The 118,405-nt window shown below is 42.9% G+C and overlaps 5 protein-coding genes across 9 annotated transcripts; 3 read left to right on the top strand and 2 right to left on the bottom strand.

Annotated features, from left to right (window-relative positions):
- Positions 1-3,610: 3,610 nt before the first annotated feature.
- Positions 3,611-28,604, top strand: xkrx (XK related X-linked). Its single transcript, XM_079521956.1, has 3 exons — positions 3,611-3,948; positions 23,655-23,917; positions 26,819-28,604. Exons 1-3 carry the CDS (start codon positions 3,617-3,619, stop codon positions 27,706-27,708), a joined length of 1,485 nt encoding a protein of 494 aa, XP_079378082.1. The 5' UTR covers positions 3,611-3,616; the 3' UTR covers positions 27,709-28,604.
- A 2,362-nt stretch (positions 28,605-30,966) lies between these two features.
- nox1 (NADPH oxidase 1) lies at positions 30,967-38,619 on the top strand. The gene is made up of 13 exons (XM_079521717.1): positions 30,967-31,047; positions 31,201-31,296; positions 31,907-32,017; positions 32,993-33,077; positions 33,570-33,718; positions 34,164-34,357; positions 34,450-34,576; positions 35,370-35,462; positions 35,583-35,824; positions 36,143-36,305; positions 36,526-36,672; positions 37,159-37,283; positions 37,753-38,619. The coding sequence occupies exons 1-13, from the start codon at positions 31,003-31,005 to the stop codon at positions 37,877-37,879; spliced, it is 1,704 nt and encodes a 567-aa protein (XP_079377843.1). The 5' UTR covers positions 30,967-31,002; the 3' UTR covers positions 37,880-38,619.
- A 1,441-nt stretch (positions 38,620-40,060) lies between these two features.
- On the bottom strand, positions 40,061-61,614 carry cstf2 (cleavage stimulation factor, 3' pre-RNA, subunit 2). The gene is made up of 13 exons (XM_079521837.1): positions 61,357-61,614; positions 61,044-61,122; positions 60,647-60,816; positions 58,416-58,552; positions 55,938-56,057; positions 54,275-54,397; positions 54,022-54,115; positions 47,424-47,523; positions 45,714-46,030; positions 42,294-42,424; positions 41,537-41,611; positions 40,764-40,911; positions 40,061-40,362 (listed from the first exon to the last, which is right to left on the bottom strand). Exons 1-12 carry the CDS (start codon positions 61,433-61,435, stop codon positions 40,789-40,791), a joined length of 1,548 nt encoding a protein of 515 aa, XP_079377963.1. The 5' UTR covers positions 61,436-61,614; the 3' UTR covers positions 40,061-40,362; positions 40,764-40,788.
- A 117-nt stretch (positions 61,615-61,731) lies between these two features.
- bcorl1 (BCL6 corepressor-like 1) lies at positions 61,732-96,895 on the top strand. Of its 5 annotated transcripts, none has more exons than XM_079519577.1 (12): positions 61,732-61,851; positions 80,384-80,481; positions 80,577-83,186; positions 83,524-83,653; positions 83,991-84,443; positions 86,470-86,657; positions 86,939-87,205; positions 87,971-88,137; positions 89,318-89,463; positions 90,476-90,553; positions 93,237-93,414; positions 94,954-96,895. In XM_079519577.1, exons 2-12 carry the CDS (start codon positions 80,476-80,478, stop codon positions 95,327-95,329), a joined length of 4,599 nt encoding a protein of 1,532 aa, XP_079375703.1. In that variant the 5' UTR covers positions 61,732-61,851; positions 80,384-80,475; the 3' UTR covers positions 95,330-96,895. The 5 variants fall into 5 exon arrangements, with proteins under 5 accessions (XP_079375703.1, XP_079375701.1, XP_079375704.1 ...); XM_079519575.1 differs by lacking the exon at positions 61,732-61,851 and adding an exon at positions 70,512-70,735; XM_079519578.1 differs by lacking the exon at positions 61,732-61,851 and adding an exon at positions 77,152-77,247.
- A 15,535-nt stretch (positions 96,896-112,430) lies between these two features.
- mid1ip1l (MID1 interacting protein 1, like) lies at positions 112,431-114,875 on the bottom strand. The gene is made up of 2 exons (XM_079523552.1): positions 114,733-114,875; positions 112,431-114,281 (listed from the first exon to the last, which is right to left on the bottom strand). The coding sequence occupies exon 2, from the start codon at positions 114,212-114,214 to the stop codon at positions 113,708-113,710; it is 507 nt and encodes a 168-aa protein (XP_079379678.1). The 5' UTR covers positions 114,215-114,281; positions 114,733-114,875; the 3' UTR covers positions 112,431-113,707.
- Between the last annotated feature and the right edge of the window lie 3,530 nt (positions 114,876-118,405).

Here is a 118,405-nt window from a genome sequence, read left to right as displayed (position 1 = left end):
TGACAACCTTTCAGAACTTTGTATGAACCCCCGTCGCAAAGCCGGGGCTCAGATTTACAAGAGCCAGCTGATTAGACAGAGTGAATTGTGCACCGGTGTCGTGCAATTTAGCAATCATCCATGGCTCTCGTGTGGTGAGATCTGATATACTGTATGCAGATCTACAAGCTCACAACTCGTCCGTATACATCAGGCTTTAAATATGGTCTTGTATCATGTAGACCAGGGGTTCTCAACGTTTTTGTCCGGGGACCCCCGAAAATGCTTTGGCAACGTCTCGGGACCCCCGTCCCGCCCACTCCCGACCCCCAATATAAATTGACTGCTACAATAACCTTAATAATAGAGACAATACACCATAAATAAATACTGAAACCAGATATAATCATTAGGTAAGGTGTATGCATGTACTATGTGTACTATATGTAAACTCTTCATTTCCATTTTCCAGCCATTCAGTTGCATTAATATATTTGGGGACCCCCCCCCGAGGGGTTGCGACCCACGGGTTGAGAACCCCTGATGTAGACCACAAATCAAGGTACAAGGTACAAGGATACAAACATGGATTTAATATTGTGAATTAAAGACCTTTATTGAAACTAGAATAGTGTGTAGTAAGTGTACCAGACACCCGGCCTGGTGACTTTTCCCAGAGATTTGCATGGGAAAGGAAAAATGGCCATAAACAGGTGGACTCTTCTCATGATCCTTTCAAATGGATAGCCCTTGTTTGCATAGTAGCTGAGCAAATAGAAAATAGTCTCTTTTGGAACACAAATGTGTAGCCTAATGAGATGTCATAACAAAATATGAATGAGGATACAGTGAGCCCATTAACTACTACATTTGCCACTTATCATGCTATCGAACGCACACTGCTTTGTTCTACTCAGGCCTGACCTAGCAGACTACTGTCTGTAACCAGGCCAAGTCTGCCCGCTACTAAAAAGGGAAACAGAGAGTAACTGATCCTTCTGCGCTTGCCCTCTACAGACAGCACTGCCACTGGGATAGTAACATAATAATACCCACAGTTGTAGGCCTATTGATCATTGCAGGTCATTTTCGCAATGCAGTGAGTGGTGAGGGTCCTGTTCTTGCTTTGAAGAAAGCAAACCAGTTTTTCGGGGCAGTATAGGAACTTGAAAGCCTGAAAACATCTAGGCTATATATAAGTTCCGGGAATCTCTGTAGTCTGTATAGTAGATACAGTGTATATATAGCCTACAGTATGTCAATATATTTCTGTCCGTCCTTCACACATCTCCAGAACCATTTATCCGATCCGCTTCACACTTGGCAGGTATATTGCTGAGGACCCAAGGAAGTGCAGTGTTGAAGTCCAGTTTTGTGAAGACCATCGGATCAGCAATTTCTCCAGAACTGTCCTGGCCCGCTCCAAGCGGGCACACATATCTCTTGAACTGCTCATCCGATGAACTTTGTTCGCACTTGACAGGTGTATAGCTGAGGACCAATGAAGAAAGGCTGTGTTGAGTGTGAAGTCCATCTGATCAGCGGTTCTCCAGAACTTTTCAAAATAAGTAGCTATAGCTACAAGGTCTACTGGTAGCTAGCAAAGAGTGGCTCAGAGCCTTAGACCTAAGAAGAAAAAGCCTAATATCTCCTCTGGCCAAGGGGTTAAGATGTTTGGCTTTAGTGTCCCTCAGGGCTGGACTGAGACAAAAATTCGGCACGGACATTTTCGTGGAATTTGGCCCGGACTGGCCCACCACAACCAGCGCGCAGATACTTTTCGGGTCGAGGCCCATACAAATACTTGAAATACAAGCCCTTAACACCACCCCATTTACAGTACAACATAAATGATACACAACCAACAGACAAGAGACAACTAATTTAACATTTGACCCAGACCGGCCCACCAGAGGGTCGGCCCACCGGGCATACGTCCTGTGGCCAGGATGACATGTTATGACATTGAATGATTGAAAGCATACGACTGTATAAAAACTATATGTTTATGGCAATGGAGATGTCTCTGTGTGATGTGATGGAGAGTGGAGACACTCATCGCTTGTGCTATTTAATGTTGATGGAGGTGCCACTGAGAATGTAGTAATTTTGTCACGCTACCCAGCTATGTGGTGGGGGAAGAATAACTGAACTTTCTGAAAGAAGTGACACTGCAAAAAAACAAAACAAGAAGTGATACTGCAGTACTCACAATTTTAAGCTACTGTGGGGAATAGTTAAGCTAGGAAGTTGGAACGTGTCTATTTAATTTCCTTCAGCCCTATGCTAACTCTAGCCCCAACCCGGCTGACCCTGGTGGTACCTGGAACATAGGACACAGGCCAGGGAGCATTGGATGACCCCACTTTGGCTGCATAACAACAGCTAATCTTCCTGGGGTCCAAACATACAGTAACATGGCATTAAACAAGACATTAGGACAATTTTCCTTCAGTGACTTTCATTCATTATCATCCATCATATGCAACTTATTCTCTGATTCCCCATGTCCTTAGAATTATAGATACATTTAAAACAAAACAAGCAGAAAATACATTGTAAAATAATTGTTTTTAGGCCTATACTGCCCATTAGGGCTTTAACCACGATGACAGTTACCCTGCTCTGTCTTACAGTTTGCATAGGCACTGTACCGTGTTCTGCTGGTGTCTTGTTTTGTTTGTTTGTTTATTTATTTATTTGAGGCCGGGCTACATGCCATTTCTTGTTGTGCTTGTATCCAACAAATTACGCATTAGGACCCAGGGGAGGCCAGACATTTACGCACGCACGGTGCACGCACGCACCAAGGCATGATACCGGCGTGCGTGTGCGTGTGTGTAGCTGTAGCAGTACTGTAGACTAGACGAGACGACACACCTGCCTCCTTCACACACTCTGTCATGGGTGGGATCTTACTACTACGCTGACACTGCAACTTGCAGCCGACTTGTTTTGGTGGACCATGTATTTACGATCGTCAGAATGACGTTGAAAATCTGTGCGAACATGAAGAATATGTGACGATTCGAAGAAGCCTCTGCTTGCTTTGCACGCGGTTGCACTTGCAACAATACGGGACGTTCCCGTGTCTCCGATGACAATGCAACAACTGTGTCGACCCACTCAAGATACTTTCTGAACTGGTGGAAGGAAGGCGTTACGGTTGGTTGGTTGGTTTGTACTAGTATATGAAATAAATACGGAGTGCCACCATTGCCACACACCACACGGGGTGGGTGGCTAGCAGACAGTGCCCTGCCACGTATCTAGGGTGGCCCCAATAACTCGAGATGGATCAAATCCAACCGTTCAGTTAGAAGCGTTTAAAAGCAGCGATCTGATGAACTTTGGTGCAAACTAATATAAGTCACTATATGCTGTTGGAGATAAATGAAGAAACGTTGCAGAGCCACTCACCGACACCATGATGTTCGCCAGGTGTAAACAAACGTGGGACTCTTCTCGCTTCGAAAAGAAGGACCGCTTTCAGTTTCGTCCACTGGACTCTGGGACTGACTCTGATTACTGATTCATCACTTTTTTTTCCTCTTTTTTTTTTTTTAATACAAACGTTGTTCATGAAGTTAAACGTTCCAAACTACTACAAGAAGAAGCACTTTTCAAGTTGACCATCATGGAGCACGACACGGTGGAGATCACAGAACGCAGCTCTCAGCACGACCTGAACGGAGAAGTTGTGATGGTCGTGAGTCACACTCGCATCAAGCCCCCGTTCAGCGTCGTGCTCGCCACTCTGTTGTACCTTGCCGAGTTCGTGAGCGCGTCGGTGGTGTGCGCCATGTATGACAAGGGCGACGACAAGATATGGATGGGCATGACGGTCACGTTCATGCTGGTGCCCGCCATACTGACGCAAATGGCACTGATATTCATCCACAGAGACGTGGGCAGGGATCGCCCTCTGGTGCTGCTGTGGCACCTGCTCCTACTGGGCCCCGTTATTAGGTAGGTCACTATACTGTTTCACAAATCATTCACATTATTGTATGTATGTATCCTTCCTGGCCTTAGCTAGTCTATAGTCCATAGCTCTAATGCTTCTATGATCATAGAAGCATTAGAGCTATCCTGGGTGGCCTGGGATCTATCTATCTAGCTCTGGTTCAGTGAGGCTGTGTGCACTGGACCACAACTAGGCTGGTCTCTGTGATGTGTTCAAAAACATTAATACATACACACACACACACACACACACACACACACACACACACACACACACACACACACACACACACACACACACACACACATACTGTACATACATACAGTATACTGTCAGACCCACTCACCCTCACTGTTCTGTTTAGAGACAGTCCCTTGAAGTGATTGGATTGACTTTGGACTTTTTTCTTCCATACACTGTGACATTTCTATGTCACATGACCTCATCTCATCTGAGGTCAAGTTTATTATTTCCATAGCCCTTATAATCACAGTTACAGTGGTGTCACACTCGCACGGCTTTAGATTCCCACATTTATAGGAAACACATTCCTATTGCCACCAAGATGCAAAGGACACTTGATTTCCTCCTGACGGGATTAAATATGATGACATAGTTATAGTTATATGTAGAAGGGAGTTCCAGCCGCGCCTCTAGCCTATAGCAGGCCAGTCTGGTGCGAACAAGAAGGCACTGGAGCAGCTCAGACGATTTGGGCCCTTTCGATGTGTCAATTACATCTTCGTCAGGTCATACTATGACCTGACGAAGATGTAATTGACACATCGAAACGTTGTCGCTTTTTACCTGCACCCTGTTATAATAAAATAAGGGCCCAAATCGTCTGAGCTGCTCCAGTGCCTTCTTGTTCGCATAGTTATAGTTATCCTTGGTCACAGATTGTTCATGCATTGTTCTCACCCAGTCTAATTATGTAAAGGACAATGCCGAAGTCAGATACTTCCTCATGCACTACAGTAACATGAAAACAAATAAGACAAAAAGTCCAGCAAGTTGTAGGCTATGGTTTTGTAAAAGCAAATGCTGCAGTTTCAGCAGTTGACCCGAGTACACGCATACATAGGCCTATATTGTTAGGAATAAGAATACAATTAAGATTTTGAAATTTGACCATTGATTGTTGAAGGCCCAGTCTAAAACATTTGTAATTGTAAACGCTATTAACCCATTTAGGCCTGACCTCAAAATTAAAAAACATTCTTCTAAATAAATATTTTCACGATTTTTCAAAAATAGCAGACCTACAAGCTCGTAGCGCGCCACTCGGTGGCGCGCTATGAGCTTGTAGATCTGCTATTTTTCAATAGCTAAATTATAACATAATGTTTAAAACACCAAAAGGGGTTCCCGCCCAAAATGGGTTAAGGTAGGCTACCTTAATCGGGTGCACCGGTAGCCTAAATGGCAACGTATTTCTGTGTGCATGTTAACACATTCTGTGTTGAGAGTTGTGTATGACCATACCGTTAAAAGTGAGTTAAATCTCATCAGTGGCAGTTTTAGCCCTATAATGGTGTGTGTGATATTTCATATTTCATGTATGTTACTGTAATATCACAGCCATTCTCGTTGATCTTCATTCACCTTTGAATGAATGAATGAATGGTTTATTTCGATCTTATGCCGTTGGAACATTACAAGTAGAATCATGTATTAAACTCATTTGACATGATCGAAAAGGTATAGGCGGAAGCTGGTAGCTTTTTATCCTTATTACATTGTTCTGTTATAACTAAGAGAAAATTGGAAAAAACAAAAACAAAACAACTAGGGCAGTTGGTGACTTCATTTTCGAGACCTGTTTGACAAACAGTGACTCATATAGGCCCCATGTTGATTTGTCTGTCGTTGACTCGTAGTGTATTTTGAAATCTTACACCTGAGCTTAACTTTGGACAAAGACCTAGTAGGCTATTGGGTGCTTTTAACAGCCAGTTAAAAAGGGTGTCGCCTTTTTCAAGGCAAGACATGGGCCACAACAACATTGTCAAGTTTTGACCCAAATGGTTAGGTTTTGTTTGGCGGAATGAATGCAACCCTGTGTAAAGTATTGCATAGACAGAAATGTTATGCTGCATTATTAATGTGGTTAAGCTTTTAGAAATGTTTATAGCCAGGCCTTATAATGTGAATATATGCCAGCCCCAAGTCAGCTATAGATAAACACGGCACCAAATACACTAAAATGACTAAATGATCGCCCGATTGACGCTTGTAAGGGCTTCTGGAGACCACAGTGCTTCATGTCATCCAAAAGATAATCTCTCAAGAGCAACACCACTGCCCTATTTTGATTGATTGAAATATTTATTAACAGTTTGCAGAATTACAGTACATTTCAAGCGCAACTCAATACAAAGACTGTTAACTGTGAGTGAACGACCCAATAAAGCATTACACTTGTTTACAAGAGGGTCCATCTTGTTCAATTCATCAAAAACATTTAGAGACGTACAAAAGGACACCTATAGCCAAAGAACAGAACAGGAATTCATCATAAAGGAGGTAAAAAGGGAAAAGAAACAGTGAGGGGAAAAAGGGGTGGGGGGGATTCAGATTTTACGGGGGCCAGTTTCGAATTGCAGCCGTCCGTAGGTGCCCTTTGAGAGCGGTTTTGAAGGAGTCAAGGGATTTGCATGTCTTAATGACTGTTGGTAGGGCGTTCCACATTTTGGTGGCATAGGAGCGAAAATAATTTAGTGCCTTGTTTGTGCCGAATCTGGGTTGTACATGGTTTGTTGCACTCCCTCTGGTATTGTGGGTGTGGACTTCGTTAACATTAAGGAAGTATTTAGACAGGTACAGTACATGGTCCTGTAGTGTTGTTGTTAGGAATAACCCATTTTGGGCGGGAACCCCTTTTGGTGTTAGCATTATGTTATGCTTTAGCTATTGAAAAATAGCAGATCTACAAGCTCATTACGAGCTTGTAGGTCTGCTATTTTAGAAAAATCGAAGAACCACTGACATAGAAACATAGCTTTTTCAGAAAACTGTCGGGATGTAGAAGACATTTTTAGAATCTGATCTCAGGTCAAAATGGATTAAGGAAGTATTTAGACAGGTACATGGTCCTGTAGTGTTGTTGTTGTTGTTAGGAATAAACCCTACTAATCTGGGAACCCATTTACCGAATCTGGTTTCCCAGATTGTCCAACTTTTGATGACACATCTTATCACAACCAAGCATTGATGTGAAGGGCAGTCAAAAACAAACACATTATACATACTATCCTAGTTTCAGTACACATGATCCTCCATGTCTACTCTGCCCCACCCTTTCCGATAAATGCAATGCCTTAATCACCAGACAAACACATTCAAGACTGGTTCAAATGCAGCAGCCTTGCAGCTGCCCTGCTGCCCAGCTGCCCTGCTGCCCTGCTGCCCAGCTGCCCTGCTGCCCAGCAGCCCTGCAGCCCTGCCATTCACAGTATAACTGCTGGACCGTGCATGCTCAGTGTTTGGTTGCGCCACAGCGCTATAATTATACACACTGGATCTGCTGTGTGTCTGTGGATGTGAGCTCCTCACTGGGAAGAAGGCACACATGTATGTCAGTGACCACCACCATACACGTTACACCCCCTGGCTGGCCTGCAACTTCAAATATTTCAGATTGAACTCAAGATGACATTGAGAGACAATGCTGCGCTATGATAATATTTGCCGTAAGGAAACTGGCAGAGCCACATGAATCACTTTGCGGACAATGGGCCATATTTATTAATCTTATTTTGGCTTTGATCTTATAAGGGAATTTTATCCTAATCCACACTGGATTCCACTGTGCTCGAGAAAGAGAGGCTTTATGTACATAATAAAGCCCGACCAATATATCGGTTTGAGTGTTTATGTGTGTGGGTGGGTGAGTTTATGTGTGTGGGTGGGTGCCTGCCTGCCTGCCTGCCTGGCTGGCTGGGTATGAGCACGAAAACAGCATGGTTGTTTTTCACCACCTGTGCGCAACCTAACACACACGCACATATTAACTGCATATATGATGATTTCGGGTGTCCCAGTACAGTACAGTGACAGTACAGTACAGTAGAGGGTACAGTAGAGGGACCGGCACACGGTAACTGTCATTTCTCAACCTTTTCGGACACGGGGCGGCACGCCGGAACCGGCCCGCCCCCCCTGGGCGTATTCCTGGGGGTCTGGAAATCTGGAGGCCCGTTTCAAGACCAAATATGCGCCCCCCATATATACCTATGACATCATTATTCTGTTTTGACACAAATAGTTTTGACTGTTCAATATCGCGTGCACCCATTACTCTCGACAACTACGCTGCAACAACACCTCTACTCATCCTGTCGTCCCTTCACAATAAAGTGTCTCCCCTTTGGGTGCAGTACTAAGTTTCCGACACAATTTACAATTTACAATTTAGGCATTTAGCAGACGCTCTTAATCCAGAGCGATTTACATTAAGCAAAAACAAAAAGCATGGGAATACATCACATATATAAAAAGCATTTATCAAGAAACATGCGTAAGCTAAGAACGTAACTAGAACATATCTGTATATAATATAAGCTATACATATATATTATATTATGCTGTACTGTTATTGTGCTGTCTACATGACATGCTATAAGTCTGTTTCAAATGCTATCTAAGTCTAAAAAGTGCTGTCTAAGGGGGTAGGGTAAGTGCTATGGGCCATGGTGGAGTCTGAAAAGGTGGGTTTTCAAACTACGGCGGAAGATCGGGAGTGATGCTGCAGTTCTGATTGCAACGGGAAGTGCATTCCACAGTTTTGGGGCCAGAAGGGAGAAGAGTTTGGGACGTGTGGAGCGTTGTCCCGGCGTTTTTAGTGAGGGTACTTCCAGCTTCCCTGTGTTGGCTGATCTGAGTGCACGGGAGGGTTTGTAGGGTTCAATCATGCTTGCAAGATATGGGGGAGCCATACCTTTGGTTGCTTTAAATGCCAGCATCAGAGTTTTGTATTCTGTGCGGGCAGCGACCGGGAGCCAGTGCAGGGAGCGTAGCAGGGGGGAGACATGTGAGAATTTTGGCTGGTTGAAGACGTGTTTGGCTCCGACAGTCATTAGACCGACAACCTACCTCTATCCCTAACCTAACGCTAACCGCTAGCACGGGAGCAGCGCATGTTCGAGCGGTAGTCCGACCGTTGTTCCCGCATGTCGGACTAATGCTCCGTCGGGAATTACGTTCGGATCCCTCCCCTTTTACCTCCCAATGCCGCACATTTTACCCATTGTTATTAACAGGAAATAGGTGTAACTTAAAATCATGGGAGAGAGCAAGGCAGCGAGTGAGTGGGAGAGAGCAAGGCAGCGAGTGAGTGGGAGAGAGCAAGGCAGCGAGTGAGCGAGAGAGAGAGCCAAGGTGGCGGGGGGTTGACTGCATGACGCCTGGCGGTCAGCCGGAGCTCGAAGGCCCCCCTGAGGGTGGAGGCCTGTTTCAATTGAAACTGGAGGCTTGACAGCCTGGGTATCGGAGGACACCCAAGGAAGGCTATCTTCACCCTCCCAATGACTTAAGTTATTGTGGGGGTTAGCAGAGATGGAGTACTTGTAGAGAGGCTGGGGATTTGGGAATTAATTGGCTAACTTATTAAATTGGGACACGAAGGGGAGAAAATAATATGCCTGCCCCTGAGATCTTTGATTTCTGTTTGGGGAAATTGGGAAATTTCAATAAAAAGATTTTGAAAAGAAAGAAACTGGAAGTCAGTCAGTGTTAGTTTAGTTTAGTTTATTCGCACGATAAAAACGGATAAAAAAAGGGTAACATCAATAAAAGAGAAATATGTGCAATTGTGCAGGTGAGAAAAGAAACCCATGGAGGGCTTATATGTGGTTCTCACCAAAGATAATATACAAAGAGATAATATACAAACAGTGTTACTGTTGTTAGTTCCACTAACAAGAGAGCAAAGGCAGCTGTACAGTACACCTCTAAGGCACAAATCTTTGGCCCAAGGGAGGCGTCCCAAGCTCAGCATGGAGGGGGTGGACATGGCCACAAATCATTGCCAGGGGGTTTCTTCATGTATACACTGCAGTAGGCCCGCCGCCCTAGCCAAGAAAGGCCTTTCTAAAAGACTGTTTGTCCCAACCATAGTCGGCATTAGACAGTTGCCTAATATTTTATGCCATTAGTATTTAGTATGCATTGCAACCTGTAATTTAAATGATTTACATGTATTGCAGTGTGCGTCTTTCACTTTGCTTTCAGGATGTCTTAACCCATTTTGGGCGGGAACCCCTTTTGGTGTTAGCATTATGTTATGCTTTAGCTATTGAAAAATCACACCCGTGTGAACTGAGTGGTGCAAGGTCTTATATAGCCTGATCAGCTGTGGTCTGACGTAATGTCAGTGACCATAGTAACCATGCTCATTCTTTTGGTACGAACAAACACGGGTACAAAGCCAGTTGTTGGAGTGGTTTTGTGTGAACTGAGTGGTGTAAGGTCTTATATAGACTGATCAGCTGTGGTCTGACGTAATGTCTGACGTAATGAAATCACACCCGGGTGAACTGGGTGACCGTAGCAACCATGCTCATTTTTTGGTACGAACAGACAGACAGACAGGTAAACTAACAAAGCCAGTCGTAGGAGTGGTTTACACCACTCAAAAATAGCAGATCTACAAGCTCATAGCGCGCCACCGAGTGGCGCGCTACGAGCTTGTAGGTCTGCTATTTTTGAAAAATCGAAGAACGACTGCCATAGAAACACAGAAAACTGTCAGGATGTAGAAGACATTTTTAGAATCTGATCTCAGGTCAAAATGGGTTAAGTGAGGCCAACGATTGAATTGTTTTTTTTTTTCTGTTTGGAATATCTATCATATTCTTTGACATTCTATGTTAACCTAAAGCTATCTCTCCACAAGCCCAAAATAAGCTACAACAGACTGCCAGTCTGAAGAAGTCTTGTTTGGTGGAGAGTCACCTTTACGTCACCTGATGGGTGTTTCTTTTGAGGCTTGGGGATGATGTCATTGTCAATCATCTGTGGCACAGTGGCAGGGCAAAACAATGACTCACAGCAACTCAGCAATGGCTTTAAAATGTTGCTGGAAAAAAACTTTCCAGTTTTTACTTTTAACATAATTTGATTTATATTTTCAGTTTTCTGTCAGACACGGGCCTATTCGATTAGACTCTTTTTGAGCCCTCCTATATACAGGTTTAATGTTTGTTTTTAGTTCAATGTTTGTTTTAAAAACGCCATTGACAATGAAGGGAAAATGTACGTCATCTTGTCTCTAACGCAAACATTAAATGCCATTAACAATAAAGAGAATTTACTGTTTGTGTTGGCACCGTTTGTTTCACATCACCTAATCAACATGAGCTAGACTTTAATATATTAGCGCCCCTCACTTCACATGGGTGTGATTTTTAGGAACCTTATTTACTGCAGTTTTATTTGAGTCGGGCGGAGTTGCAAGATGTCATCATCCCCTGTGACTGTGTGGAATGTGTGTGTGTGTGTGTGTGTGTGTGTGTGGGAGGGGGGAGGGTGGAAGTCAGTTTATCGTCAGGTCATGACTTGTTTCTGAAAATATTATCCTCACCCCAGGCAGGGATAGACTAGCTACATCCTTACACTCGCAATGCAGTCTTAGCTGAAACAGTGAATGCAAATGGGTAATGTGTATCTTTTTTGCAGTTATAACTTATATTTGACGTTTTTCCAGAAAACTTAGGTCAGGATTCAGGAGGCGTTTTTAAAGCCCAAACCGCCCCAACCCAGTCGCAATTCCTTGCAACAAAAACACACCACTGCAACTCTTTTCAACTACCATTGGGGATAAATGGTTGCAAGTAGTTGCACATAGTTGCATGTTGCAACTTGCAAGTCGTTGTATGGAGAACCATTGATGTGAATTGGGTTTTAGAATCGGCCTCAGGTCTAATTTAGATCATTTAGACCGTCTAAATGGGATAAACGTGCAGAGTTCAAAGGGGTTTGTACAAATAGGTGTAGATACACAGGAGTAGTAGCCAGACATGATAAAAAAATCACACCCGTGTGAACTGAGTGGTGCAACTACTAACCATGACATCACATACTAACCATAGCAACCATGCTCGTTTTTTTTGGTTGCTAACCATAGCAACCATGCTCGTTTTTTTGGTACGAACAAACACGGGTACACGGGTACAAACTTAAAGCCAGTTGTTGGAGTGGTTTGCACCACTCAAAAACACACACTGATTTGGATGAAACCTAGGATTGAAGGCATTCTTCAGTGATTTCCTTTTTTCTTTTTTTCTTTTTTAAATGTTTTTTTTGTGGCTTTCGCCTTTATTTTATATTTTTTTCATGGAGGGACAGACAGTAGGCTGACAGGAAATGGGGGGAAGACATGCAGTAAAGGCCGTCGGGATCGGGAGTCGAACCCGTGGCACACTGCCAGACTGGATTACCAGCCAAGGTGCCTGGACCACTGAGCCATGGCCCAGGCCGATTTCCTGCTGAAGTCCAGCGGTGGCCGAACGGTTTGCGGAGCGGTCTTGTTATCGGAAGGTCGCCAGTTCGAATCCCCGGACCGGCACGTTAAAATTACCACCGCTGAAGTGCCCTTGAGCAAGGCATTGAACCCCTACCATGAAATGTTCTATGAGCAGGGCCTGGCTGTAAACAAGCATCTCGAGCTTAGTCCATTCACCCTGGGTAAACAAAGAACTTTGCTTTGCTTTGTCCCTACGCTGTGCATGCAAATGCCCAAGGACGCAAGGACTGTTTCTCACTACAGGATGTTTTGCTGTGTCAACTTTTGTCAAGCCAAAGAACAGTTGAAGCAATTTCCTCAATAACAAAAAAAAAAAACCCCTGCCTTTTCTGAAATTGTAATTTCCTCATGGATTATATATGGTTTTATGTTTCTCAATTTTCGTTGACATTGTGTTTGAGGCTGTGAGTGCACAGATTAGCTCCGACTATGTGGATCACGTCCATAGAATGTACCGTAAGCCTATTGATTCTGTTTGCGAATCCTTCTCTGAAGGCGTGCATGTTTTTTATATACTTAAGTGATATTCAGCTTGCCTCTCTCCAATTGCTTACTGAATCCTAAGTGCATGCTGGCCTGAGAGTGCACCACCCCCCTCGCTGCATTCTCGGCTCTTTGCTGAGCCAGATTTCCTTAGAAGCATTGTCAGTAAATGATGGTCTTGCGCCTCCTCCCATTACTCTGCTCTACTGTATTGCACAGCATAAACCACAGGCGAGGTGACACTGTAGGGCTGGGGCGACATGGACAAAATCACTGTCACAATATATATAAACAAATACCTCTGTCAATGTTATGATGCAAAAAAAAAAAAGCATTTCTGGGAGTCCCCAGTCAAAAACATTGAGAATCCCTGGTGTAGATGACTATTGGTGCTTTGACCATAGATATTATAAAAAATAGATGCCTCACTGGCCACTGCAGTTCATTGGAGCGACGTGTATCCCAATGAAGGCAGGAAGTCAAGCGGAAGTGCAGTGCTGAAGGCTTTTTTTTTTTTTTTTTTTTTAACTGTTAAGGTGCCACCCACGAGATCACGAGATGAATCTAACCATGTAATGGGTGCCACCACCGTGAAACCGAGATTTTTTGGGGGAAAAAAGAAAAAAGAAATCCTCTAATCTGGTGTGCAGTTGATGACATGCACATGACATGCACAATAGAATTTCATTTTCTTTCTTTTATTTATAATGGGGACAGTGGCACCCAGGACCAAAACTGGTGTCCACCCCCTGGCACTTAAGTTAACAAATCTTTATAACAGTCATGACAATACATTACAATACAAAACAAGACAAACAAACACAAACAACAAAGTTATTAATACAACATCAGAGCCAGGGGGGATTAGATTACCAACAGAAAACATTAAAGAGTGAACACAAAGCAACAGTTCTCCGCAGCTTTCTTATTTAGAAGTGCTGAAGGCATTTGCTGAAGGCACGCTGCGTCGCCGCCCAAGTGACGTCACTCATCATGCGGCGACTCCATGTCTCTCGCTGTCACTCAAGTGACTACTGGCCAATCGCGGCGCGTCTTTTCCGGGACTTATGTTACGCACGCGGAAGCTTGACAATGAAGGCAAATGCTTTGCAAGGAATCTCGGGAAAATTGTGCCTTCAATAATGAGTACCACAGACGAAAAACAGTCTTAAGTCCAAATTTCATTCTGACCCCTCCACGAAAAGGCCTCGTTGTCCTGAACCCTTATCTATCATTTATACATTATGGATAAATAGTGTGGACTTAGACTGTTTTTCTTCTGTGGCATTCAATATTGTGACACGCGCCAGAAATACGTTTATATGTCTATGGCTTTGACATTATGTACACAACATTTTTGAGGGGCGCTGTCCCCTCCTATGTCCAGCTTTTTGTGTGTGTTTGCACAAACTTTGTCCTACACAAACCATTGACAATGAATGGACAATTTTACCTCGTAGTGTAAACACAAACATTGCGTAAGACAAACATTGATATGTTGTAGGAGGCTTTCGACTCTCAACCGTCAGTAAGAAGTCGGCGATGGTGTTGTACAGTTGGGTGCCACCGATATTGTCCCTTATCATTTGACCCATTTAGGCCTGACATCAAAATTTTAAAAAATCCTTCTAAATCCTCCAGTTTTCTGAAATAAATATTTTCACGATTTTTCAAAAATAGCAGACCTACAAGCTCGTAGCGCGCCACTCGGTGGCACCCTATGAGCTTGTAGATCTGCTTTTTTTTCAATAGCTAAATTATAACATGATGTTTAAAACACCAAAAGGGGTTTTGCGCAGATCACGCAAACCTCAGCAAAAGGAAAAGGACAATATCGATGGCCTCCAACTGTAGCTGTCCGTCCTACACAAACACTAAATCCCATTGACAACAATGGTGACAATAGTGTCTGAGCAAATCGGCTACTCAAAAAGAACAGATCCAGCGTCCGGGAGCAGCCTTGCCCGTGTTACTCCATGGGAGCAGCGGCGGTGTGTTCATTCACTGGGCGCCGCAAACGCAAAAAGTGTCGTTCTTGATTGTTGCGCGAATCACGCGTGTGTTGCATGCATGGAGGCCGTTGGACTTGGTGTAGCGGCAGGGCCCTCAGGGGCTGATCCGGCACTGCATGCACGCGAAGAGATTTGTGCACACTGAAATGTAGTAATGTTGGGGGTAAACCGTGATGAGTGCATACTTAAATGACAGCTATAGGTTTTCCTCGAAACCGGTCTTCAAAGGAACATTTCAACCATTTTCAACCTTATCTTCATATAATTGGTCCTCCTACCGTCCTCATAATGCTCATAAGATTATAATAATACTAATAATACAAACTACAGACTTTCACTTAATGTAAAGATAAACACTGGGGGGGGGGGGGGAAACTATTTAAATCATGTCTGAATTTACCAAACCTGCCTACCAATTATGTCACTGGTAGGCAAGTTTCTGGAACTGTCCAAACCCCACCTTTGAGCCAGTAAACGGAAATGGTACCATCTTGTAAAGTCAACATTAGTGAGAACTGAGGATCAATTAATTATATGAAGACAAGGGTTGAAAATGGGCGAAATGCTCCTTTGTACATTTTGCAGCTGAAACAACAGCGATTGAAAATGGCTGACTCCTGTGTTTGTAGTAAATGTAAGCAGTCCAGTAGCGCACAGCTGAACTGCTGGAGCAAAGTGAACACATGTGGAATCCATGTCCAAAGTTGGAGTTGTCAGTACTTTGGAGCAAAAGACAACATTCCAGCACCATCCTGTGAGATTTAGAGGTGGAGCGTGAGTCTGCAGAGGGTTCAGTTTGTCTTGAGAACAGCTGCTCAGAGCATCGTGGATTTAAACTCACTTTAATTCACAGTATGTATGTCATGGATTATATGCAAACATTTCGTATTAACCAACCCTAGCATCCGTATTCTGGGGGAAACGTTCGGAGGGAAATAGCAGATCTACAAGCTGATAGAGCCTTGAGGGCTGTGAGGCGAGGGAACGTCGTTGGCACGTTCACTTTAAGTTCACTAGAGTTAAAAGAAAGGAGAAAAAAAACTGCTGTGCTGCCCTTAATAACTTAAGGCTGTTATATTGCAACCTGCTGGTATTACTAAAGCAACGCTTGTAATTAGCTAATTGTTTAGGCCCATTTCAGTTGACAGCCATACTCAGTATATAGTATGGAGACGGTAATCTCGCCCCCGCTTTTTTCCGCCGACCGCTCGATGCGGCGGTTCTTGTATTCTTTATTTTGTTTTACTGAGAATAAGGTTAGAAATACGTTTAGGCTTAGGCATAGTTTTACTGGGGTTAAGTTTAGGAATAAGGTTAGGTTTAGGCATAGTTTTACCGGGGTTAAGTTTAGGAATAAGGTTAGGTTTAGGCATTGTTTTACTGAGGTTAAGGTTAGGAATAAGGTTAGGTTTAACCGTTTAAGCATAATTTACTTAGGTTACTTTAGGAATACCAGGCCGCGCAGTTCCTCCGAGGCGAGTTGGTAAAGGGGTGAGTTGTTTGGTATTCATGTAGACCCCTCTCACTGAACATTTTTGACTATGAAGAACGATCACTTAAACCACCTGTAAGTTCTGCACAAAATATATATGACCTAGTCCAATAGCTTGATTAATGTAATCCTCAAGATTTAATTTGATAATGAAAAGTTGATGTATTTCTTTGCTTATGATTTTGCTTATGTCATTTCTGCAATCACTATTTGATTTAACTTTTCTCCAACCACTCATTCATTGGAGTGCATTTTCTTCTCTACTTGTTTTATTTCACGGTAAAAGTATTCTATTGACGAACTGTATTAACAATCTATTTGGAAAGAAACATCTCCGTTTTGAAATGGGTCTGACTGACATGACCTTTTGTCTTTTATAATGATATATTGAGTTCATGCGTGCCAAACATGACATGGGTCAGTAACACTAGATTTGGTTGTTGGACGTTCCATCTTTGTCACTACAAAGGCTAAGAGCCAAGAGTTTATTTGAAACAGCCAGTGTTGCTCTAAGGGTGTGCGGGTGGCCGGGTGCATACAGTTGGGTGCCACCGATATTGTCCCTTATCATTTGACCCATTCAGGCCTGACCTCAAAATTTAAAAAAATCCTTCTAAATCCTCCAGTTTTCTGAAATAAATATTTTCACGATTTTTCAAAAATAGCAGACCTACAAGCTCGTAGCGCGCCACTCGGTGGCGCGCTATGAGCTTGTAGATCTGCTATTTTTCAATAGCTAAATTATAACATAATGTTAAACACTAAAAGGGGTTCCCGCCCAAAATGGGTTAACTGTCCTTTTGCGCAGATCACGCAAACCTCAGCAAAAAGAAAAGGACAATATCGATGGCCTCCAACTGTACATACACTGACACCACGCTAGACAGGAACGCCCAAAAACGTCACATCCGGTTTTAGCCTGGGGTAAGAATTGTCTATGGCTGCCAATGCAACTTGGTCCAATCCTTAATCACATACGGACAAACATCTATGCCGATGCTATCTAACTTGCGGAGGTGGCGTGCCTTGTCCACAGGCAAACAGATCTTTCAACGTATGGCATTGCAAATACGTTTGATAATCGCTACTCTGCTCAATATTGTTTTTAAAATGCCAGCAAATTGCATTGCAGTGAACGAGAGCAAATCACAACTTCCCCCCCCGGCGGTGGGCGGAGTCACAGTTTTGAGGCGCTGATTGCGCGCCGTGGTGTCGGTGTATTCCCTGCACAGGCTTCCGGTTTCTGCCTACACCCGTTTATTACAAAACATTGGTGTAATGGCAGGAAAGGCAATCAAGGGCATGGTACCCACACTACCCCCACCCTTATCTTCGTGACATCATCCAACTCCACCCAACCCACTTACGTACTACCATAGTAATCTAGTAAGAGAGTGGTGACACGCTTTGATCTCGCCGCAAAGCGGGTGCCTATGGGCGATAGTTCCAAACATTGCTCCTATGGCTGGAACTATCCCGTTGAGATAGAATGAGCACTTCCGCATTCCATTGTTACAATGAGAGTCAACGGGAGTGTCATTACTCTCTTACTAGATTACTCTGCATACTACATAGCACAGGTATAGCTATTATAGTTACAGGAGTGATAAGTCACAAGAGTGATAAGAACATACTACATAGCACAGGTATAACTATTATAGTTACAGGAGTGATAAGTCACAGGAGTGATAAGAACATACTACATAGCACAGGTATAACTATTATAGTCACAGGAGTGATAAGAACACACTACATAGCACAGGTATAACTATTATAGTTACAGGAGTGATAAGAACACACTACATAGCACAGGTATAACTATTATAGTTACAGGAGTGATAAGAACACACTACATAGCACAGGTATAACTATTATAGTTACAGGAGTGATAAGAACACACTACATAGCACAGGTATAACTATTATAGTTACAGGAGTGATAAGTCACAGGAGTGATGAAATGAAATGAAATGAAATGATTACTATATTTACCCAGGGTATCTGGGCTAAGCTCAAGAACTTGTTTCCAGCCAGGCCCTGCTCATAGAACATTTCATCGTAGTGGTTCAATGCCTTGTTCAAGGGCACTTCATGATAAGAACATACTACATAGCACAGGTATAACTATTATAGTCACAGGAGTGATAAGTTACAGGAGTGATAAGAACAAGAACCGATAATAAAAAGCAGGCAGATAAGAAGAAAAATAGCAAACCAGCAAGAAAACATGAATGGATATAAAAGGATGGACAAGAAACGAGAGTCATCATTTTGGGCGGGAACCCTTTTGGTGTTTTAAACATTGTTATAATTTAGCTATTGGAAAAATAGCAGATCTACAAGCTCGTAGCGCACCACCGAGTGGCGCGCTACGAGCTTGTAGGTCTGCTATTTTTGAAAAATCGAAGAACGACTGACAAACATAGCTTTTTCAGAAAACTGTCAGGATGTAGAAGACATTTTTAGAATCTGATCTCGGGTCAAAATGGGTTAACCCACGGACCACCAAGCGTAATGCCTGGTAGCGGAGCGACCGTTGGCATCAACTCAAGGACTGAGCCAGTCCATCACTCCTCTGCGTGGGAGGGTCGAATCTGCATGCCTCGCTTTTACTCTGCTGCTCCGCTACTTCCTACTGGAGGAGGGGGTGGGAGGGTTTGTCCTGATGGCTACCAGCCTCTTCCTTTCACTAGCCTCCACCTTCGGTCCAGGGCAGCTCCACATCGACGACCTGAGAACCTGCTTTCTTCACAAGCTTGTTCGTTTCTATTTCTGTCGCTTATTATTATTATTATTATTCAAGTATTTGTATTGAAGTTTGAGACAGGACAAACAACAGATACATAACAATTACAAAACAGATACAGGACAAAACGACAACACCAGTACTCAACATTCATGTATAAAATAAAAAAGTCTGAAATACAAAAAACCCACAAATTGTACATTAATGAAATCAACTAACTGAAATAAAATACAAAAAGATAAATAAAAATGAAGGGGGGGGGGGGGGGGGGGGGGGGGGAGATGGCCAATGACTACGTAGAAAATACTACCGCAAAGTAGGTTAGAAATGGTTGCCAAACTCTGATATATTTCTGAGTGAAGCCCCTGATTGTATATTTAAGTTCTTCGAGTTTGAGATGTGACATAACACACCCTCCACCCAGCGTTTGTGAGATGGCGGCGCTGCCTTTTTCCAATTAAATAGTATCAGGCGTCTGGCATTTCTGTCGCTTATGTTGATGTAACGCGCTCACACACCTAACACTGATGGTTTGTTCGAACCTTCCCTAAAACACTCAGACCAATGTTCCGCGGTCCACACGCCCTCCTAGACTGTTATCTCTCCTGGCTCACAAGCTGTAGAATTAATCTCCCCCTTGCAGACCAACTCCCACATTTTCTGCTGTTCCTTGTATGCATACCCATTTGAGTCTTGTCACCTTTTTGATAGATGCTGGTAGTTAGTTACGCTATGCACATCTATGTTGTTTACTAGTTGTTCATATGTTTCAGTTTAGATTTTATTTTCTTGACCACACATGTTAAAAATGTTAGATACAGTTGGAGGCCATCGATATTGTCCTTTTCTTTTTGCTGAGGTTTGCGTGATCTGCGCAAAAGGACAGTTAACCCATTTTGGGCGGGAACCCCTTTTGGTGTTTTAAACATTATGTTATAATTTAGCTATTGAAAAATAGCAGATCTACAAGCTCATAGCGCCACCGAGTGGCGCGCTACGAGCTTGTAGGTCTGCTATTTTTGAAAAATCGTGAAAATATTTATTTCAGAAAACTGGAGGATTTAGAAGGATTTTATAAAATTTAGAGGTCAGGCCTAAATGGGTCAAATAATAAGGGACAATATCGGTGGCACCCAACTGTAGTTAGTTACGCTATGCACATCTATGTTGTTTACTAGTTGTTCATATGTTTCAGTTTAGATTTTATTTTCTTGACCACACATGTTAAGAATGTTAGATAGCATGTTGTTTACAGATGTTTGGTTTACCTGGTATCCTCCATTTATTTGAAGCATTACATTGTTGTCTTTGCTCTCTTTATGTGGCTATTTACGCTATTTACTCATGTCATTTCTTGACTAGGGTTCATGCAATTTACTCTAATTACACACTTGTAAGTCGCTCTGGATATAATAACAGTGTGTGCTAAATGCCTGACTTGTAAATTGTTGTGGTGGTGCTGGGTGTGGATGAGAGATAGCCTAATATCAGACTGAAGTGTGAAATAACAATGCAGCCATAAATTCCTTTTGGCTAATGGCTGAATATTTGGATGTGATCATTTTCCACACTGTTTATGAAGTGGTTCATAAATAATATTAACGTTTTCTCCTAAAAGTTAGAAGTTGAGACAGCTGCTGCAACGTGGTAGAACTCTTTATGAATAGGGTTAATGTTAACATGTTTCTTACAAACTCAAAGGGAGCCACACCCTTTTAGGTTTTTCCATTTTCCTTCATTCAGTACTGAAGGTGGTACTGTTTATAAGTTGTCACTTATAGTTTGTTTCTTTTGACTGCCCCCTGGTGGAGACACAGTATGCCAGGGAGCATTGGAAAGGTGTCAAGTCAGAGAAATCTTTTCATGAATGAATTGTAATGATTCTGAACCTTTTGACTCTGGATAAGATTATGTTCCAATTGTTGAGTGGTGTAAACCACTCCTACAACTGGCTTTGTTAGTTTACGTGTCTTGTCTGTCTGTCTGTCTGTCTGTCTGTGCTCAAAAAATGAGCACGGTTGCTATGGTCACCCAGTTCACACGGGTGTGATTTCATTACGTCAGACATTACGTCAGACCACAGCTGATCAGTTTATATAAGACCTTACACCACTCAGTCCACACGGGTGTGATTTTTTTTTACACAACATACTGTATATAAGGACCATGGCAGTGTGGTTTTTGGCAGCAAATTTCTATTTTAGTTTTAGTCATAGTCTCTTGAATAGTTTCCATTTAGTTTTAGTCACATTTTAGTCACCTACTGAATGTCATGAGATTTTAGTCGACTAAATCTACGGTTGATTTAGTCGACTAAAATGTATTTTGGCGGGCCTCGATGCCGTCGTAATGGCTGATTTTACACATGCTGAAAATAGCCGATCTACAAGCTCACAACGCGTCGCAATTGTGAGCTTGTAGATCGGCTATTTTCAGACTTGAAAATAGTCTGAAATGACTTATGACTTATACTGAAACTGAATTACTTATACTGGATCTCTTGTCCACTAGTCCCTTCCTAACATTTTAGTCTAGTTTTTATTTGTTGACGAAATTGTCAATATATTTAGTCTTAGTTTTAGTCATCATAGCTTAGTTCTCATTTAGTTTCCATTTAGTTTTCGTCAGTGAAAAAATGTAGCCGATGAACATTTTTCGTCTTAGTTTTAGTCGACGAAAACAACACTGCACCATGGGCACCGTTGGAGGTGCGACAGGCCCAAGCCAAGGCCTAGCAGGAAGACCGTCCCTCTGTATGAAATAATATATCTTGTTCTCCCCGTGTCCCCTAGGGTAGGTACCCTCACAAAAAACATGCAGTAATCCTGGTCTCTAAACTGCCTCCCCCTGGCCAGCCGGGGCGCCTGATGGAGGGGAAAGGAACTGGTTGGAATAACGTGTTCCTTCCACGTGCTACGTCCAACCAGGGAAACTCCCCCCTGTCAGGTGTAAAGGAGCAACTTGGACACTCAGGCATGAAGGAAGCATGAGTTCAAGTCCGTTGCTCTCCCCATGTCCCCCATATATGGGGACTAGGTTGGCGGAGGGTGTGTAGAGCCCAGGATCACATTAGATAATTGACACAGGGGTGAAAAATGGGTTACAAAATCACTGGATAAAAATTATAAAAAAAGAAAAATAAATAATATATCTATTCTAGATTTATTTTAAAATGTCATGTCAAAAGTTATATTGGGATTAAATACTATGTAAACGACGATTACTTTTATTTAGCGTCCATTAGTGATGGGAGATTAATCGGCAAACACATCGTTACCGGCCGATTCTAGTTGTTTTTTAGATTAATCGGCGTCGGTTCGATTAATCAATCAGAGCCATTAATTAATCGGTCCGATTAATCGGTCTGTCTTTACTGATAAACAAGCCCAAAGTAACAGCTTGAACAGATCTACAAGCTCACAATATTAAATATAAAGGTATTAAAGTTAAATCTGACTTGCCTAAGCCTGCAGTGCAGATACGCTGTTACATGTATTTTTCAGAATGGACAAAATGATTATAATTTTTTTGAATACAGAATGAGATCATATCGGCATCGGTAATATCGGTTATCGGCCATAACGGCAATTAATTATATCGGATATCGGCCAAAATGTCTCATCGGCACATCAGTAAACAGTTAATTTGGAATCACTGATTGAATGTAGAAATATTGTCCATGTAAATGCAGGGGTGTGTCTTATGTTGATGGACTATACTTTCAAGATTTTGATTTTGATTTTGATTTGGATCTCTTTTAGCCTTTCGGCTAATCTTCCAAGAGTCCAGAAATAAATTAAAACATTACAGAATACATTATATTACAATACAAAATAGTACATTGCATTTTAAAAATACATTTCAAATACCTAATCCTCAACTCGTACAACCGCACACACTCACGCACACACAGGCCCAGAATATGGCTGCCCACAGACGGATACAGTTCATTCACCTATCTATAGTGGACTATGCATGGCAGGGTCGTCCTCTTCCCTGAGCCAGCTGAAAACCTGACCGCATACCAACACAGAAACTAGAACTAAAAAAACAAAGCTAAACAGAAATCACAACATAATAGTGAATCAATAAAAGCAATCCCAGCTATAATGATGAGTTCCATAATTGAACTGCCCTAAAAATAAAAGATCGGCTTCCCATACTAGTTTTGGTAGAACATAAATATCTTTGTGTCTTGATCTTGTGTTGACCTGATGTTTCTCGCGAACTAATGTTAATTTATTCTTTATGTTTACTGGTTTATTAGATGTTTTTATTTTAGCAATCAATGCAAGAGTCTGTTTTCTTATGCATTCAAGAGACAAAATTCCCCTGCCAAAACATGTCGGGTGAATGTCTCTGTTGCCGTCGTTTTGTAACGTGACAATACTACCCTCTGTTGGTCTGAAGAGAGATGGTCTCATCCTTTCCTCCATCCATCTCTTCTCCCAGGTGTATCGAGGCGTTGGTGATCTACTTCAAGGCGGGCAAAAAGGAGGAGCCGTACGTCACGTTGTCCAGGAAGATCAGCCTGAAGAAGGGACAGGGCCTGCCGACGATGGAGCTGGAGATCGGCCACTCGGAGCGCATGCTGGCCGCTCACAGGAACGCCTTCAAGCGCACGGCGGTCATCCAGGCCTTCCTAGGCTCCACGCCGCAGCTCACATTGCAGATGTACGCCACCATACAGGAGAAGTACATCCTCGGCGCCAGACGTAAGACTTTTTTTCTTTTCAAAATCTTTTTTTCTTTTCGTTTTATAACAGCATATGGGTGTCAAGTCACAGGTTCATAGAAAAAATAGCAGATCTACAAGCTCATAGCGCGCCACCGAGTGGCGCGCTACGAGCTTGTAGGTCTGCTATTTTAGGTCTGCTATATTATAAGTACATCCTCGGCGCCAGACGTAAGAATATTTTTCTTTTCGAAATCTTTTTCTTTTCGAAATCTTTTTTTCTTTTCGTTTTATAACAGTATATGGGTGTCAAGTCACAGGTTCATAGAAAAAAAATCAAATATCAGATTTTAGTATCAGTGACTGAGGTAAACAAACGTAGCCTACTGTATGAATCACAGAGATCGTGGGCAGACATAATGAAAAGACTGTTATTGTGCAAAACATGCCCCTTCAAGACCAAAGAAAAATATTTTCTCCCCTTCAAGTCCCAATTTAGTAAAGCCAATTCCCAATTCCCCAGCCTAACGTAAGAATATTTTTGAATGAATTAATGGTTTATTTCGATCTTATGCCATTGGAACATTACAAGAAGAATCAAACTCTAACCCTAAGCAGTGGATTTTAAAATTAAACGCCACATTTCCACAAGGCTTAAACAATACCAATCCATTACAGGAAACAGGGTAGTAAACAAACCATTAAATGCTAACCCTCTAAATTGCTCCTAATTAGAGCAGAGCCAGGACAATAGCAGAAACACAAAGCCATTTAGATTCAAAATCAGACCATGATCTGATGGTCTGAGGTTGACACTAATGGGCTTGATGGGGTGGACTTAATCCCCTCAAAGGTAATCACACTGTAATCATGGACCTCCAGAAACCTAGATTAAGCCAGACTAAAGGTGGCCTTACACTAGCCAATAATCGGGCATTTTTGACGATCGGGATCGGCCCGATCCACATCAAGAATGTTTGATATTTGCTCTGCCCCGCTCCGATTATCCTGTAGTGTGTGGCGCTATCAGATTTCAGATTGAAACAAATCGGCTAGTGTAAGGCCACCTTAAATCTAAATATAAGATTGAGAAACTTTTAGTACTTCTAGTAAGACTAAACCTTAATTGCCCAGACTCTTCTTCTGGACGAAAGCAAACATTCTTTGCTTCGCTACTCATACAATAGTATGATACAAAACACTGAAGTCCTTAAACCAGAAACCTAGACATGATCGACAAGGTAGGCGGAAGCTAGTAGCTTATTATTATTATATTGATATTGATTATATTGCTTGGTTTTTCAATTTAGTTGCACTGGGTTGAAATGAATGAACGATGGAATAATAAATAAATAACATAGTACAGTACTAAAGCTATTATGAGTTCACGGATGCCTTACCAGTTCCCTGTTCCCACCCCTAGGCCAAATTCCAGTGCCCAAAATCTCGGCCACTCGCTGTCTCGCTCGCTCACTCGCACTCGCTCGCTCCAGCATGGTGGGGTTGCGGTGAAATTGGTGATCTGCTGAAATATGTGACAATCATGTTGTCATGTTTACATTCGGACACTGACATTTATGTGTTTGTCTACATTGTAGACAATCACATAATGTCAGTGTCCGAATGTAAATCATTGCAGTTTGTTTATTAGCAGAGTTTAACCTAGCGGTATTTAGGCCATTTATTTGAAAGACCTCCATATAAGTTTTGTGAAGTCCACAAGATGGTCACATATTTGATATTTCGGCAGGTCACCAATTTCACCGTAACACAGCCATGCTGGAGTGACCGAGTGTGAGTGAGCGAGTGGCGATTTGGGGGTATTGGAATTTGGCTCTAGTGAGCAGGGTTGGTTACAGCCAGGTCACACTACACGAGGTTACCGAAGGCTCTAGTGAGCAGGGTTGGTTACAGCCAGGTCACACTACACAAGGTTACCGGAAAAAATTACCTTCACGTGTAATCAGTAACAAGTAATGTAAACAAATTATTTTCAATACAGTAAAAAATGGGGGTGCATACTTAGTTTAGACTAATCATTGGTAAGGTTAGGTTTAGGTGTGCTGCCCCGTGGGAGGTTAGGTTTAGGCCAGGGTGAGGGTTTGAAGTTGTAGTTGTAGGACTAATGACTGGTCTAACCAATGACTAGTCTAAACCAAAAACTGTCTAAACTAAGTACTGCACCCCAGTAAATGAAGTAATACAGTTTGCTGAAAGTAAACAGATATAATCATGTTACTTATTGCAGCTGCATGTAGCTGATTAGTGATGTGTAACTGACTTCTTCTTTCCAATACTGCTTGTTGTGAGAAGGCATTTTCAGTACTACCTCTTTAACCCATTTTGGGCGGGAACCCCTTTTGGTGTTTTAAGCGTAATGTTATACTTTAGCTATTGAAAAATAGCAGATCTACAAGCTCATAGCGCTGCACCGAGTGCCGCGCTATGAGCTTAGATAGTATTTTAAACAGACTTATAGCTTGTTACGTAGACAGCACTAGAATTGCATTTTATGTAGTCATAGCACTTTATAGGACACATAAATATATAATATAGTATAGTATGTATAGTTTACATAGATACTCCACTGTTACGTTCTTAGTTTACGCATGATTCATGATAACTACTTTTTATATATGTGATGTATGCCATGCTTTTGTTATTGCTTAATGTAAGTCGCTCTGAATTAAGAGCGTCTGCTAAATGCCTAAATTGTAAATTGTCTTGTAGGTCTTTTTTTACTCAAAGCTTCTGGGGGGGGGGGGGGGGGGGGGGGGTTCCTGGTCAGCGGCCAATTACATATAATTACATATAACCTTGAACCACTGACACAGAAACATAGGGTTTTTCAGAAAACTGTCATGATTTAGAAGCCATTTGTAGAATCGTTCCCAGGTCAAAATGGGTTATAACCAGTGACCCTCCCCCTTTGTGTTCCCAGTGGCTCTAATGATCATCACCCTCATCTCCATCACATACGGGGCGCTGGTGTGCAGCGTGCTGGCCATCCAGATCCGCTACGACGACTACAAGGTGCGCATCCGCCCGGCGGCCTACGTGTGCATGATCGTGTGGCGGGGGCTGGAGATCGCCACGCGCGTCACCTCGCTGGTCCTCTTCAGCACGGCCCTCACCTACTGGGTGGTGCCCGTGGGCCTGGCCAACCTGCTGCTCTTCTTCTTCCTGCCCTGGGGCGAGTTCTGGGTGAGGAAGGGCGTGCTGCCGGAGAACCTGGAGAAGAACTTCTCCAAGCTGGACACCACCATCGTGCTGTGCCTGTTCACGCTGCTCTACGCCTGCATCAACGTCTTCTGCTGGTCGGCGGTGCAGCTGGACCTGGCGCACCGAGAGCTCATCGAGAAGAAGCAGCACTGGGGCCGGCACGCCGCCTACTACTGCGGCCGCTTCGCCGAGAACGCCCTGCTCATCACGCTGTGGTACCTGTTCAAGTCTGACTTTTACGAGTACGTGTGCGCGCCACTGCTGGTGGCCCAGCTGCTGATCTGCTACAGCCTGGCCGTGCTCTTCATGCTGCTGTTCTACCAGTACCTCCACCCCTGCAGGCGCCTCTTCAAGCACAACGTCCACGACTGCCTGCACTGCGTCTGCTGCCACACGTCGTCGCGCGGCGGCGGCGGAGGAGAGAAGAGGCGGCAAGGGGAGGCGGCGGCGGCGGCCCCCACCTACTCCACGACGGCCACCATGGTGCTGGCGCCGGACGAGGAGGCCGTGGAACTGAACCCGCAGCGCCCCGATATCACCAGTCAACTGGGAGGCCGGGAGACGGCCATCGTGGACGACATTGTCGAAGCTGCCCAGCCAGGACTTTAGTGGTTCACATTAAACGTGCTCACGAACCCAACGTGCACAGAGGGAGACGTGGGACATAATGGTGCACCGCTCACACACACACCACAGAGGGAGACATGGGACATAATGGTGCACCGCTCACACAAACACCACAGAGGCCGTGGCTCTTCCACTAAAGCAAAAACTCAGAGGGTTTAACTCTGGAAATTTAAATCCTTTTGTGTCGTGTGGAGAACACTGCATGCACACCTTTGCTCGAGTAAGATAAGCCATGCTCTGTATCCTGTAACAGCGGCCTTATCTTTTCTACTTAAATGCGCAGAAGTTTTGTCATTCTTGGTCTTGCCAGTAAAATGAGCTATTATTCCCCACATTGGACAATGCTTGGTTCATGAAAGTTTTTTTATTTTATAGACTGGACATTTCTGACGCTGTATGTGTGCATCAAACACAGAAGAGGGACGTAAGCAACCCATGGTGGCCTCCATGGCACAGTTGCTCGATATGAGGACGCGTTTGTTTAGTTATATGGCATCCATAGTAATAAACGTCGCCGGGTAAGTGGCTGTGAACATGGAAGTAGGGCGCAGATGACCTATTCATACTTTTTTTTTTATATCTATTCCTTGGCCCCAGTAGGCTAAAGAATGCAGAATATGAGGTCACAAACAAAGGCTGCCTTGAGAGAGAGAGAGCACCATTAGGTCAGATAGTGTGAGCCAGGTGTGTGGGAAACGTGCCAAATGAAATGACCCAAGCCACAGAGACTTGACTGGGACATCCCCAATTGACTTGCTCTCAGGGTTTTCCCCACCCTACTCCATGGGCATTACCTCTAACGGGAGGTTCCCAAGCACTGGTACTAGCCCATTTTGACCTGGGAACGATTCTATAAATGTCTTCTAAATAAAGACAGTTTTCTGAAAAAGCTATGTTTCTATGTCAGTCGTTCTTCGATTTTTCAAAAATAGCAGACCTACAAGCTCGTAGCGCGCCACTCGGTGGCGCGCTATGAGCTTGTAGATCTGCTATTTTTCAATAGCTAAAGCATAACATAATGCTTACACCAAAAGGGGTTCCCGCCCAAAATGGGCTAGTAACACTAGTGGTACTTGAGCCCCCCCCTCTGGTGGTACACAGAGGAGTCGCCCCCAAAAAAACAGGAGACAAAAAAAGACTAAAGTGGAATGAAATATTATAGGTAGTTCTTCTGACCAAGCAATTGGCTGAAATAGGCTATCCAGCCGTGCTGAAATGGGCATGACGGCACACCTAGCCGTTAATAGAAGATTTGAGAACGGATTCGTCACATTAGAGAAATATCATCGTGCTGTGATTTAGACTGAGTTTTGTCAGTGCAGCAGCAGCATTATTGGCGTAGGAATGGAACAAAAAGGGGACGGTGTGGCGCTCCTGTATTTTTTTTAAACTAAATAAATGTTATTTATTATGGTGGTACATGGAGAGCCAAATGTTTTCTTGTGTGGTGCTTCAGTATATAAAAAAAAAGGTTGTGAACCAATGGCCTATATAACACTGTATGTGTCAGCACTTTGAAGCATCTCCATGCAACAGGAGGGCAGTTGTTTACTCCAGGGGTTCTCAACGTTTTTGGCCGGGGACCCCCGGAAATGCTTTGGCAATGTCTCGGGACCCCCGCCCCGCCCCCTCCCGACCCCCAATATAAATTGACTGCTACCATAACCTTAAACCATTTTGGGCGGGAACCCCTTTTGGTGTTTTAAGCATTGTTATAATTTAGCTATTTAAAAATAGCAGATCTACAAGCTCATAGCGCGCCACCGAGTGGCGCGCTACGAGCTTGTAGGTCTGCTATTTTTGAAAAATCGTGAAAAAAAAAAATATTTTTTTCTTTTTTTTAAAAATAATTTGGGGACCCCCTAAAATAATTTGGCGACCCCCCGAGGGGTCGCGACCCACGGGTTGAGAACCCCTGGTTTACTCCTATTATTACACTGTGTGAAACATACTGTATCTTGTATTTGTCACTGTATGCTTGTTCAGGTTTGCCTATTTTGCCTTGCACAAGGTGGTCAAATATGAAAAGCACCTGTCAAATGGGATTGTCATCAGAAGATGCCTTGCGATCTTGGATACTATCAAACGTGTTTGTCCTTGACCCTGTAAACCTTGGTTACTTTTTTTGTTCCAGAATTGACCTTTTATGTATTAAAATGAGTGGAAATAAATAGCTATCTGGGTTCTAGAGTAGTGACTTTAATTTACTGCTAGTCTCCATTTGTATGGTTTGTAACGATTGTATGTCAGTGCCTTGACTACTGCTTTATTACTTGAATAAAATACAACAACAAAAACAAGTTTTATTTTTCTTCCATATAGCCTGTTGTTACAACCCTGGCCTAAGGGTACCACCAGGACCACAAAGAAATAGAAAACGGTGGATACACAGTTCAAAAGTATTTTTGATTAATTAATCAAAACAAAAAATACAGTATCAGTAGATTAAGTGTAATGTGTGTGTGCATCCATGAGTGTACTGTAGTGTTTTGCATGTATCAAAAATAAATGTTGGAAGGACTGCATGGTGGAAAACCAAATTAAATGAAAGCCCTCAAAGGAAGGCAGGGTTTTAACCTATTTAGGCCTGACGTCGACATTTAAAAGAAATCTTCTAAATCCTCCAGTTTTCTGAAATAAATATTTTCACGATTTTTCAAAAATAGCAGACCTACAAGCTCGTAGCGCGCCACTTGGTGGCGCGCTCTGAGCTTGTAGATCTGCTATTTTCAATAGCTAAATTATAACATAATGTTTAAAACACTAAAAGGGGTTCCCGCCCAAAGGGAGGTGAACAGGTGCACCCCAATCACTCTTGATGAAACCATCACTGTCCTGCCTCCCTCCCAGAGACCTAACAATGTATGACAAACACAAATCATAATACACTAAAGTGAATAACAGGGAATATCACACCTAATCTAAACAAAAATATTTGTAGCCTCTAAAATATCTGTAGAATATAAACTCTCTAGGATGGTCAGTCAGTCGGACAGGTGTGCTTCCTCATTCCACCAACCGGTTCTTTATCTCAGTTCTGAAAAGTGAGTGTTGACGTTACTCCCAGTAATGTGATTCTCCTGTAGACTTCCTTGAATAACGCAATGTCCATTTTGCTTCCTTCTGAGTCATCGCACAGCAACCCATAGATAGGCTACTACAGTCTAGAGGCTCATTTGATGGGAGTGGTTTGAGTAGATGCCTATAAAGAAAACCTGCAGGTGAGCAAAAGATGAGTATTTGAGTGTTTGAGCGGCAGAGACGAGGGTCCCCAAAATGAGTAACTGGATTATAAACCATGGACTTGGAGCTGCCTTTCTGGTAGGTACATTTTACTATAATGCCTAAATATAGACATGCCTATACATGTAAATGAATAGGCAGCATTAGTTTAAAATGAACCAATAAAGCTTTTGCTATTTAATGAATAATAATATTTATGATGTGAACATTTTACCCTGGCTGCACTTTCAGGTCGTCTGGATGGGCATCAACATTTTCCTATTCGTCTGGTTCTACTTGTTCTATGATCTGTCGGATCAGTTTTTCTACACGCGTCACCTTCTAGGGGTAGGTTATATGTGTGTTTTCAGCTGCACGATTGAAATTGAACCAGTGGAATTGTTTTATTTATGAAAGAATTAATCTCTGTTTTAGTCGTCGTGAAACAGCTGGCACATATATATTTCCATCTGTCACTGATAGAAGTTTGGAATTGATGACCCAGACCCATGATTTAGTCATGATTTTGTTAATATTTAGTAGGGACACACTTTTTTTGCTTCCGATCCGATCCCGATACCTCAATTTCTGTGTTAGCCGATACCGATACCGAATACAGATACCAGTGTCGTGATCTCATGTTGTGTTTATAGCTATCTAGCTATATATCTCGTGTTGTGTTTATAGCTATATCTCGTGTTGTGTTTATAGCAGACTCATCACTCAAATGTGCACTTGCAGTTTGGGCAACTCCAAAGCAAACTCCACATGTCCCAACATTTTATATACCTGCCATAGTGTCAACCCCTTACCCCTGTGTCAGATCTGTGGTTAGACTGGCATATTCACCGATACCGATATGACCCGATATGACAAATACGGGCCGATCCGATACTTTTCCCGATACCGATACAGTATCGGGACATCTCTAATATTTAGTTTCTGTGTTGCTGTCCAGTCTGCTCTGGCCTGGGCCAGGGCTCCTGCAGCGGTCCTCAACTTCAACTGCATGCTAATCCTCCTTCCAGTATGCCGAAACCTGCTGTCCTTGATCCGAGGCACCATAATGGTAAAGATGAAAATGTTACGTTGGCATTTAACCCATTTTGGTGGCGGGAATCCCTTTTTGGTGTTTTAAGCATTATGTCATACTTTAGCTATTGGAAAATAGCAGCTCTACAAGCTCATAGCGCGGCCGCGCTACGAGCTTGTAAATCTGCTATTTTGTAAAAATCGTGAAAATGTGGGACAAATCTTTGAATATACTTTCAGAGCGAACGTTTTGAACTCAAATCTTTGCTTCTGGGGGGGTCCCTGGAACAACATATTTTCAGATGGGGGTCGGAGGCCAAATGCATCTAATTTTTGGGGTCCTTGGCATGAAATAGTTTGAGAACCACTGATATAGAAACTGTCATGATTTAGAAGACATTTTGTAGAATCAGTCTCGGGTCTAAATGGAGTTGTAATTTGTGTGCGTGCACTTTGTATGGTAGAGTATGTTAATACAATATAACATACAATTGGAGGCCATCGATATTGTCCTTTTCTTTTTGCTGAGGTTTGCGTGATCTGCGCAAAAGGACAGTTAACCCATTTTGGGCGGGAACCCCTTTTGGTGTTTTAAACATTGTTATAATTTAGCTATTGAAAAATAGCAGATCTACAAGCTCATAGCGCGCCACCGAGTGGCGCGCTACGAGCTTGTAGATCTGCTATTTTTGAAAAATTGTGAAAATATTTATTTCAGAAAACTTAATTTTGAGGTCAGGCCTAAATGGGTCAAATGATAAGGGACAATATCGGTGTCACCCAACTGTACAATTGGGGTCTCCCTGCTCTTCTATCGAGACATTTATTTCGTGTCAAAGGTTATGCCCATTTTGGAACCATTAAATGGTTTCAATTGATTTGTAAACAAAGCTCTGTTCTTTACCTTTTAACGTTTAATCTTAAACCCTTCTAGGGCAGAGTACATTAACATGATGTATACTTTTGTGCCATGTTTTAAATTGCTTGTCTCAAACCTTCTGGGTTCTTTCAGCGTTGTGGTCGAACAATGAGGAAACAACTGGACAACAACATAAGTTTTCACAAGCTGGTTGCCTACATGATTGCACTGATGACGGGTAGGACACACGTGCCTTCATGGGATGTGCTATGATGTACTGTACGCGTGTACAGACACACACACACACACACACACACACACACACACACACACACACACACACACACACACACACACACACACAGTGTGTACAGTATTATGCAGATACTAAAACTACATTTTGAGAAGGAAGGTAAAGATTGCTGTATGGTGTGTGTGTGTGTGTGTGTGTGTGTGTGTGCCTGCAAATGACAACTAATCTTGTGAAAAGGCAGTTATTTAAATCTAAGATAATACATTGCAAGTACAATAGTGTTTTTGATTAACATTTATCTTTTCAACGTTGGAAACGTAGCAACCACAAGTACAGAGTTCTTAAAAGAATAAAACCATAATGAAATGACCTTATAGGCTGGACTTTTTTTTTTTTAACTTATTAAGGGCAGGGATGAACAAGTGGAACTCAAATGACATTAACGGGCATTATGATGTCTCCTCTGTGCTCTGCTAGCGGTGCACGTGCTTGCCCATTTGCTCAATGTGGAGTGGTATGCCAGGAGCAGACGAGGAGAATATGATGCGCTCAGCACAGCCCTGTCCAATCTGGAAGACTTCGACAACAGTAACACCACCTACCTGAACCCTATCCGCTCCACGGATGTAAGTTATCCAGCAGCTGTTGACCTGAGATCAGATTCTAAAAATGTCTTCTACATCCTGACAGTTTTCTGAAAAAGCTATGTTTCTATGTCAGTCGTTCTTCGATTTTTCAAAAATAGCAGACCTACAAGCTCGTAGCGCGCCACTCGGTGGCGCGCTATGAGCTTGTAGATCTGCTATTTTTCAATATCTAAAGCATAACATGATGCTAACACCAAAAGGGGTTCCCGCCTAAAATGGGTTAAGGACCTCGAGTCTGTACACTAGCACACATTACTCCAACAAAAAATAATGTGTGCAGGATCATGTCCTTGCTTCAATCAAGTATGAGTTAGTATGTGAATCAGAAAACAACGGACACAATGTTTTGTACACTCTGTCTGTTAATCTGCCCTTTTTTGGGCCTGGAATGATTGCACACCTGTTTTGACTCCTTGCGACGCAGAATCCACAGCAGACCCCGACAATCTTTGTCTTCACCTCCATCGCTGGTCTCACGGGCATCATCATCACGCTGGCCCTCATCCTCATCATCACGTCGTCCATGGAGGTCATCCGGCGCAACTACTTCGAAGTCTTCTGGTACACGCATCATCTCTTCATCGTCTTCTTCATCGGCCTCGTCTTCCACGGAGCAGGGTAAGGATGAAGCCTATATGTTCTGTTATGACTTGGACATACTTTTGTTCTTCGGAGCCGCTCATTGTGGCCCAATGTATACCCGTCCACAGGCGTGTCGTGCGGTCCCAGTCGACCACGAAGCCGCCGCACAATTTCACATTCTGCAAGGATCGGTTTGAAGACTGGGGACGGATTCCCGAGTGCCCTATTCCCCAGTTCGCGGGGGGGTTCCCACAGGTTGGTGTTCTGGACATTTTACTTGTTTAGCGCTGTGGCTGCTATGTAACGCCCGGGGATTCGAACTCGGTAAAGTCCGACATCTTAACCACATGACTAGACCAAAAGGGATATCCCTATATAGCGATATTAGACTTTTGAGGCCCTCAGGCAGAGGCTCTGAGACCCTCTGCTACACTCCCCCCCCCCCCCCCCCCCCCCCCCCCCTTTTGACCTCCTCCCGCCGGGAAACCTGATCCCGGGTCACGGCACCGCAATGTAGCGCCCCGGATCCGCTCGGGTCTCCCGCGTGAAAGTCCGACATCTTAACCACTAGACCAAAGGGATATTCTCCCTCTGGGCCAGGGGAGATATTTAGACGTTTGAGGCCATCAGGCAGAGGCTCTGTAACCTGACTCCGCCAGATGGGGCAGCAGAGAGTACACTGGGTTCCCCCCTCCTGCTCCCATCTGGGAACTCTCAGGCAGACTTGATGCCCGGCCACAAAACGGCCTGGCCAATCAGCAGCAGCTTCTAGCAGCTTCTAGCAGCAGATTCTAGCTTCTAGCTGCTGCTGATTGGCCAGGCCGTTTTGTGGCCGGGCATCAAGTCTGCCTGAGAGTTCCCAGATGGGAGCAGGAGGGGGGAACCCAGTGTACTCTGCTGCCCCATCTGGCGGAGTCAGGTTAGAGGCTCTGAGCCACTATGCTACATCTTTTTATTGATAACATTTGTTGCGTTGCGCAGAACTTGCTACCGAGATATAGACTCTGAAGTCGAATAACCACAAGCCATTCTGTCCTCCTATTCGTAGACGTGGATGTGGGTGATCGCTCCCATGGCTCTCTATCTGTGTGAGCGTATTCTGCGCTTTGTCCGCTACATGCAGGCGGTACAATACAGAAAGGTACGTTTATGTAATGACTCATTCTGTTTTGCCTCCAGGCCAGGGATAATTGGGATAATTGCTGGGTGTAGCAGCATGATCCATGTGCTCTCTGTCTCTTGTCGTGCATTCCGTCATCAGATCGTGATACGACCGTCCAAGGTGCTGGAGCTGCAGCTGGTGAAAAATGGCTTCAAGATGGACGTGGGGCAGTACGTCTTCCTCAATTGCCCGGCCATCTCCCCGCTAGAGTGGCACCCCTTCACGATGACCTCTGCCCCCGAGGAGGACTTCTTTAGTGTCCACATCCGCACCGTAGGGGACTGGACTGAGAAACTGTGCTGTATGGTGGAGGAGCTTCCAGACGGTGCTCAGGGACCCAAGTGAGCACTTTTTACAATGTTGACCTGATCTGCGTCCAGAATTCTCTGGACAAACATGTTGCTGTTTACAATGTACCCTTCAGGCCATAATTGGCAATAGCCCAGCTTATACGGTAACTTTCCCCATTTGATTCAGTGATATGAACCTTGACTCCGCCCAAATGATATTGGTTATTTTTGCCATGTAGAATTAGTGTAAAAATGGATAAAAGCAAGACAGTTCGTCCATTAAAGGTGCTGCGTTTCTCCGTTCCGTTTTCCGAAAAAAAACGCGTCCAGCGTGCAACCGCCTAACTATGATTTCTCTTTCCTTTTTAGAATGGGTGTCGATGGTCCATTTGGCACAGCCAGCGAGGATGTGTTTGACTATGAGGTTGCTATGCTGGTAGGAGCTGGCATCGGAGTAACTCCCTTTGCCTCCATTCTGAAGTCCATCTGGTACAAGTTTAAAAACTCCAACCCCAAGCTGAACACCAGAAAGGTAACCCATCCCTGGTCTAACCTGTCTGCCTTGGCCTTTCCATTAAGCCTGCACATCCTTTGTTGTTGACACATGGCATGGCAGGTCAGGTGGATTTAAGACAAAGGCGGTTATTGTCTCACAACAGTTGGATCATTTTTTTTGTCATAAAGCAGTGATACTCGGAATGCTCTTGCGTAAGTTTCTTTTGAAAATGCTCACATTCATTTCCTGGTTGCAGATCTATTTCTACTGGCTCTGCCGAGAGACGAGCGCCTTTGAGTGGTTTGCAGATCTCCTGCAGGTTCTGGAGAAGGAGATGGAGGAAAGGGGAATGGCAGATTTCCTGACCTACAAACTCTACCTCACTGGCTGGGATCAGAGCCACGTATGTGTCTTAAGTTAACCCATAGGACCATTCTACAAATGTCTTCTAAATCATGACAGTTTTCTGGAAAAACCAATGTTTCTATGTCAGTGGTTCTCACACTATTTTATGTCAAAGACCCCCAGAATTATATGAAATTGGCCACCGACCCCCATCTGAAAATATGTTGTTCCAGGGACCCTCCAGAAGCAAAGATTTGAGTTAAAAACATTCGTTTTGAAAGAATATATATATATATTCAAAGATTTGCGCCACATTTTCACGATTTTTCAAAAATAGCAGACCTACAAGCTCATAGCGCGGCACTCGGTGCCGCGCTATGAGCTTGTAGATCTGCTATTTTTCAATAGCTAAAGTATGACATAATAAAACACTGAAAGGGGTTCCCGTCGAGACTGGGTTAATGGTTGAGACTGGTGTATATAGATATTCTTCTTTAGTACTGTCTGTACCTCAATTAAAGTTTTCTAAACATTTTCTTCCTAGACTGCTCACGTGATGGTCCATTTTGACGAAGACAAAGATGTGGTGACGGGTCTCAAGCAGAAAACCTACTACGGCAGGCCTAACTGGGACAAGGAGTTTGAACAAGTTCGCAAAGAGAACCCCACGTAAGGACACTTTTGATCTTCCAAGTTTTCAATCTCATTCCTATCATGTAGATCAGAAAATGTGGGTTGGAGATTATTTTTAAGATATTTTTGGGGCTTTTTTGCCTTTTTGAGTGGTGTAAACCACTCCTACAACTGGCTTTGTTAGTGCATAAAAAATGAGCATGGTTGCTATGTTCACCCGGGTGTGATTTCATTACGTCAGACATGATTTTTTGAGTGGTGTAAACCACTCCTACAACTGGCTTTGTTAGTCTGTGCAGAAAAAATTTGCATGGTTGCTATGTTCACCCGGGTGTGATTTCATTATTATTGATACAAAGTAAGTTGACAAGACACAACAAAGTTCATCGGGATCGGGACTCGAACCCGCGACACACTGCCATGCTGGATTACCAGCCAAGGTGCCTGGACCGCTAAAGATTAATTTGTTCTTCTGGGTAAAATCTTCATTTTCTGATACTTTCAGGTCGGTGGTTGGGACGTTCCTGTGTGGCCCTGCAGCCTTGGCAAAGGTCTTGCAGAAGAAATGTGTCAAATACTCAGACGTGGATCCCCGGAAGACCAAATTCTACTTCAACAAGGAGAACTTTTAAACTGACAAGAGGTGTGTTTCTCCTTTTTTTTGAAGGAGATCATTGGTCTTTTAAAACATTCAAAACAAATGTTTTCTTTTAACAATGAATGGATCAGTCCATGACAATCGGTGATGACCCAATTTTAAAACCTTTCTAAAAGGACCCACAGTAGTAATAGTTGAAAACAGGGACAATTCCAAATGTATGGAATGCTGCACGTGCACATATTCCCATTATTTAAAGGGGATGACTGACAAATTGACTGATTTAGGGCCTTGCTACACGAGGACGCCTCGGGCTGTTCCCCGCGAAAGTTTGTGAACGATATAAAACTTTCCTGCGTCTACATTGCGGTTATGTTAATTATGTTAGTCTCCACACTTTCAAAGTATTTTTTTTTTTTGGAGCCAAGATGCTGGAATCATTGGTAAATCATCAGCTGTGCACTTTCATACACCACTGATCATCTTAAATGGTACTGAAAGCCTGTAATCAGTATTTCGGTCCATACCAAAACCCAAACAAATTGATGCATATTTGTCCACTTATAACGATGAGATTGGATGAGTCACAGAAAACGTTCCAAGACCAATTATCTTATCTGGTACACTGTAAATAATTTATAGATAGCGGCTGACTTGACGAAGGTATTTGCAGACACTTTCAAAATGCTTGGGTGTCTGCGTACTGTGTATTGTACATAAGTTAATGCTTGTATGTGTATTATATATTTCACGTTTCAACATTAAAGTATATTTTGTGACATACATTTTCTTCGAGTATGTATTACGTGACCATATGTTTTACGATTTTATTTTTTACTTTTACTAGTCTCAGTGGCCTGCTGGAACAGTTAGGATTTTATCCCATCCACCAACCCTTTGTCATTCAATAGAGGAAGCACGTCTTAGTACCTGATTTCTATTACTGAATTGGTGTGATACAATAGTTACAGTATAATGTATTGTCTAACACATATGTTAGTCAGACAATACGTATTTGTTGTGGCCCAAGGTTAAGGGCTACGACAAATGTGACAATTTGACTGAGGGACTGCCATTGGATTTTTTTTTTAATTTTCGTTTTTTTCATGTCATATGAAAGCAGGGAATCATAGCTTCAAATTGACATATTGGTGGTTGAGTTTGACCCCACCAGTTTGAGATATGGCTTATAGAGTAATGTCTTGCAGAAAACAGGCTTGGAAGGTTCACGTATGTGGTCTCTAACATTACACCTAGCTACATGTTAGAGCATTTATTTCATATTTACATGTCGATTTCAGCTCCGACACTTATTTCAGACATGCTCTAGTATGTGAAGAGCCTGTGTTATTAACTGGGGGGGGGGATCCTCTGGTGAAAAGCTGTAATTTGCGCGATGGCAGTCTGAGTCAAATCTGGTCAAATGTCTGGGCAATTTAATTTTTACTGTAGCAAGGATGCACTTTACCTTGGTCATCTACAATTTAGGCATTTAGCAGACTCTTAATCCAGAGCGATTTACAGTAAGCACACAAAGTTATCTAGGATTAAACTAAGAACCTAGGATCATTAGAGTATCTGTACAATGAACCTTACTATTACATTTTGCATATGCCTGCAAGTCGTTGAGGCTAGGGCAAATTCTAATCTACTGCCATCACACCAATTATCTCCCCTCAGGGCAAATAAAGGCTGGGTATGGGTCGCCAGGGTCGGGATACATTTTATTGGCTCTGAGGGACTGGCTTTGTCCTCCTGGTTTCCCCAGTGCTTCATAGTTTAAGACAAATTACTGATCAAACATTTGTGCATTCAAAATAACTTGTATAATATTAAGTTTGATACAACTGACCGCATTACCAGATATCCTGAAATGGCATAAGATACCACCGTAGATTACAAGTGCGAATATTTATACTGAAGCTGATATTTAAGCATGGCAAAAATCAAGGGTTGTAAACACTGCTCGTGAACAAAATAACTAAAGTATTTAAATGAACTCATGCTAGACTGGGCATTTCCTGGAAAAACTATTAAAGCCACAGCTTAAGGCTTCAGTTGTTCCTGGTAAGCATGACAATGACACAAAAGGTATCCATCATCTTCTGAGGTGTATGCGTGCCACAAAGCACCATTGTGTACAGATTTCATAAATCAAAATTTGAATGAGATGTCAGTAAATTATATATATTCCTTTTGACAAAATGAACAAACATTTCTACATTTCTTGCTTATTTATTGGCAAAAAAACAGCTTCCAGAGCAAAAAAAAAAAAGAAATATTGGTTTCAGAATTTAACAATTAAACACTGATATCAGAATGTTTTGTTGAACTTTGACCCATATTCAACAGAAAAATGATTAACTTGATCATAACCACCAACTTCGTCCTATATATATATATAAAAAAGTGGACAATATGATACTAAATCTACAACAAAAAGATAACAAAACTAATGGGGAGACATCTTCGGACCAGTCCAATAGGATTTTGATGGGTCGGTGGCAAAGAATGATCCTGAAAAAGAAAAGTTATATAACTGTGTCAAGGAAGTTGGCAACTCATGTCAGTACTACTGTAACTATTAGCCCATTCAGGCCTGACGTCGAAATTAAAAAAAAAAAAAGTTTTCTAAATCATGACAATATTCTGAAAGATTTGAGGCACATTTTAACGATTTTTCAAAAATAGCAGACCTACAAGTTCATAGCGCGCCACTCGGTGGCGCGCTATGAACTTGTAGGTCTGCTATTTTTCAATAGCTAAATTATAACATAATGTATGTAACCACCAAAAGGGGTTCCCGCTCAAAATGGGTTAGGCTTGCTGTTGGGAAGTGGGTAACCAGTTTATTACGCAAAAAAAAAAAAAAAAAGAAAGTCAGGCAACTGTACAGGAGAGAAAAGAATTCTGCCTACCCTTGAGGCCTTTGACATAAAATGTTCAGGGTGCGCCTGCAGTCTTTTGAATTTGTTCTTTAAGAATGAGGATGCTCTGCCTCTGCTCTGGCGGCAGCATGGCGATCTGCTCTGGGGTAAGCTGCAGGACCTGCATGATCAGGGCCGCCTGTTGGGGGGAAAAGAAAGACATCGTCAACTTGAGCTCTGCACTCACACATTTAAAGGTAAGTTCAGTGATTGCACTTAATTAAAATATCACTTATTTTTTCTTATTTTTTGGATAATCCTCCCTACTATAAAGTGTGCTGACCATATAAGGAGTTCCTCCCTGTCCCCAGTGAGCCCCTGGGGTCAAAAAAACCCCTAGTTTCGGTTTGGGCTTTGGGTGGCAAAGCCTTCATCCAATCAGGATGAGAGGGGCCTTCCTCCAATCGTGATCGAGTGGGGCGGTTATTGGTCTGCACGTGCTGTTGGTCTGTTGTACTTCCCCCACTGTAGAGCGTGTGCATGTGCACATCTTGTTACCGGGTGGACCGGGGTTTTTTCCAAATCACCCAATCACCTGAATGCTCCTTTAAGAGATATTGTAAAGTCTGACTATTTTTATCCAAGAGTTGAGCACGCTATGGGACACAACTGTTGCAAGCTTTCAAAAGGTCAATCCTACCATCAGATTGTATTGACGGAAGCGTCAGTTCTTCCCCCCCCCCAACAGAAAAGAGTACTATCACACTTCTATCAGGTTGGATTCCTATCCAGCTCATCACAATACACTGATGTGACACACCCACCTTTTCATGGTCCTGTGAAGAAACCTGGTTCTGGCCGGGGCTGAAACCGCCTCCGGACTGCTGTGGAGGAGGACCCTTGATGACACACACACACACAGTAAGTTAGGGTAAGTCAGGGCGCAACACACTCTGTGGAGCCCGTAAGCCTCATTTACATAATACTAGGGATGTACCGAAAGGGAAATTCTTGGCCGAAACCGAATATAGGAAACAGTTATCTTTCTTCCCTACCATTGCCGTCATGGCCGTACCTTAAAGCTACCTGATTTATGGCAAAATAAATGGTTATGGCAAAACTTAACTTAAATAATAATCACTATTATGGGCCCATGAAACATTTATTCAGCTCTTTTGAATGCATTAATTGCATACACTATTCGGTGATATATTTTCTGCCTATTCGGGCCGAAACCGAATAGGCCGAAAATGCATTTTTAGCCATATTTTTAGCCATATTCGGTGCATCACTACATAATACGGTAGTATCGCGTAGCCAGACGATCAGAGATGGGATATGTAAATTCATGGAAAGGGCTTAAGACACTGAAAAACAGGTAAGTCTTTGCATGGGATCTGTGAAGCTGTTTGCACCCAGTTTTAGCTCACTTAAGATATCACCAGACGTATCAATAACATGCAGAGATCTGTGATTGTCTGGCAGCTCTGGCTATGAGAGACTATAGAGTGTATACTATATACCATGTCATCTGTCACCTATGAATTTGACCAGAATGAAATCATGAGCTGTAGACATTACCGGTCTTGCAGGTGGAGGAGCATTAGGACCCATGTTGTGGGGGCCAGGAGGACCTTGTTGCATTCCTCCCGACATAGGACCCCTCTGTCCAGACACTGGCCCACGAGCATCCATAGCTCTGGGGTCACGACCTACAGAAATAAATGCTGAGTCAGTAATGGCTCGTACACACTACATCAGTGTTTCCCAACCTGTGTGCCGCGGCACTTTACTGTGCCGTTTGATGTGTCCAGGTGTGCCGCCTGATTTGAACGAAAATAACACTAACCCTCCCCCGAAAGCAATAGCTACTGAGCTGCAGGATTCCTATTGTTGCGTCTTGCAAACAGCGCCATGGTTCCCAGTAAACTGAAGCGTCACCTTGATACTCGCTACAAAGGACAACATTTTTTTCGTGAGTTTGAAAGAAAAAAAGGAGAAAGACACAGCGAAGCAGGCAAGTCTCTTGATACGCAGTACCACAAAGACTTCTGAAAATGGTCTGGAATTAAGCTACCAAATCGCAGAGATGTTGGCAAAGTTAAAACTGCCACATACATTGGCAGAAACGGTAATAGCCAATTCATTCAAACTCGCGGGTGGTGTGGGCTTGGTGCCACCAGATTCTGCAAAGGAATTAGCAAATGTGCCACTCTCAAATAACACAATTTGGCCGACGCATTGAAGACATGTCTGCAGACATAGAGAGTGTTGTCATACACAAAATTATGACAAGTGGAAAATTTGCACTGCAAGTGGATGAATCAACAGATAGATTCATTGATTGTGACGCGGATGGTGACTTCATCAGAGAGAATTACCTGTTTTGCAAACAACTGCCTGGAAATACAACAGGAGAGGAAGTTTTCCGGGTGACATCGGAATATTTGGAGAAATGGAATTTAAGCTGGGAAGACTGTCAGTGTGCACTGATGGAGTGGCAGCTTTGACCGGGCGATACAAGGGATTTGTTAGCCGAGTGAAAGAGATGAATCCTGACGTCATGGCTACACACTGTTTAATCCTGACGTCATGGCTACACACTGTTTAATCCTGACGTCATGGCTACACACTGTTTAATCCTGACGTCATGGCTACACACTGTTTAATCCTGACGTCATGGCTACACACTGTTTAATCCTGACGTCATGGCTACACACTGTTTAATCCTGACGTCATGGCTACACACTGTTTTTTACACCGTGAGGCGCTGGTTGCAAAGACTTTACCAAAAGACCTGTCAGTTGTGTTGGATGATGCAGTAAGCGTCGTTAACTTTATTAAAGCAAGACCACTGAAAAGCCGGCTGTTCGCCACACTTGTGCGAGGAAATGGAGGCGGAACATCAAACTCGAACAAGTTCGATGGCTTTCCAGAGGAAAGGTTTTGTCGCGTGTATATGAACTGAGGGAGGAATTCAAGTTGGTATCAAAGACGTATATATATATATATATATATATATATATATATATATATACACATATACATATACATATACATACATATATATATATATATATATATATATATATAGGTGTGCCCCGAGATTTTTAGGCTATGAAAAGTGTGCCCTGGGACAAAAAAGGTTGGGAAACACTGCACTACATGATATTTGCTGTGATTATGCACATTTCGCCCGGATATTCCTGTGTGTGTGGCATGCACGCAGAGAGAGAGAGAGAGAGAGAGAGAGAGAGAGAGAGAGAGAGAGAGAGAGAGAGAGAGAGAGAGAGAGAGAGAGAGAGAGATAAAGAGGTGTCCTGTGTCGGTCTCGCGCTTGTATTACGGCACGTGCGCGAGATGTCAAAATAATTTGGAATAAAAAACAAATGATGTAGCCTATATGTATCGGGTCTGGATCGCATCTTGGTGAACTCTTGCAGTGTGTGATGCCTAGTCGGCTATCAATCGTTTAGTGTGAAAGCCACAACGATATAACGATCTGATCATGATGACTCGACAACTTTAAAACTCCTACAGTGTGTAGGAGCCATAGTGCACAGCAACATCGTTAATATGGCATAGATACTCAGGAATCCAACCAGTCGGGTCCTAGTGAAAACAGAGGCGTGTTCAGATTACATCTCTCAGAAACCATCACATTTTAGGGAGCCATGGTGCACACCTCGGAATAATTACAGATCGGGGTGTGGCGTTGCATATGCAAATGTGTTAATTATGTTGCTCACATTCCAAGAGTTCCATATTTTTTATCTGGGGGTCTGTGGCCCAATAGAGATAATTCTGGGGGTCCTTGACAGTTTTTGTTTCATATAAATACACTGTATGAGCTACTTTATGTCAATAAAAGTCAATGGAAGCACTCGTCCCATTTAACATCATATTATGTGCAAATTCGAAACAGGTGGTACACGCAGGACCGTTGAGTGACTCCCAAACTTGAAACATTTGGAAAGATTTTCACCTGCACAGAATATATTGACGGAAAATAAGTCATAAAATGTCTACGGTGGATTTTTATGAAACAAAAAACTTGACGGATACAAAGAGGATAACCCAAGCTTTCCGTACAGCTGCAATTTTGGAGAGTTTAACGTCATTTAATACAATCAGATTTTCGGTTTCGGTTTCAATGAATGGGGCTGGCAAGGGTTGGTAATGCAACTCTAGATGCCAGATAGCATTATGGGATTTGCAGTTGTTTCTGGCTAGTGTTAGCGTTTGTTTCTGTCCGCAGCTAATGTTGCACATTACTAGGCTGACCAGAACGCTCAAATCAGTCACCAACAACTACCAGTATGTCATGTTTGGGAATTCAGAATTGTGCAGCAATCGTCCCTCCAGGCTATGGGATAAGAAATATTGAATTGACCCTTTGGCGCTCATTAGGGCAGAGGGCTCTGTGGTTGTCTGGACTGTACTGTACTGGACTGTACTATATTTGCATCCATATGCATGCCAAGTACCAACTATGCATACACCACAAATATGCACATGAAAAAGTCAGCTCTTAATTTTATGTATGTATGTATGCATGTATGTACAGTATGTATGTATGTATGCATGTATACAAGAGTACAGTACATAAAACATCTTGAAGCTTAAATTTGTTGAATGTGATGAATCTGAAAAAAAATAAAAATAAATAGCGTGTGCAGTGTAGCTTTTATTAAAACAGTTGTGCCCAAGACGTCCACAGACGTCCTGGGAATTACCGCTATGTGGTGCCCAAGACGTCTGTGGACGTCTTAGCAAAAAAAGAATTTATATATATATATATATATATATATATATATATATATATAGATAGATTTATTTATTTTTTATAAAAAAGAATATGTCAAAAAAATGAATGTAAAAAGTGGGCACCCTGGGTTACTATTTTGAAAGTGTTGTGTGGGCACACAAAGTGTTAAAAACCCCAAATTGAAGTTTCCATTTCTGTCAAGACTTTGAACCAGTAGTGGTGGCAAAGGTTACCTCGCGATTCCATTGGAGGACCCCGTTGTTGCTCCATCATAGGAGGCCCCCTGGGATCTCCCATCATGTTCCGGGATTCACCCATGGGCGGGCCTCTCATGTCGTGTTGCTGCTGCGGAGGTCCTCTCATGTCCGGAGGGGGTCCGCCTCCCATCTGGCCCATGTGCATGGGCGGTGGAGCCTGGAGCTGGGGCGGTGGCTGCTGGTGCTGGGGCGGTGGCTGCTGGTGCTGCTGGTGCTGGGGCGGTGGGGCCTGCTGGTGCTGGGGCGGTGGGGCCTGGTGCTGCTGGGGTGGTGGAGGCCCCATGTAGCCCCGGCTTCAGATGGATACATACAAACACAAGCGTGAACTTACATAAAACATATCTCTGCTGTCGGGGAGGAAACCTCAGAACTCCGAAATGTTCATTTTTCCAGGAAATGAAAAATATATATTTTTTCCAGGAATTAAAGAAAACCTTGTAATACAGCCTCGTCAAAGTTGGTGTTGTGACTTTATATACTGTCAATTAGTTCCATGAGAGGGGGAGAGGTGGTGGAGTTAGTTGCTTTAGCAGACATTTTGAGGGTCCAATGGAGTTAAGAGGTTTTGTCCAAAGCACTTTTTTACTACTTTCCATGAGTTCAATATTTTCGAAACAACACAGTAAAGGGTGTTCAATAGCACCGATTTATGCCAAAAAAAAATCAAAAACCTCAAAAATGTAGGTTTCCTCCCGACAGCAACGAAAAATCATTGACATCTACTGTAGGGCTCTATGGGTTATTCCCTTAGTGATGATTACATTCTCGATGAATGTCATAATCCAGAAGCAAATTGTTTTATATATATATATCAACAAATTGACACAAAAACATTACATTTATAATTGACTATATCAATTAGTCTGATTAACCAATTACTAAGCCCTATTTTCTACAAGCTCACATGGAAAACAAAAATCACACCCGTGTGAAGTGAGGGGCGCTCTTATCATTATACATCATCTCATGAACAACTGAATTTGTGTGATTGGTCAGACGATTTGCTCGTCTACGTATGACATACATTTTCCCTTCAGTGTCAACAGCATTTAATGTTTGTGTAGCCACACATTTACGTCATATTTGGCGGACATGACCTAATTTCTCCTTTCATTGTAAATGGCAAATATTGAGACGTGTGGGGCCAAAATGTATGTCATATTTGAGGCACATATCATAATATCTCCTTTCATTGAACTGGATGTATGTGATTGGTCAGCTGATTTGCTCGTCTACATATGACGTAAATTTTCCCTTCAGTGTCAACGGCATTTAATGTTTGTGTTGCCACAAATTTACGTCATATTTGGCGGACATATGACCTAATTTCTCCTTTCATTGTCAATGGCAAATATTGAGACGTGTGGGGACAAAAGCTGTATATAGGAGGGGCTAGCACCCCTCAAAAACAAGCTTTGTCTGTGTGAACACAAACACGATGATTTGATTGGCTGATCACCCCATAGCGATGATTTGATTGGAAAGTACATAGAGGATAAAAGCGGCGGCAGAAAAGTGAAGACGCCAAAAGTGATTGGCCGGAATGACATTTGTGATGATTTGATTGGCTGAGCACGGAATGTGACATATGATAAGAGCACCCCTCACTTCACACAAGTGTCATTTGCACCAACCATCACCAATGTCTACAGTTTAGGTGATGTGGTTTTGGACGGCAGTTCTTACCTTGGCTCAATGACCTCTCCGGTGACGGACAGCAGGGTTCCTCCTCGGGGGTCATTGGGACCGTCTCCCAGCAGGCCTCTGGGCGGAATGCCACCAGGTCCTGAGAGAGAGAGAGAAAACATACATTTATTTAACCCATTTTGACCTGAGATCACATTCTAAAAATGTCTTCTACATCCTGACAGTTTTCTGAAAAAGCTATGTTTCTATGTCAGTGGTTCTTCGATTTAAAAAAAATAGCAGACCTACAAGCTCGTAGCGCGCCACTCGGTGGCGCGCTATGAGCTTGTAGATCTGCTATTTTTCAATAGCTAAATTATAACATAATGCTAACACCAAAAGGGGGCAAAAACTGGATTTGTTTAAATACTCTAACTGTGCCTATATTTGTTCACACCCTATCATCAAGGAAGGACATGCACCACCCCAGTCACAAACAACCCTACTATGACCACGGAGGCTTACAATATCAAGGGCAAGACCACCAGATTTCTGGACGGCGCTTCCACCCAGCTACAGTTAAGACTACTGAACAAGGCCTGATCACCACCTGATCACCAGGCTGGCGTGTCAACTGGAACTGAACGTTTTTTTCTTCCCTTGTGGATATGTTCCTCTGAGTGGACCTACAATGTGTTCTTTTTATCTGTGAAGTTGATCATGTCGTTATCTGGACCTACCTATGTGTTACCACTAGGGGTGCTCGATTATGAAATTCTGACCGATCTCCGATTCTTTCATATCATCTTGTCATATCTGCTGATACCGATTCTGACCGATTCCGATATTATACAGAATGAAAACAAGCCTAGGCCCAAAGCCTGTAAATAAAGTATTCAATCAATAAATAGCCTTATACTCTTTTTCAAGTGTCTGTTTTCACAACTGAATGACACAAATTAAATGTAGATTTCTTTTTAATTTTTCTTTTTTGCTGGTGAAAACCGATTAGGTTGGATGGCATTTTTACGGCCGATATGTCCGATTATGCTACAGATTAATCGTGCATCCCTGGTTACCACTTTCGCACACATGGTTAACCTCAAGTACATACTACTGTATCTGCTGGTCTTATGCCATGTTATATCTAAAAACATTTGTGTTCTTAGACTTTTACATGCTTATTTAATGTTTGATTCTTCAATCTAAAAAAAAAAAACACAGTAATGCTGACAGAAACAGAATCCAGCATAGACCATCATCAAGCCGGTGAAGCCACTTTGATCCAAAACAGAACGGTATCCAGCAGTGGGGAGAGTAGAATCCCTTTGCTGATGGAGGATTTACAATCTGCAGATTCCAGGGACAATGGGCTCCATTTTCGTCACCGCTAAACCCCTTATCCCTAAACTTCTTTGCCTTTTTTTTTTTTTTTTTTACTATTTTGAAAAACATTTTTGAATAGTTCAACTAGCCAATCTACAATGACATTTGACACGTTGTGAGTTTGTAGACTGGCCATTTTAACTATTCAAAAAAGTTTTGCAAAATAGTAAAAAAAAAGGCAAAGAAGTTTAGGGATAAGGGGTTTAGCGGTGACGAAAATGGAGCCCAATGTCTTCTCAGCCTGGGACCTACTACCTAGACCTACACATTCACTGGTTGACGTGCTTCTTCTCTGAACAACCACCTCAGCACACCGCCTGTCCATTTGCCAGGGATTAACATCAACCAGATACTCAAGTCTAATGACGGCACCATCCACATTCCCCTCCAAGAAAAAAAGAAAGAAAAGAAAATCACACTCGTGTGAAGTGATGGGCCGGGGGCGCCTCACTCCTTTGGTGTTTATATTGTACCACATGACATACTGTAGTTCTGGGTTGGCTGGAATTCAATTGAAAGCCAAATCCGCCTGAACCATGTAGCAACTCATGCAAGCATCCACTGAGACCCCAGTAGACAGGCAGTGAGCCTTCGAACACTAAAAAGGTCTAAAATCGAAATCTCCAAGTCTTGTCCTGCACATGAATCCTGTTTGATCCATGATGTATATTTACACCATAAGACACATTGAAGACTGCTTAAAGGGGAAAACCACCCATTTTCAACATTTTACTATGTCATTAATATACCTTAGAGCTGTTGTGTGGAAATAATTAAAAAAAAGTCCCCACCATTCTGTGTTTCTTAGAACTGTAATTATGAAGAAAAAAAATTCAGACCTCTAGTTCTAGGAAACAGAATGGGGGGACTTTTTATTATTTCCACACAACAGCTCTAAGGTATAATTAATGACATAGTAAAATGTTGAAAATGAGTGGAATGCCCCTTTAAAGAGAAGAATGCACCATTTTTGCAACCTGACTCAATATTATGCAGTTTTCTGTTGAACCTGAAATCACTAAGAGGCAGCTCTAAGCTTCTGGAGACTGAAAGGACTGTGACGTTCCAACTACCATCTTTCTCCGACCCTCACTGGAGCCATGGAGAGAGCCTCAGAGCTCTGCCAAATAGAACAGACTCCAGCTCAGCAGTTCTGGTAATTTTACAGTAACTAGTGGGCTTTGGTGAGATTTCTCTGCTGACAAACTAATGCAGGGGCAGTGCCACCAAAGTGGAGAAATAATATTAAAAGAAAAGTGCTATCCAAAACAATATCTCATCCTCAACATACATACATGTACACAAACACAGAAAAGGTTATCGAATACATCAGCACAGAGATAATGAGCACAAAGGAAACCATGGTCAACAGACATACAGAGAACTCACATCAGTCTTAGCTAGCCATTTCATGTAATTCTTAAAAACACAATAATTAAAAGCCTAAATTTCAAGAGGTCAATGCTGTTATAATTCACTAAGGGTTTATTAGAGTTCATGATTCATAGTAGCATTTTAACATCACTCAGAAAACTGACTTGAATTTACTACCAACTTATTTGCAGTGTTGATTTCGTCGACTAAACCCAAGACGAAAAATGTTCGCCGACTACCTTTTTCCACTGACGAAAACTAAATGGAAACTAAATGAAAACTAAGCTATGATGACTAACACTAAGACTAAATATACTGACAATTTCGTCAACAAATAAAAACTAGACTAAAATGTTAGGAAGGGACTAGTGGACAAGAGATCCAGTATAAGTAATTTTACACTTGGTTGCATGCTGAGAATAGCCGTTCTACAAGCTCACAACGCGTCGCAGCGTAGATAGACTATTTTCAGCAAGTGTAAAAACAGTCATTACGACGGCATCAAGGCCCGCCGAAATGCATTTTTGTCGACTAAATCACCTGTAGATTTAGTAGACTAAAATCTTTGACATTTAGTCGACTGAAACTAGACTGAACACTAAAACATTCCGGGTGACTAAAATGTGACTAAAACTAAATGGAAACTATTCAAGAGACCACGAGTAAAACTACAATCTAAATTTGCTGCCAAAAACAACACTGCTTATTTGGGGAGGGTAGAGTAGCCGGTAGAGCAGCTGAATTGGGGGAACAAAAAGGTTCCCAGTTCAATCCCGGGCTCCCCCAGAGTTAGTTTTGAAGTGTCCTTGAGCAACACTCTGGAGCCCTAATTGCTCCTGATGTGCAGGTTGGTGCCTTGCATGGTTTCCTAGTATGAATGGGTGTGTGTGTGAATAGGTGAATGTAATGCACAATCTGGGGCAGTGCACAAGTTAACAACTGTACATGTACACAGGCAGTACAAAACTAAGCATTAGTAGAGCTGGGTGGAAGAAAAAAAAAAAGAGCATGAGAAATGATCTTCTATAGTGTCACTATTCAGTCATACATTTAGCATGCATTAATGCTATTCACCTCCAATTCTCTTGCTTCATAGAATCAAGATATAAATAACCTACTGTACTTAAAAGGATGACATCAGCCATTTTTAACCCATTTTGACCTGAGATCAGATTCTAAAGATGTCTTCTACATCCTGATAGTTTTCTGAAAAAGCTATGTTTCTATGTCAGTGGTTCTTCGATTTTTCAAAAATAGCAGACCTACAAGCTCGTAGCGCGCCACTCGGTGGCGCGCTATGAGCTTGTAGATCTGCTATTTTTCAATAGCTAAAGCATAACATAATGCCAACACCAAAAGGGGTTCCCGCCCCAAAATGGGTTAAACCATCTTCATATAATTGGTCCTCGTGATATATGGTCTGTGTCTGTGTGTCTTAGAGGAGGGCTGTGGACAGCTGAGAAACTCGGGAAGGAATCCTAGCTATTCCTGGAAACAAGACATAGAAAGGTCTGGGGGCGAATGCTCTCAAGGGAGGGCAAGCCTCTGAGTTGGTGCTTCACAGAAGCTTCTGCGTGTGTCACAGAGCAGATGTTCGGGTCCGACATGTCCCAGAAAAGATGTGCCGTGTGTGTGATTGGCCAGTAGTCACTTGCGTGGCAGCATGACGTAGCGTGCCTTCCGCACTTCGTACATCATGCATCATCTCATACTGGCCAATCAGAATGCCTGTGATTCGTTAGCTGATTTGCTCGTTTACATATGACGTACGTTTTCCCTTCCATGTCAATGGCGTTTAATGTTTTGATGTTTAATTTATGTCATAAAAGCAGAATTCTGACATCATTTATCCGTTCATCGTCAATGGCAAAACTTGAGACGGGCGCGGACATAATTTAGCAGACATTTCACCGGAATTCTCTTACCGTGGTCGATGGCAAATCTTGAGACGTGTGGGGACAAAAGCCGTTTATAGAAGGGTCTGGCGCCCCTTAAAGATTACACTTTTGTGATGACATGACATCACTGGAAAAAGCATGTTAGCGAACATTAAAAGTCCATAGACTGCCATAGGACTTAATTTCTGAAAGTCAGACGTTGGAAGGGCTAGCGCTCCTCAAAAATCTAATTCAAATTTTAAAATCTTGTTTAAATAAAAAACAAAAAATGTCACTGGTAGGTGGGTTTCTGAAGTGTACACAGCCCTCCTATATGAGACAGATTATAAATACAAATTGTACATGTGAGGACCAAAATTATAAACCTAAAGATAGGTTGAAAATGGCTGAAGTCATCCTTTAAGTACTTTAAGACAAGGCAACAACCTGTCATTTGATCATGGCTGACATGCACCATGACCACCTTTGGAATACCAGGCTAAATCTTAAAAACAGCATCTGTTTAGGCTGCAGCAGTCAAGCCACGACACTCCTATGAATATGCATCTAGAGAACTTAGGCTGAACTGAGGAGTGTGGGTGATACCTTGAGGCCGCTCGATAGCAGCCTGCCCAGACGATCCTGTGGGAGAAAGCTGAAGGTTTCCTGAGCCAGCATTAAATTGAAAGGGACAAGAGACACGGCACTCAGAAAGGCAGTACTGAAAGATTATTCCCAAGCATGGAGCCCCCCCAAGAATGGAAATTCTCTCTCAAACACATGCACGTTATGAGAATGGGTGACACCTAGTGATCACAATAAGCCATGACAAGAACACATTGACATGTAAAGGATGAAAATGCACAAAAGCCTATATTACATCTGGAAAAATATGAAGAAATCGAAATACGTCTAAAATGCTTCTTTTAGAGGATTTTTATATTCATATTTATTCATGACCATCCACATTTTCTATGGCATAATATATAGATTTTCTCATTCTTCTTTTCCCCAATAATACGTGTATTGGAAGTCGGGTACAAAAACTGTCATTTACATAGACATGACTACACACGTATAAGCAAGCATACATATGTAAAAAAACAGAATGACCGCTTCCCATCATCAATATATTAATCACAGATAACACACTGTACTTCTGTAAAATATCTTCACCTTTTCTTCACCGTTTATTTTTCTTTATTCCACACACACTAAACAGAAACCAGTTTCTCCCATTTCTTCATTATGTGTGTTTTCCATGACAGGCCACGTATGGGACATGTATGTCTAGTTTTTCTAACATGCAATGGAACCCTTCATTTGTATTATGAGAAATGGAGAAATAGCCATTTAACTATCTTAATACCTTAGTTGGCACATTTAGATTAGAGATGAGCAACTGAACTAGCTCATCAGTTGTTAGTGTTTTTATGTAGAAGTCACAGAAAGCCATACGTCACATGTTATACTGTATATCTCTGTATGGCCATGGCAAGTAAAAAAAACATTAAGGCGCTATAAATGGACTAAATAGACATAAGCATTTATATAGCGCTTTTCATTGCATTTCCCATTCACACACACCGATGGCAGAGGAAACCATGCAAGGCACCAGCCTGCTCATCGGGAGCAGTTAGGGCGGGGGTTCAGTGTCTTGCTCAAGGACACCTCGACACGTAGCCAGGATGAGACGGGGATCGAACCGGGAACCTTCAGATTCCAAGACGGCCGCCGCTCTACCTCCTGAGCCATTGTCGCCCCACTATAGATGTTTAATCTACGTCTCCTGTGACTACTAGGCTCAATTTGCCCGTAAATAATTTTGTTCTTACTGCATGAAAAGTATATATATATATATATACATACATACACATATTTACGGCGAGAAACTGATGTTGGAATGGAAAAAAAGGGATAATAATAATATCACCACTTACTCATCACTAAGTTTAAACAACCCTTTGGTGGATGATGTCATCACAACTCAATACCCAAATTGAATGCAGTTTGAGGCTTACCTGGTGGCCCTACAGGGGGTCCTTGTCCAGCCATAGGCCCAGGAGGAGGCTGCATGTTGGGGGGTTGCATCATCTGGGGCGCTCCATTCATATGCTAAGACATCACAAAGACAACATGAAGAGGTGGATACATTTGGCGGGTTTTTACATAATCAACGGCACTGGTGTTGGGAGATGAAACACATTACCACACCTTGTGCTATTGTTACATATTTTATGTTGGTTGAAGAGCTTGAGAAAAGCAACACGTTACCATGGGCTGTGGCTGGGAGGCAGGAACACTGGGTTGGGCAGGAGGTGGATTGACGGCGGGCGGCGCACTTGCCTGGGAGCTGGGAATCAGAGGCTGGACCGTAGTCTGACGGTGAAGCATTTTCTGTAACACAGTAGCCAAGTTCCATAGAAGTTACTTTTCTTTTTTGTATACATCTCATGTGGTACAAGCTGGCCTGGCACAATGTTCTTTTAAAGTTGGCTTCAGAAATCACATGAAATTCCTCAGCCTATATGGGTTAATAATCACTAAAGAGCTGCTAAAAACAAATCACGTGAAATTCCCCACCCATATTTCTTAATAATCACTAAAAGGCTGCGGTTCTTTTGAGTGTCGTTTGTGTTAAGGGGGTAAGAAATTGTATTTGGTTATTTTTGTTAGGTCAGAAATTATTTTTGTTTAGCTCTTTTTTTCAATTTACTTTTTATTGATTTTAATCAAACATACATGTAAACGAAACAAATATGACAAATTGACAATACATACAACAGAAACAAAACAAGACAATATACACACAAGTGGAGATATCTGCCTCGCTTCTCTAATGATCATAATACATAAATACCTCAAAAAGGTGCAAGATCTGCTTCTACAGGTTAAACAGATTTAACTGAACGTAAACAAAGTCAGGTCTTATGGTAGAGACATGAGTAATCCATCTAAACCAGTTATCTGTGAAGACTTCAACCTGACCTCTAAAGCTGAATGTAATTCTCTCCATAATAAACATACTATAGATTAAATCAATCCATTCATTTATAGTTGGTATAACATTTGTAAGCCTCTTTTTTGTTAAGGCTTTTTTTGGATGCCACCAGCAATACCCTCAGTAGATACTGATCCTGCTTTGCAAATTGAAGTCCTTCCAGATCTGCAAGATACACGGTTTTAAAATCAAAAGGAATGTCTTAACACCAAAAACTGCTTCCAGGACACTGTGGACACTTCTCCAACATGGAACCACAGAAGGGCAATTCCAGAAAACATGAAAATGGTTCGCCAATGTTTCCCCACAGAGTCTCCAACGGTCCGACTGATACGTGTATTGTCTTTTCTGGGCTGGAGTTTGTTTAGCTCTTTTTGTTTCTCTCATTTGTGCTAATTTGCCCTTAATCCATATACCCATTACCTTATTACCCATATTATATTTATGAGACTACTTTATGAACTCTAAACTTAGTCATTTCAGACTCTCTTCTTTTTCTCCTTCTGAAATGTACACTCTGAAGCGATATTGCCCTTTGCCCCCGTTAAGTGTTGACTTGATGCCATATGTAGTCCTGAAGAAAGCAAGGATGTTACAGAGACACTGGAGATGGAGTCACTTGGAGGGGGGAGGGAGGGAAGAGGGGTGAAAAAAAAATCCTGGGAACTGCACTTGTGTCCTATGTATGCATAGAAATGCTGTTATTGTACTGCTTTTTCCAAATAAAATAAATATTATAAAAAAGAAAAAAACCTAGTAATTTCCATCTCGTTAATAAATATTAGTTCTTTTGTACTTTTTATCCTTTGTCTGTGTGGCTGCTTGGGAGTTGGGGAAGGCGCCGAAGGCGGGAGTGTCATTCTCATGTTATGTCTCAGGCGCCCTAGACGACTGGGTCATAACAACAACAAGTGTAAAATATCTTAGCTTTCGCACCAGGGCAATCTCTGGGTCAACGATCCTCATGACCACTTGTGCCTGCAGCAGCGCATACGCCAACTGAGGGTTCTGCAGAAGCATGTTCCTCGCTTCCTGGGGGCTGTTCTGCACGCACAGCTAAAAATGAAATAGAAAACAGAAATTGTTACTTCTGGAAATTATGGAAATCGAAGAAAAAAACGGTACCAAGAATGTCTTACTGTGAATAAGCATTACCGGAGCTTTCATTATGAAAGGACGTCGAGTTGTTCTAGGGCTTGAACTTCCTGATAAATTGGACATTGGTGTAGGTGTACATAATCTAGAGGCCCCATTTAGACCAAGGCTCTCTAATGGCACCTACACACTATAGGAGTTTTAAAGTTGTCGGCGAGTCATCACCAGATCGTTATGCATTTCACACTACAGGAGTCTTTTTTTTTTAAATCGACTGTCATATCGTTGTGGCTTTCACACTAAACGATTGGTCGCCGAATAGGCATCACACACTGCAAGAGTTCACCAAGATGCGATCCAGACCCGATATAGGCTACATCAGTTGTTTTTTTATTCCACTTCATTTTGACATCTCACGCACGTGCAGGATGCCGTGATACAAGCGCGAGACAGACACAGACGCCTCTCTCTCTGATCCGTGCATGCCCCACACACACACAGGAATAACCAGGCTACACGGCGAAATGTTTGTGACAGGCGGCGTGTAGCCTACGTGGGCTGCAGCGAGACATGGCGTTAAATCTTGATTTTTATGAAATAACTCTTCGTCTCTCTACACACACACACACACACACACACACACACACACACACACACACACACACACACACACACACACACACACACACACACACACACACACACACACACACACACACACACACACACACACACACACACACACACACACACACACACACACACACACACACACACACACACACACACCACACACACACACACACACACACACACACACACACACACACACACACACACACACGGTCCAAAGGTTTGCTCCGATGCCACAGCTGTCCTGTGCTCTCATTGGCTGTAATACAGGACTTCTCTGGACGCGATCGCAACCCATTTCATACTGTACGATGTCCAATCGGCAACAGAGCCAAATATCAAACCTGCTTGATATTGAGAAACGGTCGGGAAGGCGTCGGCGAGCACTTTTATCGGCGCTATATCTTCTCGCAGAGCCTTTCACACACAGCGAGCAAAACCTCTGCGATCAAAGCCCGATCTTGCGTCAGATCGGGAGTTTTGTCGACGAGCGCCAAAAATAGTCCCCGACAGCATAATCGGAGCAAATATCGTGCAGTGTGTACGAGCCATAAAATATCAATCTCCCCTGGGATGCAGTTGGCACTCTTTTCACTGTACCCAAGATAGTAATGCGCCAACAATGCGGCGGCGACGACCACAACTCATTTTGTCAGCCTTCTGATTGGTCCCCGACTGACTAACCAGCAGGCTCTTTCTGCCTTGTTCCGCCCCGCCTTTTTTATGTTGAATTTGCTAAAACATCTAACCCTAAAAACAAACAATGCCCAGTCACCATGCTGCATATGTGATGTTCCTTTTTACTGACACAAAGTTTAAAATAAGAATTGAGTGCACAGAATTATACGAAGCAACTGAAAAACATGTTATAGGTAGTGGATGGAGAGAGAGGATTTTTGTCCAACCACGAAACGGCAACCAATGGGTGCAAAGAGGGCACAACCACGGGCAGGACTTGACAAAAGGGTGAATTGGTAATTCTACAAAGTGGGTGATGGGCATGAACTATGTTGATTGGAAACTATCACAGACACTTTTAACCCATTTAGGCCTGACCTCAAAATTTAAAAAAAAAACTTCTAAATCCTCTAGTTTTCTGAAATAAATATTTTCACGATTTTTCAAAAATAGCAGACCTACAAGCTCGTAGCGCGCCACTCGGTGGCGCGCTATGAGCTTGTAGGTCTGCTATTTTTCAATAGCTAAATTATAACATAATGCTTAAAACACACAGACACTTGTGCTGCATATTTGCGCCACTTTGCAAGATAGGACCCTAGTAGTCTTAACCTCAAAGACACTGCAATTCAATTACCAAATGGTGTACAATGGAAAGGAAAGGTTTAAAAACACCATTTGCTAATGAAATAACTAGGTGCACATTTAGTTGTACATTTATACTCATTACTTGCAATTACATGTTTGCCAAACACAGTTAGCAAGCAATATCACACAAATAATATACAAGTTTCATATGCCCCAATCACAAAGTTTGCTTGTTAAAGTTAAAATGAAATTGGCTTCTTAAAGGTTCTGCTCCCATTGGCAAGTGGGACATACACAAACACACAATACATATACGTTGTAATAAAATTGCCTACAAAAAGTTAACTTCAGTTGATTATTTAGCCCCTTTAATAATACCAATTGATATTGTATTTTATACACAATACCATTGTTGTATACCTTCATTTGCTTCATGAGTTCAAACATCTGTTCTGGGGGGAGACTAGCAACAGCTCTGCTGATTGACTCAGGCGCCTCATCGGGTGTGACATTTTCACCAAAAGGCGACTCAATAATGGGGGCTCCTGTTCCCAAACCTGTGCAAGACAAAAAGAACAATATTTACAGGATTCTGAAACTAAAGCAGATGCAAGTGATGCAAATTCCTATACACAATTCCAAAAACAGCCAGCATTGACCCATTTTGGGGGCGGGAACCCCTTTTGGTGTTAGCATTATGTCATGCTTTAGCTATTGAAAAATAGCAGATCTACAAGCTCATAGCGCGCCACCGAGTGTCGCGCTACGAGCTTGTAGGTCTGCTATAGAAACATAGCTTTTTCAGAAAACTGTCAGGATGTAGAAGACATTTTTAGAATCTGATCTCAGGTCAAAATGGGTTAATGTATCTTCTTGTGTATTTTTCTTGTCTTTGTTTTCTATGTACAAAGCCACAAAAAATCACACCCGTCTGACGTAAGTGGTGCAACTCCGTGTGGCGGAACTTCCAGACCCGCAAGAACGCGCCCAGGGTGCCGGCCCAGTTCCTGGCGAGCCGCCCCCCCGTCCGAAATGGTCGAGAACTGACAGTTACTGACTGTCCCTCTACTGTACTGTACGATATAGATCCGGACCCATAGTGTGTTCTCTGCAATATTATATGCTTTAACTTGACATGAGACTGCTGAGCGACTGCACCCCGCCTCTCGAGACAGCGCAGCGGAGGGTTGCAAACTTGCATAGGCTAATATTAGTGCATTCTAGCACACCGACATTCTTACCAGAGCTGTTGACAATCACAACAAAACTGTCCCACATTTTTCCTCCGAGGTGGAAAGCCTGGTGACGCGAGGTTAGTCCCACATTGCTCGTTGCTTTGCATTCACCTTGCTCGCTCAAGGGGGTTGCATTAATATAGCCAGTGGGGTGTGTGTGTGTGTGTGCGCTGTCGGGATTGGGGTGAGAGAGAGACAAAGCGAAAGAGAGAGAGAGAGTGCTCTCGCTCATGTCGAGGTGCATGACGAGACCCAGCCCTCGTTGACTCTGTTCAACAACAGACAATATGGACTTTAGAATGTAATAATTCCAATGCACGCATGTCTATTTTTGAAACGTATTTTTAAAGTTGAAGGGTTTAATATATAAAGCTCGGATCCTCACGGGTAATTTCGGGTAACTGCATTTCAGAGATTAGACGATCCGACCCAGACCCGCGGCAATTTGGAATGGATCCGGCCCTGCCCGAGGGACAAGTCAATATGTTGTGCCCGAACGGGCTCTGTTCTCGGTTCGGCTCTCGGGTATTTGGTTATAACCGTGCTGCCCTCTACATCCTATATACAGTTAATATGTATTATGTATGTGTGTGTTAGGCAGCACAACAGTGACACTTGGTTTTAAAAAACAACCAAATGCTATTTTCGTGCTCAGACACAGCCAGCCAGCCAGCCAGCCAGTCAGGCACACACACACAAAGCTACTTAATGAAGTGGTTGCACGGTACCACTTAAAAATGTTGTACAAGTATGTTCTCAATACAACAACTTTTTCCACAAGATTGTGTCTATAAGGACCCCATTTACTGCTACAACAGGTACTGCAACAGAAAAAAAGCCGATGCCATGCAGTTATACACTTTTTATGGCCGTTATCCTTTCAGTATCTTTGTCAAGGTGATGTGGCGTAGCAGTTAATAATAGGGTCCGTATCAAGTACAACCATGTGTAATTTTGGTTAACACTTCCTATAAAGCCCATGTCTATAATATATTATAACAGTCATACATGCATGCATTATAATCAGCTAATACACTGTATAATTATGGTTATTATAAGCCCAGGATCATAATGCCTTATAACTATAATCATAACACATTAGAGCATTTTACATGTCTTACACAGAGCTCGAAAATGTGATTTTACCAAAATGTAATCTGTGCGACCTCTGAGCATTTGTGCAAAATGCAAATGCTGTATTTTCAAATTAAACTAGGGTTTCTCCTAGCCTATGACTCTTCTATAATATCTGCCTAGACTCTAGGCATTATAGAAGAGTCATAGGACGACGCACAGCTGGTATAGTGCAACAATTGAGTATTGCAGATTGTCTGGGCTAAGGCTTCGCGTAACGGTGGTAACCATGTGCAAACCTTCCACCAAATTGCAGCTACTTTGCAGCACCAAAGCACTTACTTTTGAGCTCCTCCTTGTTCTTCTCGCTGGCTGCGTTGTCAACACGGAGAGCCCTGCCACTGAACTCTCTCCCGTTCAGGTTCCGCATGGCACTGAGGGCCGTCTCTTGGTCTTGATATTCACAAAAGCCATAGCCCTTTGGTTTCCCAGTTTCTCTGTCATACACTAGTCTGGACATCAACAAGATACACATACAACATGATCATACGCTTGATACAAACTTAACCGGTATACCGGTGTACATGCAGCCTTCCATGTTGTGGGGGTATTTACTGACAATGAATGTGACACTGACATTGTGGAAGTACAAGTACATAGAAATATTCCAATATGTGTAACATAAAAGAGCAGATGAATTGACCGAGAGAATGTGCATGTGTGTATCCCCTTAACTTACCTGAAACTGACAACAAGCCCCACTTCAGAAAAGATGTCTTTCAGCTGTTCTTCCGTGGCTTCATATGGAATGTTCCCCACTAAATGAAGTGTGAAATGTGCAGGTGATATTACTCAAATATAACATTTCATCCAAAATTATAAAGAATTGCTCGCCATCTCAAAAGCAACCTCGTTGTAATGCTAGCGGAACCTCATTAGCCAGATAGCTAGCAGTATCCTTGTTTTACACCGCAGTGCCAAATTCAAGAAATGTCACACACACACAAAAAAACTATATATATATATATTACTAAAAACGTTAACGAACTTACCAAATACTGAGCGTAACGAACGATCAACTGCTGGATCTCTGGCTGCGGCAGCAGCGACTGCAGCTGCAAGATTCGCCATTTTGGGGACAGAAACAAAGGTGGCACAAGGAAATGTGCACAGAAACAATATCCGCTTTCAAAACGGACCTATCCTTTCAACGCGACATTGTACACTACCGCCCAGAGACATCAATACACATACTTGACTGCAGTCCAGAACAAGAAAGCAATATTGTATCCTTTTAAAATAAAATGTCCTAAAACTTGGCGTTGGAAACAGTATCACTGGGTGGTGCAAGTTCTTCTTGCGACTGCGACTACCTGATGACTACCGCTACCAGCCTCCAGGTGGCGCAGGTGTTCGTGGTTACCTCTAATTATTACCCATACTGTATCGATAACATCATGCCAGCAAGGCTAAATGCCCCAAATGCCAACTTTGCCAAGGCTACGTTGTGTTCCGAAAAGGAAGAACCCGAGTTTGCATGAGTACCGGTAAGTATTGTATTAGTATTTATTGTTGTTACTTGTTGTTATTATTATAGTAGTACAGTTTCACATGGTGGGTTGCACTAATTTCAACAGTAACTAAAGGTAAACATAAACGTATGTCACGCACAGCAGCACAGGTGAGCATGATGAGTGTTATGATTTATTTAGCTTACATGATGAATAAAATTGCACTGGCCCAGTAGCCAACGTTAGAAGTATAAGTATTTATGTACGTCCTTGCTAAATGAATTAGAACTAAATTCAAATTAAGCTATCTAGCTTGAGGAGCAGGGCGACACGTTTGGGGCAACTGCGACAATTCACTGTCACTGAACTCAATGGACACGGGCCGGCCGCCCTGCCCTGTTCTATTCGGGTTTGAATGGTGTACTGTTCTCATTCAAATATCAGCCACAAGTTGCCACAACAGAAAGCAAATGTATTCTGTAGTGTAAGTGTTCTAGTGTCAGTTTGTCAATAAAAAATGGGGGGAAAACTGAATCTATTTCATCAAGTTTCCCCCAGACCCAGTAGCATATTGTGTTTGCTATTGCAACTGTCGAATTTTGATCATATTATGTGAATATATACATGTATGCTTTCTTACGTTTCCACTTTAATGCACAATATGAAAACCATTGAATAAAGACTGGCGTTAGAATTGACGAACCCTCGGTCCCGATTCTGCCGATTGCCGAAAAGCAAAAAGTAATGGTTCCACTGGGGCTCGAACCCAGGACCTTCTGCGTGTAAAGCAGACGTGATAACCGCTACACTATGGAACCACATGAGTAATCCGCTCGGATATGTTTGGTTTTATAGGTTATATGACTCATGCAAGTATTGTATCTTGAAGTCCAGGAAATAAACGTTGGACAAATAAATGCAGGCTGTATATCTTGCGTAGCCTAATGTCTTGCAAAATGTTGGCTTCGTCTGTCTAGCCGATTATACGCAGATTGAGAACGTGAGTTATGAGAAAGTGTGGGGTTTCAGTTGCCATCTAGTTGTTAGAAGTTAGAACTAGATACGTTAAAAAGTAGGAAAATAACAGTTTGTTATAAATAAAGCATACATGATAGTGATTAGTGAGATTGATTGATTGATTGAAATATGTATTAACAGTTTGCAGAATTACAGTACATTTCAAGCACAACTCAATACAAAGACTGTTAACTGTCAATAAATAATAATAAAGCATTACACTTGTTTACAAGAGGGTCCACCTCGTTCAATTCATCAAAACATTTATAGACGTACAAATAGACACTTCTATATTGCCAAAGAAGCACAGATTGATGGCGATTGATTGCGTAAGGAAAGCAGCACGCTCGTGATGTGTATGACACAATAACTGCCTGACGTCTGCCAGCGACAAAAATCTAGGGGCAATCTTATCTTGTCCTATAACTGTGGAGGGGCTAACTATGCCAGGGCTCAGTGATTAGCTCCAACTCAGTTAGTGAAGAGAAGACCACTTTAGGTAATTAGAGTTAGCCAACTATTTCATTTAAAATAAAATACCGTTCACAATGTTTTCAATGATATCGATGGCATAGCATTAGATTTATACTGTTTAATTTGATATCAGACAGACAGACAGACAGACAGACAGACAGACAGACAGACAGACCTTTATTAATCCCAGGGGGGGATTCGGTTATCAATAGCAATTACAGCAGTAATTAGTAAAGGGATACACAACAGACATGACAGGAAAAACACCACAGTTCAAAGATAATCTTTTTGAGTGGTGTAAACCACTCCTACGACTGGCTTTGTTAGTTTACGTGTCTGTCTGTTCGTATCAAAAAATGAGCATGGTTGCTACGGTCACCCAGTTCACCCGGGTGTGATTTCATTACGTCAGACATTACGTCAGACCACAGCTGATCAGGCTATATAAGACCTTACACCACTCAGTTCACACGGGTGTGATTTTTAGAGATGCCAGTCACTTTCTACACTACTACTGTAAGCACGGGTGATTGTGGGATTCAACAAAATGATGAATTGTTGACATAATATTAATATTATGCATATTTTTGAGGGGCGCCAACCCCTCCAACATCTGGCTTTCACTCGTGACGTCATGTGCCAGCCAAGTCGATAGACTTTTAATGTTGGCTTTAAGCAGATTAATATAATGCTTTTCTAAGTGCCCAAAGTCACTTTACATAAGAAAAGGAACCAACTTTATAACAAAACAAAAAAGAAGAATTGTACTATTGTGGGAATTGCTTTTCCACCTTCCATTGAAATGACGTGGTCCTTTGCCTATATGTACATTTCTGGAGCAGAGCCCTATTCATTAAAATATATTTTCTCTCAGTGGTTAGAATGAACCCCTGGCCTATACTGTATATGATGCATTTGTTGTTACCAAATGTTGGTCATGTACCATCAGTACCTCGTCTGTATGCAAGTGACAACTGTCTATAATACATCTTTCATCCTTTTTTTGAGTGGTGCAACCACTCCAAGGAACATCAATGTCCCTATGTCCATCCCCATGTGCTAGAAACAGAGAGAGAGATAGTGTTGCACTGTTGCCTGCTAATTACAATGTGGAGCGTGCATGAGAGAGAGAGAGGGGGGAGGGGGTGGGGGCGGGGGGGGGGGGGGGGGGGGGGGGGAGATGTCTGCTAATTCCCCCACACAGTAACTCTGTCATTTCTTGTTCCTGTGGGTCTGGAAGTTCCGGGGACCCACCGGGGACCCCCACACGGAGTTGCACCACTCAGTTCACACGGGTGTGATTTTTAGATACTGTAGCCTATGGGTTAAGATGGCTCTCTCCATGCCATGCTTACGGTCAATGGTCAACTATTAGCTCTGCAAAGAGACCTTGTTGTTTACACTACAGTACTTGTCCACTATGTCCTCATGCTTGGCAGTCTTTCTCTGGACCTTATATTGGCCTATAATCATGACTTCAGTAGTCATGATTAGGCCATTTTGCACTGTTCTATGCAGACAACTTGACACCTGTTATCTCACGTACAGGTGGGTGACAACCTTACATTGTCGCTGATTAAAATTTCATCATGATTTGCCTCCCTAGAGCTTTGTAGTGAGTTGTTGCAAAAGCATGTTGTAACACAGACATGACTCTACGTACCTACCTGCTCAGCCAGCCTCAGAATTTGCAGTGTTTGGTGTGCTAAGGAAACACAACACTGTCACACCTCAGGTTTGTTGTAGAGAGTGCAGCAGCTTCCTCCAAGTTAACAATACACAGAGGTATAATATGTTAAACATTAGCATCTAAGATGATGAATTCACAAAATGTGGAAAATAGAATTCACAAGGAGTTTGGTACCGATCGATGAGGTTGTTTGCAAGCTTGCCGCAGATGGACAGGCAGACGGACGTATGGATAGATGGACGGACAGTGGTCCTAGTCTAAACAGTTCAACCCGTAGGTCCTTAAAAGAAAAACAAGACAGGGTCTAACAGAAGGAGGATGTAAGGGATTTGGGTCATATCCGCGACCCACAGTAAAAGTTGTGGTGTTAAGTTTAGTTTAGTTTAATTTTCATTTAGAGTGTTAATGTATTTATGTTTATTTATGTAAATTGTACTTTGTGAGTTCTTGTTGATGGGAGGGGGTGGTGGAAGGCAGGTGGTGGGTGAGATACTGTGCATACTGCATACAGTATCTGTTTTCAGCATAATAACTACTTTGTTTTTTTAAAAAAATTGGTGAAAGATCATATATTTTTTTGTCTGATTAATGTGTAGTGTGGTGTCCGAAATGTGTCTCCTACATACAGTAGAAATAACTTCCTATGTGAGTAGGGAGTAGTGAATGAGTTAACAGAAAATTTGACTTTTAACACCTCATTGTCAATTGTCATGCTAGAGATCACTCAAATGGTTAGGGTTCATTCACCAGGGAACATGAATGCACTCGGTAAGTTTCATAGCAATCAGCCTATTTGTTGAAATGTGGGCATATGGTTGAAACTAGAGGACACTCCTGGATAGCATGAATGTGCTCAGAACATTTCATGGCAATTCAGCCAGTGGTTATTTGGGATCAAAGTGCTGGACAAGACAGATGGACCAACATTGCCAATTTGCCATCATGAAGCCACACCGCTAGTGGGGATAACATCTGGTATTCCTCCTGTGTTTTGGAACAAGATAACCTTTGGTTTAATTGTGGCTAGTGAGTTTCAAGAACTCCAGCGATTCACTTTGGCCTATATGATGTTATTGTCATAAACCAGCAATAGTATCGTGTAAAGTCAAATGTCATTGTTTAACCATTTTGGGCGGGAACCCCTTTTGGTGGTTCCATACATTATGTTATAATTTAGCTATTGAAAAATAGCAGATCTACAAGCTCATAGCGCGCCACTCGGTGGCGCGCTATGAGCGCTATTTTTGAAAAATCGTTAAAATGTGCCTCAAATCTTTCAGTAAATTGTCATGATTTAGAAAACGTTTTTTTTTTTTTAAATTTCGACGTCAGGCCTGAACGGGTTAATTGCCATAAATTCTGGATATTACCAATGGATGCTTGAAATAGCTGCATGAAACCTTTTTGGATGCATTCAACAGTCACTGACAAAACGGTTTGCTGTGCGTCCATGGGGGATTTTTAAAATGTATATAACCTAATTTCCATATGAACGGTTTCATTGATAGTAATTACTCGTGTAATCACTGTGACTGTAACTAGTGTTAACATAGCCAGTGGCAGGCACTTTGCATTCACCTGGATCTTACTCAGTCCACCATCTAAAAAGAGACAACGAAAGTGAAGAAGTGCATTACAACTGACTGAGTGAGTTTATAGCAAGGGACATTCCATGCACTATCAAACACAATGAAATCATCCCTACCATTCTACACACCACAGCGACCCCAGCTGGACAACCGGAACCCAATTTGAATTACAATGGTCACCAATTTCACTGCTGGCAGGGAGGGGAAGAGGGATGGTGTTCAGTACTTCGTCCTTGACATAGTTTGAACTGCAAACCCTCTGCTCACCTACATTAGTGTACCTATGAAAGTTTAATATGTTCCGTCTTATCCACATTTATACATGAAAAGGAGATTTGTCACCCGTTATTCGTTGTTGCCCAAGATAACCCAACCGAGGGGACAGCATATATACCGTAGGGGCCGACTGAGGCAGCCGGGAGCAAGGTTAGATACTGACAGCAACAATAAATGCTGGACAATTTGTTGTTCAAACAACCACAGCCATAGGCTATTTATTCAAAAACACAATGATAAACAGTTACATTTAATGAATCTATATGAATATTACTGTCAATGAGGAACTGCCCCAGTGAATGGACTGTTATGTCCAAATTGATTTCTTGACAGAATGGGGAGAGAGTTGGCTGAGAATGTGGCAGGCATAGGCCTGGTGGTGGCACTGGATGGTGGGGCCTTCAAATGTCGCTACCTTTTTTCTGCTACTTTATGCGTTTTGATTCTTTTGCACCTGTATAAGCTCCAACAATGTGATGTCTCATCAGCTTTGAATCATATACCATATCCACAGTACCCATGTTTAGCAGACAATTTAGTTCATGTTTGACATGTTAAGGGCGACTGTGGCTCAAGAGGTAGAGCAGGTCGTCCAATGATCCATGGGTCGGCGGTTCGAATCCCGGCTCCTCCTGTCTACATGTCGAAGTGTCCTTGGGCAAGACACTGAACCCCAAATTGCTCCCGATGTGCTGGTTGGTACCTTGCATGGCTTCCGCCACAATTAATGTGTGTGTGAATGGGTGAATGTAATGCACAATCTATGTAAAGCGCCTTGGATAAAGGCGCTATATAAATGCACCATTTACCATTTACCATTTTCCTTCCACCGCGAGTTCGCTCACAGTGACAGTCCAGTTCTTGATGGCCCTCTGGCTTGCACTAATTAGTCAGCTATTTCCATATCAGGGCGACAGGACCACAATGGAAAGAAGCCTTAGGGCTTTATTGTGTTTTTATCCACAATGTTATTGTGTGTGCTGTGTGTGTGGAAGTGCTGATGTTCCCTTTCCTTTTATCATCAAATAAATGCAATCGATCAATCAGCCCTATATCGGCCCAGGGAAAGTGATGGTTATGTGATAATATGTGATATCATAGGGGTTGAAATCCACTGCGTGCATCTGGTTTGGCCGAGTGGCTATACAAACAGAATTGTGGTGGGGGGCTGGGTGGGTAGGGTGATCTGTGTCACTGCATGAACTCCTACATGCTGGGGCGGAGTGTCTTCTCACCACCTCAAGCTGAACCCAGACAAGACTGAGCTTCTCTTCTAACCAGCTAAGTCCTGCCCCATGCAGGAGCGAACTATTTCCACAACGCGGACTTCGGTTCCAACAGCTAAAGAACCTTGGTGTTGTCCTGGACAGTCAGCTATCATTCAAAGCACACATTACAGCAGTCACTCAATCCTTTAGGTTTATACTCTATAACATTCGAAGGATTAGACCCTTCCTCGCCCAGGAGTCAGCCCAGCTCCTTATCAGTCATATCAAAACTTGACTATTGTAACTCTCTCCTTACTGGCCTACCGGCATGTGCATTGAGAGTTGGGACCGTACCCAAAGCCTCTCCAGAATGCCGCAGCACGCTTGGTCTTCAGCCAGCCAAAATTCTCACGTCTCCCCCCTTCTCCACTCCCTCTATTGGCTCCCAGTTGCTGCCCGCACAGAGTACAAAACTCTGATGCTGGCCTTCAAAGCAACCAAAGGTATATGGTTATGAACTTATGGTACCCGTACCCCCATATCTTCAAAGTCTGATCAGACCCTATATACAAACCGCCCGTGCGCTCAGATCAGCCAACACAGGGAGGCTGGCAGAACATTCACTAAAATAGCCATAGAACATTGATTGATTGATTGATTGATTGATTGATTGATTGACAAACAGTTTGCAGAATTACAGTACATTTCAAGTACAACTCAATACAATAACTGTTAACTGTGAGTGGACGACACCATAAAGCATTACACTTGTTTACAATAGGGCCCACCATTGACCAACATTCACTAAAAACGCTTCACACGTCCCAGACTCTTCTCCCTTCTGGCTACAAAACTATGGAATGAACTTCCCGTTGCAATATCAGAACTGCAGACTCACTCCCAATCTTCCGCCGACCACCGAAGTCTGTAAACCCACCTCTTTAGGCTCTATCTTAGCCCATAGCTGGCGTAGCACTTGCCGTAGCACTTGCACTAGCCTCGATTACTTTTTTACAGACGTATGCAAAGGCTAAACTTATGTCATTTAGATAGCATTTTATGTAGACATAGCACTTACTGTAGTAATAGTCTTACTGTACAGAATTTTTCTAGATTTTCTATAGATGCTAGGTTCTTAGCTTCCTTATGATTCTTGATTATTTTGTTGTATGTAGGCTATTTGATGTATTACCATTGTTCTTGCTTACTGTAAATCGCTCTGGATTGAGCATGCTAAATGCCTAAATTCTAAACTGTAAAATGTAGACACTATGTCCTCCATGTGGGGGCTCCTTGCTGACAGATGAACCAGATACAACAGTGGGAGATATTATCATAAAGGAGGAAAATATGGCCCGGGCCGGCCAGCGGTCCGGGCACCTAGGCTGCTAATCCGGCGCGTTGCTGGTTCGACTCCCGATCCCGACGACCTTTGCTGCGTGTTACTCCCCATCTCTCTCCCTCCATTTCCTGCATGTCACTATACTGTAGTGGTATAGGCACTATCCAATAAAGGCAGAAATACAAAAAGAACATCTTAAACAAGATGTTTAGATTTGTATTATCGTGAGAACGATGGCTTCCATTGTCGTATTGCAACTTTTCAGGACTAGAAAGCCTGGGGTTTCTATTAGCTTGGATTCCCCATTGATGATGTCACTGGTGGACGGGTTTCTGAACTGCCCACAGCCCTCCTATGAGACACAGACTGAGTAGGAAAAAGAATTGTGCCATTTTATCATGATTATTAGACATTAGTGAGGACCTATTATATGAAGATACCGTATTGAAAAGTGGTGAAGTGGTCCTTTAAAGTAGGCTACTACAAAATGAATGCTCTGGTAAAGTTTGTGCTGTTAATTGTATATGAGGAATTATTATAGCCTATTGTTCATAATTAAAACATAATTAAAACATGCCCTTCTGTAGGCCAACCAAACCAAAGCCCAAAATGAAATGTACCTAAACCTCAACATGAAGATTCATAATTTCATATTGAAATCTGAATTGTTGTTTCTTTCCTTGCTATAACTAACTGGTGAGGGACCAGGGTATGACCAACCATGATAAACAACATTGTTATTAGATAAAATGTCTGCTTATCACTGATAGATTTAAAAATACTCTATCAGCGTATTCATTTTTCTTGTTTGTATAAAAGCATCTAATCTAATAATCTCCATCTGTTTTAGCCATGATCCCATTTTAGTGAAATTACTTAATGTAAAAAGTGTTTAATATCATAAACGCTATCAATATTCCACTACCCGTTTTACATCTCTTGCAGTCAGAACATCGGTAGTGAAAAGGTAGGCTCTCGTGAGTCTAGTCTGCCTTGAGAAGTTGAGAAATTGTCTCTCCGACTCCAATGAAGTCACAGACACGATACTACACCGGCCTAGTCCATTTGTTATTCACCTGTAGGGCTTTACCCGGCGCTAGGACCCAGGGTGCGCGATTTTCATCTCCAGCTGCTGCAGACTGAAAACTGGCAATAAGGGAAGATCGCGAGGAGGACAAGCCAAAATTGCATACTGTATTTCATTCTACTTTCAAATCATATGCTTTAGCCCTGTACGGAAGAAGTCTCCCACTTACAGAACAATAGCTTGTTGCGCTGCGTGCAAGGCTTTGTGACTATTCTGGTAGGCAGTTTGGAGCGCAAGGTAAGGCGGTGCAATACCATGCGATTACTAATAACAAAGGCGTTACGGGCGAGCAGGGGGCATTAAAGGGGGCATTGCACAACGCCATTGAGGGCAAGTGAACTCTCCCAAACTTTGACCTGGATATTGGCATATTATTAATTATTTTCAAGTTTTCAATAATGTCTTGGCAGAAGCGAGAGTGGTCGCAGGGTTGTGTACGTCTTTGCTGTGTCCCGTGGCATTATAAAGAAACGTGTCACGTGTAGGCTGCTATGTATGCAGACCTAAGTTCTACATCGTGATGATGACATTATACGTGAGCTATTGCATTTTGGGCTGTCTTACACCAGTTACCACTGAGTACCACTGACAGTCTTGACACCGTGACCATGTTCCGCGCAGATATCGTCAGCCCACATGGACTGCTTGTTGTCGTTGCACCACTAACCTGGCAAATAAGAGCATCATTCGACTCGAGCTATCCATTTTAGACGAACGTTTAGAACAGCCCATGGCATTACTATTAACAAGGAGATGTGACTGACTTTTACTTAGCGTTTTGTTCCCCACATCCCCTATAGCCTCGGCTTGACATTCAACATTGCCCAGGCAGGTGAACCACGAACTTAGACGGGACATATTGCATATAGGCAACACACCATGGCTGCCGAAATGGGGTCGATAATCTCCAATATGACTCACAGATGACCATGTACAGACTAGTTGTACACCCACTTTGAGGACAGGCCTTCGAAGTAAACGCGGTTCCTTCGTGTAATAGGCATTCCCGTAGTTATATTGTGCATCTCTTGCCATATTCTTTCATGTGTGATATTTTAATTGTGTGCATGACAAGTTTTAACATCCGTGGTGGAGCCTGTGAAGCAAACTCGTGTATATGGAGAAGCCCCGAGCGGAGCGGTCGGTCACTACCGGGATAGCGCTGTGCTCTGTGTGTGTGTGTGTGTGTGTGTGGGTCACCCCCCAGCTCAGACACAATGCCAGCGAGCCAAGTGTCAACTGCCGACTTCGTTCTTGGTCTCATGCTTATAACGCTGGCAGGGTGCTGATCAGCGATGCTTCTTTCTTTCGATAGACGTTTCGGTTTCATAATTCCACATTTGGACATTTGTCAGCGATTTGCCTGTTTGTAGCCTATACGCAGCCTGCCTGCTTCGCTGCCATTGCTGCGCGAATGGCGAAGGGCATGTTAGCACACACACACACACACAGTCACACACACATGCAGGCAGGCAGCGATTTACTCGCACAGTGCACACATACAGTTTACTACTCGAACGCTCTCGTTGGATGGACGAGGATCGTCGTTGCCCTATATCTGTTGAAAGTCGATAAAGAGGCATCGTGGCTGGGTAATAACAAGTAGCCATAGTATCTACGGTCTTCCATCCCACAAGTGTTTAGGAAAAGTATGTTGGGAATGTATTGGTCTAAAACGATGCCACAATATACGTACCAATTAAGACGCGTGGTCAAGTCCTGCTGTAGGCTACTTGATAACAAACTATTGTATTTTATGGGGGAACAACATAACTCATCCATTCAGGTCTCGGAGCAGAATCATATACAAGTATAGACCACCAAGCTGTGTATTTGTTTCCAACATTTCAAACAGTTTCCCTGGTTATATCATGTAAATGAGAGCCTCTCATTTACATGATACCTCTCATTGAGAGGTGTCATGCCTGTCAGCCTGAAATGGTCAGTTTGTTCAGCCCTCTTTCCTGCTTCTTGCATGTGTTTGTTCTCCAGTGCTTTTGTTTGAGTCAGTGGTCATCATGTTGATAAGCTTAAAGGCATACATTTAAAATGGCGCTTTGTCTTACGTGCTATATACACGATTCTATCTGCATATAAGGTCATTTTAATCATCAGTCATCACGCAAAGTTCATTTAGGTTACACATCACAGTCAATGGCCCTCTCTTGTTGCATGATGTCTACTGTTAAACTCGGGCTACTCGTGGCATAGTGTTCTATTGCTTTACATATTGGTCGTTATTATGAATTTGCCCAGTATTATTTTGATTGTGTATTGGACCATGCTCTCTGCAGCATTTGCAGTCTGAGCTCAGTTAAACATGAGGGGGTAAAGTTTGTATGTGACGGACACTGTCACATACATGTCGCAACATGTCTTTAATGCCATGAGATAGTGTTCACTGCTCAGAGTGAGTGTGACAGTCTTTGCATAATCTCCTTCATCACTGTTTATCTGCAGGCAATGCTGACAAAACGTCTCCACAGTCAGAGAGTTCAGTCAAACCAAGTAGGGACACATACAAATTAGACCTGCCATGCAGGCTAAGGACAGTGTGGGAGTTGATTCAAGCTGCTGTGGTGAAGTGGGATACAGTGGGATTTTAGTGGAAGTATCGCCCAAGGAAATGACGTTGATGCTTTACAAATCAGGTTACATTCTCCGCGAATGAGACGAGTGTTGTGATTGGTCGGGAAAATGTCGTATCCGGGGGGAAATACATCCGACGGATGTTCCGGAGGAATGGGAGGATACATCCGGCGATAGCTGCTCTGCCTTACGTTGTGACCAGGCTTTTATTTTCGCAGATAAGTAAGCCTGGGACCGAGGCTAGATACAGGTCACCTATAGCACAGTGCATCTCACTGTTCAATTGGCTGTTGTTTCTTTCTTCCAAAAAAAAAGAGATTTTTTTTAAAGAAAAAACACACTTGTGTGAAGTGAGGGGCGCTTCACCCCTTTAAACAAACATTGTACTCTAAACAAACATTTAAAGTCCATAGACTTGGTTGTTTACTCTGTTTGTTTAAAGTGATCTAAACAAACATTAGAAAAGTCCATAGACTGTCTGATGTAATTTCCGAAAGGTAGACAATCAAAAGGGGTGCCTTTTATCACAATGATTACTGCATGATGATGAAGTCACGGGGGGCACACTTACGGCATTTGCCATTGACTTGGCCGTACAGAAGAAATCTTGTCATAAAAAGTCCATAGACTTGGCCACACACATGACGTCACGGGCGGAACACACAAAGCCAGATGTTGGAGGGGCTAGCACCCTTCAAAGATAGAGAATCATTATTAGGCCCAGATTTACCCTTTCAACTTCATGTTTATGTCCGAAATGAATAGCTAATGGCTATCACAGCCTATATGTTTTGTAGCAACTTGTGCATGTGTTGAAATATTGGGCTTAAATTGTAATTACAATATATATATATATATATATATATATATATATATTTGGTCCATATATAAATAAATTGTGCCCAGTGTTCTCATGGGCATATAGGTGCCGGAGAGGGGGTCAGAAGGGTCAGAATGTCATGTAGGTGCTGGAGGGGGGGGGGGGGGGGGGGGGGGGGTCTGAATGTCTATTGTCATCTTTCTTCCTCTTTTCTTTTCTTATTGTCATTATTTTTATTCAATTGTTTTTCCTGACCGGCGCTGGTCTAGGACCATTCCCATTTTATTGCGCAATCGTCGTTGTGTATTGGCTGCATGCTTGCCTCTCGCCACAATGACCATTCTGCAGTTGCTCTCTCAACTTGATCAAGGTGTCAGACAAGCTAATATACACAACAAATCATCGTCCTTTGTATGCTGGCTGTAGGTGCGAAAACAGCAGATGCCCGCGGGGCTCGGGCTGGTAGAATCAAGTGTTGCTGTGATAGACTAGCTGACCAGGGATCAGATTACTGCAGCGCATTATGGGTGAACAAAGTTATATCCCCATCAGTTAAAATGGGAGCCGAGAGAACACACACGCAAAGCAAAGCGCATCAAACCTCTGTGGAATCAATTGAGTGTGCACAAACATTGAATCCCATTGACAATGAATGGCCAGCTTTGAGTGTTTGTGTAAACACAAACATTGAATCCCATTGACAATAAATGGCCAGCTTTGAGTGTTTGTGTAAACAGTAAACACAAACATTGTGCAACACAAACATTGAAGACAAAAGTGAGGATGCAAAATGTGATTGGCCGGAATGAGGATGATGTATGATGATAAGAGCGCCCCTCACTTCACATGGGTGTGTGTGATTATTTTATTTTTGTCGGCTCCCCTCAGTGGTTAGGTGGTTCGGGCATCTGGTTAGGATTCCTCTCGGGCGTCTCCCTGAGTCCCTAGCGAGGTCCTCGATGCACGCCCTGCATGAGTTGGAGGGTTTATATATATCTCCAATATCTGCTGGAACCACCCCGGGATCCCCCAGGATGAAGTTACTAATGTTAAGGGGTCACGTTGGCACAGTCGGTAGTGCTGTCGCCTCACAGCTAGAAGGTCCTGGGTTCGATTCCCGCTGGGGATGCTGGGGGCGTGTTCCCTCCTCCGCATCAGCAGTGCCCATACCCGAGGCGGGGTTGGCGAAAGGGCCTTTCTGTGTGGAGTTTGCATGTTCTCCCCGTGTCCCTTAGGGTAGGTACCCTCACAAAAACATGCAGTAATCCTGGTCTCTAAACTACCTCCCCCTGGCCAGCTGGGGCGCCTGATGGAGGGGAATAACGTGGTCGGAATAACGTGTTCCTTCCACGTGCTACGTCCGGCCGGGGAAACTCTCCCCTGTCAGGTGAAAAGAAGCAGCTTGGACTCCTCATGCATATAAGGAAGCATGAGGTCAGTCCGCTGCCCCCCCAGGTTGGCAGAGGAAGTGTAGCGCCCAGGATTACATTAGATAATTGACACTGGGTGAAAAAATGCGTTACAAAATCGTGGGATAAAATATTAAAAAAAAAAAAAAAAAAGTTACTAATGTTGCTCTGGAGAGGGAAGTCTGGAGCTCTCCGCTGGAGCTGTTTCCCCCGCGACCTGATTACGGATAAGCGGTTGAAGATGGATGGATGGCTCCACTCTGAGAACCAATTTCAGAGGTCCAATAGTCCATTGGATCCGTCATTGTGAACCTATTATGTTCATTATTTATTCTGACTTCCTTATTACTATTATTACTTATTATTATTATGTTTATGCAATCCAATGTTTCAGTTCTTCTAACTTTACAATTTACAATCTGGTCTTTAACCAGCTCATAGTTAATTCAATTCACACATCCACTGTTCCAGTTACCATCAAGTGAATGATAAACACGTATTTGGATGTCTATTGGTGTCTAAGAATAAGATTGCATTGTTAGTGCAGTATTTGAGCAACCGTTTGGAGATAGTACGGTAGTAGCCTACAATTAATATTATAGAGACCCTAAATTGTGTTGTGTTTTCAGGGATGCACTCTTTTGAGGGGTGCTAGCCCCTCCAATACATGGCGTTTGAAGATACAGTGTCATATGGCAGCCAAGTCTATGGGAGTTTTATGTTTAGAGCACTGATGTAGGCCTAAATCGTTTGCCAGCCAAATATGGACTTTAATGTTTATTTAGGGCACTAAATGAGAACGTAAGATGTCACGTGGCCGATACATATTTTAATATTTTTTGTTTCATACAAGAAACAAGCCAGGGTGGATAAAGAAAAGAAACAGTAGGCCTACAACTGTAACCAATGTGGAAAAAAGCTTAAGAAGAAACAGTAAGAAAGCAGCCATGAAAGTGTGATTGATTGAAATATGTATTAACAGTTTGCAGAATTACAGTACATTTAAGCACAACTCAATACAAAAACTGTGAGTGGACGACCCAATAAAGCATTACACTTGTTTACAAGAGGGTCCACCTTGTTCAATTCATCAAAACATTTAGAGACATACAAATAGACATCATAAAGGAGGTAAAAAAAAAAGGGAAAAGAAACATACAGTGTAGCAGCCAAGTCTATGGGCCCCTCTGTGACGTACAAAATAAGACATCCCTCACTTCACACAAGTGTGATTTTCTTTTAACTAAAGGTCACTATAGCTGAGCTAGGCCTCATTTAAACTTGACAATGCCATCAACACCCATAGCCAAAATGTCTTTAAAGACAGTGTGTGTGTCTCACTCTCAATTATTTGTCATACACTTTCTGCTCAAAGTATGTGGAAAAGAATGAAGTCTCTGTTCCATCTGCCTTCCTATATATGGATCTGTATTCTGTATAGTCCCTAAAATGTACTGTCATGTAACTAACTGGAGTGCCCCACACACCCGGGATCTTGCTTCCTCGTGTTAATTCCGCTGCAATAGAAGCATACCTCTCCCACTCTTTTTTTGCATTTGTCAAGTCCATTCAGCAACCATCACCCCCTCGCCTCGTGTGTGTCTGTAAGATGACTTGTTTATTACTCAAATGCATACACCCGTACAGTTATACTTGGCGTCTCTTTTGGTTTGAAAAAATATTATATGCAATTTATCACTTCTTACTTCGATAAGCCATTTCAGTTTATAGCGCACCGTTACACTCTGGTTGCGATCCCTCTTTCCCCTTGAGCGGCTGGAGTTTGCTTTGCATGCCGGTACCTGCAGTCCATACTCCTCCCAGCCCACCATCTCTTACGCCTGGGCGTGGATAAAGAAACACTACACATCCCATGCTAAGCCGTCCACCTTCTGCCCCTCTCTCCCACCAGACTAGAGGCTGGAGATACGGTACGGACTGTCTTGACGAACCCCCCCGGACTTTTAGAACCGAAGACCGTCGAGATTAGTGAACAACAGCGAGCGGGGAGAGAGAGAGGCTGGGCTGCTATGTGAGTCGCGGTGTATGCTGCTGCTCCCGTTCCATTCGGACGAAGGGGTTGGTAACTGTTTGTGTCATTAGACATCTTATCTTGCTCGCTAATTACCTTTAGAATTATTCAGTATTTGGGGAGAGTCCGGGGACGACAGGAATCGATTCGGCTCGAGCTTCGTCAACGCTTTTTCAACACAGAAAGCGGTTCCGCGAAGGGCCGATCCGAGAGACGGAGCACTTCGCGTCGGTCGGCCGGGGATAAATACAGTAGCCTGCCTAAACATGCACACCACTGGGAGTAATGCAGAGGGACACTTCGCTCCGCACGGATCGCAACAGTATTTGTGGTACTGGATATTTGAGTTGAATATTGTTTGCCCTCTCATATAGTGTTGTCCGTTCCGGGGCACTACCCCAGTGTCCACAAGTTAAGTGTAACCCACCCCTCGTCCCCTCCGTTGTCCAGTCAGTTGTCCAGTCGACTACTTTTGATCACAACATTTTGTGAGAAACTCCGTTGTGGTGTATGTCAGGAGGCTACATTGTGACGTTCTGTCATCAGCCGGGTTACATTGATCGGGTTATGTTGTGTGTTTAAAACCACGTCACTGATCATGTAGATCTACCTGGTTGTCTATTTATAGATGTGGAGATACCAGGGGTGGTCGTTGTGAGTTTAGTTTGCACCTGATTTGAGGCTTTTTGAACGTGGATGCACGTCGTTGAGACTAGTATCTTATCGGCAGCGATGTGACGGACGGACGGCGGCGGCAGTTTTGCCACATTGTGTCCACTACGACGCGAGCCAGAGCCTTTGATGTGGGGAATTCTCCGCTCACTGATGTATGCCCATCATGTTCTACATCACATCGCGAATGATTTAATCGCGGGTTTTAAAAATGACACGGGCTGTGTGGAAACCACGGTTAGCGTACATTCAGTTGGGTCGTGTTTGTCTTTGGACAGTGTTGTGTGATCACCTGAGAGAGGCAATTGTCATCCTCGTTATGGTGACTGTTCGCCATCTCCCGCGAGCGAGCGAGTCGGAGCTCTCCAGAGTTTCTCCGTGCTGATTTTTTGATACAGAACAAACGTAGCCTGCTGTTTTGAGAACGTTCCCGGTGCCACGAAATCGATCCGCTTGTGATCCCGCACTTTGTCTTATTTCATAAATTGACTTGACATATTTCGGGACCGTCGGGACGTGTCTCTTTTGTGCTGTTGTTGGGCTGGATAGCCTACTGAACTGGCCGGGAGGAAGTATATTGCTACACACAGTCGGAGACTCGGGCTAATGGAATATTTGGTTTGTTCAATCCGTGTATACCTTTACTGGTGGTCAGGACTTTGTTTGTTTTCGACTGTGTGAGGTTGCCCACAGCCTAACGTATATATAGGCTATTACTGGCCTACATCGGAGCAGATTAATTCAAAATGCTGTAGCGGGGGTAACGTTACTAGACAGCGTAGGGTAGGCTATCTGCAGCACAAAGACAAACTAGGCTGTAAGCAACATGATGTTAGACGGTAATGAATGCAGACCCTCCTCGCATTCAGCGATGCCAAAGCGGCTTCGCCGGGGAGCCGTGTCGCTCCTCTCTCGCAGATTCCAGCGGAGATGGTGTGCCAGTGCCAATGCCAGGGGTGTCATCATCATGTCAGTCGTCGTCAATGTATAACAAGACGAGCAACATTTAGATAAGCACAACACGATTGATCATTTTCCGTATAAGATTTGACATGGATTTTTGTGTGTGGTCCCTTTTTCGTATAGTTGACTCATTTACTTGCAGATGCGCTCGTCTGCGCTCACCTCTCTGAACGCAGATACCAGCGGGTGTTGTGTGGCGTGTGTGTGTCTGCATGTCGCCAGCGTTAATAGCGTTGTTTCCTCTTACATATCAAGTTTAAGTGTTATTGTCATAATTCACTTCCTTTCTATTTATACAATTTTTATTTTGTATTATTATTTTTCGTCATAAAAGGTGTCATTTTCATTTCAAACTCTGTGCTTTGTTTGTCTGGTGCAGGTTATTAAAATGGATTGATTTGTTTTGTATTCTCGCAGATGAGATTGATGAACTGTCAAACTGCAGGACAGTTACATGGATAACGCATATATGGCTACAACAGAAGATGCACTTCCTTATCATACAATGTAATATGAGTAGCCTATACTACAAACTGATCAGTTTTAGATATACTATAATGTATAAGTGCAGTGGATTCAAACTTTTAAGGCAGAGCCTATGGTTAGGGGTTAGTGTATTGATTTAATTAGGGGTGGAAGAGATAAAACATATCAACACACCGCTTCCCCTTATACCACATGTCTCCCTTGCACAGTCCACCTTGAAATGTGCACGCCTCGGTCAACATACACATCTAGGATGTGTCCCATTTACGATGCAATAGTAATACTAATAATAACTTGAATTTATGTAGCGCCTTTCAAGAAACCCAAGGACGCTCGGTAAATGTAACTATGCAACAGTAAATGGGACAAATGGTTGAGATGGTTTAATTACCCCCCCCCCCCCCCCTCGTTCATGCAATCAAGATCTTTTCGCTCACTGGCTGTCTTCCTATAGCAAAGACAAATTGTTTCTTTTTTCTTTTTCTTTTCTTTTATAATATTTATTTTATTTGGAAAAAGCAGTACAATATCAGCATTTCTATGTATACATAGGACACAAGTGCAGCTCCCAGTTTTCACCCCTCTTCCCTCCCTCCCCCCTCCAAGTGACTCCATCTCCAGTGTCTCTGTAACATCCTTGCTTTCTTCAGGACTACATATGGCATCAAGTCAACACTTAAAGACAAATTATTTCACACATTTGGAGTAGACGAGGAACTGCCAAATGCCTACAAATGTGTTCCTCTCTATGTAACGTGCCGAACTATGATCACCTTTGTCATTTCGAGGAGACTAACATATATGCATTACAGGAAGTTTTCACTTGCCTTTTGTTGCCGATAGAAAATCCCAAAAAATAATGTAGCCTATGATTAAAGTGTTTTATTGTTTTCCCCCCCTTTTGTATTCTACAGCATATTACCGTATATCAACTAGGAAAACACTCACTTGACTGACACAACGCGGTACCCTCCTCCCGAGGGATGTTGTGTTAAAGAAACTATCTATGCAGGTAATTGTTTTTCTATCACGCAGATTATGCAGATTGTATTTTTTTCTCCCTTATCTAATTAACACTGACCCCATGAACGTCTTTTTATTACTCAGGTGGATCCTACACTAATGAATGTAGGGGATGGAGGCACGGTGAGCAGAGAGATCGGTGCTCCAAACAAGGCGTCTGCTAGCATGGTGGGAAATCCCCCTCAGATGCTGCCCCCTGAGCTGAGAGGAGATGTTACTCTCAGTCAGCAAAACAAGAACACCCCGACAACAGACTGCAAGACGGTGAAGCCCTGCTCGGAGCCAAGTGCTTACAACCACAGCCCCGAGGTGGTCCCCCCACCTCAACAACAACTCAACAATGTCCCGACGTCAGGCCCTCCCCTCCCAAGCTCTGACAAGAGACTGGACAAAAGGGCGGAGTTCCCTAAACTCAAGGGCGACGGCACAGGAGTCTATCCCACACCTCAGTGGGCCGGCGGCGCACGGATCGAGGACTCGCTCAACTCGAGCCACAGCAACGTGACGTCCAGCAAGAAATCTCACACGCAGACACAGTCGGTCATAAGTCTTCCTCCTGGGTTTCAGTGTTCCACCTTATTTAAACCAGGCCAGCCCGTCGCCGCCTTCCTTCCCAACGCCAATTTTACCTCTCCACTTTGTAAAATCACTCTCCCACCAGCGCTGGGTCAGATCGCGGCTCTGAGAGAGGCCACGGCCAGTCAATTTCAGAAAGAAATTCAGCCTCAAAGCTCGGGTGTCGTCGGAGGGACACCGCTACTGCGTACCTACCCGTACCCCTTCTCCGTGGGACGGAACCCCGTGCCCGAGAAAAAGGCGGGCATGTCGACGTCGAAACTTAAATCGAACCTGATATCGAGTAAGAGTTCAAAATCGGTAGGGGAGCATAAATCCTTAGCGTCGGTGGTGGCCTCTCCGGCTATCACGCTCCCGTTACAGCACCCAGCATTGGGGTCTGCCCCGCCAACACGTTTCACATTGTCTCCTACCGCTGCCATCTGCTGTGGCCCCGCGCTGGCCGGTATCGCCACTCAGAGCAGACTGTCGAACCATGTGGAGAAAGGCCACAGTGTAGACAAAACATCCGTAGGCTGTCTAAAACCCAAGCCCCCATCTGCTCCAGAAGACCACGCAGACATTTCCCCCATCGAACCAAAGGACGTGCCTCTCGATTTGTCCGCAAAGTCAAAGCGTCCAAAATGTATTAAAGACCCTCCGGTGGAGCATCACCATATTGAATCAAATCGGAGAGATTCCCTGAATAAGAAAAGGAGCCAGGCCACCCCGTATAACTCGGTTGTGCAATACCCTATTTTACCCAGTACCCACAGAAATGGATCTCATCCAAAACAATCAAATAGGCCTGCAAATCACCAGGTCACCGAGTCCAAGTCATCCTGGGGCAAAGGATCCTCACAAGAATCCATAAAAAGCATACCCGGAACATATGTTGGCGTGGCCAGCCCTATACTGGCTTCTACTTTGCGTGGCAAGGATGGAAAAGGGACTTTTGTTGATGAATTTCAGAATTTTGCTAAGCAGGAGTTCATATCAATCATCGATCAAGGGGAACATCTGGCCTCAAAAGGAAAGAAGCCATCCTATCTGATGAAGAGTAACCAGCATGTCAAACATGTGAACAGCAGCAGTACAACCATAACAAAGAGCTGTCCATCTAAAATAGCCCCAGCGACCATGTTGGGCTCTGCCAGTGCTCAGACTCACCACAAGTCCGGGACTAGCAAAGCAGCAGTGCCATACTCCACCACTGTTGTCAACCCAGCATGGCAAAAACCACCCCTTCTTCCTCCTCACCAAGCCACTTCTCTTCAGAGAAAAGTCTCACAAGGATCCCCAAAGGCCAAGGGCACTGCAAGTGCAGAAGGTTCCAAGTTTCAGAGTGCCCATCACCCGCCACGGATGGACAACGACAATTGGGACAGGATTAAGTCCCCCTTATCTAATCTCGAGTCAATTGTGAAACAGAAAGCTCTCGAAACAACGGTGTTGACTGGCGAAGGATATGCTCAGCCTACACCCGTTGCACCTAGAAAAGCCGATGTTGTAAATCCGCTCTCGTGCAGCCACGACACTCAGTCCAAACAGACGTCTTCTTTTGGATATCTCCCTTTCAGGACTATAGAAAAGAAAGATGGGAAACAGCTTAAAAGTTTGATGCCTCAAGGGGATTCAAGGCAAATGATGAATCAGATCGAGAAGGCAGGTGTCATTGAGCCCAGGGAGAATAATATTGGTATCCATAGCAGCCAGGGAGAGCATATAGTACCGCACGAGAAGCAATGCTCCTCAAAGCCTTCTGTCCAGTCTAATGTATTTGGAAGTAATGCATCAACAAATGGCAACCGGATGGAGAGCAAATTAGCCCAGGTGCTAGAGGGGGACATATCGAAAAAAGAAACTGGGCCATTGGATAGTCCTCCAAATGAAAAACTGGATGGCATAGTGCTGTCTATACTTACTGGTCAGTGTGTGGGGGTAGACAACAACGCTGAAAAGAAAACAAACGGAACCAAAGAGCGATCTCCCTCCAAAGCAAAAGCTGCTGTTGTCAAACAAAAGAAACCTAGACCCAAGAAGCCAGCTAAGGAGAAGCCACCACAAGACCCATCAGCAACGGAAAAGAAAAAGAAAGACAAGGAAAGCACTCCAACCAAAGCATCACGCCCCAAAAAGGTATTGTAGATTACTTTTACACTTGCTGGGGAAAATCTATCCAATGTCAAAGCTAACGGCTAAGCTTTAGTGCATTTACTCACCCCTTTTGGTAATTTCAGGAATAAGGTTGTAATATTTATTGGCTTTTGATATTTATTTGGCTTGAAGAAACAGCTTTTGAATGATACATTTCATAATTATAAGTATTTACTTGTGTGACTTGACTGATGATTCAACTTCAAAGGGCTTTATAGAGTCTTGTTCTATTACAACGCTCTCCATCACCATGAAAGTGTTGTGATCAATAGTGTCCCCCATACAGTCTGCTCACACTGTCCCCCGTGTGTTTCAACAGAAGAAACAATGTGCACCTGTGCAAGAGCAGAGCCTACACACGGACAGACCTTTCCTGCAGACGAAAGAGGAGATTCCAAAGGACAAGTGCAGTCCCCACAAAGTGGAACAGGCAACTCACAACAAACCACGTAAGTCTTTTGTTTCTTATAATACTCTTGACATTTAATGCCCTTAAAAACAGAACTTCTCACTGAAAACTTCAGAAAAAGAAAAAAAAAACCTGAACATATCTCGTCTTACGCAGCCATAACATGTGCTTAAGAGTTTGCACATACACATACGTAGCTGTACATTGTTGTGGACATCGAACAGGTTTTACTGGCGGCTCTGCAGGAGGAATCCCTCAGAGTTTTCTTGTGTGTGGTAATACACGTTAAGCGGGCAGAAACTGTTGTAGATTGTTGTACTAGATATATAAGAAATGGTTATACCGCCGTACGTTTAACGTGTATGTGTATGTTACAGTTACAGAAAGTGTGAGCAGTCCTCACAGTCTAGAGACCTCGGTCTCCCTCAAAGGCTCGGGCAGACAGCGCAAGGAAGTTAAATCTGCAGAGAGCTCCACGCCGAGACTTAGGAGGGGCCGGCGGCGAGCGGATGAGACCCAGTTAGATCCCTGGGGCTTTTCTACCCCTTCTCCCCCGGCCCCAACTTCGCCGCCGCCTTCGCCCCCTCCCACCCACCCTGCCCGGCGTCCCAGAGGGAGGCCTCGCTCCAACCCGCTGCGGGAGCAGGCTGATCAGGGCAAGGTCAAGACAAACGGTGCAGAAGGAGACGCATCTATTCGCAAAAAGCGCCGGCGCTGCCGCAGCAGGAAATATCAGACCGGGGATTACATCACCGAGAAGGACAAGGTGGTGGAAAGAGAAAGGAATGAGACACCCGACTCCCCAAGAAGAGACACTGAAATAGCACCAGGTATTTCATCTTAACCCATTTAGACCTGACGTCGAAATTTAAAAAATGTCTTCTAAATTCTGACAGTTTTCTGAAATCCCCATGTTTCTCTATCAGTGGTGCTCAATATTTCATATATATATATTTGGGCGCCGACCCCCATCTGAAAATATGTTGTTCCAGAGACCCCCCCCCCAGAAGCAAAGATTTGAGTTAAAAACATTCGCTCGGAAAGAATATATATTCAAAGATTTGCGCCACATTTTCCAAAAATAGCAGACCTACAAGCTCGAGCTTGTAGATCTGCTATTTTTCAATAGCTCAAGTATAACAATGCTTAAAACACCAAAAGGGGTTCCCGCCCAAAATGGGTTAACAATGTTTTTCTTGCTAGATGCAGTTAAAAGAAAGTAAAATATAATATATAAGTTATGGGTCATAGTTTATGATATCCTATAAAGGGCACGACATTAACGTTTTGAGGCACTTGTTCATTTGTTCAAGTACATTTCCCATTCATTTGTCCAGGCACAAAAGTCACTTGTCCAGAGCAGTAAGCACACACAAATACATTTTAAAATCAAGGTAGTTTGTTTTGGTGAATACATGTTGAATGTTAGATGAATATTTTCATAAGTTAATATCCCTAGAATGTCTGAGATCTTAAATACTGTACATTTCATGTATTCCAAATACACAGTCATAGTCATAGATCGGTTGGCAGACTAACCTTGTCAGCATTTTTAACTTGTAGCACTGCGTGTGCACTCGCCCAATAATTAATTCCTAAGACTTGGAGTCGTTTTGGGGGAGTGGTGACTAGTTTCATATTCATTTGAAAGTTCTGGCAGAAAACATGTACTTAATAAAACATCTCTACTTTTCCACGACATTCACTCCGGCGAGGGGCAATGAGTGCAGGACTGAACATAGTGAAACTTCCTTTTGGGAAGCACAAATGTATGAGGCACACAAAATAGGTAGTGTGATCAATTACCCCACAATCACAAGACACCTGTCAATTGTGTGCCCCATATGTTTGTGCTTCCCAAACAGACTTCAAAGGAAGTTTTCATATTTTCAGCCCAGCTTTTCCTCATGGGGAAAGTGGCAATATTTTACTTAACACGCGTTTCTGCCAGAACTTTCAAATGGATATGAAACCTAGAGGACAATATCTGTGAGTACACACACACACACGCAGTGCTACAAGTTTTAAATGCTGCTAAACGTGTGTGTGCGGATAGGACAGATCTATGGCTGTGTATTTGGAATACATGAAATGTATGTAAGATCACAGGCATTCTAAGGTAATTATTAGGAAAGCCAGACAATAATGCCAAACAGGGGCGACACAGAAAAAGTGAAGTCACTTGTCCAACGGACAATTTTTATGCACTTGTCCGGAAAGATTTATTACTTACTTGTGAGTCTAGACTACAGCTATGGAGGGCAATCACTTCTGGGTCGGGCGGATGTGGCTCTTCTTCTTTGCTTATTTCGCACATTTCACTGGCACTAGCCTCACAATCCCGCCTATGGTAATGGAGTTACATGGAATGGGTTAATGTCAAGCCCTGCCTATATTAAAATTGCCATGTTGAAGTGTACTGTGTCCCTTATATGCCCATATATGGTGTTCTGTTAGCCATGGCCAAATATAGAGTCCAGGCCAGACTACTACGTCGGTACGTCTTCTGTCCCATCAAAGTACTCCATATATGGGGATTTGTGGATTATGTATAATAACTTTACAACCGCCAATCCAACTGACTTCCGACTCACACATCACTCATTTGGGCCCTCTGTCAGTGTCGACGGTCTCCATATTATACGGTTCTGAACAACCGGATCTCTATAAGCTGATGTTATATTATAGGGATTTTTAGTGAAACTGTACTTGGCCATATTTTCTTAATTGTTTGTCCTCTACAGCTACATTTTATAAATTAACTGAAATGAATGTAATCTAATCTCAAGTAAAACCTATATACCTTTATAAATTATTTTCCTATGGCATGATTTGTATAATCTTTTATCATTGTAGATTCACAGACCAGTCAGTATCCAAATCTCGGCGCCTCCAGCCCAGAGCCTGTTCTCCGGAGGCCCTCGCTCACCCGCTCGGGGTCGGTTCGCTACCAGGAGAGTGAGGCCTCTCCAGAGCGCAGCGACAAGCCTTCGGGAAAGAGGAAGTTCAAAAGCAAGCACCTGGGTGATGGTGATGAGCAGAAGGTAGGATGATTGTGGTCCCTCTGTTCACAGTGCATCTCACATGATGATGCAGCCTGTTGGAAATGTAGGCGCCTCATACCACACATAGATTAGCTTGCAGTGCCCTCTTGTGGCTTCACTGATTAAGGCCGTTTAGTTGATTGCTCGTGATGGCAGCTGGTTTTGCACTGAACTGAGTCCTGGAGAGTGTGGAGCCGATTGCCCTGAGTTTCCATTGCGCTCGGTGAGAGATCCCATAGCACGCAGCTTTCTCATTACTCTGCAAAAAATCTGTCTTCTAGCTCAAGACCAAACGTGGCAGCTTGGGAAAGCGCTGTGCCTCATTTGCATTAGATGACGATAGCCCTGATGCAAAGAAAGCGGCCAGCCTCCCAGTCTCTCCAAAGGGCTTGCCGTCTCCTCCGTCGACTAAGAGAGGTTCATCGGGAAAGGGCGGCGCGTCCGATTCTCCTCCCAGAAGGCCTGTCCCGCCGGAGGTTCGCCGCCTGATTGTTAACAAGAACGCCGGGGAGACCCTGTTACAGCGAGCGGCCCGATTAGGCTACCAGGTAAACTTTTGATCTAACTTAGCCCATTTTGACCTGAGATCAGATTCTAAAAAATGTCTTCTACATCCTGACAGTTTTCTGAAAAAGCTATGTTTCTATGTCAGTCGTTCTTCGATAAAAAAAAAAAATAGCAGACCTACAAGCTCGTAGCGCGCCACTCGGTGGCGCGCTATGAGCTTGTAGATCTGCTATTTTTCAATAGCTAAAGCATAACATAATGCTAACACCAAAAGGGGTTCCCGCCCAAAATGGGTTAGGTACCAGCGCCATTCATTAATTTACCCCTCTACTACCAATGTAAACGTCACGCCGCTTATGTGTTTAGGTTGAGGTTCATGTATTTGTTTGTCCCCGTGGGGCGATTTGGTTTACAGCAAGGCATAACACAGGCAGGTAACATGAAACACAAAGACACAGTAAAAAGGCACATAGTACACATAGAACAAATAAAACAGGATGGCAGTTCAAGGTATCAGTGTAACATTGTAATTCATAACATTTTCAGAACAGTATAAATAATTAATAATTCATACAGGCGAGTCAGGTGACAAATTACCTCCTCCTCCTATCGGCATTTAGAGCCTGGATAGCTACAGGCACGAAGGAGAACTTATACCTATTGCTTTTGGCCCCTGGAACCTTTAGGCGAAGGCCAGAGGGAAGCAGCTTGAACTCAGTGCTGAGGGGATGGGAGTTATCCGTACAAATGGACTTGGCTTTCTTAAGCACCTGATTTTTAAATACTTTATTACTCCATTTGTTCAGGACGTAGTTCTCTACTGTCTCGAGAAGGACATCCGGGAGGTCAATCGTCGTGACAACGCGGGTTACACGGCTCTGCACGAGGCGTCGTCCCGAGGCTGGACTCAGATTGTCCAGATGCTGCTGAAACACGGGGCCGACGTCAACTGCAGTGCCCAGGATGGAACGCGGTGAGGATTCCATTTTTGTATGATTCAGATATGATATGTCACAGTCGGGGACGTGGTGGGCCCATAATTCAGCCCGGGAAGTGGAGTTGCGGAGGCCCTCTAGGCGCGTGGCCGAAGGCGAACTGATCGGCGAAACGAAACACTGACGAATCAAGGGCGTGCGAGCGCATTTTTGGTCACTTCAGGTCCTACAGTGACATAAAATCAGGATGGCTGAGACAGCGGCTGCTGTGCACAACATTATTATGCCACAAAGCAACATGATTATATAGGCTGTTACCTTGTTAAAAGATAATTGTGTATCTTCGAAAATGAAATATGATTTTTCTTTTTTCTTTTTAAAAATAAAATAAAAAAAATAAAAGAATAAAAAATAAAAAAATAAATTCGGGACAACTCCCGAACGGCCGGTCCAGTCCAGGCCGGTCTGGGCCAGCCGTTCGGGAGTTGTCCCGAATTTCCCAATGGCCAGCACGTCTCTGGTCACAGTGGTTGGATAGCAGCTTGTGTACATTGTTATTATTAACCCGTTTAGATCTGGGTACAAAATAATGCCTTCTTAAATCCTGACAGTTTTCTGAAAAAAACCCCCATGTTTCTGTATCAGTGGTTCTCAAACATTTTCATGTCAAGGACCCCCCCAGAATTATATGTAATTGGCCTCAGACCCCCTTCTCAAAATATGTTGTTCCAGGGACCCCTCCAGAAGCAAAGACTTGAGTTAAAAACTCTCGCTCTGAAAGAATATATTCAAAGATTTGCGCCACATTTCCACGATTTTTCAAAAATAGCAGACCTACAAGCTCGTAGCGCGCCACTCGGTGGCGCGCTATGAGCTTGTAGATCTGCTATTTTTCAATAGCTAAATTATAACATAATGTTTAAAACACCAAAAGGGATTCCCGCCCCAAAATGGGTTAAAAGCAATAATTCAAAATATTATTGTACACATTGTAATTGGGCATTATTCCTGGAATTATCTTCTGTATATTTGGTTAAAAATATGTCTTTGTTGTAGGTTTTGTCTTTTTCAAGCCTGGGTCAAATTATATTTGATCTTATACTCCATATAAACGACGAATTAGTATAATCCATATATCCTAATATAGTTGAGGTTTGTTGTAAAGGCATATTATTTCTGGTTGAGATAACGGTGACGTTTTTGGTTTGGTTTCTTCAGACCCATTCATGACGCCGTGGCGAGCGATAATCTCCCGATAGTTTGGTTGCTGCTCAATCACGGTGCCGACCCCACGCTGGCCACCTACTCTGGGCAGACCGCGGTCAAGCTGGCTCACAGTCCAGACATGAAGATCTTCCTCAAAGGTAAGACCCCACGCTGGCCACCTACTCTGGGCAGACCGCGGTCAAGCTGGCTCACAGTCCAGACATGAAGATCTTCCTCAAAGGTAAGACCCCACGCTGGCCACCTACTCTGGGCAGACCGCGGTCAAGCTGGCTCACAGTCCAGACATGAAGACCTTCCTCAAAGGTAAGACCCCACGCTGGCCACCTACTCTGGGCAGACCGCGGTCAAGCTGGCTCACAGTCCAGACATGAAGACCTTCCTCAAAGGTAAGACCCCACGCTGGCCACCTACTCTGGGCAGACCGCGGTCAAGCTGGCTCACAGTCCAGACATGAAGACCTTCCTCAAAGGTAAGACCCCATGCTGGCCACCTACATGAAGACCTTCCTCAAAGGTAAGACCCCATGCTGGCCACCTACATGAAGAAAGATGTTCGTCGACTGCCTTTTTCCACTGACAAACTACATGGAAACTAAATGAAAACTAAGCTATGATGATTAAAACTAAAGACTAAATATACTGACTTGACTTGATTTCGTCAACAAATAAAAACTAAAGACTAAAATGTTAGGAAGGGACTATAGTGGACAAGAGATCCAGTATAAGTCATTTTGTACACTTGGTTGCACGCTGAAAATAGCCAATCTACATGCTCACATTCTTGTAGATCAGCTATTTTCAGCAAGTGTAAAAACAGTCATTACGACGGCATCAAGGCCCGCCAAAATACATTTTAGTCGACTAAATCAACTGTAGATTTAGTCGACTAAAATCCTATGACATTTAGTCGACTAAAACTAGACTAACACTAAGACATTCCAGTTGACTAAAATGTGACTGAAACTAAATAAAAACTATTCAAGAGACTATGACTAAAACTAACAGTGTCTATTACTGCACACCTTTTGGTATTTGTTGAGCAGAACGTGGTGTGTTACATGTATGGAGAAATGACTCTTTCTTGACCTCTGTCTCTTCTTTCTGCCTTTGGTCAGAATTTCATACAAGACGTTTCCTTCATGTGTTACAGAATATTTCACAGACCTGGAGGGCCGCGGTGAACAGGATCCTAGTTTACCCTGGGAATTCTACAGCAGCTCGTTGTTTGGTGAGAAATTATTTTATTGATGATTCTCCCGGCCACCTTTAAAATGTCTCATTATGTTAACCCATTTTAGACTGATGGCGATAAAAAAAGGCTTCTAAATCCTAATAGTTTTCTGAAAAACCCTGTCAGTTGTGCTCAACCTTTTTCATGTCAAGGACCCCCAGAATTATCTCTATTGGGCCACGGACCCCCATCTCAAAATATGTTGTTCCAGGGACCCCCCCAGAAACAAATATTTTAGTTAAAAATGTTCGCTCTGAAATATATATTCAAAGATTTGCACCACATTTTCACGACTTTTCAAAAATAGCAGACCTACAAGCTTGTAGCGTGCCACTCGGTGGCGTGCTATGAGCTTGTAGATCTGCTATTTTTCAATAGCTAAAGTATAACATAATGCTTTAAAACACCAAAAGGGGTTCCCGCCCAAAATGGGTTAATATTTAGGTGTTTAACTTATGCAATACAGGTTACAACTTATGAGTGCAATAGTACTTGTTTTGTGGTTTTACGCTTTATATTATATCGCAGCATCGACTAACTACTAACCTCTACTAAGTGCAGCCGCATTGCTGCTGTTTTAAATGTGGAGCTGCTCATTGTCATCATCATCTCTGAACTATTTTCCCGTAGTTCACTGATTGCTCCGCCTTCCAGTTGTCGGGCTCAACGATTCTCCATAGATGTTTCCCAGACTAAATATCTTGCAACGAAAACGTAGCAAGCGTAATTTAGGCTGGCTTTGTTAGGCTGAACTAAAACCTTTGCTTCTGGGTCCCCGGAACTACATATTTTGAGATGGGGGTCGGCGGCCAGACACATATAATTCTGGGTCTCCCTGACATGAAATAGTTTGAGCACCACTAACATAGAAACATAGGCTGTTCAGAAAACTGTCATGATTTAGAAGACATTTATCGAATCGTCCTCAGGTCTAACCCATTGGCCTGGGCCATGGCTCAGTGGTCCAGGCACCTTGGCTGGTAATCCAGTCTGGCAGTGTGCCGCGGGTTTACTGCATGTCTTCCCCCCATCTCTCTCCCCATTTCCTGTCAGCCTACTGTGTGTCCCTCTATAAAAAATATAAAATAAAGGTCTAACCCAATTTTGGGCGGGAACCCCTTTTGGTGTTTTAAACATTGTTATAATTTAGCTATTGAAAAATAGCAGATCTACAAGCTCATAGCGTGCCACCGAGTGGCGCGCTACGAGCTTGTAGGTCTGCTATTTTTGAAAAATCGTGAAAATGTGGCACAAATCTTTGAATCTTTGGGGGGGAGGGGCGGTCCCTGGAACAACATATTTTCAGATGGGGGTCGGTGGCCAATTACATATATTTTTTGGGGGTCCTTGACATGAAACTTTTTGAGAACCACTGACATATAGAAACATGGGTTTTTCAGAAAACTGTCAGGATTTAGAAGGTGTACATATAGAATCGAGCTCAGGTCTAAATGGGCTAAATGGGAGAGCAATTCATGATAGGGCAAGGTAGAACAATGGTCCTGCAGCTACAGGGGAGGTCAAACTCAAGGTGGCCTTACACTAGCCGATAATCGGGCATTTTTTGACGCTCGGTGGGTGGCCGACTCAATAGATCTGCTCGGGGCCGCTCAAAGCGCGATCGGGATCGGCCCGATCAACATCAAGAATGTTTGATATTTGCTCTGCCCCGCTCCGATTATCCTGTAGTGTGTGGTGCTATCAGATTTCAGATTGAAAAAAATCGGCTAGTGTAAGGCCACCTTTAAGGTGCTACAGGACACAGGACTGGAATGTACAGTTGGGTGCCACCGATATTGTCCCTTATCATTTGACCCATTTAGGCCTGACCTCAAAATTTTAAAAAATCCTTCTAAATCCTCCAGTTTTCTGAAATAAATATTTTCACGATTTTTCAAAAATAGCAGACCTACAAGCTCGTAGCGCGCCACTCGGTGGCGCGCTACGAGCTTGTAGATCTGCTATTTTTCAATAGCTAAATTATAACAATGTTTAAAACACCAAAAGGGGTTCCCGCCCAAAATGGGTTAACTGTCCTTTTGCGCAGATCACGCAAACCTCAGCAAAAAGAAAAGGACAATATCGATGGCCTCCAACTGTAGGACTAGGACTTGAACGTTGCTTGGCGGACGGCGGTACAGGGGTGCGGCTCCTTTAGTGGTTTTCCATTCTGCCGTCAGGGGTGTGAATTTGATATGAGCAGTTGGAGAAAGCCAAGCGAGGCAGTGCAGTAATCAGTAGCCATCGTGGTGCCTAGGAAAGGTGGGCCACAGCATTCAAAATGAGATTTAGGGACCAAATCATTATCACATTGGGTGATTTATTGCTACTGCACCACCTGATTTAAATATACATTTTGTCAAACATTGCTTCTATAGTTTAAGGTTGGTGTTTTAAACTTTAACGTAGACCTGTAAAATGTCCTTGCAACAAAGATGTCTTGATAATACTGATTTGCAAGACTGCAGCTCAGTATCACAGGACGCTGATTTTCAACATGAGTCACTGCTATTCACTCAGGTCTCCCGCAGTGATTCTGAAACAAGTACTACGCTTGGTATGATTTGACTGTCCACTAGGGGGTGTCCTAAGCCTTCTCTTAGAAGCTGCTTATTGGCAGTTCAGATCCGTACAGAGTCCTTGCACTCCCCTGCTCACCTCAGCGAACCTTTCTTCACAGAGACTGACCACGAGCCGTGCTGGGACTTCTTGCTCTCTGAGCGAAATGAGGAAGAGGAGGAGGAGGAGAAGGGATGGGGGAGGATGGAGAGAGACTCCGACAAAGATTGCCTACTATTTGAGTTCTCCTCCGAACCCCTCCTACCCTGCTACCATGTCCAGGTGTCGTTGACCCAGGGGTGAGTTGGCAAAGTGCCATGGCATGATTACATAAAGCGCCGTACATGTATTTACAGCCCTGAGTAATGTCTCTGTCTACTAGTGATGCGCGGGCCAGCTTTTTTTCATAGCCCGCCACGGGAGCCAACCCACACCAACCCGCCCCGCAAAACAATATATTATTAAACGACCCGCCCACCCCGCATCCCGCAAAAACAAAAAGTATCCTAACGAGTCCAGTCCATTATTGCTTTCGAGAGAGAGAGGGGGGAGGGGTCAGGGACGTGCAGAGGGAATTTGAACGGCAGGGTCTGGAATTCGAAAAGGCACCTTTATTTTTTCTTTTACATTTCTACCCAGATTTAGAGGAATACCGGTATCTCATTTTTAAACAATAGGAAATTACCCAAACAGTCTGCCCTGCAGCCCAAATTTCTGGTTATCAAAGTAAAACGAGCAGTTGCTTGCTTTGCTGTTATTAATATTAAGTAGGATATCGCATTTGCTTGATTGCCTAGAAGTGCCTGTCAGTCAGAAAGTTATGCTATGATTCTGTGTGCGCGCACTGTGCACGCCTGCACGTCATCGCGCTCAATTGGGATTCACACGCAGATTAGACACACCAACGGACCGACATGCAGAAACAACGGTCGGACATGCGGTCGGACATGCGGTGCTCCTGTGCTTGCGGTTAGGTTAGGGTTTGAGGTAGGTTGTCTGTCTAATGACAGTCGGACCAATAGTATGTCTAAACTAAAGCCTGTACCCGCTCAATTAAGAAAGATTTAGTGCAGATACGCTCATTGCGCTGATGATGCGAACAGGTTCAGTGCCTCAGATGGGCGAGAGGGGAATTCTTTCAACATAAAATGCTACATTCCAGTTCAGGACGGAGAGGGCACTTTTCTCCGACGGTCAAAAAGGCAGGGTCTAAAGCCCCCTTTCATGTAAGCAACACATTGAACAAGCTAGCTCATTTCAGGAGGAGTAGAGACTGCAGAGCAGGAGAGAGGGGGAGAGGGAGCCAGAGTAGGGGAGAGAGGTAGGGGAATGCTTCTTTACCGCGCCCGCCCAGCGATAATTGTGCTGAAAACCTTGACCCATCCACCCGCACCGCAGGGAACGGGCCGGCCAGAGGCAACCAGACTATACTTATTGCCAACTTTATTATTTATTTACACATTTATTATTATTATTATTATACTTATTTACGTATTCCATTTTATCAGGGTCCCTGTGACGTCATGTGGGTCAATACATCATCATCATCATCATACTGTACTAAGTGTAGTCAGTGCAACCACACTTTCTAGTTAGTGTGGTTGCAGTAGGCAACCAGACTATAGTTATTGCCCGACTTTATTCTAGATAACCATGTATAAACCTTTGTGTGGCGGCATGTGACGTCATGTGGGACAATACATCATCATCACACTGTACTTAGCGAGCTAAGTGTGGTCAGTGCAACCAAACTTGCAATTTCCCAGAATTACATCTAGTTTGAGTTGTTTTGTTGCACACCTTTGCCTTAATGCAAAACCACATTCCACTTCTGGCAGCTTTTGCAACTGGTTCCTGCTGACGGATGTCCTCAAGCGTCTGAAGATGTCGGCGCGGATCTTCAGGGCACGTTACCCACACCTGGAAGTCGTGAGCTTGTCAAGGGTGGAGTTGTGGAGACAAGTGTCGGTCAGCCAGGTGAGCTCGGTGCTGGCAACGCCCCATAGAGACAAATGCAAGGACAAGGAAGACGATGAGGAGGAGGAGGAGGAGGATGGGGAGGAGGAGGAGGATGGGGAGGAGGGGCTGGTGGAGCTGGTGCGGTGTGTTCCGGAGCTTCAAAGACTACTGGGATCCTCTATCCACATTCTGCAGGAGGGGGAGGAGGAGGCGGCGGTGGTGCCAAAAAAAAAAGGAAAACCACGTGGCCGGTAGCCCCTTGCCGCTCTGCTTAATAGACATTGAACCTATAGCCTCTTTTGATGTGTTGAGTGTGTCAACCCCCAGTTTAAGGGAAGACCTTTCCGTCCATTGTAATGAGGGTTATTAAACTCCAGCTACAGCAATGAGTTAACACTCCCAATTAGGAAATTTTGACCTCAGCCGCAAGGCAATTAACGTGGTCACAGCAGCGCCACCTCCAGGACTGGCACATTGGAGTGGTCAGTGCCAGAAAAGCAGCATTCAGGTTCCTATCTTGCGGTATATTTGCCTACCTGAGAAACTATTGAGAAAACCCTTTTTTAAATAATTATGTATGTACATGGTGGTGTATAGTATGTATATCTTGCCATCAGGGTTAAAACATTTGGTTGTATAAATGTATTCTCGTGGCAAGGAATTGATTATGTTGAGGACTCTTTTTTGTTTTGTTTCGTTTTTGTTCCTGAGGGAAAGCGAATATTTTTCGATGGGAGATTATCCAAGGCTTTTATCTTGGTGAACTCTTGCGTAAAGCTAAGAGGCTTATGGCCAGCTAACAAAGTCAGGGAGGCCCACTGGCCCAGATGGTTTCTCTGTCAACCTGGGAGACCTGGAGAGAAGAGACCATGGCACATATATTTACTCGCAAACAAAAAGAATCATATACCCACCCAGCATAGAATCTGAATTCCATGCCCCCAACACCCATTCCCATCTCACCAGCTCATAACTGGATGGATATGTAGCTCATTATATAGCTTGTACCAACGCTTTATTTCCTAGCACATTTTGCTATTTGTCGTGCGCATTTGACTATGTGATATCTTGGTTCTCCCTGGGCGCTGCTCCAGATGATAGATTGTTTTTTTTGGACCTTACAAATGATATGTTTACAGAACTGCACAGTATTGCAAGGTCCCGTTGTAGTTTTCTCCACTCCCCCAGGTCGCACTCCTGAACGGACAGAGAATGATGTAGATCACCCTCAGAGGAACAGTAAATACCATCTCTGGAGACCAGAGCCTGCTCCCCGTGTTTGACCAGTTCTGTCAGGAGGGGAGCCACATGCCCTCTTTTACTGCAGCCACCGTCCCTCTGTCCTCATGGCGTTAACGGTTATGGACCACCATCTCTCGGCAACCTCCACCCCAACTGTGCTTTGTGTTGCAAATGTTTTATTTTACACTGTTTTGTTTTTTGTGCTTAATTTAATAGCCATTAATATATTTCACCTTTATCTATTTGACAAAACAAAAATGTTTATGGAATTTGCTTTGTATGGTTGGTGCTTCATTTTGAAATGTATTACTCATTAGGATCCCTTTATTCTGAGACTTTTGTCCCTCGATTCAAAAACAGTGTTTCAGCAAGCTAAAGTACAGTTTTATTGTACTGGTGCTAAACTAGATTTTGTGTTGACAATCAATGAAGTTTTTTTTGTTTCAAGTCACAAACTAATAAAATATTTAAATGAAATGTAAAGAAAGTATAGTTTAGTAAAAAAAAAAATGGGATACATCCAGTAAGACTTGTTCGAGAGCAGGAAAGAACCTTTAATTTGATTCTTATTTCTTTTTTTAAGAAATCAATAAGAATAAAGCATGATTGTGAATTGATGGGTTTATTTTCACCTCTTTGTCAATGTGCATTATGCACCCATGATAGTTCAACTAAGTGAATTTGTTCTCATCTCTGGGTAACATCTGGGTTCTCTATTCTTGAGATTAAATGAGATGGGATAGGTTTTTGTCTCCCACCATGAAAGTGGAACGGGAATTAGATTATTGGTCGTCCGTGCGTTAATTCCTCGTCCGTCATGAATACTGCCACCCCTGTTCCCTCCACTGGAGGGCACCAGACTACTTGGTCCGATGACCAGCCATTAACGAGCTCTTTGCAGCCGTGTCTTTGCCTTTGATGTGCAGAGGTCCGTGGCTGCTTGCGCTGCCCCAGTGTGAGTCAGAGCAGAAGCCGCAAAGTTTATCGTGTTGGATAAATGCATCCAGCTGCATTATGTAGTCGTATTAATATCCAATGTTGCTACCGGAAGGACAGCGGGAATTAGTTTTAACAACAAATCAGCTGACCACTCCAAAATGCGTGTGCATTGTAGGCTAATTTGTGTGTTCTTCCAAACAAGTTCACTCACCACACGTGACCCAGTCACCCTGATGGATGGAAAATTGGAAATCATGGAGCCAGTATCGGGGTGAGACACATAGGCCTATCTGGCATGTTTATTGCCAAATTGTATTTGTTGCTTATTGTAGGCCTATTTATTTTCGAGGGGCATATTGCATACAAACGTTACAGGACTATGAAAATGTTTTTTTCTCCCCTCGGGGTGCATAGGCTACTTAGTTTAGACTAGTCATTGGTTAGACATGGGTTAGGTTTAGGTGTGCTGCCCCGTGGGAGGTTAGGTTTAGGCAGGGCCAAATTAGCCATTGGGCCAATGGGGCCGTGGCCCAGGGGCCCTTGGCTCTCAGGGGCCCTTCTGGGAAAATGTAAAGCCCTGTAATGGGTTTGAGGCCCTGAAAAAAGCTCCTGGGGACCTTCATTGGCCATTGATTTTGTTAAATTTAGGTAAAAAATTTATAAAAACACAAAAAAACAAGAAAATTCTGCGCGCACGCGCGCTAGGGGGGCCCCAAAAAATGTACCGGCCCAGGGGCCCTTGTGGGGTTAATCCGTCCCTGGGTTTAGGGTGAGGGTTTGAGATAGGTTGTAGTTGTAGGACTAATGAATGACTAGTCTAAACCAAAGTCTAAACTAAGTACTGCACCCCCCCCCCTGCCTCCTTCCCCCTCCCGCCTTTAGTTTACCCCTTATTAGTCTACCCCAATTATCTCCCCAATTTCGTCACCAATTAATTCCACACCACCACACACCGTGACACACGTTATTATATTAAATATAACAATACGTGGGTTTACATTGTTATTATTAACACTTGCATAGCATTATTAACAAATAGGTTAAAAGTTTTAGCTTTAAAGTGATTTACTGTTAATGCTTATTAACCAGATGTTTGTTAAAAGTGCTACCGTACCGACTAGTAGGGCTACCGAGGAAGAACACCTTCACAAGGAGTGGGCGACATTTTTATTCAAAAGAATAGCTGCATTGGTAAGATTGTTAAATGTGACATAATTACATGGTGATAATAACCTGCAAAACCTGTCAGTCCATCATTCCGTCCATCGTTCTGTCCGTCGTTCCATCCATCACGCCATATATGGCCGACAGTCCCTCACGCCTCGTGACACGTCACGCCACCATATATGGTTGACGCTCCATATATGGCCGTCTCCATATATGAAGATCACGACACTGACCTCATCAAACCCTGGATAGCCATACATGGAGAAGACGATCATCACCTAGATCTGCATAGCCAGCCAGCAACTCTTCATCTGACCTAAAACGTCAAACCCATAGATCTCCATATATGGAGCTGACCTGTTCTGATAGTCCATGTTGATCATTCCCCACCCGTCCTTCCTCTTCGATGTCCATTCAAACCTTTTCTCAACAGGCCCGGCCCTACCTGGGCCCTCATCAAACCCTGTACACTCAAGACACTGCCCCCGCTGCCACCCTTAGACCTGTTCTGACATTCCTTATGTTGATCTGACCTCATCAAACCCTGTACACTCAAGACACGCTCCATATATGGCCAGACCTCATCATACCCTGTTTTGATTGATTGATTGAAATATTAACAGTTTGCAGAATTACAGTACAATTCAAGCACAACTCATTACAAAGACTGTTAACTGTGAGTGGACGACCCAATAAAGCATTACACTTGTTTAAGAGGGTCCACCTTGTTCAATTCATCAAAACATTTAGAGACGTACAAATATATACTTCTATAAAGCCAAAGAACAGAACGGGAATTCATCATAAAGGAGGCAAAAAGGGAAAAGAAACATAACATATACACTCAAGACACTCCCCCCCGCTGCCACCTTAGATCTCCATGAATGGAGCTTCCTTGGTCTCAATTGCGCCTGATTCTTTCCTTCCAGGGAGCAACATGGAGTCCACCCTACGGTCTTAGCTTCCTAACCTTATTTAATTAACCTTGGGGTACATGGGAAGGATAAACAGGTCAGGTCCATATATGGAGATCTAAGGGTAGAGTTGCTGGCCGGCTCCATATATGCAGATCTAGGTGATGATCCAGTCTTCTCCATGTATGGCTATCCAGGGTTTGATGAGGTCAGGGTTGTGTTCTTCATATATGGAAACGACCATATATGGAGCGGTCATGATCGAGGCGTGATGGACTGACAGCCATATATGGAGCGTGTCACAAGGTGTGATGGACAGACGGACTGACTGACTGACAGGTTTTGCAGGTTTTCATAGTAATCTGCGACCTACAGTCTCAACAATGGTTCTATGTTCAAAACTCAAAAACAAAAACTTAAAGTATTTCTCAGTTTTCTTTAGTTTCTCTTCAGATCCAGAGCGTGTACAAATGTAAAGAAATAGAGGAGAGAGAATTATCCTAAGTGCTCTGAATGTCATCACATCATTTTGCACAAACATATATACTGAAAGACATGTCATAGATTAGAATTCGGCTGTCACATTTCAATAGGTTGAAAGGTCCCATCAGAGTAAGGTGTCATCAGGCTGTCATGGGCGACCGATGGTCTGAATCCTGTTTTCGACTTTAATCACGTTCCGTGATTAGGATTCTTGTTGATGACGCTTTATCTCATAGGGTGAGAGGGTGCAAAGTTGTTGTCCTGTTGATTTCCATTTAATCTTATTTCCCTTTGGTACAATCTGGAGTGGGCGACAGCTGATAGTGGAATTAATACACACGCAAATATTGATATGACATCACTGGGTGACAGGGCAGTCCTGTTCACCAGATACAAGAAGATTTACAAGGCCTTTTTTAACATAGTAATAAGATGTGAACATAAAATATGAAACAATAAATCATAATGTAAGAAAATACCCATCACATATAGCTAAAGTTATAGCTAAATATAGCTCAAGTTGATAGTAAATCACAAAAATAAAATGCTTAAAAAACGTATTCACCCCATGGAGACTTGAATTCATGGATATGTTTTTGTTTGTCTCATTCCTCCTAAGCCAATAATCTGATGACCTGCAATATAGTTCCCTATGGAGGCACAAAGGAGGGTGGCCACCACACACAATAAAAGTCTCAGATTCAACCCCCAACCATCAGATTGTGAAGCATCTCCATTTCTCTTATGCCACCATCATGGCTTTCACATCAATGAGATGTTAATTTAGGGCATATTTGAGGTTGAATGGAGATGGTGGCAGGTCAAAAGATGAAAACCTACAGCACACAACACTGTCCCTGACAAATGAATGAGTGAATCTGTATTCTGTGATTGATTGATTGATTGAATACTTTATTGGCAGAAATGTAATCAGTACAGGGTACAGTCAAACAGAAATGTAATCAGTACAGGGTACAGTCAAACAGAAATGTAATCAGTACAGGGTACAGTCAAACAGAAATGTAATCAGTACAGGGTACAGTCAAACAGAAATGTAATCAGTACAGGGTAGTCAAACACACGTCCAATGGGATCACCGGAAAAAGTCCTTGCAGTCTTGTTTCCATTCAGGTCCTGGGTATGCGCATGCTTAAAGTGAATGGCGCGTCGAGTGGCAAATCGAGTGGCAAAGCAACATGCAGAGTGAGTTTAACATTGTTTAATACAATCAGATAGGACTTTTCTGTTTGGATGCATGGGTTGTCAAGGCCAGAAAGTAGTTTTTTGCCACTCAGTAGGCATTCCTGCATAACTTCCGGGTTTGATGATGATGTCACGTGCATTATCCGCATACCCTCTATTCAATTCATAATCATGACATGAAAAATAACAACAATCATCCTAAAAGGTAAAAAAAAGAAAATGTACAGGTTGTGGAACAAAGAAGGGGTTATTAGGAGGTGGGGGTAGTCACTAGACTAAGGGGGGGGGGGTGTACATTGATGATCAGGGTACATTGTTACACACGATTCCCATATTGTTGTGTATAATACATTTGATAGATCATAGCTGCCGTGCTTCAAAGAGACTCCAGTGTGTTTGTGTTTGATACCCCACTAGGGGGAGCCGGCAACTCTGTTTCAAAAAAGTCTCCAAGCCACTGAAACAAACTGTTGCAGTTTTTTATTCATCTCATTGTATTTGCTCAAACAGAGCATAATTTACAGTTTTTATGATTATGATTCAAATTGGAATTATTACACAGACAACAATTAAAGTAACTGGACAATAATGAATATGTTGTAATTAAAGTCACTGTGGGGCTTTGCAGCTACAAAACAAGGAAACAGGTCACATAATATGTCAAATATTCCTAATAGGTAGAGTAACTTATAAGGTGCATGGCTAAAATAAATGGCAATGAGGCAGTTATAGAAACATATATATTGGATTAAGGCAACATATATCTGGATTAAGAGTGTCTGCTAAATGCCTAAATTGTATGGTGCATAGTTTGGGTTTGGCTGGGTTGCCTACCCATGCAGGGCCCAAAATGAAGGTAGCCATAGCCATTTGGAACATTTTGTAATAGTAGCAAAAAAGTGTCCATGAAAACACGGGACGGATGGACAGGAGCAAAAACTTGGGTCTCCAGCCTTCGGGCCGTCCAGACTATAAAATAGCAACAGATATTCTCGTGAGATATCCTTTAGCAGCATCAGACATATCACTGTCATATAAGTGGTCGCTCCAGTGTAGCAAGTAAAGGACTGTGGTGAAGATACCTCTCTAAATGTTCCATCTACAGTCTGTGCTGGGCACAGCTCTGGAATGCAAGTCAAAAGATCAGTGTCACCTTGTTACAGAAATAGCTGTTGTGTATCATACTGTAATTGTATGTAATTCAATAGATCTGAGTCAGAGACTCCAGACCCACATGAACGCACCCAGGGTGCCGGCCCGATTGCGGCGAGCCGCCCCGCGTCCGAAACGGTTGAGAAATGACAGAGTTACCGTGTGGGGGTCCCTCTACTGTACCCTTCACTGTACTGTACTGTACTGTACTGTCACTGTACTGTACTGGCACACCCGAAATATATACTGTTAATATGTGCGTGTGTGTGTTAGGTTGCGCACAGGTGGTGAAAAACAACCATGCTGTTTTCGTGCTCCCACCCAGCCAGCCACACACATAGTCACTTAAGGAAGTGGTTGCACCACTTCCTTAAAAACGAACGGAAAAAAAGACAAGACTATGCATGTATGATTTACCTGTGTAAATGTAGTCTAACAACGAGAGGGAGCTGAAATATGACAGTGCAAACAGCCCTTCACCAGGCCCCAAGCTACAGTCAGATGGTCTCAGCACTGAAACCAGTGCAGGCACCGCATGGTTACATGAACTCGTTACTGCAGACATGATTCATCACATGCTGTTGGTGTGACTGCACCCGGATCTAAACTCAGTCTAGAAATGTAATCTACAGTTAAGTGTGTTCTCACAAGTACTTCGACAGCTGTTTAGCCTACTTTTACACAAGTTTTCCAAAATTCACAGTGTTATTCTCTATCAAATGTTGTCTATGCCCAGTAACTTTTTCACCGGTTATCATATCGCTAATTATGGTCAGTTGAGGGCAATGGCATTCTTGGCAAGCCCTGCTGGTGCTGTAATGTAAAGCCTCATACTCATTACATCACATATTTTACTGGTCCGCCCACTCACCAAGCCCCTGTGCAGAGAAGGTGCTCATTGGACCGCTGCTGTGGGTAACTGGTTTGTGATTGGTTTATAATGAGGGCAAGTCTCTACAAGAAGACCTACTGACTGACTGACATGGAAAAGGGGAAGATAAAGATAGTGCAGCTGGGCAGTTTTGCATTGTTGTATCATGCAGACTCATGCACATAACAGACAAGGACAACACAACAGATTATCAAGTTATAAACTCAAGCTGGTTTGTTTAATAACGGTGGGCCATTAATATAGAGAAGTTGTTTTATTATTGAACATCCTCAACGAATGTACAATTTTAAAATTGTTCAGCTACATCAATCTTTCGATATGAAAATGAGCTCCTCTCTTCCAAACGTTTTAACGCATGTTTTTGATTGATTGATTGAAAAATGTATTTCTGCAACAGTTTGCAGAATTACAGTACATTTCAAGCACAAACTCAATACAATGTCTCTCTAAGGTCCTGTTTTTACTAACTGATTCTCAACCCGAAATATGTTATTTTAAGTGAGCAACATGGATCGTACGATGAAATGTAAATTAAGGTCAACCGTTTCACAAAACCCCTCCCTTCCACCCCCATTCCACCGGGTTCACCGAGGCCGTCTGCTGTTGTGTACCAGCCTTTTGCTTGGCTTACATAACAGTGTTCTTGTTCTTTGAGAAAACCCACAAAGGGGAGGTCCCCGGACTCCCCGCTCACTTGGTTTGCCACACCAGCACAGCCCTAGATACTTCCTCTTCTTCGCATTTCCTATAGAAAACGACCGAGCATATCACTCTTGTCAAGTGTCGACCAGAATCGCCAAAGTAGACCGTGTAATAAAACACCCCGGATTATCCTGTGGGCCTTTCAGACATATTTTAAAAGGAAGGAGTCTGATTCCATCCCGTGAGAGTTAGCTAGTCTATTGGTGATTTTGTCTGCAGCAAGATTTTAGATAAACTTGTTCTCCGCGCAGAAAGGGAGGTTGGCAGGACTGTTGTTTGTCCATAGCACACATTGATGCATTATCCGAATGTCCGGCATTGAACTTGGTAGGCGTTAGAATTGAAATGTCTATTTCTGGACGTAACAGTGGCCAATAATTTAGTGGCTGCTATTTATATCCTGACCTCTGATGCCGTCTAATAATTTTCTATCTCTGACTTAAGTCTAGTTATAACTAGGGGGAAAAGACCATCATACTGTACATGCCCCGTAATATTTAAAAAAATATCAGCCCTACAACCGTACCATGTATTCACGATGCGTTATGATGTTGTGAGCTTGATTGATTGATGCGATCGATTGTCGTCTAGCCCGCCAGAACCGTAGCCTACGTTTTTCAGGGTTTATATTCTTTAATCCATGTTTTGATCGGATCGTATCGATAGCTGCCTCTATAGTCAAAGTGGGACAGTGGGCGTGGCCATTTTGAAGATGCGCACGCATCCACTTGCACTCTATGTGCTGCTTTCAATGGCCTGTATCTCCAAATCGGCACAATGAATGTCGTTTCCGGTGAAAACAAGGTTTTTCAACGGCCGACAGCAGGCGCTGTGATACTCGCTCTCGGGTTTTTCCACCACCGACCGAGAGAACAACAACCGCTCAAGACACCACACACAGCATTTTGTCATTGTAACATCCGGTTACGGATATTTGGCTCTTCAAAATAAGGCGTGCGCGCGATAAAACCTTGGCAATGCGCGATAGATAGATTAATTAATCCTGGTGGTCAAACAGTTAGCCAAAATAGGTGATTGAATACTTTATTAACAGTTTGCAAAAAGTACGGAAGTACTTGTTTCCATTGTGGTCCTGTGTATTCAATTCATCAAGATATAAAGTACATGATTGCATGACACTATCTGAAAGTGTTTTCTCTCCTATCAATATTGGTGTTATTATGTCGGTTTCTATTCCAGGTCACAAAACACTTGATAATCTAAGGCCCCTGTAGCCTCAATAGACTAGTATCGCTTTCCAATGGCTCCAGCGACAACACAGATGGGCCTCTTGTAAGCGAATGTGGAATCGCTGACTTGCATAGTGAGTGAACACACAGGCACAAGGATGCGCACGCACGCACGCACGCACGCATACACACACACAGTCACGCCATTGTGTAGTCCTTGATTTGCAGATTAGATGAAATGAAATAGCTGGCATGGGATGGATAGGCGCTGACCTGTGGAGAACTCACCTCTTTATCTGTCTGTGGTTCCCACTGGCTCTGTGACTGAGAACACAGTTTTTCCAGCAACAAGGAATTTGCCTGATTGTTATCACCGTCCTATACCAACCCGATAATTAGAGTAAACTGCTTCCTAGAGGGACACATTGGCAGTCCTCTATACAGCTGTTCACAGTGATAACCTTTAGGAAATGACACAAAATGTTGACTCACACCAATGTAGTAATACACAGAACATTTGCAAATGTCATTCTGATTTTAGACCATGATTGACACTGTCGCATGATTCTTTTCTTGCGTTCTATACCTACAGATGGATGCCTGTAGGATTTAATAGAGAATGACTGTGGGCGCACATTTGCAGTGATGGACAGAAGGCCTCATTGACCTACATAAATGGCACAGACAGAGCTGAGACAATACAAGAGACATGTATGTGTAAATTGTCTTGCTCTGAGAGGCAGTCTGTGTCAGGCGAGCTCCGGCAGCGGGCTCCACGCCCTCCCCTTAAATCTTACATAACTGCCTCTATAGATACAGCATGTTCTGAACAGAGTCGGCACTCGGCAGGCTGATGATGTCTTCGTGGTCTTCAGAAATGGTGGCCAAAACATCAGTACGGTGTGACTAACGTATCGCGTATAGCTGTTGCTTTGCCTTAAGACTAGATCCTCACAAATGTCATGTCATTCTAAGACTGAATTCATACATCAAGACAGCACTTTGCACCACACAAAAAGACTCTCATGTCATTCTCAGACTGAATTCACACGTCAAGACAGCACTTTGCAGCACACAAAAAGACTCATGTCATTCTCAGACTGAATTCACACGTCAAGACAGCACTTTGCACCACACAAAAAGACTCATGTCATTCTCAGACTGAATTCACACATCAAGACAGCACTTTGCACCACACAAAAAGACTAATCTCATGTCATTCTCAGACTGAATTCACACATCAAGACAGCACTTTGCACCACACAAAAAGACTAATCTCATGTCATTCTCAGACTGAATTCATACATCAAGACAGCAGTTTGTATTTGTAACACTAACACACAAAACGATGTGGGTTTACCAGGCTATTCAACACTCTGACATGCTCGTTTGAAGGGATTCGACAACAACAAGACTGCTTGGTACAGTCCAGCCCAGCCCCTATCAAAAAGGAAAGGGAATAAGGAAGGGTGGATCGGGGTGGGGTGGGATGTGAGGAGTTGTGCTGGCTCCGTGTTGAAGGAGCTCAGTGCGAAAGCATCTGCCCAAAAGAGAACATAGTGTTCCCAGTTTCACAGCTGCGTCCAAGAAGCTGACGAGACAAAAGAGTTGCGGCTGATCACTTCCTTCTTTATACTGATAGATAGGGCTGTTGAGAATATTGCCTTGACCTGGAGATGGGGAAAATACAACATTGTACAAACTAAACATGGCAACAGTGACAATCAAAGGCTGAAGTACAAATAATTCCACTGTTCTTCCTTTAGTATGTCAAAAAGAACAGATAATTTGGCGTTGTATTATATACAGTAGAGTAATATTTTCTCAAGAATATTTCTATTAATGTTCTGACAATAACACGTTATTTATTTATTTTGTATCAATCTAGTACTGAAGCTCAAGGACACATTCCTCAAAAACTGTCGTAGATAAAACTCTAGACTACCAGAAAAGGACAATAATTCTCGTCTGGGGGGGGCTACAGCCGTAGTTTACATGGCTCCAGTTCAGTTCTAATAGTCTTGCTGCCCTTCTGCAGTTCAAGAGTTAGTTGTTCATGTTTGCAGAAATGTTACTAATGATTTGATTGAGCATGCCGGGTCTCATTAAGTTTGCCCTGGCCTGCAGTACAAGGCAATGCATTGTAAGCTTTTAGCCATGTGCTGTGATGTGAGTTTCACCCACTCTAAAAACCAGATGATGATTACATAATGGCAATGCGCCATGAACACTGATCTGCAGGCATCCAAGCAGTATACATTACTTAATACCCGTCATAACAACTTGTAGTAACCTGCCTTTCGTAGAATCGTATCCCGAGTTAATAAAGTCAAAGGTTTATTATTTACTTATTTAGGAAACCCCCCATTCACAAGGGTTCTATGTTTTAGACATAGAAGTGGAGAATTGGTGTCCCATTTGTTTCTTAAGCCTGAATCACAGGTTGCAAACTCCAGTGGTTTAAACGTGCCAGGACATGGAAGCAAACGAAATAGTCTGTGAATAGATTCAGGTGTTTACTCTGGGAGCAGTATTGTTGCCATAGCGAGGTGGAGACATAAACGCCCGTAAAGCAGGCTACAGGCGTGGCAACCAGGAATATCAAGCCACATTTGCTATACTAACTAGATAAAAGGCCTTATTTGGCCCATTCTGGGCGGGGACCCCTTTTGGTGTTTTAACTAAGCATTATGTTATACTTTAGCTATTGAAAAATAGCAGATCTACAAGCTCATAGCGCGCCACCGAGTGGCGCGCTACAAGCTTGTAGGTCTGCTATTTTTGAAAAATCAAAAATGCGGCACAAATCTTTGAATATATATTCTTTCAGAAGACTTTTTTTTTTTTTTTTTTTTTACGTCAGGTCAAAATTGGTTAAAGTCACGTGTATCAGCCCTTGTATTGCCCTATCCAATGTTGAATTTGACCTACCTCATAAAGATACCTGTCTGTGATTGCTGTGATTGCTGCCAAGTGAGAGTGTTACAGCCATCGAGCACCCCCCTCATCAGATTGTGGAGGTGAAGTGAAGTTCAAGTTCAATATTTTATTGCCATTTCAACCGTGTCGAAAGTGCCATCGTGACCTGGGCAGCAATACTGGGGTGTCAACTGTCAAGTCAGACATAACTATTATCTGCCAAGTCTCATCTCTGTGATCACGCAGTCTATTGCTGGCCACAGACTAGTGGCCATGGAGTGGTCACGGACTCACAGCGTGTGCTACATGACTTGCACATTGCAAAAACCTCGAGATGCCTTTCAACATCAACCCGTCTTCTACAGTATGTCCTTAGCTCTGGACTCTTAATCCCCCCGTGTACATGTTGCATTGCATCCATAGACCTTTGTGAAATGATTATTCACCAGCCGACTGCAAGCCTGACACCAAGGATATCAGCACTGGATGACACGATAAGGTTCAATAAAAGCATTGAATGACACAATCATCTTTCAATAAATTTACAGTATCAACGTAATGACTTGGCACGGGTACAACATGTCACCTGGTGTTAGAATAGTGTCGTATTGGACTTTGTGTCCCTCTCCTTCCTCGTTTCTAACTGCTGCTGAGCATGTTGAAATTCTTGTTGATCTCTCAAGTCTTGACTGCAATGAGTGGTTGGAGGCTTTGGTTATCTAGTTTCTCAAAACAATATTGTTACAAAGAGTCCTTGCCTCAAAATATATGCTGTGAAGGGGCTCGTTTTGTCCAGTCATCTATTGCATTACAATACATATCACTGTCACTGTCACTTTTAATAGTTTAGTAGTTGTATTGGATAATGCATTTTATCCTTAGTTTTATTATAGTCCGGCAGCCGAAATGCTTCTTTTCTTTAAAGTGGGAAATTTGTTATATAGTCTTTTTTATTGGCCTAAAATATTGTCTATATACATACATTCATGAATCCACTTGCTGACCGGCTGTTGGTATTGGGCCATTTTTTGAGTGGTGCAACCACTCCAAGGAACAGCAATGTCTGTGACCTGTGACTATGTGTGTGACTCATGAGTACCAGTAGGGGCGCTGTTGTGCCAGAGACAGAGAGATGCACTGTTGCCTGCTAATGAGAGAGAGGGGGGGGGGGGGGGGGGGGGATTTGCACCACTCAGTTCTTCACACGGGTGTGATTTTTAATAGGGTTTTCTTGTGACCCTACCATTAACATCCTATGGCAGGCAAAAATGTCAAACTTTCCTTTTGCTTTAAGTAGCATGTGACATGTCAAACTAGGGGGTTTTCGTGATTCTGAATCCATTCCAAGCATTAGTTTTGCACAAAATACACTCCTTGGGCTAAAAGCAGCCATAGCCACTTGCCCAAATGTGCCCAAAATGTGCTGACCTCATCACATTTGTCATGACGTCTATGGCCGTTTTTAGCCCAAGGAGTGTATTTTGTGCAAAACTAATGCTTGGAATGGATTCAGAATCATGATACTAACAGCCGGTCAGCAAGGGGATTCATGAATGTATGTATATAGACAATATTTTAGGCCAATAAAAAAAAATACTATATACCAAATTTCCCACCCGTCCAGGCGTCCACCTTGGCTGCCGGACTATTATTACATTTCACTAAACTGTCATTTAAATTGCTTTTACCCACCCTCATGCACCATAGATTCATTATAATGTCTCATGGAAACGTTGATGCACTTAAATGTATTGTGATGCTGAATCTGTATTCATTTTAAAGTGCACTGTTGCACTCTGTATTTGTTTTTATCCTGTAAAGCACTTTGAATTGCCTTGTGTATGAAAGGTGCTATATAAATAAAATTGCCTTGCCTTGCCTTGCCTTGAATGAGCAAATACTGATAAACACTGGTCCTGGATTACATGACATAATCCAGGACCACACAACCTATGAACACTTTGTGTTCAAAATGCCTTTCGCCATATTTGAAAGGAAACCCCATTTTGATTCATGTTAATTTAACTGTCCAGCCACCAGCTGTCGTCTGTGATATTGAAGATTAACCCAGTTCACTTCAATGTGCCGAAGGACTGACCCATGCAGTCATTTGGTTTTGATTTGATGCCATTTATATATGGTCCACTGACTGTGAAGGAAAGGAAAACAGAGACCATAGGCTCTCTATACCAGGGGTTCTCAACCCGTGGGTCGCGACCCCTCGGGGGGTCGCCAAATTATTTTAGGGGGTCCCCAAATTATTTTAAAAAAAATAGCAGACCTACAAGCTCGTAGCGCGCCACTCGGTGGCGCGCTATGAGCTTGTAGATCTGCTATTTTTCAATAGCTAAATTATAACAATGCTTAAAACACCAAAAGGGGTTCCCGCCCAAAATGGTTTAAGGTTATTGTAGCAGTCAATTTATATTGGGGGTCGGGAGGTGGCGGGGTGGGGGTCCCGAGACATTGCCAAAGCATTTCCGGGGGTCCCCGGCCAAAAACGTTGAGAACCCCTGCTCTCATACAAACAAAACTTGAGCCTGTCATGCAAGCTCTATCAGTCCCAGCATGCTTCTACAGTATAGTTGGGTCAGAAGATCATGGTGATTTCACCCTGCATTGCATACGCCAGGGGTAGGCAACCTTAGGCACGGGTGCCAACATTGGCACAGTGAAGGGTGATCACAGGCACATTGGCATAAGTGTGGAGAGAGTGGATTTTTCTTTTTAAAATAACATTAAATGAAGCTCTCTCAAATGCATGCAAATCCTGCACAATTCTACATTAATTAAAACTGAACTCTGACTGGGGAGAGAGTCTGGGAGATAGGTGCATTATTTGTAATGATCATTACTGTCCTGATGTGAAAGAAAATAGTCCAGAAGAGGAAAGACATGTTACATTTATGGACAATCAACATCTGTTGGAATTGCTATTATTTCTGTGTGGTGTCATAATGTCGACATGGCAAGAAAATAAAAACACGGCACTTAAAGTCAAAAAGGTTGCCGACCCCTGGCATACGCCATACAGGACGCCCTCCTCTCTCCCCAGATGTCCTTCACTATACTCCAATCTTTTAATCATTGCTATGCCTTTGAGAGAGGGGGGGGGGGACCTTTGTTACCGGATTGGCTACTCTTGGTCGAGCTGTTGCTAAGGGGAGGGGTTGAGAAAATGATGGATATACTGTATGGTATGTTATCCATTGCAGCCGGTGAGGATAGACATTTTGAGCAAACTAACAGCTATCTATATATTGATGTAATATTTCTGTGGATATTTTCAATAACGATCACGTGCTGTCATTTTTAAATCACCTTATATTGGTTAATGTTTTCTCATTGACAGGGCAATGACCTGTTTAGCTGTCTCACACAATGCATTATCTCTTGTCATGTCTGATTAGAGTAGACGGTGTAACTGACTTCTTTATGGCGGTCTTGAACCCGGTATAACCTTTGAAATTAACAGCTGTGCTGCCAGTGTGTGAAATATGACATGGACTGTGAACTGCAGGTGTCTGTGGTATCATTTAATTATACCTAGGTAACCCATGGCTATTATTAGGTCAAGAATAGATATGATTCGGCTAGCCCAGTCTCATTTGTCATGAGCAGACACTACAGTTCAAGAGCATTTGCCTCAATTGTGTATTCATCTGTATGTTTAACAATGCATGCATTGTGTGTGTGTGTGTGCGTATAATTGTGACAGTATTGTGTGTGTACACACACACACACACACACGTTATAGTAATACAGGTCTTTCCATCTTGTGTCATTTAGTTTAAAGTTTTTGTCCATTTAGAATTAGGGATGAGGCAATCTGGGAATCCTTTTTTTTGTCTTTGAGAGATGTGAGGTGGCATCATTTAAGATCAAAATATGTGTACGTTTCAAGGCTGAGGGTGCAGTCACACCGAGCTTTGATTCTGCCAATGCTTTTCAATGGGAACAGTAGTTGCCATTTTGCACATTCCCATTGAAGAGCATGGGAGAATCGACCCACACAGGCAGAATGAGTGTGACCACACCCAGGGGATGAAAAAGAATGTTTCTGTACTTACTGAACCACTAATAAAGTTAACATTAAGTTTGACAATGTCTTTAGTTGCAATTAGAGTTCTCAAACTCTGCCTGACGTTTTCAGGCCCGGCCTAAAATGTATGCTAATCAGTAGGGATTGGGCACCATGAAAAACTAAATTGTCAGTTTGTGTATTTATTATGAAGCTGGTGCTGAATGGCGTGTCACTTTTACTGTATTCTTCCATGTTCTGTACTCTAGGATGCAGTGCACCACAAAGCTTAGTATAAGTGGTTGTTTGGCGAGCCTTTACTTCTAAACGACCAGTCCACACAGACTATACCTTCAATTGAAGAATTACATGTATAAAGTTATGGAACTCACACTATACAATACAGCCCATGTAACAGTAGAAAACAAGTTCAATTTATAAATCCCACCCCTCAAGCGTGCACAATCTGCATTTAGGCCAAGATTCAGACAAAGTATATACACGGAATATGACAAAGTTAAAGACAAAGAAATTAGTTTGAGATTCTTTATTAAATTTTTACTGCATTTCTGCTCAATATAAAAGTTGTTCTTGAAATATTCAAGGAAACGACGAATATGTGAAAACGACGTCATAGAAATGACACAACACCTTGTTTACCATCTTTTGGACCAGTCAGACAATGGGACCAGAGATAACGGCAACTGAACAGGGCATGAATTAGAAAAATTCAAGGCACACCATGTTACACGGGAATACCGCTCAGTGACGAACAATATAAAATTCTTTAAATCAAGGGCATTACAGCCCAAATTACACATTGTCGGACAGCCATGTCACTCCCCGATAAGCGATTGACAGTCATTTTCGGCAAGTGACAGTTGTACATCAAAGTATAAATAATTGGTCTTAAACCCTGCATTAAAGAATTTGAAGAGGGACAGAATAACCAGCATTCCAAATTCTCCTTCAATCATAAACTTTTGTTTTGTAGTCAAGCCATCACAGAGACCTGGTTATGAAAGACAGGGGAAGCTTCTGAATAGATCATTGCTGTTTGGAAGAAAAACACCCAACTCCATTTGAGGTTTTGGATTTTTTTTTGGCATAAATCAATGCTACTGAAGTGAACACCCTGTGTCTGTGTGGTTTAAAACAAAATATTGAACTAAAAAGTATTAAAAAGTGCTTCAGCAAAACCACCTAACTACATTGGATCCCCAAACTGCAAAAAACAAGCTAAATCCACCCATTTGGCCATCTTTTTCCCCCCATAAAGAAGTGCTATTGAACAGTGAACACCCTGTATGGCTGTGTGTTAGTTTAAAACATTTTTAACCAATGAAAAGTAATAAAAAGCGCTTCAACAAAAACCTCTTAACTCTACTTGAGCTGGTTTCGTTTTCTCATTTTCTGAAAAAACATTTTGGAGTTGGGTGGTTTCTTTCAGACCGCAGAGATATCTACCAGAGCCATGAATCATCAGGAACTTAAATAAACTCAGTCGACGGGCTCAAAAGTGTCCACTCTCGAATTGACAAAGAGTTCATCTTAGATTCCAAAAATCATTTTCATCCATGCTCAAGGACATTATGCAGGTATAATTTTCTTTCAAGTCATAAAAACCTGGGGAGACTTGGCGTGTTGGTACTCAGAGGCAAATGCCCCTGGTACGCTCACCATTCACAGGAGAGCATTTACATGAGATGGGGAGGGGGGCTTCTCAAGTGCATCAAGCAGTCCAGGTTCAAAAGAAAAAAAAAAAGTTAAAGGAAAAAAAGAAAAGAAAAAGTGGGATGTGTGTGACTCCTATCTCATGAAGTTTCCACCACCGATTTCCCTCTTGTAGCGGCAGGTGAGGTTGTCTGCTTGCACTGTGAGTTTTGACAACACTCCAAACAATCCCCTGAGGTGGTAGTGGAACTGATCTTCAAGGTCCGAGTTGTCATCGAGAGGAAAGTCCCCGGTCACTGGCTGCTTCTCCTCCTGTTTGACTGCCATCTCCAGGAAGGTGGCCCCGCTGCTCATTTCTCTTTTCAGCAGGCCCCATTCCATGTCGTTCTTTATGGATTTGAGGAGGAGGTAATGCTCATACATGTCCCTCTGCTTGTTGGGGCATAATTGTTGGAGACCAACAACGTTGTTGTTGTTGTTGGTCTCCACCTGAGCAGAGGTCTGGCCCTCCAGTGGCACATCCCTCAGCAGGCTGGGTACCATAATGGTTTCATCCATGTTGTTGGCCGCAGCTATAAAGCGGTGCATCACGTTGAGGAGAGAGTGCTTATTGCTGGCTGGGTCGATGATCTGCATCATCATGGTGAAGGCTGGGCTGGCTTAGTTGTTGTTGCAGTAAGGCAGAGTTGCTTGACGTTGAAATTTCACTCTGCAGGGAATAATATGAAAACATGCACATCAGATCAACTATATAGCATTTATTTTGATCAATTTTGCTAGCATCTGCATGCCTACAAAAGTGGGGTTCGTTAATACCAAGGCTTCAGATCGAGTAGTTCAATATTATTGACAGAAGTCGCAGAACCAATAGTGTTTAAGTGAAGTTGCAGAGTATGGTGAAATTAACACCTCTCACGTAATTCAGTTGCTTATTCAGCCTTGAATTTGATTAAGCAACACTGCTTCCTCAACTGCTGTGAAATCGCTGCGTGCAAACCATCATGCATTTGGAGGGAGTAGCCCAGGCTAAGCTGATAACGGAAAGACAACACCTTGACGCATTGTTTGATAAGTCCCGTCAGGCTGAAATTACATCAACTTGATCTTGGACGTGAGCAAAGAAATATGCAGCTCGGAGACGAAATTAAACGTTTACTGACCTGAAGTTACGAGGCTTGTACGATGTAATGGTTTCTTGATGCTTTATAATATTCACATTCAAAGCCTCTCGTCTGACTGCACACCACCCGCCGGGAAGAAAAGTGACAATTTCCCCACCCGCTGACGCTCTGAAAACGTCTTTTATAGGAGTTACACGGGGTTACAGCCGGTTACAGACACACACTCCGCCCCCTGGCCGCCGTACAACTCCATCTATTGGGTAATATCAGTGACGTGGGCGGTCCCTGGCGTTGTCTGACATCAGGGAGCCAATTACAAACCACATCATCAGTGTCAATCAATATATTTTTGTGTCTGCGATTAGCCGTAGCCCTTTCACTGCCCTCCCTGCATACTTGCCCTCTCTTACCCCCGCCGCTCTCCCTGCCTGAGTGAGTCCCTCGTCTGCAACAAACGGTCTATACTCTATATAATGCAATGCTGAATGACACGAATTCGCAAATTATTATTACAAAGTCGCACGTTCATTCGGTGAAACGAGTGTCAAAGATGCATCATGCTTTCTTTCAACGGGTCCACCCGTTGAAAGAAAGCTATTTCTATGGTCTGGTCATGATCGATCCAACAATGAATACACAACTTAATAATTATCATTGCCAGACTATAGTGCACGCAATAATACTGATTAGATAGGCTATATTTGTTGCACGTTTCAACTTGTTCGACTTGATCGTTGTGCACACAGCAGTGCACACACACACAGTCACACACACACACACACACACACACACACACACACACACACACACACACACACACACACACACACACACACCCCTTTCCCTATCATTCGATCTAGTGAGTCTCTGTAACCACAGGGCTCCACTATGGGGTTTCGTCATAACCCTGACAACACTGTCTTACACAGCACTGCCTCCTGGTGTTTAGACCAACACATTGATTTATATAAGTTAGTACACCACTAACCTCGCCCACCAGGCTTTCCACCACCTTGGAGGAAAAGTACACCACCCAGTCCTGATAATAATTTAAAAATGTAAATAATAATCAAATTCCCTTGACATTATTTCATGCATTTTCATTATTGTAAACTAACCAGGGTGTACACTGTACAGTAGCCTATACATGATATGTGAAATCATGTATAATCATGTAAATGCCTACATTTTCATTGCTGCTGCTTGATTGATTGATTGAAGAATTTATTAACAGTTTGCAGAATTACAGTACATTTCAAGCACAAACTCAATACAAAGGCTGTTAACTGTGAGTGGACGACCCAATTAAGCATTACACTTGTTTCCAATAGGGTCCACCATGTTCAAATCATAAAAACATTTAGAGACGTACAAATAGACACTTCTATATAGACAAAGGACAGAACAGGAATTCATCATAAAGGAGGTAAAAAGGGAAAAGAAACATATACAGTGAGGGAAAAAAAGGGGTGGGCGGTGGGGGGGATTCACGTTCAGCTCCGTTAATTTGTTTGTTTTCCTTGGAGGAGCTGCGTTGGGTCCCCAAGTCGGCTCCGTGGCCGTACCTTGAGTTGGCTGTGTGGCCGTGACCGTCTCTTGTGTTGTCCTTGTGTTGGGTCCCCAAGTCGGCTCCGTGGCCGTACCTTGAGTTGGCTGTGTGGCCGTGACCGTCTCTTGTGTTGTCCTTCCACCTGTTTTGCAAAATGCTGGCAAATACCCTAAACAAATCACCATGATGGTGGATTCTGCTTTAATTAACAACAAACGGCATATCTCTTCAGATCGAGTAGTTCAATTAAACACTTCTCTCCCAACGTAGACCACACTACCCTCTGGTGCCAACATAAGCAGTCACTTATGAATGGAGCCTCAATGTTTCTCAAGGTGTAAAGTAGGGCTAATATTGAAGCAAAAGTTCACTATTTACTGTTGAAAGGTAGCCTACTGTAGAACGGCAGGTGTGACCCATGAACTTCATTCTGGTAAAAGTTCTGCAGCACATAATCCTACCCTTAAGACAAGAAAATGAAAATTCACTGTTTGAATTGAATTGAATTAATGGCCCCCCAGACACCTCCCTAATATAAAATGTGTGGTGTTCCCGACATATTAAAATGTTTACATCATGTACACCTATATGGACAATGGAGGTTCATATGGTCAAAATGCACACCTGTTGTTCTATATCAGGGGTGCCCAAAAGGTAGATTGTGATCTACCAGTAGATCACAAAGGCTGTGCAGGTAGATCACATGACATGCCCCTAAAGAGTATTTCATTTAAATATATTGAAGAACAAAAACGATTAAAAAAAAAAAAAAACATTTCTCCCCCTCTATTTCCCATTCCAAGTGCATTTGTCTTATACTGTACAGAATGAAACACGAACTCTACTATTCCGAAGCCCCCTCAGGTACATATTTAAACTATTTTCAGCAATGGTATAATAATTGATTTGGTGGGTAGATCTTGCCGAGCTGGTCATTTTGAAAGTAGCTCTCAAGTCAAAAAGTGTGGGCACCTATATACTTCACTGTATGACAAATAGCCTAAATAGCTTATCTACAAGCTCACAACCTGTCATAGGATGTTTTCAAGAATCCCCTTACCCACCTGAAAAGACTATATATAGCAATGATTGATGATCCTAATATAGTGATTTAAGCTAAACTTAAATCGTTTTGTTTTAACCGAAAGATATCACTTACCCCATCTTTGACTCTTATAAGTCATAAAGGTGTCTCATTTTGACCTGTCCAGTGTAAATTGGTGAACTTTGGCCAGTGTAACTGGGTGAACTTAGCCTAGACTTTATGGGTCATTGTGTCAACATTGCTGTGACACTGCCTTGTAATCAAAGCACATTCCCATTCCCGTTCTGGCCATTTAAACCCAAGGCAAAAACAGTCCATTGTATTCAGACTTTTGGAACCCTGTTTAGCTGGATTCTTACAGATTTCAGTCATTTCACACACCGATTTACACCTGTAAAAACCTATGATGTGACGATAAAACTGGCGATTAGCTTTCCATGTGTTTATTTGGGTATAAATGTAAATTTATATGCTCTGAACTAAATAATGTCCTCTGATCACTAGACTCAAGTCAGTCACCATTTCCGCCATTCTGTGATGTAGGTTGTAAACATGAATTAGGGTGGGATTATTCCCTGGATTCCTAGTCCTACCATCATTCATATCTCCTTTATAATTCCTGCCCAGAAAAGTATTGTTTGGAAAATTATATAAATGTAAAAGTAAAGAATCGGTGTCAAACCCTTATGATGCGTTCACACTGGCAACCATTCAGTCTCAATGGAAGCCAGTGACATGACGATACAAAGTTCCGACTTTTGTAACCGCTACAACAGCTACAAACAAGTTGAGCTGGTTCAACTTTAGATACAAAGATAAAATTAACAAAGTTACAAATATGCTGTGTGTGTAGCTTTCTATCTGCCAATGTGAACGCAGCATTATGCTACATGCAAATTCTTGAGCATGAACAGGGCGTTTAAGGATTTTGATTTCATATTAAGCATCTCACATACATCCACAAATTAACCATTAACACTGACGCAACCTAGTGTACAATTAAAAGTTTAAAAGGCCAAAGCTACACTCTGATAAAAATATAACTTTTATACAACCGCCAAACATCTGACCCTTAGGGCTCCAGTTTCATCACCGCTAAACCCCTTATCCTTAAACTT

This window comes from Electrona antarctica (assembly GCF_951216825.1).
Source record: "Electrona antarctica genome assembly, chromosome: 1".
In the NCBI taxonomy this organism is placed as follows: Eukaryota; Metazoa; Chordata; class Actinopteri; order Myctophiformes; family Myctophidae; genus Electrona; species Electrona antarctica.
The sequence above is the reverse complement of the archived record's forward strand: the minus strand, read 5'-3'. Positions and strand labels throughout refer to the sequence as shown.

What these genes read in the sequence shown, in the direction of transcription:
- xkrx (XM_079521956.1), top strand. Translation starts at nt 3,617, where the DNA reads ATGGAGCACGACACGGTGGAGATCACAGAACGCAGCTCTCAGCACGAC. An exon ending in CTACTGGGCCCCGTTATTAG is followed by an intron (nt 3,949 to 23,654) that starts GTAGGTCACTAT and finishes CTCTTCTCCCAG; the next exon opens with GTGTATCGAGGCGTTGGTGA. An exon ending in GTACATCCTCGGCGCCAGAC is followed by an intron (nt 23,918 to 26,818) that starts GTAAGACTTTTT and finishes TTGTGTTCCCAG; the next exon opens with TGGCTCTAATGATCATCACC.
- nox1 (XM_079521717.1), top strand. Translation starts at nt 31,003, where the DNA reads ATGAGTAACTGGATTATAAACCATGGACTTGGAGCTGCCTTTCTG. An exon ending in GACTTGGAGCTGCCTTTCTG is followed by an intron (nt 31,048 to 31,200) that starts GTAGGTACATTT and finishes CTGCACTTTCAG; the next exon opens with GTCGTCTGGATGGGCATCAA. An exon ending in CTCGTCTTCCACGGAGCAGG is followed by an intron (nt 34,358 to 34,449) that starts GTAAGGATGAAG and finishes ACCCGTCCACAG; the next exon opens with GCGTGTCGTGCGGTCCCAGT.
- cstf2 (XM_079521837.1), bottom strand. Translation starts at nt 61,435, where the DNA reads ATGGCGAATCTTGCAGCTGCAGTCGCTGCTGCCGCAGCCAGAGATCCA. An exon ending in ACCCCCTGTAGGGCCACCAG is followed by an intron (nt 47,524 to 54,021) that starts GTAAGCCTCAAA and finishes TCTCTCTCTCAG; the next exon opens with GACCTGGTGGCATTCCGCCC. An exon ending in GGAGAGGTCATTGAGCCAAG is followed by an intron (nt 46,031 to 47,423) that starts GTAAGAACTGCC and finishes ATCCATCTGAAG; the next exon opens with CCGGGGCTACATGGGGCCTC.
- bcorl1 (XM_079519577.1), top strand. An exon ending in GGCAACTCACAACAAACCAC is followed by an intron (nt 83,654 to 83,990) that starts GTAAGTCTTTTG and finishes TGTATGTTACAG; the next exon opens with TTACAGAAAGTGTGAGCAGT. An exon ending in CGGCCCGATTAGGCTACCAG is followed by an intron (nt 87,206 to 87,970) that starts GTAAACTTTTGA and finishes CCATTTGTTCAG; the next exon opens with GACGTAGTTCTCTACTGTCT.
- mid1ip1l (XM_079523552.1), bottom strand. Translation starts at nt 114,214, where the DNA reads ATGATGATGCAGATCATCGACCCAGCCAGCAATAAGCACTCTCTCCTC.